Source organism: Microcaecilia unicolor, chromosome 8, assembly GCF_901765095.1.
Source record: "Microcaecilia unicolor chromosome 8, aMicUni1.1, whole genome shotgun sequence".
In the NCBI taxonomy this organism is placed as follows: domain Eukaryota; kingdom Metazoa; phylum Chordata; class Amphibia; order Gymnophiona; family Siphonopidae; genus Microcaecilia; species Microcaecilia unicolor.
In genome coordinates, this window is record NC_044038.1 from 181,967,749 (window position 1) to 182,111,927 (window position 144,179).

At 45.3% G+C, this 144,179-nt stretch overlaps 2 protein-coding genes across 5 annotated transcripts in view; one reads left to right on the forward strand and one right to left on the reverse strand.

Annotated features, from left to right (window-relative positions):
- Positions 1 to 10,157, forward strand: part of HTR4 (5-hydroxytryptamine receptor 4) — a 240,107-nt gene extending 229,950 nt beyond the window's left edge. Inside the window, exons 8-9 of the mRNA XM_030213021.1 lie at positions 6,880 to 6,918; positions 9,292 to 10,157. Of these exons, the coding sequence (XP_030068881.1) occupies positions 6,880 to 6,918; positions 9,292 to 9,379 (127 nt within the window). The 3' untranslated portion in view covers positions 9,380 to 10,157. The remainder of the gene's footprint in view (positions 1 to 6,879; positions 6,919 to 9,291) is intronic.
- Positions 10,158 to 36,302: 26,145 nt separating this feature from the next.
- FBXO38 (F-box protein 38) lies at positions 36,303 to 114,286 on the reverse strand. Of its 4 annotated transcripts, none has more exons than XM_030211433.1 (22): positions 114,219 to 114,286; positions 108,180 to 108,309; positions 100,774 to 100,907; positions 99,501 to 99,664; positions 98,856 to 99,021; positions 83,297 to 83,434; positions 80,183 to 80,320; positions 70,112 to 70,205; positions 69,877 to 70,007; positions 68,481 to 68,651; positions 68,080 to 68,222; positions 67,033 to 67,246; positions 66,804 to 66,920; positions 66,246 to 66,419; positions 64,274 to 64,933; positions 54,492 to 54,592; positions 53,291 to 53,393; positions 41,953 to 42,119; positions 41,199 to 41,344; positions 40,502 to 40,605; positions 38,669 to 38,782; positions 36,303 to 36,974 (listed from the first exon to the last, which is right to left on the reverse strand). In XM_030211433.1, exons 2-22 carry the CDS (start codon positions 108,305 to 108,307, stop codon positions 36,796 to 36,798), a joined length of 3,486 nt encoding a protein of 1,161 aa, XP_030067293.1. In that variant the 5' UTR covers positions 108,308 to 108,309; positions 114,219 to 114,286; the 3' UTR covers positions 36,303 to 36,795. The 4 variants fall into 4 exon arrangements, with proteins under 4 accessions (XP_030067293.1, XP_030067292.1, XP_030067296.1 ...); XM_030211432.1 differs by having other exon boundaries at positions 108,180 to 108,362; positions 114,219 to 114,273; XM_030211436.1 differs by lacking the exon at positions 36,303 to 36,974 and adding an exon at positions 38,866 to 38,936 and having other exon boundaries at positions 38,708 to 38,782; positions 108,180 to 108,362; positions 114,219 to 114,278.
- Positions 114,287 to 144,179: the final 29,893 nt, after the last annotated feature.

Here is a 144,179-nt window from a genome sequence, read left to right on the forward strand (position 1 = left end):
TGTATCACTGCCGTTCATGCTTCTCCATTTTCTCTACAAAATCAAAGAGGTTGGTTTAAAAGCTATGTTATATTCAATTTACAGGTCTCTGCCTTTATTAATGGTGGGCTGTGTTTTTTTTTTTTTTTTAAGGGTTCACTGAGCATTGCAAGCACAGTCTAGTCTGTAGGGATGGTGACCCATGGCTATTATAACTTGGATGTGCTCAGTTACTGTATAGGAAGCCAGCTCTGCATACATGTCCAATACACTCTTCCTACATGTATGGATATCAAATTTGTGGCATCCCAGTGTCTGGCTAATAAATTAACATTGGGTGGTTCCCTCCACATTCAGATTACATTTATACACCCTTTTCTTTCTGAGTGTGCAGATATCTCTATTATTGAGAGACATTAGGGGCCCTTAAGGTAATAACTTTGTAGATGGAAACTGTAGAAAATGGATTTATGCTGATGACACCCAGCTGTATCTCTCCACACCAGACATCACTGCGGAAACCCAGGCCAAAGTATCGGCCTGCTTATCCGACATTGCTGCCTGGATGTCTAACCGCCACCTGAAACTGAACATGGCCAAGACTGAACTTATTTTTCCCACCCAAACCCTCTTCTCCTCTCCCTTCACTCTCTATCTCAGTTGATAACACCCTCATCATCCCCGTCTCATCTGCCCGCAACCTCGGTGTCATCTTCGACTCCTCCCTCTCTTCTCTGCGCATATCCAGCAGATAGCCCTGTCGCTTCTTCCTCTACAACATTAGCAAAATTCACCCTTTCCTCTCTGAGCACACCACCCAAACTCTCATCCACTCTCTCATACCTCTCGCCTTGACTACTGCAACCTACTCCTCACTGGCCTCCCACTTAGCCACCTATCCCCCTTCAGTCCATCCAGAACTCTGCCGCACGTCTCATCTTCCGCCTTGACCGATATACTCATATCACCCCTCTCCTCAAGTCACTTCACTGGCTTCTGATCAGATACCGCATACAGTTCAAGCTTCTTACTAACCTACAAATGCACTCGATCTGCAGCCCCTCCTTACCTCTCTACCTCTCCCCTTACGTCCCTACCCGTAACCTCCGCTCTCAAGACAAATCCCTCCTTTCAGTACCCTTCTCCACCACCGCCAACTCCAGGCTCCGCCCTTTCTGCTCGCCTCACCCCATGCTTGGAACAAACTCCCTGAGCCCATACGCCAGGCCCCCTCCCTACCCATCTTCAAATCATTGCTCAAAGCCCACCTCTTCAATGTCGCTTTCGGCACCTAATCACAACACCTCTACTCAGGAAATCTAGACTACCCCAACTTGACATTTCGTCCTTTAGATTGTAAGCTCTTCTGAGCAGGGACCGTCCTTAGTTATTAATTTGTACAGCGCTGCGTAACCCTAGTAGCGCTCTAGAAATGTTAAGTAGTAGTAGTAGCATAGATAACCCATACAGTCATTTTGTTTAGTTTATTGCCTGTACAATCAGTTCCTCGCTGTTTTTCCAAAGAAGAAACCCTACATTGCAGCTGTCAGAAGGCACTGAATTGGGCCAATGTTACCCATGTGATCTAAAACCAGCCAAGTGACCACCTCTGCCTTCTTGAGCCCTGTGCGGTATCTTTTCCATTCTGCACCCAGAACTTCCGTGGACTTATGCCATGTTTGACTTTCCTGTGTAAATCCCAGGAAAAGGACTCGGGCCTGAGATGAAGAGGTCAGACTCAATGTGTCAGCCTCACAGGGTCCTGATAGCATTAGCATAGATAACTAGTGAGAGAGATCCTTAATGAATATGTATTGCACAAACTATCAAAACAAGGGATATATATTTAAAAATAATTGTGACAAAATATGTCAAAGACTACGAAACATGACAACTATTCTATATAACACAAATGTTAATCATGTAAACTTAAGTGCAAAATAGTACGGATTGCAAAGATAGGGGGAACACAATCAAAGTTCGTTAAGTAACAGCTTGTGTCATATTTTGAGGACCATTTGACTGTTTGTCTGGAGGATTATTAAGCAACAAGAACTGAGATTTGGATCTGTATATATATAAGAACATTGGGACACTGATATATGATTGGAATAGTTGTCATAAGTTTCATAATGAATATATAAGAGAGAAATTTGCATACAATTCCAATTTATTGAGGTAGACATGGGGAAAGCCACTACTTGTCTCTAGGATCAGTAGCATTGCAATCTTGCTACTATTTGGGATTCTGCCAGGTACTTGTGACCCAAGTTAACCAGGGTGAGTCCTTCCCACCCCTGTATATACATATAATTTTTTAACCTTTCTCTTCGCTCCTGCCCCATCTCTCCCTCTTTCTTCCCATCCATCCCCTCTGTCCCTACTCACATTTCATCCTTTTTTCTCCCTCCACCCCACAGACCAGTACCTGCTCCTGCCTCCCCCCCAGCATCTGCCCATCTCTCTCTAAGAAACCCTCTCCCCGGGCTACCTCCAAGCCATTGCCTGCAGCAATTCCTGTAGACAACCTGCACCAGCCCAGCAGCCTTCCCTCCACCATGTCCCCACCAGTGAAGAAACAGGAAGTGATGTCACTGAGGGAATGATGTGGTGAGGGAAGCCTGCAGGGCCGGCACAGGTTGCCTACAGGAATTGCTGCAGGCAGTAGCTCAAAGGTACACTGGGGGGGGGGGGGTTCAGAGAGAGACAAGCAGATGTCATGCCACTAGCGGAGAAAGAAAGAGAGAGAGGAGTGAGGCACCGCCAATAAAGTGTTTTGGGGGACAATAGACTGGGTGGGCCTGAGGCAAGAATTGGTGGGCCTGTACCTACCAGGCCCACCACTAGCTATGCCACTGCATTGATGTGACAGGTTTGTGTTTGGAATGACGGAAAGTCTGCATGGAGGCGGAAGGGGGGGGGGGGTTGGAGGAAGGTGGGTAGTGCAGGTCTGAATCGGAGGTGAAGGGGGTTTCAAATTTTGAAGATGCCTTGTACCAGCCATGTTGGATGGAGGGGGGAAGGGGAGGGAGAAGGAATGTAATACAGCAAACCATGAAACCATTGCCCCACTGACAATAGAAATAAACAGGAATGATCTGGATTATTGCTATAATACAAGGGGGGGGGGGGGGGGAACGCAAATCAATAGACAATTTATTCTGTCATCTCCCATCAGATGTGGAGAATGAAAGAGTTCCTGAAGTTTTCTTGAGCCTGTACAATGGCTGACTGGTGGATCTTAATCCCTGGCAGCTCGTCCTCATACGGAGTCAACATGCTGTGGGTTGAGAAACGCAAAGAATGCCGAGAGTCAGCGGGAGCAGCCAAATTTTAATAAAGAATGAGGAGCAGATGCTCAGCTTTAGATAATTTATGATGAGATATAAATGAAGTATAGCTTGATTTGAATTTAATTAACTTATCGAACATAACTGTGAAAGAATATAAATAAACATGTAAACCCTTGTCGAGTGATAGCGCAGAGAAGTTCTGCATCCCAGACTCAGGCACAGCTTTTTAAGTCAACATTTCTGTTTGATATGATTAAAATATTTAGGAATAACTTTCAGAAGCCATAGACACCACTGACATATTTATTTATTTGTGGCATTTATACCCCGCTCTTTCCCGCTCAATAGCAGGTTCAGTGCAGCTTACAAAGTATGGTACATAGTATCACAGAGATAATACAAAGTATGGTACAAAGTATCATGGAGATAACACAGTTATAAAGAGTGGGACAAAAGCATGCGATGTGGGGAAAGGATAGAAGTGTGGGTATTGTTTGTGGTGTGGGTTAGGTTCGAGACTTTGTAGGGTTGTTCGGGTAGGCTTGTTTGAATAGGTAAGTCTTCAGCAGCTTTCGGAAGGGTAGGTGTTCGCTGGTCTTTCGGATATGTCGAGGTATGGCGTTCCAGAGTTGGCTGCCTATAACAGAGAAGTTGGATGTGTAGTAGGTTTTGTATTTGAGGCCTTTACAGTTGGGAAGATGAAGATTAAGATATGTTCGAAAAGAGTTGGACCGGTTTCTGGCTGGAAGATCGATCAGGTTGGACATGTAGCTTGGAGATTCGCCATTGAGAATCTTGTGGATCATAGTGTGGGAAGAATATTTGTATACTTGCATCAGTATTTGGGGGATACATTTCCAGGACTCAGTTTGGTTCGATTTAACAGCAAGGAATACAAAAGGTTTGTCATGTACTTTCTTGAATCTCCATTATCCCAATTGCAGACTTAAATTTAAATCAATATATGCATCTAGTTTCTCCTACATTTGTACGCAATGTTGGAATGCACTGCCGAATGCCACAAAAACAACACACGATTTGGCAGCCTTCCGGAAACTATTAAAGACAAACCTGTTCAGAGAGACTTATCAAAAGGACCCTTCTTAAAAAACAGGACATCAGAACTGTACCAGAATTAGTTAACATTGAATTATTCTTATTTTGGTTACTTTATCACATTGTCATTATTGAACGTTTTTCACTACCCTTGATTTCAGCACCTGAAATTTATTGATTACAGATTTTATTCTAATTTACTGTGTACTCTATATATTCTGATTGGAACATTCTTCTGTATTTCTTATTCCGGAAATGGCGATCACCACTATGGTATTTGTAAGCCACATTGAGCCTGCAAAGAGGTGGGAAAATGTGGGATATAAATGCAGAAAATAAATAAATGAATAAAATGCATAGACCTAGTGAGACTCAAAATGTTTGTATTTAATTGGGGGGGGGGGGGGGGGGAGGAACCCTGTCAATTGCAATAAGGTACAAGTAGGTGTGTGCTTTCAGATGAGGGTAAGGTGGAAGGGGTTGGATGTATCAGTCCTTGCTAGAAGTTATGACTACTTTCCATTGCTTTCCTCACCTCATACCTCCACTTTGAGGCTTTGCTTTCCCAGATGGTTTTCTTTTTGATTTTGCAATTTCCTGAGATTGCACAAACTACCTACCAGGATTTCAATCAGCAGTAAACCTAAATAAAGAAATTAAAATGGAAAGCCTAATCACTTTGAAAGCAAATTAACTGCTATGCACTTACACTGCTCCCTTCACACATCATCTACTCCTCCGCCTGAGCAGCAGGAAGATTGGCAATTTGTGCAATTATTATTAGGACCTGCTACATTATAACTTTCAGGAATATCATTTACAGGTTTTTTTTTGTCTATTGGATTTTCAGTATATATATATAAAAGAGAAAGTAGTATCTTGGGCACTATTCATTAAGCTCTTAATTTTTCCAGTAGCCATGGAGTGGAAGCCTTTAATATGGGGGATGGTGGTGGTGGTGGGGTGATAGTGAGACCCAGCATGTTATCTGTCTCACAGGATAATCTGCACTTCTCCGAATTGTTTGGAATCCTGGCTAATGAGGAAAAATTGAACAAATTTGAGTATCAGGTGAAACAATCAATAATAGAGAAAAAAAATCATCATGGACAGAGTAGAAGAGTAAGCTACTAATACCCAGGTATGGAGCTGAGCATTTATCAAATTCATTGAAACTTAAGTATTCTAACCAATGAGTTATGAGATGACTATATTTAAATTGGGGTTTTGCAAGATAATTAAATAGTATTTATAAAAAAATGAAAGAAAGAAACGTGACTGCAATTTAACGGAACCGATGGTGAGCAGAAGTGAGCCATGAGTGTACGGCTCATGTGAAATGAGTCCCTGCTGATGGTGCCTTTGCAGTTGAGCCATTGTGTACGTGTAAAGGCATTTGCATTTTTCTATTATTAACGTTACCCTGACGATAATATTGTCCTTCTACTAAGTCAAGCTCTTTCTCTCTCTCTTAGTAAGTATGTTATAAATAAAGGAGAAAATGTAGAATAAACGTATACAGTGAAAATGAACAACTCGTAAATAGGGGTCTTATATCTGTAATTGAGAACTGTACAGTTGGTATGGGAACAAATGAAAAATTATTGTTTAAAATTAATTAAGGGTTTGATTCCTTGCTCAGGCTTTCCACTTCCCAGGTTGGGGGGGCTGGGGCTGCTAAACTTGGGGAAGCGGGGAGCAGTGGCGACCTCGGGGGGGGGGGGGGGCAAGGCCGTCCATACAGGACGCTCCTGACGATCGCCTTTGCCCCCTCCCGATCCTTTTTTTATTTTTGATTTGATTTTATATTTTAAGCAGGGGGAAGCGGGGAGCCACGTGTTTGTGGGGTTTTTTTGTGGTTGTTGTTTTGACGTTTGTGGCATGCGCAGAGCAGCCAGCATAACGCTTGGCTGTTCTGCGCATGCTTTAGGGGCCAATTACCGACAGGGATTACAACAGTTTAACGAATCTGTAATGCATTGTACTTTACAATACCGCACCGAACATGTGTGACTTATTTTTTGGGGGGCATTCTTCGTTTTTTCCAATTCGGTAAGCACTTTTACGTTTTAGATTTTTTAACGTATGGTTGATGCATCTGGGCCTGAGTCAGAGACGTGCTCCATGCCTTTGTGGAGCAGAGAAGAGCCTAGGATTTAACTGGTAAATCTCTGGATTAGTTCCAGCAGACAGACAGTTTGCAGTTTAACTTGAACTTTCAAAGCATGTGTGAAAAATCTATAATTGATGGTTTGTTTAAGTAATCTTGAGCATAAAACTGCCCATTGGAACCCAAGAGTTTGCACATCACATGATTCGGCATAATGGCACAAGATGCCTCAGTGCAGCCAGCTGGCACTTCGAGCAGGGAAATGGATGGAGCCGAAACTTTTCTCCCATGGATCTTATGTTCCTGAGGGGGTTTCAAGATTAATAATAACAAAAAAAATAATTCACACGTACCTCTTAAAATGACTCCTAGTGCCAGATCCCAGAGTGTGTGAAATAATGATGTGTTCTCTGAACATTAGTTTCTTATTTGTTTCTTTAGGCGTTCATCGGCCTTTATGAAGTTTCCGCTGTCTGCAGTGTGAGTGAATTAGTCCAGAGCTGTGACTTGGTGGCTGCCTCTTTCTCTCTTTGCTCTTGTTTTCTGTCTGTCTACCTCGCTTTGTACACCAATACAATCTGTCTAACTTAAGAGTACCTCTCCACTGCCTGTCTGTCTGCTGTCATGCTGCCTTTCAAAGCCGAAGAAACTCAGTCTGTCACTATTACAGAAGTCTGTCTTTAATAAATGCCAAAGGAAAATGGCCATTTCGGCATCTCACCAGCCTTGTCTCCCACTCCCACCTATAGCCTCCTCCTCCACCCCTCTTGTTCTGGTTATTGGGAAATGAGAATATCTCCTGTGTTAACATCAGCTTGTTTTGTTCCCAACTCACCCTCTTATATTCATTCTTGACCACTCGCCTTTCAGTTGAAACCCTTTTTCTCATATTTGAATCCCATTATACGCATGTTAATTTCTTTCTGAGAAATTTTCCAGTGAATTGTGTGTCATACCAAGGACTATGTATAAATTCATATTTTGACTTTTGTGCTTGCTTTTGGGGGGTCAATCTCAATCTAGTGCCCCAATTCTAGAAGGCATCTTGGAGCCAAGATTCTATTATAGAATCCTAGCATGAGGTCAGCACTGACGTGTCCATGAGTAGGTTGCCCTCATACCATGTCAATGGCTGGTGTAAATTGGCGTTCCTAGGTTCATAAAGTGATGTGCATAGTTTAGTGTTCAGTGGTTCTCAAACCTCTCCTGGGGGACCACCAGCCAGTTGGTTTCAGGATATCCCTAATGAATATGCATCTCAAAAATGAACAGTTGGAATTTAAAATTCAGAAAAACTAAGTTAGTGCATATCCTAGGTTGACAAATATACAAATAAAATACTAATAACCAGGTATATAAAATAAAAAATGTTTGTAAAAATTTTTGTGAAGGTGCTCAGAAAACCCTTGTGACTTAAGTGAAAAACGGCGTAAATAGTCACCGTAATCTATCATCGCACTTCCTCATCAATTTAAGACAGCAGTCCTAAATATCAGTAACTCAGTTCCCAATGGTATTGCAGTTTGCAAACAAAGTCATTGAAAAAATAAGCTCAAAACACTTATCTCAACAATCCAGCATATCAAACAGTTCAACCAAAGGACACTTTACTGAAAAACACCATTGAGAAATGACTGCTGCTGACAGATACTGTGCATATACTCTACCCTGACTTAGATCCAGGTTTCGCTTCATAAGCTTCATCAGAAGGTACAAATAAATCCAATGATCAGGCACATGAAAGAAGCGGAGAACTAATGCCTCAAAACCACACAAATCACACTCCTCGACTCAGGAAGTAATTGCAAACTCTCTCGGCAGCACCCCCTGCCCTGGCTGTTACCATCTGACTGACTCAGCAGCAGGGGCTGGACCGACTGCATGGGACCGTGACTATTTATATGGTTTTTCACTTTAAGTCACAAGGGTTTTCTGAGTACTTTCACAAAAAGTTTGGGTAGTAGTATTTTGTAATAAATATGCATGAGACAGATTTGCATGTAATGGAAGTGACAAGCTTGCAAATCTGTCTCATGCATCTTCATTAGGGATATCCTGACAACAGGTTTCAGAACCACTGCTATAGACTACATGTGTATCTTAGAGATATGCCCATAGGTGCTACCTTACAGAATAGTGCCTAGTGCACAGAGGTGCCAAACTGTCAATTTATTTGGATTTTACTCATACCTTTTGCAGTAGTAGCTCAAGGTGAGTTACATTCAGGTACACTGGGTATTTCCATCTAATTTTGTACCTGAGGCAATGGAGGGTTAAGTAACTTGCCCAAGGTCACAAGGATCAGCAGTAGGATTTCAACCGGGCACCTCTAGATGTCCAGATTGGTGCTCTAACCACTAGGCTACTCCTCCACTCCAGTGGTGGCTTTGATATGCATAAGTGGTTTCTTCTTCTACGTATTACTTTCTAAAATTGCCCCCTTTGTCTTTGTCATATGGTACTATAATTCCTTCAGTCTCCCTTCCTGGTTTGTGAGGCTCAAACCCTCCAGTTGCCCCTAATTTGCAGGGGCTAATAGTTGCATTCAGAGGGTATTGGTTTCTTTTGGGGGTACTCCTTCTCCCCTCCCACTCCGGTTTTACTTACTGATTCAGCACTTGTGAATGAGAAATGTCTGTTAATGTTTAACATTTTACAGGCAAGAGAAGACATGTATTTCAGCTCTTCCAAAACAATGCTGTATTACTCTCTAAGATCTCTGCATAGTACTTTGTGTGGGCAGCCTATCACCTTCCTCCTTTCCTAGAAGCTTGCGTTGACCTACTCAAGAAAACCTGCTTTCAGATGAAATGTTCACTTCCCCTTTTCTGTCCTTTTTTTGTGTCTCCCCAGGTACACAGTCCTGCACAACGGAAATCACCAAGAGCATGAAAAGCTTCCCATCCATAATGATCCAGAATCCCAGGAATCTTGTTTCTGACTCACATGATGCGTAGGATTTTACTGGCATATACTGGTCAGGAAGTCATGGCCAGTTCCGGAGCAGTTCAGTCCTTCATCGACTACTTCCATAGCATGTGCTCACATGAGCCAAGTGTGAGGCCCAGAGGAACAAGCAATGTGTTCTGATCCGAAGAGCTCCACCGAGATGTGTACGAGGCAGAAAGCAACCTGAATCACTGAGACATTGAGTCTGAGGTTCATCTGGACCTCACCAGGGCAGCTTCCTCACTGGTTTTAAATAATTGTTTTCTTCCATCCAGACTTTGTATGTTCCACAGAAAGTCTTCATGCTCTGGAAGGACTTAAAAGAGGGATGCCACATTTCCCATTGTGATGCACTAAAGCAGGTGCCAATTAGCCAGTGGTAAACCCTGCAATGTGCAGCTTTTCACTGGATGTAACATAGTGTTATCATAAGTAGTGTTTATATTTATAAAGAAGGCAAGTCCATGTTCTTCCCCAGAAAGTCTTGCTGCGTTCCCCTTTCTGTGCAATATCTGATTGATGGCAGCCAGTGTTCTGGCCTAACAGTCTGATTTTAACAAACATTCCAGGAGTATCTAGAGGGAAAGCAATGAAACATGGCCCTAGGGTTGTATTTTTTTTTTTTTTTAGAAGGTATTAGACCTGTATACTTCAGCTGGTAAATGTCAAATGAGTATGAATAAGGAGACCTTTTAGGCAGTCAGTGTAAGGTTGGGCCACTGCTGAGCAAGCGATAGAGGCGGAAGCGAGGGATTAGAACTGAGAGTGAAAGGCAGCCACAATATTCACGGGGGGGGGGGGGGGGGGGGTTAACCTATCTGCTGTGCTATAGGGACACCATTGAGAGGATTCCGCAGCTGAAGTCTAGATGAGTCAGTCATATGGGGAAAGCCTAAGGGAGACACGATTATTATGTACATTTAAAATCCAGAGCACATGTAAGGGCAACACCAGTTGGAAAGGTTTCACTGCATGAGGAGTGGATTTTTCTTCCTAAAATGGATAACGGGGTTGTATGGAAGTTTCCTGCCCCCAAAAGGATGCAAGTCAGTGTTAAAGCAGCATCAGGAAATATATCACCTCAAACAGTATTTAAAAAAAAACAAAACATATCTTTGGAGGAGTTATAGAAGTGGACTTGCCAGTTGGTGCTTTGATTTTGGGGTCCTCACCTGGGTACTGCAGGAATGAGAAAGGGGTGGCACATCCTTTGCCCCCCAAAAGACTGATAATGTTGCTCACAAAACCCTGTTTGGACAGAGGAACTAAAGTTCAGGTGACATGTAGATTGTGTATAGAAATTCAGCATTTTATAAATGTCTCTTCAGGTTTCCCCCATAGAATTCTGAATGTTATACCTAAACAGTGAAAGGCTCAGATCAGCCCCACCAGGCAAAGAATTCTGCTTCCCTAGTTCCACATCTTGAACTGAATACAAACTTGTTTTCCCTAAATCACATCCCAGATTATAGGTCCTAGTGGCTGCATCCTATCTGGCCAGGCCCAGATTTCAAATCTGGTGCTTGAGCATCATGGCCTGATTTTGGATATGTGGGTTTCATTTAGCCATTTGAAAAACGCTCACTGTTGCCAGCCGAATATTGGCAGGATAGATTTTTCCCTAGTGTTTTCTTCACTTTTAATCAAAATATCTAGTGGCAGCCTCAGGAAAGTCCATGACTGTAGCATGGGTTGCCCATAGACTGCCCAAAAGTTTCTGAAGAAATCTACAGTTATGGTGGACTGGGCTGTAGATTTACAAAATCCTGTCAGCACTGCATCAATGAAGCCCAGGCCCAGGAAGGATCATAGCATCATGCAAGTGCTGACATCATAACTTGCTGGAAAGTGTGAAATTTATTAGCAGGTGTAATATAAATGCCAGCCACAGTATTTTGTAATATAACTCCTCTCCCCCATCTATGTACCCTTCATAAACCATTGCAGGTTTCTCTGCACCTTGGCAATGGGGAGCATGACCCTGTCATCAATGTCAAACACAGGTTTACCGTGAAACTCGGAAACTTGCATTTCAGATCTTTGGACCATGAGAAACCAGCAAGCTCTGTGCTCACATCCATGACTCCTGGAAGATAAGCAAATCCAAAGACGAGAGCCTTGCTACAGACCGAGGATACATATTTTGTTACATTTGTAAAAATCATGTACAGATTTTTTTTTTTAATGTAAAGCAAACTAAATTGACTTTATTTATTTTCAGGCGATTGAGATTTTCGTGAAAAGCTTCCAGTCACGAGAGTTTAGCATGTTCTGTTTTTTGTTGTTGTTGCTATGTGACAGACATTTACTATAAAATAACCAGGTTTGAACAAACTTTAAAGAAAAAAATATCGGAAACAAAAGGCTGTGTGGCTTGTTCAAAGACGTTACACAAGACTCAAGACGCTGCATAAATATGTAGGGAATCCTTCCCCTTTGTCCGAGCTGAAAGATACTTTAGGCTGCCCCATCCTTTGATGGCATTAGCTATGAAGGAATTTAAGAGAACCCCCTTGAAGTGTCCTTTTTCCATAAACACTTCATATATCAGAAAACGTACAGTATCACAAGAGCGCAAAGTCTCCCCAGTAGGCTGAATCATGCACATGAGAGATACAGCTGGAAAGGCAGATCTTGTACAAGCAGGGATATCCCATTTGTACCATTTTACTGTGATGTGATCGCTGTATATTTCATTAGACTGTATAAAAGATAAAACAATTCCATTAAACATTATACACGCAAACCTCTGTTGGCTCTGCATTTTATTCACCATCAGAGGAGCTCCCTTGAGATTCTGAGTGATAGAGAGAAGATGAGAAATGATAAAGGTTCATGATGTGAGAGTCCCTTCACTGTCTGAATGACATCCACATGGAGAATGTTTACAATCTTCCAATGTCCCAGTCTGTCTAAGAAGCTCGAAGATTCCTCTTCTGGTCTTGCCAGGCTGCCTCCAGGGTACTAGGGTAACTCAGCATCGGTGCTTCTTGCATTTAGTCACTTCCAGTGGAACCAGCCATAGACCTGATGTAACTTCAGGCACTTAAATGCAGCTGAAATGTGCATAACTTACAGTATGCTGCAAATTACATGTATAACCGGTGTGTATTTCTGTCCCTTAGCCCCCACAGGGAGAGAAAGCACTACAGCCCCAACAGCTGGAAAAATAAGAAAGAGAACTTAGACTCCATTAGGTGCAGTCAGTAATTACCTTTATTATCACAGAGCCAAAAAAATACAAACAATAGTTCTCTCCCTGAAGCAGGTTGTCAGTCAGCAAATGCGCATCCTGAAAGACAAGGACTGCTCAGCTAACACCTCCCGGACATCACATATATACTGTTGCAAATTCCATTTCTCATAAATCATGTGATTTCCCATAAACTAGCACCATTAGGTTGCCTTATACCATATATGGATTGGTCATGTATTCTATCAGTCTCTCCTGATGGGAGTTCACGTGCAAAATCGGTACCTATTGGCTAGTCAGTTATCTGTTCTGCGTGCACAGTCAGAACAATACCCTTGTGTCTTCTCTCTGCCTCTCTCCACAAATGTAACATACTGGTAGGCTTCACTGTGTCCTCAGTCCCTTAGCAACTATCAAGGTTACATCCACCTTGTATGAAAAACATACTCAAAATGTTATGACGTGTCAGTTCTCAGCTCCTGAGAAGGCAATGATTGTTACACAAGATGCTGAGTTAGTAGGCTAACTTGTGAGAACCAAACTGACTGTACAGGCCTTAGGCCTAGCCCTTAGTAACAGGCCTAAAAGAGGAAAGAATATACACCGGGAGCCCTGCCCATGCCCCACCCATGCTACTCCCACATGTGCGCCTCCTTGCAATTATGCAGGCCTTTCTAGATAAATGATAAAGGGAATGGGACGACTTCCCTACGAGGAAAGGCTAAAGCAGTTAGGGCTCTTCAGCTTGGAGAAGAGACGGCTGAGGGGAGATATATGATAGAGGTCTATAAAACACTGAGTGGAGTGGAATGGGTAGAGGTAAATCCTTTGTTTCCTCTTTCCAAAAATACTAGGACTAGGGGGTATGCAATGAAGCTACCAAGTAGTAAATTTAAAACAAATCGGAGAAAATATTTCTTCACTGAATGAGTAATTAAACTCTGGAATTCATTGTTAGAGAATGTGATACAAGTCATTAGCTTAGCAGGGTTTTAAAAATGTTTGGCTAGTTTCCTAAAAGAAAAGACCATAAGCCATTATTAAGATGGACTTGGGGAAAATCCACTGCTTTTTTCTAGGATAAGCAGTATAAAATGTATTGTACTGTTTTGGGATCTTGCCAGGTACTTGTAACCTGGATTGGCCATTGTTGGAAACAGGGCCGGTCTTAACAAGTGTGGGGCCCTATGCAGACCAATTTGGTGGGGCCCCATCCTAGCCCCGCCCCCCACCCTAGCTCCACCCCATTGATAAGATTATTCCATTTTTAGAACATTTTTTTATTTACAAAATTTCAAATAAAGACAAATGAAGCTAAACTTGTACAAAAAACCCCTGATTGAAATAATAAGCACAATGCTATCATGAAACCTCCCCTCCCCAGAAATTATTCAGTTCAAGTCCACTACAATTAGTAGCGGGCCCAAGCCGGGGGTGGATGCCACACCGATGGTGGCGGGAACGGAGTGGCCGAGCCACGGGAATGGGGATCATCTCAGGCGACTAAGGCGAGCAACGGCGGAAGTCGGAGCGGAGGCACGAGCGAGGCAGAGTTGAAGCGCTGTGCGGGGCCCCCTTAGGTGTGCCGTGCGGGGCCCCCTTAGGCGCGGGGCCCTATGCGGTCGCCTTGGTCGCCTCTGCCTAAGACCGGCCCTGGTTGAAAAAAGGATACTGGGCTTGATGGACCTTTGGTCTGTCACAGTATGGCAACACTTATGTACTTATTTACATACAGTGGTGGAAATAAGTATTTGATCCCTTGCTGATTTTGTAAGTTTGCCCACTGACAAAGACATGAGCAGCCCATAATTGAAGGGTAGGTTATTGGTAACAGTGAGAGATAGCACATCACAAATTAAATCCGGAAAATCACATTGTGGAAAGTATATGAATTTATTTGCATTCTGCAGAGGGAAATAAGTATTTAATCCCTCTGGCAAACAAGACCTAATACTTGGTGGCAAAACCCTTGTTGGCAAGCACAGCGGTCAGACGTCTTCTGTAGTTGATGATGAGGTTTGCACACATGTCAGGAGGAATTTTGGTCCACTCCTCTTTGCAGATCATCTCTAAATCATTAAGAGTTCTGGGCTGTCGCTTGGCAACTCGCAGCTTCAGCTCCCTCCATAAGTTTTCAATGGGATTAAGGTCTGGTGACTGGCTAGGCCACTCCATGACCCTAATGTGCTTCTTCCTGAGCCACTCCTTTGTTGCCTTGGCTGTATGTTTTGGGTCATTGTCGTGCTGGAAGACCCAGCCACGACCCATTTTTAAGGCCCTGGCGGAGGGAAGGAGGTTGTCACTCAGAATTGTACGGTACATGGCCCCATCCATTCTCCCATTGATGCGGTGAAGTAGTCCTGTGCCCTTAGCAGAGAAACACCCCCAAAACATAACATTTCCACCTCCATGCTTGACAGTGGGGACGGTGTTCTTTGGGTCATAGGCAGCATTTCTCTTCCTCCAAACACGGCGAGTTGAGTTCATGCCAAAGAGCTCAATTTTTGTCTCATCTGACCACAGCACCTTCTCCCAATCACTCTCGGCATCATCCAGGTGTTCACTGGCAAACTTCAGACGGGCCGTCACATGTGCCTTCCGGAGCAGGGGGACCTTGCGGGCACTGCAGGATTGCAATCCGTTATGTCGTAATGTGTTACCAATGGTTTTCGTGGTGACAGTGGTCCCAGCTGCCTTGAGATCATTGACAAGTTCCCCCCTTGTAGTTGTAGGCTGATTTCTAACCTTCCTCATGATCAAGGATACCCCACGAGGTGAGATTTTGCGTGGAGCCCCAGATCTTTGTCGATTGACAGTCATTTTGTACTTCTTCCATTTTCTTACTATGGCACCAACAGTTGTCTCCTTCTCGCCCAGCGTCTTACTGATGGTTTTGTAGCCCATTCCAGCCTTGTGCAGGTGTATGATCTTGTCCCTGACATCCTTAGACAGCTCCTTGCTCTTGGCCATTTTGTAGAGGTTAGAGTCTGACTGATTCACTGAGTCTGTGGACAGGTGTCTTTCATACAGGTGACCATTGCCGACAGCTGTCTGTCATGCAGGTAACGAGTTGATTTGGAGCATCTACCTGGTCTGTAGGGGCCAGATCTCTTACTGGTTGGTGGGGGATCAAATACTTATTTCCCTCTGCAGAATGCAAATAAATTCATATACTTTCCACAATGTGATTTTCCGGATTTAATTTGTGATGTGCTATCTCTCACTGTTACCAATAACCTACCCTTCAATTATGGGCTGCTCATGTCTTTGTCAGTGGGCAAACTTACAAAATCAGCAAGGGATCAAATACTTATTTCCACCACTGTACATGAGTGCGTAACCACAGGTGTCTAGATATACTCATAGAATTGCCCTTTGTGTGTAGAGATCCAACTACACTGGTGTTTGCTAAAGGGTGGGGCAGAGGTAGAAGGGCTGGGGAGCCCTAAGCCTACCAGAGAAGATATAAACCACCAGTAATGGGCTGGCTTGGAGGTTCAGTAGCATCCCAACACTTGGATGTTTTTCTGCCATAATGGAACAAAACAAAAATATCCAGGGCTAAAAGTTGGATGTTTTGGTCTAGACCTGTTTTAATAATGACTAAGTCACAAAAAAGTGCCATAAATGTCCAAATGACCACTGGAGGGAATTTGGGATAACCCTCTCTTACTCCCCCAGTGGTCACTGACCCCCTCTCACCCCTCAAAGATGCAAATGAAAAAGCACATACCAGCCTCTATGCCAGCGTCAGATGTTATAGCAAGTCCTATTGGAACAGTAAGCAGGTCTCTGGAGTAGCCTAGTGGTCAGTTCAGTGCACTGTGGAGAAGGGGATCCAGGCCCATAATTCACTCTATCCATTACACTTGTGGTGGAAAGTGTCAACCCCCCCCCCTCCCAAAACCCAGTAAAAACCTACTGTACCTACATGTAGGTGACACCTGCAGCCATAAGGGCTATTGTAGTGGTGTATAGTTGGGTACAGTAAGGTTTTGGTGGGTTTTGGAGGGTTCCCTATACAACATATGGGGGTAATGGTGAGATGTGTACCTGGGACCTTTTATGTGAAGTGCCCCCTAGAGTGTCTCACTGCTCTGCTGAGATGTTTGTGTAGCTTCTCCTACATCCCAATGGCTGGATTTTGTGTGCTTTTCACTTGGACGTTTTGTTTTTCCCAAAATGGTCAGAAAAGAAAAATTCACTGGGCATAAAACATCTAAGGAAATAGCCATTTTCAAAACAAAAAGATACACGGTTTAGGTTTGAAAATGACCATGTTCACCACTTGATTGTTGGACATTAAAAAAAAAAAAAAAGTCCAAAATTGGACTTAGATGTTTTATCAAAAATGCCCCTTCACCTAACTTTGTAAGTCTAAGTGCTTTGAAAATACGCCTCCATGAGCTGTAAATATCGGTAGTAGGGTGGCCATGAACAATTTAAGTGAGTAGAAGCCTCTCCTGCCCCCTTAAATCATTGAATATTGGCGGTAAGTCTTTAGAGAAAGAGAAGTGCTCCCTCGTCTTTCTCCATCCTCCTGGCCTCCTGCTTCCTGGCAGCCAGATGGACCAGGCTGGTCTTTATCTGGTTTACTATGTTACTACTTCTTTCTGATGTGTACAGATGTTCAGCCGGCAGTTAACTTGAAGATTTATGCAGAGGTGTAGGAAGAGGAGAACAGGAAGATATTTCCTAGTTATTAATTTTCCAGCAGCACATTTTCAACCAGGTCCTTTCACAGATCAATCCGTGAGATGCTCAACATGCAGTCTAGTCAATCACCTGAAGTCTCAGAGTTTATACATAAGGTTGACATATTGGTTCTGAACTTTATAAGTCAACATATTGCACTGCAAGGAAATCATGAAACATTCTGAGTACATCAACCTAAAACCAGGCTTCTTACATAAGTACATAAGTACATAAGTAGTGCCATACTGGGAAAGACCAAAGGTCCATCTAGCCCAGCATCCTGTCACCGACAGTGGCCAATCCAGGTCAAGGGCACCTGGCACGCTCCCCAAACGTAAAAACATTCCAGACAAGTTATACCTAAAAATGAGGAATTTTTCCAGTCCATTTAATAGCGGTCTATGGACTTGTCCTTTAGGAATCTATCTAACCCCTTTTTAAACTCCGTCAAGCTAACCGCCCGTACCACGTTCTCCGGCAATGAATTCCAGAGTCTAATTACACGTTGGGTGAAGAAAAATTTTCTCCGATTCGTTTTAAATTTACCACACTGTAGCTTCAACTCATGCCCTCTAGTCCTAGTATTTTTGGATAGCGTGAACAGTCGCTTCACATCCACCCGATCCATTCCACTCATTATTTTATACACTTCTATCATATCTCCCCTCAGCCGTCTCTTCTCCAAGCTGAAAAGCCCTAGCCTTCTCAGCCTCTCTTCATAGGAAAGTCGTCCCATCCCCACTATCATTTTCGTCGCCCTTCGCTGTACCTTTTCCAATTCTACTATATCTTTTTTGAGATACGGAGACCAGTACTGAACACAATACTCCAGGTGCGGTCGCACCATGGAGCGATACAACGGCATTATAACATCCGCACACCTGGACTCCATACCCTTCCTAATAACACCCAACATTCTATTCGCTTTCCTAGCCGCAGCAGCACACTGAGCAGAAGGTTTCAGCGTATCATCGACGACGACACCCAGATCCCTTTCTTGATCCGTAACTCCTAACGCGGAACCTTGCAAGACGTAGCTATAATTCGGGTTCCTCTTACCCACATGCATCACTTTGCACTTGTCAACATTGAACTTCATCTGCCACTTGCACGCCCATTCTCCCAGTCTCGCAAGGTCCTCCTGTAATCGTTCACATTCCTCCTGCGACTTGACGACCCTGAATAATTTTGTGTCATCGGCGAATTTAATTACCTCACTAGTTATTCCCATCTCTAGGTCATTTATAAATACATTAAAAAGCAACGGACCCAGCACAGACCCCTGCGGGACCCCACTAACTACCCTCCTCCACTGAGAATACTGGCCACGCAATCCTACTCTCTGCTTCCTATCTTTCAACCAGTTCTTAATCCATAATAATACCCTACCTCCGATTCCATGACTCTGCAATTTCTTCAGGAGTCTTTCGTGCGGCACTTTGTCAAACGCCTTCTGAAAATCCAGATATACAATATCAACCGGCTCCCCATTGTCCACATGTTTGCTTACCCCCTCAAAAAAATGCATTAGATTGGTGAGGCAAGACTTCCCTTCACTAAATCCGTGCTGACTTTGTCTCATCAGTCCATGTTTTTGTATATGCTCTGCAATTTTATTCTTAATAATAGCCTCCACCATCTTGCCCGGCACCGACGTCAGACTCACCGGTCTATAATTTCCCGGATCTCCTCTGGAACCTTTCTTAAAAATCGGAGTAACATTGGCTACCCTCCAGTCTTCCGGTATTACACTCGATTTTAGGGACAGATTGCATATTTCTAACAGTAGCTCCGCAAGTTCATTTTTTAGTTCTATTAATACTCTGGGATGAATACCATCAGGTCCCGGTGATTTACTACTCTTCAGCTTGCTGAACTGACCCATTACATCCTCCAAGGTTACAGAGAATTTGTTTAGTTTCTCCGACTCCCCCGCTTCAAATATTCTTTCCGGCACCGGTGTCCCCCCCAAATCCTCCTCGGTGAAGACCGAAGCAAAGAATTCATTTAATTTCTCCGCTACGGCTTTGTCCTCCTTGATCGCCCCTTTAACACCATTTTCGTCCAGCGGCCCAACTGACTCTTTGGCCGGTTTCCTGCTTTTAATGTATCTAAAAAAGTTTTTACTATGTATTTTTGCTTCCAACGCTAATTTCTTCTCAAAGTCCTTTTTTGCCCTCCTTATCTCCGCTTTGCATTTGGCTTGGCATTCCTTATGATCTATCCTGTTACTTTCAGTTGGTTCTCTTCTCCACTTTCTGAAGGATTGTTTTTTGGCTCTAATGATTTCCTTTATCTTACTGTTTAGCCACGCCGGCTGACGTTTAGTCTTTTTTCCCTTTTTTCTTTGCTTGCTTGCTAATGCCAGCAGATTCCCCTAAACCCTCTGCTCTCAGCCAGAGAAGCCAGAGTTCAAATCCAGCTTCTCCCGCTGATCCTTCTTGTGACCGGGGGGGGGGGGGGGGGGGTGTCTCTACCTTCTCAGGTACTGACCTAGTCCCTTTGGAGCAGGGAAATACCTAACCAGCCTAGAGCTCACAGCCAACACCAAATCCTAGTCTACACACTGCATCATGTGAAAAAAGACAGAGTTAGGATGAGGCTTTCATGCCATTTCCTGAGTTCTGACAGCATGAGGCTTTCAAAATACCCCCGTAATATGCATTCAAAGTGGTAATGCATTTTATGAGCTCTAAAATTACAGAATGCTGTCCTATAGCTGCTTTGCAATAATGTGGTTAAGAACATATGTAGGGATGAGCTACACTGCTAACCAACTGAACGCTAGCACAGGGACCAAAAACACCTCCGGCTGCGATTATTATCTTGAGAGATAGACTAGGTGCTGGGCAATTCTTCCTCCTCTTCATTGTTGGCCAAGGTTTAATGCAGATTCTCTGACATTTCGGAATGTGTAATGTTCCCTGCTTTCTATCCCAGAACATGCCATCTGTGAGGAGATGCACTTATCTGTGTTGTAAATCTGCTTCTCTTTTCCTACTTCACTATGTTGGAGAGTCAGTAGCATTATACCCCAGCCCCTGAAAATCTATCAAAGGTTTTGGGGATATTATTGGATTCCTATTTAGCTATGAAACCCCAGATTAATAATCTGGTTAGGATAGCCTGTTTTAAGATGAAGCAGCTTTGCCTATTGCATTCTTATTTTTTGAGGGATCACTTTAGAATTATTAACTTTCGATTTTAGCTGTACTTAATGAGTAACATAGTAATATAGTAGATAGGGGCAGATAAAGACCCATACGGTCCATCCAGCCTGCCCAACAATATAAGCTCATTACATATGGTAGGAAGTGTTATATCATATGATCACCTGATCTTGATTAATCCTTGCCATTTTTAGGGCATAGACCATAGAAGACTGTCTGGCACTGGCCTTGTTCAAAAATTTCTGAAGTTGTTGTCAAAGCACCTGAAAAGCTCCTCTCTGGCCCATCTATTCAGCCTCGATCGGAACACAGACCGCAGAAGTCAACCCATTACCGGTTTTCCTACCTAGTCTTTCCTAAGCTTCTTTGGATTTGATCCTTCTAAAAAGGATTCCTTTGTGCTTGTACTGTTTTCATGTCCACCACCTCCTGTGAGATTATTGCAACTCTTTGTATCTGGGTATAACTGCTAGGCTGACTCATAAAATTCAACTGATCCAAAATTCAGCAGCTAGACTTATTTTTTTTGCAAGTCCTGTAGCGACCACATGACTCCTCTATTGGGAGAGTTGCATTGGCAGACTAGGTTCCATTTTAAGGTATTATGCCTAGTTTTTAAAATTTTGGAAGGCAATTGTCAGAGGGTTATTGATAATCTTAAATTCTGCTGTGACTACTAGGCATTGTAATCAACTACTTTTAGCTATTTCAACTATTAGGTCTGTTAGATTCAAGGCTTGATTTTCTCTTTCCTTTTTGGTTTTGGAAGTTCATTTATGGAATAATCTTCCCACACACTTCAAGGACTGGTCCATTATCTTGCCAGCCGTCCTTCCTTCCCTGTCACTTCTCCAGTTCTAGTTCAGAAACATTTTCTCTGTCTAACCTTTGTCCCTTCTCCTCTATTCTTTTATTTTTATTTTTTTTATTTATTGATTTTGCAACATTTACAAGCATTAAATCTTGTACAAAGAAACTCAGAACGGGAAAAATAAAAAGGAAACAATTAGGGGGAATATTCCCCCATTTTACACTAAACAATATGTCAATTATTTCGTAGACCACCAATTTGAAATAACATGGGGGGGGGGGGGGGGTGAACATAAATAAGGAGAATACACATTTTAGTAGTAACATATACTAGGCAAAAGGCCTTGTCTTTATCCTTGGTATTTTCTCATTGTTAACTAAACACAGATCTTCTCATAATCTAGCTTCTATTTGGTTAGCTTTTTTAATTCAATAAAAGATTTTAGTTATTCAGGTTCAAAAAACAAATATTTATTATCTAGGTAACGAATTGAACATTTGCATGGATATGCAAGTAAAAATCTCGCTTCCAAAGCTTTAGTCTCTTCTCTTAGAGCCAAAAAAGCTCTCCTTCGATCTTGTGTAGATTTTACACCTTCCTCTAGTTCTAATTAGCACATATAAGCACCGCCATGCTGGGAAAAGACAAAAGATCCATCAAGCCCAGCACTCTGTCTCAGCAGCCAATTCAGGCCCCAAGAACCTGGCAAAACCCCAAAATGTGGACTTTTCCTTCAATTCAGAGGCTGTCTCTATCTAGACTTTCTTCCTTCTCCTCTAGTTCTGAGGCTGTCTCTGTCTAGCCCTCCTTCCCTGTCTCTTCTCCTCTAGTTCTTGTTCAGAGGCTGTCCCTTCTCCTCTAGTTCTCATTCAGAGGCTGTCTCTGTCTAGATTTCCTTCCTTCTCCCTTCTTCTCTAGTTCTCAGAGGCTGTCTCTGTCTAGCATAATCTTTGACAGCTGTCTTTTTTTTTCTTTTGCCCTTGTGGGAATAATCACAGTTTGTTAAGTGGGTTGTAAAATAACTTCAGTGCTTGCTTGTAAGACATCAACTTGCCAGACTTGTAAACAGAACAGTACAGGCACTGTAGATTTCTGCTCAATTCTGGTCTCTACATCTCAAACAAGATATAGTGGAATTAGAAAACGTGCAGAGAAGGGCGACGAAAATGATAAAGGGGATGGGACAACTTCCCTATGAGGAAAGGCTAAAGCGGCTAGGGCTCTTCAGCTTGGAGAAAAGGCGGCTGAGGGGAGATATGATAGAGGTCTATAAAATAATGAGTGGTGTTGAACAGGTAGATGTGACGCATTTGTTTATGCTTTCCAAAAATACTAGGACTAGGGGGCATGCGATGAAGCTACAATGTAGTAAATTTAAAACGAATCGGAGAAAAGTTTTCTTCACTCAACGTGTAATTAAACTCTGGAATTCATTGCCAGAGAATGTGGTAAAGGCAGTTAGCTTAGCGGAGTTTTAAAAAGGTTTGGACAGCTTCCTAAAGGAAAAGTCCATAGACCATTATTAAATGGACTTGGAGAAAATCCACTATTTCTGGGATAAGCAGTATAGAATGTTTTGTACTTTTGGGGGGTATTTGTGACCTGGATTGGCTACTGTTGGAAACAAGATGCTGGGCTTCATGGACCTTTGGTCTTTCCCAGTATAGCAATTCTTACATACTCATTCCAACACTGGTCCTGGATAGCAAGGCTGAATTAGGCACAGGAGGCCTCATTGCTCTTCCAAGGGACTAACTAAATTCCCAGTGCAGACCATTGACCAACAAAATATCCCAATTAGTTCAGTTTTAGGCAGTCCTGCACTTCACTGAGCCCCAATATGGGGATTACTATTATTTTGTCATATTTTCTGAATTTTATTCTTTGATAGTTGAGATTGGTGCTCAGTTTTGAGGCAGAAATTATGTATATAGAGAACATTTATTACAGTTTCTCAAACAACTAAATTTTGTCATTTAATTGGGGAGATTAAAGCAGTGGCTGGCTAAAGTCTGAGAGATGCAAGCACTGTGAAAAAATAAGGGAATTATTTCTCTCGAGCTAGCTGGGTCCTTCTTGTAGGAGTAATTAAAATGATCTAGGGTTCTGAACCAGAACATTAAGAAAGCCAATCAATAAACAAGTGTCAAAAATCACCATGCAAATTATCCTCATCGAAGGCTTCTCAACTTCTGCAGCAATTATACATGAGGAATTTTCAGCATGTTTATTTATGCAAAAGAGCTGACAGAAAAGCTTAAGGTGCTAGACTGAACCTCACCAATCTGTATATGTGTTATCCGTGTGAAGAATTTTCAGCCGTGGCTCTTCCACTTAGTCAGGTCCACCCAGTCAGTGACAGCACCATAGGCTGATGAGAGGTGAACTAAAGGTGCTATCAACACCCATCTAACCTCAGGTGCCATCAAAAATACCTGCTGGCTACATAGCCAGTTCAAGACGTCCTACTTCTGCGGCAGTCCAGCGTGTATTTCTAAGCAGATTGTCAATGGGAAACTCCATGCAGTGTTAGTCCAAAATACAATAGCTGCCAGTACTCCAGGAATCACTGACCCCAGACACTTTACAGACAGAAGCTACAAAGCACACCAGGATTTCACATTTAAATCCAAGTACATATTTCAGTCCTGCCCACTGTGACCCTGGAACCATTTCCTTATGCTGTTGACAATGTGGGCATTTTACCCTGCAAAGGGGTAAGGTAAGTTGGAAAGGGAGATTTTCTGTGAATTGATTCCTGCTTACCCAAGAAAATTCCCTTCAAAATTGTCCCCATATGCCTGATTAAAAAAACAAACAATAAAACTATTTATTTTCTTCAGTCACATACAAAGAATGTAAATTGTGTACAATGGAGTTATGCGAGTGTAACTTCCTAAGTGCTGCAGAGGCATCAATGGAAGGGATGTAGGAGGACCTGAACACCAGCAGAAAGTAACAGCTGTTTCAAGCTTTTCTTTGGTGCCTCCAGTGCCATATAAAAGCTGTACAAAAAAATTCAACAAAAGAACTGCGCTACGAGAACAAGAAAGTTTTATGTTTCCAGGATTACTCAGCGGCAGTAGCGATGCAAAGGAGGAAGTTCTCCCCGATTTGCACGAAACTATTTGAAAGGAAGATCCGATTTGCCTTGCAATATCCTGCGAAACTGCGGGTCACTTATCAGGCGGAGACAACAATCTACACCTCTGTGGAAAAAGCGCAGGCCTTTCTGAGATCCGTTGAGGAGCGCTGACCGCAAGTAGGACATGTGGTGTGGAATATGGTGGATGTAAGGAAGATGGCTCTGTAGCCCTAGCAAACATGGATTACAAATTGCTAATTTAAGATTCTGGATCATTGTTAATTGTCTCAATGGTGGAGTGTGCCTGTTAACTGTGGGAACTGGCATGGAAACGAGGCAGCTGAGCAGATAAGGTGTCTCCTTGGGGATCCGTGGGGACACCTACTGTTCAAATTGTTTGAGGTCAGCTGGAAACACATACTTGGCTGGGCTGCCGGATTTCCAAGGATTTTGGAGGAGATGGTTACAGCTCAGCAAAACAGTGAAGGAAGGTGAAGGACTTAATGGTGGAAATGTTGATGTTGATGTGTATAAATCGTTAATGTGCAGAGGTTTTGATGCAATCTGCAATAATTTTATGTTGTGGTTATAAGGATTAGAGGGGGGTTGGTTTACAAGAGGGTGGGGGGTAAGGGACGTTAAACGTGATGGTCCCATTTTGGGGCTGGGGGATTTTTCAAGGGGGGTTAGGGTTAGTTGGGGGGAGGGGGGCTGTGGGGCTGAGGGAGGGGGGGTTAAGGGGAAGAGAGACGCAGAAACCTGGAGGATACATCCCATAAAAGTTTGGAAGGGAAGTATATGGAGCACATTGGAAAAAGGAGGGGGGTGGTGGCTGGGACGCCCCTCTTCAAAACAAGAAGGGTATAAACCGCAAAGAATGGTATCAAATAGAAGTGAGGTCACCTGAAGGTTGTTACATGGAATGTAGGAGGGATTACGCCCCCCATTAAACGCTCCAAAATCTTACAACACTTACAACGGCACAAAGTAGATATAGCCCTATTGCAAGAAACCCACTTATCAGACGTAGAACATGCGAAGTTGCGCACTTGGTGGGTGGGGGAGTGCGTCTCTGCAGCAGAAAGGAGGGGTTGCCATCCTGTTTAGAAAGGGGATTGTAGATAAATTGGATATTAGATACACTGACCCGGGTGGGAGATTTTTGGTCTGTGAGGTTACTATAAACCGTCAGCCAGTGCTGTTTGGGAATATATATGCCTCAAACCAATATGATAAGAGGTTTTACAAGATGATTACAATGAAATTGCTTCGACAGCATCCTCTACCCATAATATTAGGAGGGGATTTCAATACAGTAATGGACCCTCTGATGGATTGTACTGGGCCCCGGAGACAGGTTCCTGGACAGGAGAATCGGGGTTGCCTAATCTCTGTCGACAGATGGGGCTGGTGGATGTTTGGCGGACTCTCGATCCGCAAGGGAGGGATTACACACATCTGTCTCGAGCGCATGGCACGCAAGCGCGAATTGACTATTTGTTGGTTTCGGAGCAGCTTTTTGGTTCAGTGCCAAGTGCAGTTATAGGTGCCACAGTAATTTCAGATCATGCATGGGTGGAAATGTGCTGGTTGCCTAAGAAGGAACAGGGAGGACATGGCAGATGGACATTCCCTGTGGAGCGCTATCGAGACCCAGTTTTTAAGGCCTCTATACTACGCAGTTGGAGTGATTATAAGCTACATAATGGGCCGCATGCTGATCGCCCAATCCTCTATTGGGAGGCGACTAAAGCGGTGTTTCGGGGTGAAATTATAAGCTATATGGCCCATAAACGTAAAGCCCGACTTCAGGAAATACTGCGATTGAGCCAATTAGTGTGCAAGGCGAGGAGGAGATATGGTCGGCAACCCTCCCTAGAGGGTAAACAACATTTACTATCCTTGCAGACAGCGTTAAATGAACTCCTTCACCAAAAAGCTGTGAAAGCTCAAAATTATTATAAATATCAGCTTTATAAGTATGGCAACAAAGGGGTGCGTTTGATGGCGCGGCTAATTGCGGCCAGGCAAGGGAAAACTAGGATATTAATCATGAAAAACGAGCAAGATAGACGAATTTCCACAGATCAAGGAATTAGCGAGATTTTTTATAACTATTATAGAAGGTTATATGAGAGCCCACCGGATGAAGGTTTGTCGGGTGACTCGTATTTGGAACAGTTAAAGTTACCAAGTTTATCTACGCAAGATGAGCAGAGGCTTAATAACCCAATTATGACAGAGGAGGTGTCGTTGGCCATTAATCAAAGTCAATTGTTTAAAGCTCCCAGGGTGGACGGTTATAGAGCGGAATTTTACAAACTAATGGGGGAAGAGATACTGTAATAGAGCCCTTAACCTTAATGTTCAATACCTTGGTAGAGCAGGAGCAGGTGCCCCCTGATTTAAACACCACATGTATTGTTGTAATCCCTAAGAAAGGGAAAGAACCAGAATCGGCAGCATCATATCGGCCGATTTCGCTCTTAAATTTTGAGGTTAAGCTGTTGGCTAAGATCATGGCAAATAGACTAGCAAAAATTTTACCAAAATTAATACATGATTCCCAAGCAGGGTTTGTAAAGGGTCGAACAATTGCTAAAAACGTCCGTAAAGTCCTGACCTCTTTAGAAGCTAGCAGTAGAGGGAATAAAAAATCTTTACTAATAAGCTTTGACGCGGAAAAAGCTTTTGATCGGGTTCACTGGGACTTCTTATATGCGGTCCTTCGGAAATATGGATTTTCGGGTAGATTTTTCTCAGGGATAAAAGCATTATATTCAAACCCGAGGGCCTGCATCTCGGTTAATGGGCTTGTAACATCAGACTTTGACATAGGCAGGGGAACGCGACAGGGCTGCCCTCTATCACCTCTATTGTTCGTGCTAACGCTAGACCCCTTATTGAGAGATATAATGGAGCAGCCGGCTATAGCTGGCACGAGGATAGGGAGGGAGGTGTTTAAGGTGGCTGCATTCGCCGATGATATTTTGGTTCATCTGACAAATCCGCAGGATTCGTTAGAGGCACTGCTAGAAGTCTTTTCAGAATATGGAGATTACGCGGGGTTTCGGTTGAATTGTGAGAAGTCGGAAGCCCTGGCCTCCCCGGAGGAGATATGGAGAGAATGGAGGGGTGAATTTCCTCTGAGACAGGCGCAAAATTCTTTTAAATACTTAGGATTTCTGCTGCCTATGGACACCTCTCGTTTATATGATCTCAATACTAATTGGCTGCTGAAGGAGACCCGGAATGTGCTACAAGGCTGGATGGATTTACCGCTATCGTTGTTGGGTAGAATTAATCTGATAAAGATGGTACTGTTCCCTAAGTGGCTTTATGTCCTGCAGACAATACCAATCTGGTTATGTCGGAAGGACCTGCAGAGCTTTTATGCACTAGCATCTAAGTTTTGTTGGAAGGGTAGGAAACCAAGAGTTCGGTTTTCTTGCTTGGTCGGTAACTGGAGACAAGGTGGGGTGGGAATGCCGGACTTAGCGCTATATAATCAGGCATGCCAGTTACGTCATTTGGGAGACTGGTTTCTAGAGACTCAACGTTACACCCCTATTGAATTGGAAACGGCATATTTGGAACCTTATCGAATTTTTTCACTGCTACATTACAAAATAGGTAACATACCAGAGGGATTACGTAAGAGCGTGTTGGTGCGTCCGCTAAGAGAGGTGTGGAGGAAACTTGTGCGCCAGCTTGGGGGAGACCCAACAGTGTCAGACCAGCTTACAATATGTGGGAACTGTGAGTTCTTACCTGGGATGTCGAGTCGATATTTTGTTGACTGGGCGAGTCGAGGAATTATATGCTTGGCTGATCTGCTGGATGGAGATGGGCGGCCCCTATCAGCTGGAGACTTGTTGTCACGTCCCTTACCTGTGCCGCTCTGCCTGCTGGGATGCCTCGCTCCACGGGCAGGAGAGAGCGGGGTATCGCTGGCTACGGGCGGCATGGTAGGGGAGTCTTGGCTTCCTCCTGGACGGCTCCGGTCCGCCGCTATGCAGCAGTAGCGTCTGGAGAGCGCCGACGCTGCCAAAATGGCCGGCGCACTCTAGCTGGAGAGTCTCTTCCGGGTGCGGGACCCAGGAGCATGGGGAACGCCTCTTCTGGGCTCGGATTGGCTGGTCGCGGCTAGGCTCCGCCCGCTCCTTGTGACCAGCCTATCCAGAGCCTCTTGGGCTGGTTGTTGGCCACGCCTTCCGGACAGCTGATGGTGGTTTCCCTGATGGAGGGGGCTACTTAAATGAGACTCTGACAAGAACTCTTTGCTTCGGCTTCTGCTATTGCGGTTCCTGAGTTTTGTATTTTGGATTACTGCCTGACTGCCTTGGATCTCTGTTCGGACCTGGACTTTGCTTTTGCCTGCCGCCTGCCTTGTACCTCTGTTTGGACCTGGACTTTGCTTTTGCCTGCCGCCTGCCTTGAACCCCTGTTTGGACCTGGACTTTGCTTTTGCCTACCGCCTGCCTTGAACCTCTGTTTGGACCTGGACTTTGCTTTTGCCTGCCGCCTGCCTCGAACCTCTGTTTGGACCTGGACTTTGCTTTTGCCTGCCGCCTGCCTCGAACCTCTGTTTGGACCTGGACTTTGCTTTTGCCTGCCGCCTGCCTCGAACCTCTGTTTGGACCTGGACTTTGCTTTTGCCTGCCGCCTGCCTTGAACCTCTGTTTGGACCTGGACTTTGCTTTTGCCTGCCGCCTGCCTTGAACCCCTGTTTGGACCTGGACTTTGCTTTTGCCTACCGCCTGCCTTGAACCTCTGTTTGGACCTGGACTTTGCTTTTGCCTGCCGCCTGCCTTGAACCTCTGTTTGGACCTGGACTTTGCTTTTGCCTGCCGCCTGCCTCGAACCTCTGTTTGGACCTGGACTTTGCTTTTGCCTGCCGCCTGCCTTGAACCTCTGTTTGGACCTGGACTGGGCTTTTATCAGCTGCTAGCTTGTTCTCCTGCGTTCCGGCCTGCCCTCCATTGGAAGTTCCTGTCCAGTCTCTTCCGGTAAGATCAGAACTGTCTGGCTGCCAGACGTTGTTTGGCACAGGGGCTCACTTACCCGGGTATAGGCCCAACAGAAAGCCGAAGCCATGAGCTCGCCGGACAAGCCTGATCTGACGGACTTGGCTCAAGCTCTTCAGCAACAACAGGCCCAGCTCAACAGATTGTCTGGAGTACTCCAAGATGTGTGTTCTCAGATGTCAGCACAGCGAGCACCGGCTCCCGGAGCTAATAGGCCATCTCCACCTCCGCCTGCCTTTCGTCTACCTGAACCTCCCCGGTTTGATGGCACGCCCTCCGCCTGCCGCGGATTCCTGAACCAATGTCAAATGCTCTTTGACATGCAACCTGCTTCTTTTCCTAAGGACAAACAAAAGATTACCTACATCATTTCATTACTCTCCGGTTCGGCCCTGGCATGGGCTTCACCCCTATGGGAGCAGCAGGATCCTCTCCTTTCTGAACTAGGAGAGTTCCTGCGTCGCTTCCGCATGGTATTTGATGTTCCAGGGCGCCCCTCCTCTGCTGCAGGAGAACTACTACGGATCCAGCAAGGAAGCAGTTCGTTTGGAACCTATGCTATTCGATTCCGCACCCTGGCAGCGGAACTTAGGTGGAATCAAGAAGCTCTTACGGCCATTTTCTGGCAAGGCTTGAGCGGGCGCATTAAGGACGAGTTAGCCGGCCGGGAGATCCCTAGTACTCTGGACGCTTTAATCTCCCTAAGTACCCGGATTGATGTCCGCTTCCAGGAACGGGCACGAGAGCAGGGTGCCTCTCGTCCGTCTCGCAGGTTTTCCCCTCAAAGACAACGAACTGTCTCTCCTCAGGAGGCTGCGGGCCCGACGGCGGAGGGATCGGAGGTTCCTATGGTAATTGGCAGGTACCGACTGTCTACTGTGGAACGGGCCCACCGGAGGGAGAAGAAACTCTGTATGTACTGTGGGAAATCTGGTCACTTTGTAAAAGGATGTCCCAACAAACCGGGAAATGCGTAGACCCTAGCCTTATGGAGGGGGTGGTTTTGGGTCGATCTGGAACCCTTCCGGATAATTTAATGACTGTACCAATTATCTTATGCTGGCAAGAATACAGAATAAACACCCTGGCCTTGCTGGATTCAGGAGCAGGAGGCAACTTTATTGACGCTCGTTTACTTCAGGGCCTAGGTAGGCCGGTTACTCCCTGTAAACCAGCTCTTCAAGTAACGTCCATTCATGGCTCTACTCTGCCCCAGCCTATTACTCATCTCACTCTTCCGCTTTGGATGCAGGTGGGTCTTCTTCATCATGAGGAGATACAGTTTCTTATTTTATCCCAAGCCATTCATCCTGTAATTCTAGGCATGCCCTGGCTGCGACTGCACGCGCCGTGCATAGACTGGCCTTCGGGAGAGATCAGCCAATGGAGTATGCGGTGTTTCGAGACCTGTTTGACACCAGTACACCCTCCTCCTATTAAGGTGCCAGCGCTACCTGGAGTCCTTCACCCCTGTGAGGCCTGCCTTCCGAAGGAATATGATGAGTTTTCCGATGTCTTTGATGCCCGGGAGGCAGATACCCTCCCACCCCATCGCTCTTTTGATTGTTCCATTGAGTTGTTGCCGGACACGGTACCCCCTAGAGGAAGATTACATGCCTTGTCCCGAGATGAATCTGCTGCCATGCGGGACTACATTCAGGACAATCTTCGCAAAGGATTCATTCGACCATCTTCTTCTCCTGCCGGGGCAGGGTTTTTTTTTGTCTCCAAAAAAGATGGGTCCTTGCGGCCCTGCATTGACTATCGAGGACTTAACAATATCACAGTCAAGAACCGGTATCCTCTTCCACTTATCCCGGAGCTGTTTGACCGCCTCCAGGGGGCAGTTATTTTTACTAAGTTGGATCTCCGAGGGGCCTACAACTTGATTCGTATCCGCCAGGGGGACGAGTGGAAGACTGCGTTTAATACTCACGAAGGCCATTTTGAGTATCGTGTCATGCCTTTTGGTCTTTGTAATGCCCCGGCTGTGTTTCAAGATTTCATCAACTTCATTTTCCAGGATCTCCTTTATTCTTCAGTCATTGTTTACTTGGACGATATTCTGATCTTCTCTGCTTCTCCTCAAGATCATCCCAGGCATGTGCGCACGGTACTTCAACGACTCCGGGATCATCGATTGTTTGCCAAGTTGGAGAAATGTGCGTTTCATCAATCCACTATTCCTTTTTTGGGACATATTATCTCTGCTGTTGGATTACAAATGGATCCTGCTAAACTGCAGGCTATCCGGGACTGGCCTCTTCCCCAAGGTCTCCGGGCTCTGCAGCGTTTTCTTGGATTTGCGAACTACTACAGACAATTCATTCCCCACTATTCGCTCCTCACGGCTCCTTTGACAGCTCTTACTCGGAAAGGGGCGGATATCCGGCATTGGCCTTCTGCTGCCCTGCAGGCTTTTTCGGCCTTGAAGACGGCTTTCTTGTCTGCATCTGTGCTCCGGAGTCCTGATGTCACGAAACCTTTCATCGTGGAGGTCGATGCCTCTGCTTTGGGGGTAGGGGCGGTGCTGTCCCAGACTACTGCTTCTGGTAAGAGACATCCTTGTTTTTTTTTTTCTAAAAAGTTTTCTCCGGCAGAGCGTAATTATACCATCGGTGACAGAGAGCTGCTGGCTCTGAAGCTCGCCTTTCAGGAGTGGCGATACCTGCTGGAGGGGGCTGCTCATCCTATTACTGTCATTACTGATCACAAGAACCTGCTTTATTTGCAAGATGCCAAATGCCTGAATCCCCGGCAGGCCCGATGGTCCCTGTTTTTTGCTCGTTTTACCTTTCACTTGGTGTTCCGTCCCGCGGAGAAGAATGTACAGGCGGATGCGCTCTCCCGAGCCTTTGATGTACCAGAGGAGCCTGAGGAGCTCTATCCTATGCTCAATCCTGCTTGCCTTTCCCCTACTATGGGGGCATCCGCCTGCCTCAAGACTCCTGTTCCTGTCCGGTCTCGTCGCAAGATTCTTCAGTTGGGTCATTCTGCTGCTTTTTCGGGACATTTTGGGTTTCGTAAGACTTATCATCTGATTTCCCGCTATTTTTGGTGGCCGCACATGGCTCAGGAGATTCGGCAGTTTGTCTCTACATGTCCTACTTGTGCCCGCACCAAGTCTTTGCCAGGCAAGCCGTGGGGTCTTCTTCAACCGTTGCCTGTACCCCAGCTACCTTGGCAGGAGGTCTCCATGGACTTTATAACTGATCTTCCTTGCTCCAAGGGCAACACGATCATCTGGGTGGTGGTGGATCGTTTTTCCCGCATGGCGCACTTCGTCCCCATGCGGTCTCTGCCATCTGCGGCGGCTCTTGCCTCCCAGTTTATCCAGCACATTTTTCGGTTGCATGGACTACCGCAGCGCATCATCAGTGATAGAGGTTCTCAATTCACCTCTAGATTTTGGAGGTCTTTATGCTCAGCCTTTGGGGTTGCCACACATTTTTCTTCCGCTTATCATCCACAGACCAACGGCATGGCAGAACGTACGAACCAGACCCTTAAAGCCTTTCTCCGGGCCTTCACTAATGCTCGTCAAGATAATTGGACTGATCTTCTGCCTTGGGCCGAGTTTGCCTACAACAATAGTTTTCATTCTGCTTCTCGGACATCACCCTTCTTTACTGTTTTTGGACGTCATCCTCGTCTTCCACCTCCGATTCCTGTGACTGAGGTCTCCCCACTGATCCAGTCTACCCTCACCACCATTCATGCCACTTGGAGGACGGTTCGTCAGCAGTTGGGAAGGGCTGCCGCACGGTATAAACAGTTTGCTGACCGTCTGCGATGTGCCGCTCCCGTATTCCAGCCGGGACAGAGAGTATGGCTCAGCACCAAGTATCTCAAACTTCGTCTTCCCTCTCTTAAGTTTGCTCCTCGCTTCATTGGTCCATTTTCTGTGCAATCTAGAGTGGGGACGGTGGTCTATCGTCTTCACTTACCTGGTAATCTTCGCATTCACAATGCTTTCCATGTATCCCTGCTTAAGCCTTTCCGGACTTCCCACTGGCATCCTGCATCAAAGAGGATTCCGGTTCCAGACTCTGATCCGGACCCTGAGTTTGAGGTAAAGGAGATTCTTGATTCTAGACTCCAGAGAGGACGATTGTTTTACTTGATCTCATGGAAGAACTTTGGTCCCGAGGATAACTCCTGGGAGCCTGTTGGTAATATCCATGCCCCTGAGTTATTGCACGAGTTCCACTCTCGTTACCCTAAAAAACCTGGGCCGAGACGGAGGAGGGGGGCTTACGGGGGGGGTACTGTCACGTCCCTTACCTGTGCCGCTCTGCCTGCTGGGATGCCTCGCTCCACGAGCAGGAGAGAGCGGGGTATCGCTGGCTACGGGCGGCATGGTAGGGGAGTCTTGGCTTCCTCCTGGACGGCTCCGGTCCGCCGCTATGCAGCAGTAGCATCTGGAGAGCGCCGACGCTGCCAAAATGGCCGGCGCACTCTAGCTGGAGAGTCTCTTCCGGGTGCGGGACCCAGGAGCATGGGGAACGCCTCTTCTGGGCTCGGATTGGCTGGTCGCGGCTAGGCTCCGCCCGCTCCTTGTGACCAGCCTATCCAGAGCCTCTTGGGCTGGTTGTTGGCCACGCCTTCCGGACAGCTGATGGTGGTTTCCCTGATGGAGGGGGCTACTTAAATGAGACTCTGACAAGAACTCTTTGCTTCGGCTTCTGCTATTGCGGTTCCTGAGTTTTGTATTTTGGATTACTGCCTGACTGCCTTGGATCTCTGTTCGGACCTGGACTTTGCTTTTGCCTGCCGCCTGCCTTGTACCTCTGTTTGGACCTGGACTTTGCTTTTGCCTGCCGCCTGCCTTGAACCCCTGTTTGGACCTGGACTTTGCTTTTGCCTACCGCCTGCCTTGAACCTCTGTTTGGACCTGGACTTTGCTTTTGCCTGCCGCCTGCCTGGAACCTCTGTTTGGACCTGGACTTTGCTTTTGCCTGCCGCCTGCCTCGAACCTCTGTTTGGACCTGGACTTTGCTTTTGCCTGCCGCCTGCCTTGAACCTCTGTTTGGACCTGGACTTTGCTTTTGCCTGCCGCCTGCCTTGAACCCCTGTTTGGACCTGGACTTTGCTTTTGCCTACCGCCTGCCTTGAACCTCTGTTTGGACCTGGACTTTGCTTTTGCCTGCCGCCTGCCTTGAACCTCTGTTTGGACCTGGACTTTGCTTTTGCCTGCCGCCTGCCTCGAACCTCTGTTTGGACCTGGACTTTGCTTTTGCCTGCCGCCTGCCTTGAACCTCTGTTTGGACCTGGACTTTGCTTTTGCCTGCCGCCTGCCTTGAACCTCTGTTTGGACCTGGACTGGGCTTTTATCAGCTGCTAGCTTGTTCTCCTGCGTTCCGGCCTGCCCTCCGTTGGAAGTTCCTGTCCAGTCTCTTCCGGTAAGATCAGAACTGTCTGGCTGCCAGACGTTGTTTGGCACAGGGGCTCACTTACCCGGGTATAGGCCCAACACTTGTTGAGCAGGGTGGGGGATTCTTGGGGCAACAGATTTGCTATAAGGCAAATACAACATTATGTGGCGTCATTGCCGGAAGCCTCTTTGACCAGGCAAGTGGGGGGTAAGTTACGAGATTTTTTCACTCATTGGGCGAGGGCGAAATTACTGTCTCCTTGCTTTGTAAGGCTTTAACTAGATGGTAACCCCCCAGAGATTATGGACCGCTGAGACGAGCGTGGGAAAGAGAACTGGGCTTTGAATTGGTGACATGGGACGTGCCGAGGGTAGTGGCGCGCATACCCCTGTTGGTAACAGATGCTCGTTTGAGAGAATGTGCATATCGATGCATCCACAGAGGGTATGTGGCAGCGACACAATTAGCACACATGGGAGGGGATCGTAGTCCAAATTGTCTCAAATGCGGAACGAGTCCAGGTACATTACTACATATGTTTTGGAGCTGCCCCCTAGTGAAAAGATTTTGGACTCAGGTTCGTGGCTTTTGGGAAAGGAGATTGGGTATTAGGGCCCGGGGAACAGTTGAACAATTAATCTTAGATCTTCCAGATTCCTTTAGAGGGCAGAATCGTTCATTGGGTAAATCTCTCTTATCTGCACCCTTCTCCTCCACTGCTAACTCCAGACTCCGTTCCTTTTATCTTGCTGCACCATATGCCTGGAATAGACTTCCTGAGCTGGTACGTCAAGCTCCATCTCTGTCTTCAAATCTAAGCTAAAAGCCCATCTTTTTGATGCTGCTTTTAACTCCTAATCCTTGTTCAGAACCCTTAATTTATCATCCTCACTTTTATTCCCTTATCTCATAGTAACATAGTAGATGACAGCAGAAAAAGACCTCCACGGTCCATCCAATCTGCCCAACAAGACAAACATATGTGTATACCTTACCTTGATTTGTACCTGCCTTATTCAGGGCACAGACCGTACAAGTCTGCCCAGCAGTACTTCCCGCCTCCCAACCACCAGTCCCGCCTCCCATCACCGGCTCTGGCACAGACCGTATAAGTCTGCCCTCCACTATCCTCGCCTCCCAACCACCAACCCCTCTTCCCCCCACCTGCTCCGCCACCCAACTTCGGCTAAGCTTCGTTTGTCTGTCCTAATTAGATTGTAAGCTTTGTCGAGCACGGACTGTGTACAGCGTTGCATACGTCTAGTAGCGCTATAGAAATGATAAGTAGTAGTAGTAGTAACCCATATCCCCAAACTCCTCTTATAAAAGAGATGCATTTAGCCCATGCATACAATATAAATGTCTAATGCTGTAACGTAGAAGACAGAGGAAAAACACTGAACCTTGATCAGGAATCACACTGTATGCATAACTTTTGCCTGCTGCAAACAGCTTCAGCTGTACTACTGAGAAATGGAGGATATAAGGATAAAAGTTTACAATTACATGTACTTGAAATTTCAAACCAAACTATTTTTCCCCAAAAATTGAGTACCTACAATCTTTCATCATTTTTTATTTATAGCTTTTAAATTTTGCAACCATGTATGTCTAAGATTTGTTTCTTTCCAAGATTCGCTTTCTTGTGATCTTAATACACAGAGGTAGACAGGACACAAGACAGTGCGTGCGCCACTGCTCTATGCTGCAGAGATGCTGCCACAATCCCAGCAGGAAATGCACAGGTTAAAACCATCGCCGAGGTTTAGATTTGTACAAAATAATAGAGTCTTACACATTAAGACAAGCATCTGGCAACCCCTTTCTTAGCTGCCTTTGAAAGAGGGTTTTTACTCTTAAACTGTATAAACATACAAAAGGACTTTAGAAAGCAGGTTTATTTTACATCAATGCTATCACTGTGAGTTTTTCGGTTTATATAATTATTTATAAACCCAGAGTGAGCAACGTGCAGCAGTTTGGTTCGGTCAGCAAGCCCATTTCTCTTCTCGCTGATCCCTCCCCAACCCACAGAGGGCAGCCAAGATCCTCTCAGATGTAGTCGTCCTCCACAGGCTCTCCGTTCACATCGCAGTAATGGATGAAAATGGCAGCCACCCGCTGAAATACACCTTTCTTCATCTGCCGCAGTTCAGAGATCTCTTCCCCAATGGTCTCCATGCAAATGTCAGCAGAAAGCTGCCCTTTCCTCCGCGGGGCATAGATCGTAGCTGAGAAATTGAGCACACAAAGACAGGGATGAAGGACAGGGACAAACGTCACAGTAGAACTGCTTTGATATAAAGTTGTGACTGAACAGAAAATGGCTTCTTGTTCTAACTGATTAATACCATAAATTAAAAATAAGAACGGCTGATGTTTGAAATTCTAGCTCTCTCTAACATTTCTTCTCTCAAAGTCTGCGTGTAGGTAGTCTCACTTGCTGCGCCCCCTCCCCCTCCATAGCCACAGTCAGTGCTGAATATGGATAAAGTTCAATGAAACCTTTAAACAAATGGAAAAAGTCAAAAAAGAAATTTAAATAAAAGCAAAAAAGCATAAAACAAGAAATGTATAGCCATGTGCATCAGAAAATGCTAAGTCTGCAAGTGACCTTTTACACCTGCTACTGATTTATCTCTGTGTCAATGGGGATGTTAGAACTCAAAACGCTTAATGTATGCAGTAACTTTAAATTCAGGGTTAATTGTTAAGTAAGGTATCACACAAAAAAAAACTTTCCTGACAGACTAAAACCAGACAGCCAGAACATTGGACAGTTACTTTAAACTATAGACTAGGATACCGAACAGACATATCAGACCACCATGTCCACGTTAAAAGCAGATAGAAATAGAGGATGTATTTGTGCAAAACAGCATATTGTGTATGTAGCAATTTCAGAAACGACAATATTCAATGTTTAAACACAAACAAAGATGCCCGCGCTGGGTGTGGTTTGAGCAGTCATTCAAAGTACACTACCAATACATACATATCTCTGAAAATGTCACATCTGTTCCGAGTCAAGCATAACCCAATTAACTCGTCATTTGGACCGTAGGCAAGGAAGAGTGCTTGAGGGGGCCAGATTGCGTACTTCTCAGAGGACCCAAAGTGGGCTTTTCGGTGAAAGGGCCCCAACTGTCACCCACTGTGTAAATTTATAAAATGTGTCCCATACATGTATATTTTGTGTGCATGTGTGCATACAAGTTACACCTGCACTTTCCCATTGTGACATTAACGGTTATAAAATGGTGCTTTTGTATTCAACAGAACTACATGTATTTTGTAAAAGGTTCAGCACTCATGGCATTTAGACATCTGTTTTCCCACTTACATGACTTATACAGGTTTATCTTATAAGCTGTTAAAATAAATTATTACATTCAAGCTCGAATAGTTATGAAAATCTACAGTCCACACCAATATAAAACATTAGCAGGGAAAGGACTCTGATGTCATCAACTATATCCAGAGGGTTCCTTTATGCAGGGGACAGACCCTGACCCACAACAGTTCAAGTCCTGAGTGATTCTAAAGTTGGGCATAAACGAGCACTTTCCAAACAGGGGGTTTGATTAGAGCTGTTGAAAAAATACATGCCAATTAGACAGATCAAATTTCAAGCTGAGCTCTGAAGTCTTACAGTGAGAACTTAATATGCTTAACAGATTAATCAGGCACTTATCTTCTTGTAAATCACTTTGGACCCCTGTGGAAATATAGCGGTATAGAAAAACCTGATTAGATTACACACCAGCCCTCTGATTTCTCTCTTCACACTGTTTAAAAAAACACCACAATTTAAAAAAAAAACAAAAAAAAAACCCCTAATCTTCACAACACATACTTATCAATAAAACACAAAATGGTCCAGTGGCACTGAAGAAGTTTCATCAAGGAAATCTTAAATACCCACTTTTCTCATCGTCCTCAAAGTCGTATCTTGCGTAGCTGTTGGGTTCCGCTGTGCGAAGAGATCTGAGCCAGGGGAAATCAGTGATCATAGAGTACGGAGCCCCATCCACAATACCTGACAGAGGGAGGGAGAATGGGGTCACTATTTCAGAACAGTCATATGACCATCTAAAAGTATTCAGATTAGACTGGGCTTACGGTTGAGTGATGAAGGTGATAAACGAGACATCAGCTCTCCACTGCAAGGCTGCTCTTACAAAACTTTATGGCTGCACAAAGGAAGAGAGGAGTGCTCGGCTGAACTGAATTAAGGCACTACTCAAAGGACGACGATAACTAAACCTATCCTGGACTGGGAGCAATATCTTACTGGTAGACACACTCTCTGGGGTAAATCTTTGGCACTGTGAATAGAAATAACTGGCAGAGTTGCAGAGTTTTTCCTACTGTCACCAACTATGTTACTGTGATCTCATTTTCAGTCCATTGGACCTGTGGAAAAGAAATTTCAGCAGGGCACTTGGAGGCGTTCATGACTGGGGGGCAGGTGCAGGATTCCACAGAACACCTGTACCAAAGTCACGTAATAGGTTTGGAAACCTGATGCCTGACAATAACTGTTTCACATTACAAAGCATGGACAACATTTTTACTTCATTTAAGGGTTTCTCTGCTTTTCGGGAGTAGGTTGGGTTGGGGCAGGGCTGGACTGGGCTCTGGCAGCTGAGAGCTATAGGTCTGAGAAAATTCCTGGTGTGGCTGACAGCCCATGTGTTATTTTCTTAAAGACACAGCACACTCACTGTTTGGTAGAAAGGAGGAGTGGACGCTGATGCTGTAAACTCAACTTTGCTGTAAACTTTGATTCAGACTAATCAAAGACACTTGTAGTGTAACAATTTTTATATACAGAACAGATAGCTGGTAAAGCATTTTGAGGATTTCAGTAATGCCTCAAAATCTTAAGCCTGTAAAGGATTTTTAGTCTATTCCGTGTTTCAACAACAGGAAGAATGTACCATCACAGCATACAGGTGAAAACAACATTTCTTAGGTTTTCTAACTTGTTCCTATACATTGTCATTTAACCAAAGTATAATGATTGTATAAAAGTTATAGGTTACATAAGTGATTGCTCCAGAGTAATCTGGTAGTTAAACTGGTCCATCCACTCTGCCATCTGTCCCCGCTTCTGCTGTCTGTGCAATATAATGGAACCAGCAGGTTTGTCTAGTTTGCCCAGCAAGGTGGCTAAGAGTCATACTTGTTGCTCCAAGCAGGCTACCTCCTGTCTCTGTTTACTGCACTTCTGGCCTTCTCTCTTTGGTCCTTACCCATCATGGATAGACAAGTATCCAAAGTTCTCTCACTTAAACCTAAAGCCACGCCATGCAAGCCCCCCTCCACCGGTCTTACTCAACCTCTCTACCCTGTATCATTTACTATGTCCTATTAGAAGTGCAAATAACTCTCCTTTCCTCCTCCAAGCTTAGGGCCCTAACTGTTTTGCTTTTCTATTACAAAATCTGGTCCATAAGGGCTGAAGTGGTCCAGCCAGTCTTCCCAGTAACAATCCATGCAGAGAACATTCCATGAAACTTCTGTAATACCTCTGTACAGATCCACCATACCTTGGGTATTGTGAGTTCTGGTTATCCCATTTCAAAAGAGACAGGACAGAACCAGAACAGGCTGTACTGCGAAAAGAAAGGCCTCCATTTGTTTACAACCTGCAAAGCAGAAGCAGTGATGATCGCAACCCAGCATCTCATCTCTGCAAGGCAAAACACTAGCAATTTGTTTCAGAAAAACAGAGAATCATTTTCCTACTAACCTTCTAAAGTATAAATATTTCTCCCCCAGGGGTACTTGCTGTATTTCTTCATATCCTCTTCACTTTGTGTCGCTTCGGGGAAGAATTCATATTTAATGAGTTCTCTAGAGACAAGACAGGAAAGAATAAAGGCTTCTAGCAATGGTTAGGAAAATGCAAGTAAAAAAAAAAAAAAGAGCAAAACAAATCCATGGTCACGTGCACAACATGGGTGCGACGTGGAGGAAGGGAGGGGGACCTGGCACCACCAGGTGCACACTGAAGTCCCAGTGCCGGGACACCTCAACCCCAAAAGCTCAACTAGAGCCGGGGGACCAGACCAGGAGCCAATCAATCCAGAGCTGCATGGTTATGACCATCCATCTGCTGGATAGAGAGAATACTGAGGCAAGGTATAGCAGACCTCAGATGTTCTCTCTATCTCCACCTGCTGGTAGGGGGACATAAGCCACAAGTCTCTGATCTGTGGAAGCACAGCTCTGCAGCACAACTCATTACACATGCAAAAAGTGTGGGACAGATTTATTAGAGCGATTCTGCAAACCTGTTTTGTGTTGTGAGTTAAACAAAAAAAACAGTGGGGAAAAAGATTACTGACAAAAGAAAGGAATGTCAACCTCGTGGTGCCTGCGTGGGGCGAGTGGCAAATCCCTGCTCATGAGGCGATGGAGTTTATGTTCACACTAACAGTACTCACTGGTTGACATTTGCTATCGTGTCCATCCAGCTGCGAATGCGCACCTTATTCCGTACATTTGGAGGGTTACTGAATTCATGGATAATACAGATATGGTAGGGATATGGCCCACTGAATATCTTCTTCTCTAAGTTCAAAGTGTCCACCTACAAAGTGAAAAAAGCTCCAGCAGACTGCGTGGCATGAAATTCTAGACAACTGCTTCTGTCTGTCGCCTGGCTGAGGGGGTCAATACAGGGGGTCCTTTCACTTTTTGTTTTTCAATTTGAAACAAAGCTTTAGTAGATGCTTACAACAGCCACATAGCACAAAGGCTAAAAGACAAACCAAGGTACCTTAAGCCACCTTTTCTTGGTTACATGATGCACTGTTTTCAGTCCTGGGGGTCCACATTTCTTAACTAAAACAGGACAAGTGACTTTGTACAGCTTCTCTCTTTCATGCTTTCAGGGGCAAGGCTCAGAATTTATGCAAGACTCAAAACATTTTGGGACCAGCAGCATCGTAGCTACTTTGCTACAGTGCAAACCCCCAGCTGGTCCTACTTTTCCCCAGCACCAACCCATTCCTTTGCAGAAAAGATGAGCATTGCAATTTTGAATCCTGACTTTACATAGGCAACTTCTATGCTACCTGTACATTCTTCAGAAAATTACCATTTATAAGGCAAATCACAGAAAGAGCAAGAGTAGAAGAGAAGCTAGCAATGGCCCCTGCCCTCTCTTACATGCAACTTTCCATAAAGGTTTTGTACCTGCTGCATGGGGCGAAGGTAAATGATCCGGTTCCTCTCAGGAGGCATTGTCAGGATCTGATGCAGAATCTGCTCCATGTTTAGCTTCTTGCACTGGGCGTAATCAAACCGATTAACTATCGGTGCATTCTCTACCTTTAAATGTTTCAGTACACGGCACCTAGTGGCTGAAAAGCAAAGCATGTAAAAAGCCTAAATAGGCAGAACTGCGAGACTGAGAAAGTTGTGTGGCTGGATTTCATGAGACTGTGACAAGAGGAAAGCGGGTTGATTTCATTACTAATCACCTTTCCAAATCCAATCACAAGTCAAGTACCAGACAGATACATTCAGGTATATTAGTTACTTCCCTGTCCAAAAGAGGCTAACAAGCTACAAACGAATTACTTAGCTCAGGCCTAATTACTTATTCATTTTTATTTATAAGCTGCTTTCTGTAACTTAAGCTCATTCAACGCTGGGTAGAACAAATAATCAGGTCACACAATAAAATGTAATAGTGTAACTAAACTACATTTAAACTTAGGGTCCCTTTTATTAAACCGTGCTAGTGATTCCCGGTACCGCAAATATGACGCACCCCATTCAATTTAAAATGGCTTGTCGCATTTGCTGCGTGGGAATCACTAGTGCAGTTTAGTAAAAGAGGCCCTTATTAATTTACAATAAAACAATGTAAAAATATAAATTTATTCCATGCCTAAACTGTATATAGGCTAAGGAAGCCATTGAAAAAGCCTTCAGTTTTAATGGGGCCTATTTACTAATTAAGCACACAAGTCTCAGGAGCTAAGCTTTACACCTGAGGGAAAGATGGGTTAAGTGACTTGCCCAATATTATAAGAAGCAGCAGTAGAAGAAATGAAAAGTGAGGTTGTTTCTGTTCAGTGCAATCAGATCCAGTCACAAAACAGCAGTGCAAGTGCACAGCACAGCGTAATTTTTAAAAAAAAATCATATATTAGGGAGACAAAATTTAAGACTTGTATTAACAACAGCACTGCAGCCAGAGGCACAGCCAAAGCACATTAAATGTGAGATGGCCTCCCAGTGCAATCTAAGGTTGCATGATAAGTTACATTTTCCTCAAAGAAACCATGAATTGTGCAATAAAGAGAAAGACACTTCTGGTTGATTTTGCTGTACAGTAAGGGGAAATTTCCTGTTCATTTCCTCTCCTTGACCCTGCCAGACCAATCCAGATGAGTGGTTATGTCTTCCTGCCAGCAGAAGGAGCCAGAGAAGACTAGCTCAGAGTTGAATTCACTCCCTTTAAAGCAGGCTGATTCCCTTCTGTATCCTACATCAAAGCTAAAGATTACTGAAGGCACTTTCTGAGTTTTGGGTTTTCAATTCACCCCTACAACGAACCTTGAAGTAGTTAAAATCATCTGTTTATGGTCACTAGCCCAGGAATGAGAATTCCATTCACAATTATACAACATTGTGGGGCTTCATATAATAATAATGGGTGCATTTCTTAAAAAACAAAAAACGCTTCCTGCAGTCAAATCATATCCTCACTATACAGTGCCAGAGCTTAATATGTAGGGAAAAAGAAAGTGGAACAGTGGATCCCATGGAGGGGGCAGGCATAACAGGAGCAGAGGGGATAGATTAGGAAACAGAGTGTCCCCTTCTATCCAGCGTCTGCTCTCTCTCCCTGATCCCTTCTATCCAGCATCTGCCCTCTGTCCCCGCCCCTTCCATCCAGCATCTGCCCTCTCTCTCCCTCCCTCCTCTGAAAATGCAGCCTTGTCTAATACACTGCATGTGTTCTGCTTGCTTTAAAATCAGTTAATTTTTCTCCCTGATCCTAATTACTCCCGACTAATATAGCTCCCTCTGCTGAATGAAGACAAAAGGAAAGTCTCTAACGAGACTAAGCAGCTCGGAATTATGCTGCATAAAGCTAGGGAAGAAGTTTGTTTGTGTAAGCAGGCTCTAGATGTTTTTTTTTTTTTTTTTTTGGGGGGGGGGGGGGGTATTTTTTCTCAGGATCCCTCTAAATGCATTGTAAATTTTCAGACTAATAGAATTTTTTTTTTGTTGGTCTGGGTCAGTTCTTTGGAGGGGAGGGGGGGGGGGGGGGGAGGCTCCAAGTGACCTCGATTGTTTTAAAATAGGTGAAACTCACCTGCAGTCCAATATGCCAGTGGCAGATGATGTGCTCATGTGTGTAATCTAAAGAGAATCCACGAGCGTGGAGAACTCAATAGATCCCAAGAAGCGTCAAATGTAAACAAAAAGGTGGGAATATGAGCCAGGCAGTCCAATAACTGGACCCAAAATGAAGTTTAAAATAAACAATATTTATTAATTTTCAAGCAAATGATAATGAAACAATTTCCACATTAAAAAATGACTCGACACAACGTTGTGTTTCGGCCAGATGGCCTACATCAGGAGTCTAAAAACCAAAAACAATAAGAACATAAATAAGATATACAGTGATGTAACATCCAGTAAAAAGGAACATATAAATTGTAGAATATTAAAATATGACCATGTTGATATAGATGCTGGAGGACAGATATTGGAAACAAATAAGTACATATATAGGCAAAAAAGATAATTGCTACTACTACTACTACTATTTAGCATTTCTATAGCGCTACAAGGCGTACGCAGCGCTGCACAAAATAGAAGAAAGACAGTCCCTGCTCAAAGAGCTTACAATCTAATTGCCATGTTAATATATGTTAATATAAATACTAAAAGGAATGTTCTGAAAAATACTAAACACATATTTTTAAGTAGTAGAAAATTATATATTTTTAAGTGGTAGAATCATATTTTTAGAATGTCAAAAACATTACCATGCAAATATAGATAATATAAATACCAGAGGACAAATATAAAATAACAAACCATAAATCAAAAAGATAATTGCCATGTTGATGTAAGTAGATGCATAAAAAAGTAACACTTACATGAAAAATAAATTGTAGGATGACAACACGAGGATAATTACCAATAGTAATATTAGTGACTGTAATGCAAGTTATAACTAAATACATATTGTAAAATATGACATCTATAAAACCACTTGCGTTATCTTCAAAAACATCATCAATTATAGTTATGTATAAAGTATGGCTTAACATGTACATAGATGGGTGTGAATAAAATTTGAAAAGATGTACATGTTAAGCCATACTTTATACATAACTATAATTGATGATGTTTTTGAAGATAACGCAAGTGGTTTTATAGATGTCATATTTTACAATTTGTATTTAGTGTAGCCTTGATCTTATGATCCTCATTGCAGAAGCCTCACAGGCAAAGAGTAAGGTTCTGAAAGATACGCTTGTTTCTAAACTGGATGCATTACACACTAAAGATCCCCACTATGATGAGGTACTCAGAGATGTTGATAACAAAATAGCTAGATTTAAGAATGACATCAAGGAAACTAAAAATAGCAAATTTAGGAGAGATGAATTAGATTATAAGAAGGGTACAGTCTATCCATTTTCTAAAGCAAAACCCTATTTTACGACTAATATGAGTAATGTTAATTCTAAGAATACTCAGGTTCCAAGAACCCAAACTAACATCAGACAAATTCCAACTACAGATGCCATTGAACATCATCAAATAGAACATAAGACACAAGCGTATTAGGAGTGACTCAGGGGATCTCTATACTTCCCCTTTAGGCAGTCCTTTTTCCCGCTCCCACTTTCCAGGTCACTCTAGACATTCGACAGAACGAGAGATTTCCCCAGTGCAACGACAAGCACTTCAATCAGCATCGCAGACCGATCTTTTTTTAGAAGAACTCTGGAAGAAGGATATCAGAAATGTACCACAACGGACATTTCAGAACAGATCATTTCAAAGAGGCAGAGGAAGACTAGGTCCACCCCAGCAGTTTCAATACAGAGATCAATCCAACGATCGGTATCACAACCGGCATTAGAAGAATCTACTCCTATTTTCAACTTACCTAATCATGGCTTAACACCAATCGAAGAAGGTATCTTGAAAAGAGGACTATCATTTGTTCCTACTGCAGGATATAATGCCTTTAATACACATGTTGATCTTTTCAAGTTTCAACGTAAGTTACAAATTATACATACATTCTCCAAATCAGCTACTCCTTACCAAGACATATCGGTGGTGAAGAAACCATCAACATGGATACCCCCGGGCCAGACTCATCCTCTCATAACAGCGTTCCATTCATGTGTGCAATAAAAGATGTAAAGAAATTTGAAAGGAATAAAATACCACACCACTATAATATTAGTACAACTGAGCGTCAGGTCATTAGAGATTTAGCTAATAATCATGACATCGTCATCAAGCCCGCTGATAAGGGTGGAGGTATTGTGGTTTTGAATAGGACTGATTATATCAACGAAATCAAGAGACAACTGGATGACCGTGAGTTCTACGTGCCCTTAGATAAGGATCCCACGGAGGAAATTCAGAGGGACATCAAAGAATTAGTGGACATTGCATCCAAGGTGAGATTCATTACACAGAAAGAGAAGGACTTTTTATTGGTCACATATCCTACCGTTCCAACCTTTTACATACTGCCAAAGATACACAAATCACCTACAAACCCTCCAGGTAGGCCTATCATTTCTGGCAACGGCTCTATTCTGGAACCTTTGTCTATTTTTGTGGATTTCTTTTTAAGACCATTTGTACCGCTCATTCCATCTTTTGTACATGATACTACTCACATGATTAATATTTTGCAAGATTATGAGGGTTCACTCACAGACACAATACTAGTCACAATGGATATAGAATCATTATATACTAATATTCCGCAAATGGAGGGTCTCAGGATTATTGAACACACGTTACAAGCCAGATCAACACATAGACGGATTCCCAATCACTTGATTTTGACGTGCGACGATTGCATTAACACAGAATTATTTTGGATTTGAAAGAAATTATTTCCAACAAATAAAGGGCATGGCCATGGGGTCAAGTATGGTGCCTGATATAGCGAATCTTTACGTTGGGGATTTCGAAGAACGACACCTGACATCACATCCATTCAAGCAAAACATCAAGATATTTCGCCGATACATAGACAATATTTTTATACTGTGGCAGGGTGATGAAGATACCCTATTGTCCTTTTTCGAATGGATTTTTTTTTTTGTTACATTTGTACCCCGCGCTTTCCCACTCATGGCAGGCTCAATGCGGCTTACATGAGGCAATGGAGGGTTAAGTGACTTGCCCAGAGTCACAAGGAGCTGCCTGTGCCTGAAGTGAAAATAGAACTCAGTTCCTCAGTTCTCCAGGACCAAAGTCCACCACCCTAACCACTAGGCCACTCCTCCACTCCTAATTCTCAGGATCCTAACCTTAAATTCAAATCCGATTATAATGCTCACCAGATCAATTTTTTAGACCTTACCATCCAGAAAGATGACTATTTGTTCAATACAACCATTTACAAGAAACCTACTGACCGGAACTCTTTTCTGCATTACTCCAGTTACCACAATCCTAGGCTTAAAAGTAATCTCCCTCTATGTCAATTTCTCCGTCTTCGGCGTATCTGTATGGATTTTGAGGAATTTAAGCTACAAGCTGCATCCATGGGTGACAGATTTGCCGCTAGAGGATATACTCAGAAACACATCGAAGCGGGATATACTAAAGCCTTAGCTCAGAACCGTGAGGACCTCCTTCAACCCAATCGACAGAAGAAAATTCCAGACACTGTGTGCACACCCAAATAATCATTTTTGTCAAAACACATCGCAAAATCCATAAGAAAACATTGGCATATTTTAGAGGGTCTTGACTGCTTCAACAATAAAGAACTAGTTATTGCATACTCAAGAAATAGGAATTTGAAGGAATTTTTAGTCCCCTCTACTTTGCCGGATATAAGTGACCCTCTGGACAGCTTTCATTTAGGACATAGGAGATGTGGACGATGCAGTGTGTGAGACCTTTGCATAGAGACTACTAATTTTATTCATTCAATCAATCACAAATAAAATTTTCACGTTGAAACATTCAGCGAACTGCAATACTTCTCAAGTAATCTATTATCACGTCTGTGGCCGTGACCACCCTCATACTTACCCTGTTTCTGGGAGTCAGTGGCTGTGCTGGCTTCTGCTTGTCTCTGTGTCTGTCTTAGTTTCTCTCTGGCTCTGTGTGCTGATTGCCTTACTGGACCTCACCTGTGTGGGCTATGCCTCTTCCAAGATGGCTGCCGACTCCTCTATGCCAGTATCCAAGATGGCTTCTGCTTGTCCTTCCTGTGGGCTCACTTCTCTGTGTGTCAAGCCTCTGTTTGGAGGCAAAGAGATTGCTGCAGCTGTGCCTCTGGTGTTGAAGGGCTTTATTAATCACTTAGAGACTGCAGCCCTTGCCTTTGCATCGTCTAAGGGCCCTGGTATGTAGAGTGCTCTGTGCACTGCTACATTGTCCAGCTCAGTGTGAGTTCCTAGTGTTTGACTAGTTAGCTTGGGCACAGCTTTGCTTGTTAGCCTGTGTACAGCTTTTTTAGTTCTCCTGTGTTTGTTCAGTGTGAGTTCCTAGTGTATGACTAGTTAGCTTGGGCACAGCTTTGCTTGTTAGCCTGTGTACAGCTTTACTAGTTCTCCTGTGTTTGCTCAGTGTGAGTTCCTAGTGTATGACTGGTTGGCTTGGGCACAGCTTTGCTTGTTAGCCTGTGTACAGCTTTTCTGGTTCTCCTGTGTTTGCTCAGTGTGAGTTCCTAGTGTATGACTGGTTGGCTTGGGCACAGCTTTGCTTGTTAGCCTGTGTACAGCTTTTCTGGTTCTCCTGTGTTTGCTCATTGTGAGTTCCTAGTGTATGACTGGTTGGCTTGGGCACAGCTTTGCTTGTTAGCCTGTGTACAGCTTTTCTGGTTCTCCTGTGTTTGCTTAGTGTATGTTTCTACTGTATGACTTGTTAGCTTGGGCACAGCTTTCCTGTTAGCTTGTGTACAGTTTACTAGTCTTCTTGTGTTTAGCTTTCTGGTTTTCCCATGTGTGTTTTCTTTTGCTTCAGGAGCTTCAGCCCTTGTTCTGTCTGTTGCCAGTACTCCTTGATACTGTAGCTCCAGCCATAGTCTTGCTCCTTGACCTGACCATTGCTTTGAACCTGCCTACTGCCGGAACCCGGACACTCCCTGCCTGTCTGCCTTGCTTTCGCCTAGGTGCCTGGGGGCACTTCTGTACCCTGATTCCTGCTGTTCCTGCTTGCAAGTTCCAGTTCCGGTTTTCCTGTAAGTCCTGCCGGCTGCTCGAACCTGAGGGCTCAACCCTCGGGGAACGGTGGCTAAGCGTAGGTGAAGCCTAGGTCCAGTGTGTTCCGGTCCCGTGGGTTCCAGTCCAGTGGGTTCCGCTCCAGTGTGTTCCAGTCCAGCGGGCTTCACTCCTGTATGTTCCAGTCCAGTGGGTCCACTCCAGTGTGTTCCAGTCCAGCGGGCTGCACTCTAGTGCGCACCCGTCCGGTGCGTTCCAGTCCTGTGTATTCCTGTGTAGAACTCCAGTCCGGGGTTCCGGTCTAGTCTTGTCTCTACCTTGAAGGTGATCTTGCCTGCCACTGCCGCTCCACGGTAGTGGCCCAAGGACTCATGAACCCAGTGCTCCCGGGGAAGAAGCCTGACAGTATGCCAAGGTCCTCGGGAACGCGACATCTATATTATCCAATGCCCATGTTCTCCACTATACGTGGGCAAAACTTGTAGATCTATCAAAACATGCATCATTGAGCACAGAAGCTGCATATCAAGGAACATTTTGTCAGCACCCTTGGTCCAACATTGGCAGGAAGCTAACCACACCACAGCAGATATCAAGTATCATGTGTTTAAGACATTCACTAGGAAGTGGAGGGGAGGTGACCTTGATAAACTCATATTACAGGAAGAGCAGAGGTTGATTTATGATTTAAATACTCTTAGTCCCAATGGTCTTAATAATGAAATAGATTTCCGTCCGTTCTTATAACATTTGACAGTCCTCTGGTCCTGTCATTTTACTGTCACCATATAAGTACATATTTTATCATTGTTTTTAATTTTACTTTCATTAGTCCCTGCTATTCGAGCATAAACATTTTCCCCAAAAATTGCTTTAACGTAACACATTGTATATTCCACTATGTTTTTCTATATATTTCCGTGTAATTGTTCTTTTTATACATATTTTTAAATATGTCAGTTATGTGTACATAGATGGGATTAATCTTTTTTTATGATTTCTTATTTTTATTTTTTTATATATTTTTACAAATTGCATCATTATGATTCTTCTCATTTTGCAGTTCACTTTCATCAAACTGACTTTTTTTACAATTTGCATCATTATGGTTTTTTCATTTTGCAGTTTACTTTCATCAAACTATCTTACCCTTTTTTTGTTGTTTTATTTTCCACTTTTTGATCAGCAGGATATAATGGTTTCATTTTTCATGTTTCCTGGATTTCCAAATAATTTTATTTTATTTGCTACATAACTGTAGGATGTTTTTGCTTCATTGAACAGAATGCTCACACATCATTCTGCATTCTTATATTATGTGACGCAAGCCCCGCCCACTGCACATCAAACATCAATCATTTTATTTTGGTGGAGTTTATAACGCTAGCCCTGCCATTTTTACGTACACTAGGCATAGTCCCTTCAGGACAACCTTTATTTTTATGCTTGCATAGTGCTTCAATCATTTTGTATTGCTCCAATCATTTTGTATTACTGCATAGTGTGGCACCAGCCCCGCCCACTGCACATTCACTTTCATTATTTACTTTTTATATTTTTTATTTTTATTAATATGCATGCTTGTATAGTGCTTTGATCATTTCAGTGTGACGCTAGCCCCGCCCACTGCACATCATTTTTTACTTAAGGTGTTGTAATGTTAGCCTCGCCCACTTCACGTATACTAGGTATAGTTTTTTAGGATATATTTTTATATTAATCTTTTATCCTGTTACAGTGATTTATAATTAATATGAATGTTCGGGCAGGGTTTTATTTATTTATTTAAAAAAAAAACTTCTAGAGGATCTACTGCCTTTCTGACGTCACGGTTTTCTCATTGTTTCGCGCCATTTTTTGTTTATTTAATTACTTCAGTGCAGGCCATTTCGCCCTAACATTGTTTGTAGTAGCGTGCAGTGACAAACGGATTATTCAACAAACGGTCTTTTTTTAAGGTATGGTCTTTTTCAAGGTAAGGTTTTTTGTTTTGAGCAGGTCTGTGTGATTAGTTCACTGACGTGATTTCCCCCTCGTTATAGCACACACATTGCTTTCACTTTAGCTCAAATCCTGAGGTGTTGAGTTTTAGATTTTATCAGTGTTACTTTACGACCTAGCAAATGTTTATTTTGACCAGATTGGTATCTAAACACAGACCGGTTTTACTTGGCTAATAATTAGTGCATTGTATTTCCTTTCACTCACACAATTACTCAGGAAGATTTAGGTGCTTTGTATTTTGGGCATTTGCCAGCGTCACTCAGTGAGCATTTTAAGGCTTTTATTTTGAGTGTAACGAAACACGTTACACCTCCTTCTGTTTTTTGCAGACCATTTCTAATATCCTGATCTGCACATTTCTTATCTGTGATTTGAAAATCCTTTATTACGTCACCTGATGATTATATTCTTACTGCTGTCATAAGCATCAAGGTCAGTTCTTTTCATTTTTTTAACCCCCTTTTTTTAACATCTTTTCAAATTTTATTCACACCCATCTATGTACATGTTAAGCCATACTTTATACATAACTATAATTGATGATGTTTTTGAAGATAACGCAAGTGGTTTTATAGACGTCATATTTTACAATTTGTATTTAGTTATAACTTGCATTACAGTCACTAATATTACTATTGGTAATTATCCTCGTGTTGTCATCCTACAATTTATTTTTTATGTAAGTGTTACTTTTTATGCATCTACTTTTTGGCAATTATCTTTTTGATTTATGGTTTGTTATTTTATATTTGTCCTCTGGTATTTATATTATCTATATTTGCATGGTAATGTTTTTGACATTCTAAAAATATGATTCTACCACTTAAAAATATATAATTTTCTACTACTTAAAAATATGTCTTTTAGTATTTTTCAAAATATTCCTTTTAGTATTTATATTATCATATATTAACATGGCAATTATCTTTTTTGGCTTATATATGTACTTATTTGTTTCCAATATCTGTCCTCCAGCATCTATATCAACATGGTCATATTTTAATATTCTACAATTTATATGTTCCTCTTTACTGGACGTTACATCACTGTATATCTTATTTATGTTCTTATTGTTTTTGGTTTTTAGACTCCTGATGTAGGCCATCTGGCTGAAACACAACGTTGTGTCGAGTCATTTTTAATGTGGAAATTGTTTCATTATCATTTGCTTGAAAATTAATAAATATTGTTTATTTTAAACTTCATTTTGGGTCCAGTTATTGGACTGCCTGGCTCATATTCCCACCTTTTTGTTTACTCATGTGTGTAATGCCAGGATGATGGGGTAACTTATGAATTTGATTACTTCTTTTTCTGACTCTTTAGTTGTCCTGTAAATGGTGGACTTGGATTTCCAATTTGTAGGTTATTTTGGATTTTTGTGTAAATGTAGACTTATTAGGTGTATCATTAGTCTTATGCTAACATTGTATTATATCTCTGGTATTTGAATTCCAGTGCTATTAAATGTGTATATTTTTGATACAATTTCACATTAGTTCTATTATTAGGTTTCAATTTACTTTTTTCAAGTTTACCTCATTTATTGTATTTATGTTTATTCTTGGTTATTTTACTATTGTTAAGCTGTTAAAATTATCAGTTTTATGTTAAACTATACCTATTGTACACTGCTTTGGGTGAATCTCGTCATAAAAGCGGTTAATAAATCCCAATAAATAAAATAAATAAATACACGATATGATCAGTCCAAGATATATTTTCATGTATTAATATACATATTTAAAAGAATTAGAATATATGACACATGTCCACCTTCTAGAGTTTCAGTGGTGCAGTAGTCAGGGATGAATATCAGATACACATGGAGGCATATTTTCAAAGCACTTAAGTTCCACAGAAACCTATGGAACTTTGGAAGGCTAAGTGCTTTGAAAATATGCCTCCAAGGTCTTCTAAGAAAGAAAGGGAGGGCAGTCAAAAGGAAGCTGAGAAATGCTGTTATAAATTTGTGTTACTATTAGCATTTTCTGTAGAAAGAGTTTAGTTTACCATAGAGGTAGATGTAACTTTAGCCATGTTTTCTAAGATGGTCTTAGGGAAAGCAGAACAGTGTAAAACGGAGCAGGGCCTCAAGAAGTGACAGCAGCCACACTTACCATGAATAAACATCATTTTGGGACAGTCTTTCAGCACAAGGTCAGTGATTCCACAGTTGGTTAATGTGATACCAACCAGATTTTTTGATTTGAGGGTCAGTACCTGGAGAAAGAGAATCATATGAAAATGAAGTTCAGAAAGGAAAGAGCAGGTTGCACATTTGAAGAGTGAGAGGAAAGAATGGTGAAGATCCCTGCATGAGGATGGACAAGTTCCGATTCCTGGACATCGGTGGCCAGACACCATTTTTCCCTCTCTGTCTCAATAATCAAAGCGATTTATGCAGGTATACATCGGTGGATAAAGTATGTGAGTGGAATTCAGCAGAGAAGAGAGTATGCAATCTCAGCCTTGGTGCCTTTCCAGCAGCTACTTCTGTGCTTGGTCCCACACAAGTGCAAGACTATGTGGATCCAGTGTACCTGCAATCCAGGTGCTAGCTGCATTTTCAAAGAGAAACCCCACACTGAAAATGAGCTTGAAGTCTTTCATTTCATTCCATTTATTGGCTCTTACTTATATCCTAAGGTCTAGTGATCCTTTAGATACAATACTCAAAGTTTCTGGTAGCCCTTTGGATGTATATTTTTATATTACTCTTTCCTGCAGTAATATCTGTTAGCACTTTTAATGCATTACTAGCAGTAATATACAGAGGAGTAATTAGAAAGTTTTATGACACCTGACGCAGGCATTTCATGCTGAGAAATGACTCTGTGCCAAGTCTTTGTCCAATTTGGTGCTTGAATAAAGTTTGAAATCTCCTCTTGGACCTTTTTTGGAAGGCTGATTGACATCCCCACTCCGTTGCCTTTGGACTCATAACACACATCACATCTCCCTGCACCACTCAAGCTATGCATCCAGGATCGCTTATATGCAGCTGGCGTACACTGCTGCATGTATTTATTTCAACAGTTTTTATTGATGACACCTCCAAAATTACAAATCCACCTTAACACAGCAGCCTCAAAACATTTGTACAGAGCTCAGTGGAACTACACTTCAAACATGCAACATTTCGTACAGCCATCACATTTTTTTAATTTCTGCTGCATATATTTAAAGCAGCTCCCGTGTGCATGGGAAGGAAGATTTCAGTAAAAAAAGAAGTACCACCACACACACATCCCTCTTATAGCCTGAGAAGCTACTGCCCAGCCAGACAATCCTGCCTCTTCGAAGAGGCTCCAGGCCTACCTGCACATGGTCGTCCTCAATCACAGGGTCGCTTGTGCTTGTGGATTTCTCAGCAGTCCGCTTCCGTTTGACAGCCTGACGAGGTTTTGATGCAGTTGCCTCTGAGGATAGGAAAAGGAATCCAATTAACTCGCCTAGTCCATTCTGGTGCATACATTAGGGCTCAAATACTTTTCCCGATTTCTTATGCTCATGTGAAAATTGCACATTCAGTGGCTTGGTAGCTTGGTACAAACTAGATCACACAAAGATCACATCAATACTCAAAAGTCACAACCAAATGGAGAGCGCTGGCTCTATCTAAATGCCCAATCAGTATCACTTGCCCAGCAGCACACTTAACTAGCCTCAAGTTATAGAACCAGGTCATCTGTACACGCGGTTTGATCACAGGGGAACCCTGTTGTCCATTAGTGGCTTTTTTTTGGATACAGTCACTGTCTGCAAGGAACACTGTACTACATCTGCAAAAGCAATCGCTCGCTCCTCTTACCAGCACAAATCTTACACACGTCAACATATCTCAGCTCTGCAGAGCTAATGCCTTCTGTAGCAGACAGCAGCGTTCCCTTACAAAATTAGCCAACCAGCTGACTAGTGCCTCCGTTCATCTTTTTTAAACTATTTACCCTAAATTCATTATGTCTCTTCCAGCTCAGTGCCAGTGTGTTGCAGGAGACAAACTCTCAGAAACTAAGATGAGCTCTGCTAGTCCCATTGCACTGTCTGAATTTTAAAAGGCTAGACAATGGCCATAGTGCTACACACTGTAGTCACAGAATCTGGGTTCAGATCTCTGCTTCATAGGCAACACTGTAGAGGGGGTGGGTTCAGGGGCTGGGAGGAAAGACTGCTAACCAGCGGTGTTGAGGGTGAATCTGGGAGGAGGCTCCGCTTTGCTTGGCAAGGGTCTGCTGAGTACTTCAGACTGGGGGACTGCAGAAACTGCTGAAGCGAAAAATGTATAACAGTTACAAAATAAAAATTTCATGAATGTTTTAGCAGAAGAATGGTCTTTTGCATCCAGTTGGCTGTTGATATTCCATCAGTCTGCTCATTTAATAATTAGGCTCAGAAATCAACAACTTAGTCATTTGATTTGTTAAAAAACGAGAATTGAGAGCTCTCTGGTCAATCTATATGCCTATGCATTTTTACCATACCTCAGATGACATTGCAAGTATTCTCTCCACTTGCTGTGTTTTCAAAAGCTCTGCAAAACATTCTAGAAATCAGCGTTTTTAAAAAAATCGAAATATTTTTGAGCAATTAAAAAAATGCAAAGGGTTAGCCATGATACCGCAACCGGCCAGTGTCTGGCAAATACCAATTTCAGCTTCCGATCCAGCAACACATAGAGGAACGTAAACATACAACAGTTTCCCAACATCAGAGTCAGGGAGGAAGCATTTAGAAAACAGGGACCCTATGGATGCTACAGCACATACAATGACTTTTAAAGGAATGAGTGCTATTTTGCCTTCAGTGAAGTAAGCAAGTCTCACTTTTCCCAAGGGTAGTTTCAGTGCAGCTTTGAGCTGGGCCCATAGGATTCAAACCGCACATCATGAGCACCACAGCCTTGTCTGACTCCGCTCTGTAACCATCACTCAAGCTCTTCTATTTGCTTTGAAAAACAGTTGTTTCTCTCCCTGCTGCCAATTACTCCACAGCAGCACAGCTCTCTCTACTGGCCAGAGACAAAGGAGCGTCTCTAACAAGAATGTGCACTTCAAAATTGCTTTCTGGGAAGCACAGGTTACCCTCAAGAGAAAACACTCTTCCTTATCTTATGGCCCCAGCCTACCCTCTTTATAATACCCCTGAATCTCACAGTTCCCATTTTCCCCCTATACCGTATTACTATAAACAGCCCCTGTTCTTAACCCAAAAGGGTCAAGCAGTCCCATCCATCTACACCAAGGAGGTAATTGTACAATTGGCGTCTCTATTTAGTCACCTCAAAGCTGCACGGTATGAGCCGGTTCTTAACAGAGCCAAGGAGTTCAGGTTCCATATCAAACCACAGCTTTAACCTAGTATCGATGAGCAGCTGAACTTACACCAGCCACAGAGGCAGTGACATGCACAATTTACATGTGTCAGAGGCAACCCCGCCTATGTCCCATCCCTGCTCTGCCCTGCGGATGCCCCTTGTAAATATTTGCAGAACAGCGCTTAAGAGAATAAAGGTCACATATACTTGAACACCTGCTCAGTTCTACAACCCCCTTGGTCTTCCTCAGAGATCCGCTGTGCTTGTAGCTTAAATGCAGATACCATCCTCATCTCCACCATCTGTTTCCTGCACCCACTATCCTTTTTCTAAAGAAATATTTCCCCGATAGCTCCTGAACTGTTCCCCTCTGCCCTCATCTCATTACCCCTCATTCCAGAACTTCCTTTAATTGAAAAAGCCTGCATCCTGCACATTTATGATAGAGACATTTAAATACTTCCAAAGTACGTCACCCCTCTTCTGCTTTTCTAATATACTGAAATCTTTAAGTCTATCCTTACATTTTTAAAAACAAAGACCACTGGCCATCCTCTTGGAGGAGTAGCCTAGTGGTTAGTGCAGTGGACTTTGATCCTGGGGAACTGAGTTCGATTCCCACTGCAGCTCCTTATGACTCTGGGCAAGTCACTTAACCCTCCATTGCCCCTGGTACAAAATAAGTACCTGAATATATGTAAACCGCTTTGAATGTAGTTGCAAAAACCTCAGAAAGGCGGTATATCAAGTCCCATTTCCCCTTCCCTTTATATCCATTCGAAGGCTCGGGCTCCAGAACTATACACAATAGTTCAGAAGAAGGTCTCACCAGAGGCAACTACCAGCCCCTGGTTCCAGCTGCCACCCTTTAAAAGGACATGATCCTATAACTAGCCTGGTCCCCCTTTAAAAGGACATGATCCTATAACCAGCCTGGTCCCCCTTTAAAAGGACATGATTCTATGATCAGCCCAGTCCCTTTCTTTCATGCACAGATGTACTTCATCTATACTGTACTGCTGCCCTATGATTTTGCCTCTGCCAAATTCCAGAACACTCCTCTAACTTTGCTAGATCCCCCTTCATATTTTCCTCATTTTCCAGGGTGTCTACCTTGTAGCACAGTTTGTTACTATCTGCAACAGCAGCCCTTTGGTAATATCACTTATGAAAATGCAAAGCTCTTCCGCACAGCTGGGTTCTCCTCTGTGACATGATTTAACTACACATGAGTTCTTTTCTGTTTAATTCTTCAGTGAAAGCAAAAGCACATTACAAGTCAAGGTAAGTGGTCTAATGAGCTATTTTATGGAGACAAGCAGCACAGCAATTACAATAAGTTAAAAAGAACTGGTATTTACCTTCCCAGCTATACATGATACAACATTACCACTATGATAGAAAGTTATCAAAGGGGAAAAAATATCAATAAACCAAGTGCTCCAAAAATGATAAATGCCCAGCTTATCTTTGGATAAACTAGTGTGGTTGCTGTGAGAAGTAAAATTATGTATCATACCTGATAATTTTCTTTCCATTAATCATAGCCGATCAATCCATAGACTGGTGGGTTGTGTCCATCTACCAGCAGGTGGAGATAGAGAGCAATCTTTTGCCTCCCTATATGTGGTCATGTGCTGCCGGAAACTCCTCAGTATGTCGATATCAAAGCTCCATCCGCAGGACTCAGCCCTTAGAGAATTACACCCACAAAGGGACACTCTGCCCAGCTCACCACCGCCGAAACGGGGGAGGGGAATCAACCCAGCTCTTCCCCACACAAGTGGGGGAGGGGAATCCGTCCAGCTCATCCCCGCGGAGCGGGGGAGGGACACCACACCTGCCGATGCGGGGGGATCTGGCTTATCCTGCAACCGCGGGAGGAGCTGACTGACCCTAACACCGCCGAAGCGGGAGGGGTACAAAGCTGCTCTACAGCCGCACGAAGCGGGAGGGAGCGCCGGCAGAATTTAGGTCTCAATCTAGCCCCATAAAATGGAGGGGAGAGGAATGCAGCAGCTCACTGTAACACAAAATCGTCTCAACTCCTGAAGAATCCAATTGAAAAAACTTGAACACGAAGTCCTCCTGAACAGGAACTGAAGACTAAACTTGAACCTGAAATGCAACCAGAATATAAACAGTACAGATATCTGGGAGGGGCTATGGATTGATCGGCTATGATTAATGGAAAGAAAATTATCAGGTATGATACATAATTTTACCTTCCATATCATCATGTCGATCAATCCATAGACTGGTGGGATGTACCGAAGCACTACTCACCCAGGGCGGGACATAGAAATCCCTGACCGCAACACTGAAGCTCCAAACTGGGCCTCCGCCCGAGCAGCCACAGTCAAGCGGTAATGTCTGGAGAAGGTATGAGCCGATGCCCAAGTTGCCGCCCTACAAATCTCTTCCAAGGAGACAGACCCGGCCTCTGCCATCGAGGCCGCCTGTGCTCTAGTGGAGTGAGCCTTCAGCTGGATAGGCGGCACCTTCCCCGCGGCCACATAAGCCGCTGAAATGATTTCCTTGACCCATCGTGCCACTGTAGGCTTGGCAGCCTGCAGACCCTTACGAGGACCTGCGAACAGCACAAACAGATGATCCGACTTCCGGAAATCATTGGTCACTTCCAAGTATCTGATGATGACTCGTCTCACATCTAGATATTTGAGAGCAGAGTACTCCTCTGGGTAGTCCTCCCTACGAAAGGAGGGTAGACAGAGCTGCTGATTCACATGGAAGCGAGAAACAATCTTGGGCAGGAAGGAAGGCACTGTGCGAATAGACACTCCTGCCTCAGTGAACTGCAGAAAGGGCTCTCGACATGATAGCGCCTGGAGCTCGGAAACTCTTCTGGCTGAAGTGATAGCCACCAAAAAGACTGCTTTCAACGTCAGGTCTTTCAGAGATGCCCTCGACAAGGGTTCACAAGGCGGCTTCTGCAAGGCTCTTAGCACCAGATTGAGATTCCACGCAGGTACCACTGAGTGCAGAGGAGGGCACAGGTGATTAACTCCCTAGAGAAAGCGCAACACATCTGGCTGCGAGGCCAGGGAAGCACCCTTCAGGTGACCCCTGAAACAAGCAAGAGCCACTACCTGGACCTTAAGGGAACTGAGCGACAGGCCTTTTTCCAGACCTTCTTGCAGGAACGCCAACACTGAAGAAATTGGAGCAGTGAAGGGAGAAAGTGAGCCTGCCTCACACCACGATGCAAAGGTAGCCAAACCCTGGCGTAAGCAGTAGAAGTAGAGTGCTTCCTCGTTCTGAGCATAGTGGCGATGACCTTGTCTGAGAAGTCCTTCTTCCTCAGACGCTGCCGCTCAATAGCCAGGCCGTAAGACCAAAGGGGGAGGGATCCTCCATCACCACGGGACCCTGATGCAACAGGCCCCGCTCCGCTGGCAGCTGCAGAGGGCCGTCCACTGAGAGCCTGATCAAGTCCGCATACCAGGGACGTCTGGGCCAATCCGGACTCACCAGGATTATCCGGCCCGGATGCTTTGCCACCCGGCCTAGCACCCTGCCCAACATGGGCCAAGGCGGGAACACATAGAGAAGCTCCTGTGTCGGCCACTGTTGGAGAAGAGCATCTACTCGCAGAGATCGAGGGTCCCGTCCTCTGCTGAAAAAGCGCGGCACTTGGCAATTGGCTGATGATGCCATCAGATCTAGGCTCGGCTGGCCCCAGCGCTTCGTGATGTCCAAGAACGCCTGAGCAGAATTCATGACTCCCGCAATGTGGGCCGCCGACAGCTGTTCCAGGTTTGCTTCCGCCCACAGGCATAGCTTCATGGCCTCCTTGGCTAGAGGGGCGCTCCTGGTACCTCCCTGGCGATTGACATAGGCCACAGCCGTGGCATTGTCAGACAGGACCCGTACTGGCTTCAGCGCCAGGACCGGGAGAAACTCCAAAGGCGCCAACCGAATGGCTCTGAGTTCCAGGAGGTTGATAGACCACTTTGCCTCTGCAGGGGACCAGAGCCCCTGCGCTGTCCTTCCCCAGCAGTGGGCTCCCCAGCCCCACAAAGAGGCATCCGCTGTGACGACAACCCACTCCGGGGTCATAAGAGGCATTCCTGCGGAAGCTTGTCTGGCCTCAGCCACCAGCTCAGTGCCTTGCGCACCGCTGGATCCAAGGGAAGGCGCACAGCATAATCCTCCGAAGCTGGAGTCCATCGCTGCAGCAGAGAGAGCTGTATAGGTCTCATATGGGCCCTGGCCCAGGGCACTACTTCCATCGTGGCCGTCATAGAGCCCAACAGCTGCACATAGTCCCAAGCCCGAAGAGGAGAGGCTGCTAGGAACTTGTCCACCTGAGCCTGAAGCTTGACAATCCGATTGTCTGGCAGGAACTCTCTGCCACTTGGGAGTCGAATCGAACTCCCAGATACTCCAGGGACTGAGTCGGGCGCAGCTGGCTTTTCTCCCAGTTGATGATCCACCCCAGGGAGCTCAAAAGAGCAATCACCCGGTCTGAAGCTCTGCCGCACTCTGCATAAGAAGGGGCTCGGATCAACCAGTCGTCCAGATAAGGATGGACTTGTACTCCTTTCTTGCGTAGGAAGGCCGCGATGACCACCATTACTTTGGAGAAGGTCCGCGGAGCAGTAGCCAACCCGAACGGGAGGGCTCTGAACTGGAAGTGTTGGCTCAGAACTGCAAAATGCAGAAAGCGTTGATGAGGAGGCCAGATGGGAATATGCAAGTAAGCTTCCTTGATGTCCAAGGATGCCAGGAACTCCCCTGCCTGCACTGCCGCTATAACAGAGCGGAGAGTGTCCATCCGAAAGTGCCGAACTTTCAAGGCCAGATTGACCCCTTTGAGGTCGAGGGTAGGCCGGACAGAACCTCCTTTCTTTGGTACCACAAAGTAAATGGAGTAACGTCCCTTGCCAAGCTGATCTTCTGGCACCGGAACGACCGCACCCAGGCGGATCAGATTGTCCAAAGTCTGCTGCACTGCCACAGCTTTAACCGGAGACTTGCAGGGAGAGTGCACAAACCCGTCTCTTAAGGGTCGGCAGAACTCTAGCTTGTAGCCGTCTCTGATGACTTCCAGCACCCAAGCGTCTGAAGTTACCGTGGTCCACTTGCCCAGAAACGAGGATAGGTGTCCTCCAATCTGCTCTGGGCCATGGACCTGCACCCCATCATTGGGTATGAGACCCTGGGGGAGGACCGGAGGAGGCACCTCCGGGACGGCGGTCTCTGCGAAAGGAATGCTGCTTGGGGGAGAAGTTCCTTATGAAGGAAAAGGGGGCAGAGGAGCCCGACTTGCCCGGGCGACACCGACGGGCTTCCTGAAACCGTCCTTTTGAGGAACCGGGGCGGGCACCACCGGCCCGGGCCCTGACCTCCGGTAACCTCTTACCTTTAGACGTGCCGAGATCGGTCACAATCTTGTCCAGCTCGACCCCAAAGAGCAGCTTGCCTTTAAAAGGCAACTTAGCCAGGCGAGACTTAGAGGCTTGGTCAGCAGACCAATGCTTCAGCCAAAGCCACCACCGTGCAGAGACTGTCTGAGCCATACCTTTAGCCGAGGCTCTCAAGACATCATACAGCAAGCCTGCCAAGTAGGCCAAGCCCGATTCCAGGGCTGGCCAATCAGCCCTCAAGGAAGGATCCGAGGGGGAAGCCCGCTGCACAAGCGTCAGGCACGCCCTGGCCACATAGGAGCCGCAAATTGAGGCCTGCAAACTTAAAGCAGCCGCCTCAAAGGACGACTTTAAAGCCGCCTCCAATCTCCTGTCTTGGGCATCCTTTAGGGCCGTGCCACCTTCCACCGGCAACGCCATTTTCTTAGTCACCGCAGTGATTAAAGAATCCACGGTAGGCCCAAGAAAGGCCTCCCGTTCACCTTCAGGCAGAGGATAGAAGCGGGACATAGCACTAGCCACTTTGAGGCTCGCTTCTGGGAAATCCCATTGAGCCGAAATCAAGGTGTGCATGGCTTCATGCACGTGGAAGGTTCTAGGCGGGCGCTTCGTCCCCAACATAATGGCAGAGCCAACAGAGGCTGAGGGAGAGACGTCCTCCGGAGAGGAAATCTTCAAAATGCTCATGGCCTGCACTAACAGGTTGGGCAAATCCTCTGAGCGACAGATCCGTGCTGCAGAGGGGTCATCCGCTCCATCCGAGCGGGAATCCGTCTCCTCCAAGGAACCCCCAAAGGACCGTTGGGAGAACTCAGATACGCTGCCCTCATCTACATCAGAGGAGACCTCTAGGGCCTGGAAGTCCACCCGAGGGCGTTTGCTTCCGGAGGCCTCAACCCCTTGATCAGAGGGGGGAGCCGGGGCAGCGTTTAGCATAAGAAAAGCCTGATGCAGCAGCAAAATAAACTCAGGGGAGAAACCCCCTAGACTGTGCACTTCTGCTGCCTGGGCCACGGCCCTAGACGCACCCTCAACCGGCGCTCGCAAGAGCGGGGGAGAAACCTGCTGCGCATCCAAAATGGCGTCTGGCGCGAAACTCCGAGAAGGAGCCGCGCGGGAAGAACGGCGCTTAACTTTCGCCGCTTTCTTGCCGTCGCCCAAATAAAGGGCAACCATAGCATTAACGTCTCCCACCTCGAGGGCGGCCCAAGAAGAAGCCGTCCGAGCAGAGTGGCCGGTCAAAATGGGGGGGGGGAGCAGCGGGGGATGGGCGCTTATGGCGGGAAAAACCGCCGCACCGGAGGAAGAACCGGGACACTGACCGGATTCCAAACTGACGCCCAAAAAAAGGCGAGTCAGGCTTTGAAACCCCCGCATCCCCGCTAGACGCACACAGGCGGTCCGGGGAGCGAATCTTCGTACCCTCGCCCTCCGACGCCATAAGCCACGTGGAGACTGAACGGGGAACCCCCTGCCCGCTATAAAAGGTAAAATTACCTGCTTCTCGCTCCAAGCTGTAACGAACTGGTGTCCCAGTGAGCAGCTGCAATAAATGCTGATATAAACGTTGAAATAAACGCCCTTAAAGGACGTTCAAATTTTTTTTTTTTTTTTTTTAACGGAGCCAGCAGGAGGGGGGAGAAAAGGAGGGACCTGGCACTACCAGGTTTGCACTTGCTCAAGAAGAGCCCTCAACCCCAGGTACTCAACAAAACCTAAGAATTAGGCTTGGAGACCTAGCCAGAGCTGCTGCTGTGTGTGACCACCACCTGCTGAGATAGAGAACATACTGAGGAGTTTCCGGCAGCACATGACCACATATAGGGAGGCAAAAGGATTGCTCTCTATCTCCACCTGCTGGTAGATGGACACAACCCACCAGTCTAGGGATTGATCGGCATGATGATATGGAACAGCTACCAACTCCCCCCAAAAATGTCCTCTTTAATTGGACTTACTTAGCTCCCAAAATGTAGTGAAGTAAATACTAGCATTCTGTATTCTCAGAATTTAAAATAATCCCACACTTCAAAACTCACATAAAAGCACATCAACAGAGATGTAATTCTACTGCCCTATCTTATCACCCCCCACCTACCCTCCTTACCAGCAGTGCATTTATGATTCACTTCTATTGTGGATCTGAGGGAGAGGGCATTCACCACGAAAGTTGGTACTTTTTATTAGCTTTTTGTTTTTTAACCTTTATTGCTGCAGCTTATAAATGATATTTCAGGGAGACAATTACAAGCTAATCCTTTTATTCTTGCCATATTGCCTTTAAAACACAGCCACTTGGCAGAAACATAAACGTTGCACAGCACACACGGATCATTCATAAGGAAAAGATTAAAAGTGAGACAAGAGCAAGAGGCATGTAATAGGTGAGACTATACCTGACTCAGACACCAGTGGAACCTGAGATAATCGACTCCTGGCTCGCGTCAGAGGTCTGTGTGGAGAATTATGGCATTCCTGTCCACATGTCTCAGGCGACTGTCCCCCAGACATGCCCTCACCAGGTCTCTCACCTTGAGACCCCCAGTTTGGTCGAGTCCTGACTGGAACATCCAATCCATTACCACTAGCAGTACAGGGTCCACTCACATCATGCCCTTCCACTTCATGGCACCCGCTAGTCCTCCTATGTGGCTCTCGAGACTGGCCACATAAGCACTTTGTACAAACTGAGCTCTGTTCCAGCTCATCACAGCAGTCTGTGCCATCTGTCCGACATGGGAGGCAGCAACAGCGTTTCTGCTCAGCAGTGGGGCTGGGGCAGGCTGAAGCACCGCTGGAAGTCCTGGCACAGTCTGGGCTCTGAGAGGTGACATTATAGGAGTTGGGGACAGTAGAAGAACCCCCACATGTCTCTAGATTTTTGCTCTTTTCGGGCGGGTCACTGGCTGCTTTCATGTCTGCTTTGATTTGCTCGCTGGTGACCTGACAGCCCTTCTCACAGCTACTTTCCTCTACAGGGATCGTTTGCTTTGCCTGACTGGCATTGAACTTCTTCCGCAGCGGGGTTTTCCCTTTTCCACTTAGAGCTGGTAAAACTGCAACAAAGAAGTGATAACTAGTAAAGGAATTACAAATCGTCCTCCGAGCTCCACCAAGGTCTCAGAACTTGTGAGTTCAGTGACGCTTCAGCAGAATCCCTAAAAATTCATGTATACATTGCTTTTTAGCAGGATTTCAAGTACTTACAAAAAAGAGCAGCAAAGAAACAAAAATACAGTAACCGATAGGATATTTGGCCCTGTGTACTACATGAAAGCTACCAAGAGGGGCATGAGAACAACATCAGCCCTTTAGAGGGCAACAAAACTGCTGAAGATTGTCTTTACATTTCTAAGAATTTACTTAAGTGCTATTCCAAGCAAATTTCTTGGCATTTCTGTGTTTGGGCTGAAACTGCTCCACCCTAGGGTTTATTGTCTATTTGCTTTCAGGAATGAGAATGAGCTGGAAGCTTGATCTCACAGAGATCCTATGAAACTGCGGTTAAAGAAACAAAGCAAACAGAACATCCTATGCGGGAGCTCTGGATTTGATTCCCGAGCCTGGATTGGTGGGGGTTCGAGGTATAGCAGAGGCCGCACTTAAACTTTGGCACAGGAAGGGAAAATGCCTCGCCAGTTAACCTTCCTATTCCACCATAACTAATCTGTGCTCAAGTGCATACATGCTTTCCTTTTAAAATTTATCCTAACAAGATACCCATGCATGTTCACACCTATTAGTGAAAATCCAAAAGTATGCATGCAAGTTCAAACTCTAATCAAACTCTTTCCCAGGATGCCTCTGCTCACCAGGGAGGAAAATTAGGTACAGACTTATTCAACAAACTTGTTCTGTGCAAAAATCATTGTATTACCTGGGGAAATGCCTTTGAAAATGATGCCTTTTGGGCTCATTTTATTAGGATTTTAAGGCTTCTAGAGTGTTTTACAAAGTTAAGTAGCCAGGAGTAAGTGCTTAGTAATAATGCAGCTACATTTACACAATAGGCACATAGGTGGTCCCGGGGATGGAATGATGCACATGCACACACATGCACACACGACTAAGCGCAGGGGCAAATCTGTGCACCTTCTTCCCTGGGTAATTTCATCAAGGAACACGGGTGCATGGGTTAAGACATGTGCCTTCCCTGCCTAGGCACTCATTTACAAATTACCTTGCACTTGGACAGACTCTGTACTCTAAGCCAAAACCCCAAAGGAGAAGGGAAATGCAAGGGCCAAAATGTTAAAAAAATATATACAAATAGGAGAAAATATAAAATATATGAAAAGTGTCCAAAAATGCAACTTGTATTTGTACTACATTGTTTAAATGAAGCTGAAGCAACTTTCATTAATTCACCTGGGTTTTCTTGTGGCACAGGGATCTCCTTGGGTTTCTCTTCTAAATACCCATGTGCTGCACTATTAGCAGGGCAGGGCTGTACAGAAATCACACTGTCCTCTTCATCCTCACTGTCAGAGTCATGGACGGTGATTGGTGCAGCTTTCACTGGTGGCTGAAGGCCGCTGGGTCCTGAGAGGATACAGAAATACACATCTGTGTGCATGAACCGACACTTAGGTACACTTATGCACTTGGTTCACTGGAGATCACTACAATTATACACACTCAACCTGGCCGGTACTAGGGTTCAAATGAAAAAAAAAAAAAAAACAACTCCCTGACACAGTGGTAGGAAGCACTTCTCTATGGATCAGCTGTGAAGCAATGTCCTCCACGAAAGGTCAATTTCTCCTTGGAATCCAGCATTAAATCCAGATCCTGTCTACACTCCATGATTAAAGGTTCCCAGGGTACTGTTTATAAGAATGATGCTTTAATTCCAGCATAGATTTGATAAGTATTAAACTGTGACACTCTCTAGATGAAGATCATGTATAAGTACATAGGAGGTACCTGCTTGCTCCTCATCCACATCCATGGGAATAACAGCTTGGCTGTACCTGGGAGGCTCATTCCTGCTTTCTGCTTCCTCGACATCTTCCTGTGCTGCCTCCTCCATCTCATTCAATGCTGAAACACAGTGCAACACACAGCTCACATGCTGGGCACGCTTGTGAGGACACTTCCTAGTGACAGATGCGCTAGAAGTGATCTCTTGGTGGCAGGGAAGAGCGGTACTCACCATCGGCTGCGATCTGTTGATCCTCGGCCGGCACATCCTGCTGCAGCTCATTCTCCTGATTCTGGTGCTGATGGTTGTTCTGATGCAGGTTTGGGGCGTGGTTGTTATTGTTCTGGTGGTTGTTCTCGTTGTCATTGTTGGAGTTCTGGTTACTGACCAGTGCAGATGAGACACCGATGCCAGTGCCAGCGCTCAGACCTACACGTGCACAACCCTGTGGACACACAGACACATGTGTTACTCCACTTCTGTGCTACGACACCTTCCTGCAACCTTCAACATGTACTTATTATAATTTATTCCACGTTTTTTGAAGGAGAGTTCACCGGCAAGAATAAGCCAGACATAGACAACAGACAAGAGTAAAAAGATTTGGATAACAATAGACATTATGGCAGTATGCTATTTACAAGGTCAACACAATAGACATTACATTATCAGCAGATAGCATAGTGGAGGAGGAATGTATAGACTGAGAAGATACAGGGTGATGAACTTAAGGAAAAATTGCACATGAAAATGATCTCAGGGCAGGAGTTGGATAACTAAGTCCTGCTACAGTATGTGCAGCCGGTGCTAGTCCTTGTGTGTGTGACTAGCTAGTTAGTCGCTTCTTTCATTAAATGCCTCGGAGAAGAGCCAAGCCTTCACCTGATTCCTGAAGTACAGACAGTTTTGCGTTTCTACTCAGAGATTATTTTAAACAATGTCAATTTTTTTCCTAAACATCCTATTTTGCAATCCCTAACTTACAATTCCAAAAGTCTTTATCAAGCAACAGCATTTCAGAACTTAGCATTCTTTAGAGGTCAAAAGCCACTGGAACCTCAGTTTCCCAGCTGTTTGATTTGGATTTCAGAGCTGATGAAACTTATTCACTACTGTTGCATTTCAACTACACTATTGACAGCCCTTTCCTTTCAGAGGTTTGGACAATCAGTTTTTCAACTATACATCAATTTGTTCCCTCCTTCACATGGGGTTTTTGGGTTTTTTTCCCACCAGTTTCCAAAAACTGATCATCAGATGCCTAGAGGAATCTCTTACCTTTGGGGGCTCTCGGAACATCTGGTCGAGGGAGATAAACTCCAGACTGGGTAGCAGCTCGATAAATTGGCTGAAGGAGTCCAACTTGATGGCATGGCAGCGCACTAAGGTGAGGTCGACCAGTCGGCTCCACCGCGAATGGTCTGCAGAGAATAAGCCCAGGGTTTAAATGCAGCAGTTACAGGTGAGTCAGCAATGCTAAAACTTTTAAAGGAATGCTCCCAGAGATAAAAAAAAATATTAGTGAACTAACACTGCACCAGTAACACTAGGCAGGCCAGGAGAACACAGCCAGCCTGAGTCAGATAAAACCATTAATGTATATCTAGTAACAATAAAAATACCAGCACTCAGTCAGCTTTTGACAATGCTTCACACCTCCTGACAGAAGTCTCCAGTACCTGTGACCCAGCCGCTCGGGTTGTGTAGGTGAGGGCAGTTGTAGATGACAAGATATTTGATGCAGGAGAAAACCTCATTCACCGCCTTCATGCCAATGTCAGTGATGATGCCAGGGTTCTCAGCCACATCTGCTAAACCATACTTCATCAGGTCTGCATTGGTCATTTTACCTGTAACAGGTAAGCAGCTAGTCTAACAGAAGCCACCTCAAAACCTATCTACAGCTGGAGTAAGGCAAGCCTGAAGCAGGACCAGCTCCGTGTAGAAAACATAGGGAGCATAAACAACCAAGGAAACTGAAATGAATTTAGCTCACTTAAATAGTTTTCTTTACAAACAGAAGACAAATATATTTCTCTATACAGGTAATGCATTTTCCAGGTCAGAGCAAAATTAAGGAAGCCCATCCGAGAGCCTCTGTCTTATTCATCTGGTTTCCTAAGAAGCCCTTCCGAGAGCCTCTGCAGGTTGCTATAAAACCTTTAGCCATCTGTATAGCAGACAGTCTGACTGGGTATCTTGCACTGATGTGGAACAGTCTTGAAAATGGATAAACAAGCTCAAAATAGGAATAACACAACAGAGATTAAGGCCTGTTGAAGCTTTTATTTCTTCAAACACTGAACTGCTGTTGTGATAAATAGCGGAGGTAACTGTCTGTGGTCACTTTTGTACTCACAGAGCTAATAAGCCATTTGAAAACAAAAGTATTTGATGTTCTTTTGACAATGTGTTTTTGTGGGTACACAGGCATGAAAGTGCCCATGGACTCTGCACCTCTTGTTTCTGAATGCAGAAGATGGGGTGGGGGTGGGATTGCAGGTTTGAAGATTCCATGTTTTGTAGGTCCTTTACTTCTTGACTGAATCTACTGCCACAAATGGCCCATTTTAAAGCGTGGGGGTGAGCCCCACCACTATTTTTTAAGAGGCACTTTGGAGGGTGGAGGATTTTCCAACAGGGCAAATTACCTGAGAAAGTGGTTTTGCAAATTGTCCTCAGTGGGACTAATCTGTTGTATACGGAGGGCAATAAAGAAAATAGCATTTTATCTGTGGAAATTGGGGCTTTCATTAAAAGTAGTTTTTCAATAAGCTAGATACTTTTATCCAGAGTGGGAAATCCTGGGGACAGAGCTCACCATCTGTATTTTGCCCAGAAAAATTGCATATAGAGAAAGACAAATTATAGAAGACCATTAACCTGTCCCAGTACCTTTACTGCTTCATTAATATTATTGCAAAATATGTTAAACACTTCAGCTATTTTATGATACCAGAATGTTCTAACGCCCTTTTCACAAAATCCATTGAAAGTGGCTGGCAATGCTATAAACATGACGGGCTCAGTTCCCAAGTCACACATTTTCCACTAAAACTAGAAAAGGTTTCTTACACTGTAGCAAAAACTCATCCACATATCCCAAGTGAAGGGTTTCAAACTGCGGGAACTCCAACTCGGCCATCTTAAGAGCAGAAAAGACCCCATCCTTGGTCAGGGAAGGCTGGATTCGAACTTCATGTAACCTGTTGGCACGTAAATCTACATTACTCGCACAATATAGCAAGTCAACTGGCAAACAGTGAATGGCAGGGCCAGGTGGGACTGCGATATGTGAGGAAAGTAATACCTTCGTGCCGCAGTGATGATGAGATAGCCCAAATCCACTTCCAAAGCGTTTTTACAAGCCCCCAGAACAATGGTGTGCAGATTCCGGAAGCCACCTGCCAGACCAGGGGAAAGTCACAATTAGGAACCAAAAAATAACAGATTGGATGTCATTGAACAAGATTTCATAGTATATGTTGTTGCTAGAATGTTAAGATTATACAAAGAAACTGAAAATTTAAGAATAGCATCAGAACCATTTTCATCAAGTTTTCACCAGATCTTTCTTGGCACAGTAAAAATGCATAACCCACAAAGAACTCCTGAGGGCTCTCTTTTAATCACGAGTGATGTCAGACTAATCTCAATATCCTCTTCTGTTTCTCTCCTCTTGATTCTCTCTCGTGTCTCTCTATATTTTGACTGTGGATTCGGAACAATTGATGTCATTTCATAGTTTCAATTTGTTGCCTATTGTTCTAATAAAATTCAATAAAATTAAGTGAAAGGAAGCATCAGAAGGTGCTTTGGAAGTGAAACTGTTGTCCAGGAAGAAAACAGACTAAATGTTCCTTTCGTTGGAAAAGAAAAGATTGATTGTACAGTGGCATATCAATTTAAGAAGCTACAACTGGTGCTTCATGCCAACAAAATGAGAAAGAAATAACCCTAACAAAAAAACCCCCAAAAGTAGAGACTGGGATGGTTTTACAGAAAGTGACTTGGTCATCAAGCAGGGGTGTGCGTTCGGCTCATATGGGGATGCAGTTATACCTATGAATGAGAATACATACAATCAATTTTCACGTGTAAAAAGGTTCTAGTGCATAGACAATGTATGTTATAAAACATGAAAATTCCAAAACAGGAAGACTAGCCAACCCCCCCCCCCCCCCCCAATTTACTAAGCCTCGCTAGCGGCTGGTGGTGTGCTAATGCCGACACTGCCCATTCACTTTGAATGGGCTGGGTCAGCATTGCCACACAGCTTAGTAAACAGAGGGGCAAATCTTTTTTTGGCCATGCACAAACCTGCTACGGAACACCTGTTAAATAAGTGAACACAGTGCCCTCTGGTGGTGAGACAGCAGCAGTTGCAGCAGCTCTCTCCAGTAATGGAGGTGATAAAGTGCACTGCTGGATAACTGTATTCTGCATGGCTGGCAATATGGAAAATTAACTGCACTGACATAAGTATCAGAGCACTTGGGAATATTTGATTTCTCCCACCTCGAGGGTAAGTTTACAGAAGAACGCCTTGGCAGGAAAGGTTATGTGCCTATTGCCTCTGTGCATTTAAGCAATGGCCTGCTTGAAAAATCCCACACAACGTTACACCTACTGCAAGGCAGCTTGTGCATGCTGGTAAGAAGTTTATATAAATGCAGATCCCTAAAGAAGATCTGTTACAACTACAGGGGAAAACAGATAATATTCTGAACTTCCAAACTGCCATGGTTAAAGATTTGCAAGCTTTGAGATTAAAAGCAGAAAACTTGGAAAATGTTGCTCGCTCTAAAAATTTAAGAATTTTACATTTTCCAAAAGTTCCTTTGGTAACTCCTAAAGATATGTTTAACAGATATCCGACAGAAGTTTTGAAAATCCCTCAGCAATCTTTGCCACCTATTGCAAAAATCTATTATTTGTCCACTGGCAAGAAAACAAATTGAAAATGTGGAAGGTAATGGACTAAAAATGGACACGATCTTTCAGCACTCCTAGAAAGACCTGATAGCGAGGAAATATCTCCTGGTACTTTACTTGTACAGTTGGCTTAGTAGTTAGGGATTGGATGTTTAAACGTCGTACTGCTTCCTTTCTGATGATGTTTCTTGAGATACTCAAAAGAGGAGGAAGCAGTTTCTTTCGTTTCGTCCAGTTGCTTTGCAAATAGGTGCACTGTTCTAGTTGAAGTTTCCCTGTAAGTTGTATAATTAAGTTTAAAGATAAGAAATATTTCTTCGTTGATTCATCCCATCTATCTGCTTTTGTAACTGCTACACACCAACAGGGACCACAGTAGAAAGCGCCTCTAATGTTTCAACTTGACTATCCGGATTAGGTAATGCTGATATTGTCTTTTGTAACTGAAAAATAATTTCTTTATTCTTTTCACCCTTAATCTCCTCATATTTTGTGGACTGGAATTTGAGTTTTGCTCTTTATTTCTGTACAAGTTTTTGCTTAAGTTTGTAAATTCATAAAAACAAAGTATATAAAAAAAGCTGATCCCACCTCTGGTCCATCCATTTTCTACTCACAGAAATGCCTGCACATCTCATGCCTAAAAGCAGGTGCTATGCTTTCTGACTTATCACTTTCAAGCTAGTTCTCCTATTTGTTCCTTACACAGAGATGCATTAAGTTATACAGACAGTGGTTGAAATTTGCAACTCTTTCCGTAACTGTACAACTGAGCCCCAGAAAACCCCTAACCCTGCCACTTATATGGATTAATTTTTGCCCTACAATGACTTTGCAGCCAAAACTTATTCTTTCCCTGGGCTGGCTTTTTCAGCACCCCATTCGATTGAATGCATAGCTTTTAATACAAGTGACAAAAGGATGTAATATTTTTCTTTTCTTTGCAGATACTGTGATCAACAAGGCTCAACCAGGAATCAGTAAGACCCTAACCACTGTGAGGATAATTCTATACCAGGCCACCTGATAAGGGCTCGCTTTCCTTTACAGAACAGTAGATAACAGTTTAGCTCTGTGTATATAATTTAGGAATGACTGTTTGCATCTAAATGCCAGTGAGTGTAAGTTATGTAAAGAATAGTGTATTGTATAAACATGTGTCCATGTGCACACCCACCCATAAATATGAGCTTAATTCTTAACATTTACATTTCTCCTTGGTGGGTAAACGTTAGCCCTGATTTCACAGAATTATTTGTTACATTTGTATCCCACATTTTCCCACCTATTTGCAGGCTCAATGTGGCTTACATATTACCGTAAGGCGTTCGCCAGTCCAGTAGAGAAACAAATACAAGGTGATATTATGGTCGGGTGAGGTTCATGTGTTTCTGACACAGTAGGGATAGAAGAGGTGGTGTTTCAGATAAGTGAATGATACATACCTGTAGCAGGTGTTCTCCGAGGACAGCAGGCTGATTGTTCTCACGACTGGGTGACGTCCGCGGCAGCCCCCACCAACCGGAAGAAGCTTCGCGGGCGGTCCGCACGCAGGGCACGCCCACCGCGCATGCGCGGCCGTCTTCCCGCTCGTGCGTGACCTTTCCCGCCAGTTGAATGACAAGCCAGAAAACAACATGAAAACGCAACTCCAAAGGGGAGGAGGGAGGGTAGGTGAGAACAATCAGCCTGCTGTCCTCGGAGAACACCTGCTACAGGTATGTATCATTCACTTTCTCCGAGGACAAGCAGGCTGCTTGTTCTCACGACTGGGGTATCCCTAGCTCTCAGGCTCACTCAAAACAAGAACCCAGGTCAATTGAACCTCGCAACGGCGAGGGTATAACAGAAATTGACCTACGAAGAACAACTAACTGAGAGTGCAGCCTGACCAGAATAAATTCGGGTCCTGGAGGGTGGAGTTGGATTTACACCCCAAACAGATTCTGCAGCACCGACTGCCCGAACCGACTGTCGCGTCGGGTATCCTGCTGGAGGCAGTAATGTGATGTGAATGTGTGGACAGATGACCACGTCGCAGCTTTGCAAATTTCTTCAATAGTGGCTGACTTCAAGTGGGCCACTGACGCTGCCATGGCTCTAACACTATGAGCCGTGACATGACCCTCAAGAGCCAGCCCAGCCTGGGCGTAAGTGAAGGAAATGCAATCTGCTAGCCAATTGGAGATGGTGCGTTTCCCGACAGCGACCCCTAGCCTGTTAGGGTCAAAAGAAATAAACAATTGGGCGGACTGTCTGTGGGGCTGCGTCCGCTCCAAGTAGAAGGCCAATGCTCTCTTGCAGTCCAATGTGTGCAACTGACGTTCAGCAGGGCGGGTATGCGGCCTGGGGAAGAATGTTGGCAAGACAATTGACTGGTTAAGATGGAACTCCGACACCACCTTCGGCAGGAACTTTTGGTGGGTGCGGAGCACTACTCTGTTGTGATGAAATTTGGTATATGGAGCATGAGCTACTAGGGCTTGAAGCTCACTGACCCTACGAGCTGAAGTAACTGCCACCAAGAAAATGACCTTCCAGGTCAAGTACTTCAGATGGCAGGTATTCAGTGGCTCAAAAGGAGGTTTCATCAGCTGGGTGAGGACGACGTTGAGATCCCATGACACTGCAGGAGGCTTGATAGGGGGCTTTGACAAAAGCAAGCCTCTCATGAATCGAACGACTAAAGGCTCTCCAGAGATGGCTTTACCTTCCACACGATAATGGTAAGCACTAATCGCACTAAGGTGATTCCTTACTGAGTTGGTCTTGAGGCCAGACTCTGATAAGTGCAGAAGGTATTCAAGCAGGTTCTGTGCAGGGCAAGAACGAGGTTCTAGGGCCTTGCTCTCACACCAGACGACAAACCTCCTCCACTTGAAAAAGTAACTCTTTTTAGTGGAATCCTTCCTAGAGGCAAGCAAGACCCGGGAGACACCCTCAGACAGACCCAACGCAGTGAAGTCTACGCCCTCAACATCCAGGCCGTGAGAGCCAGGGACTGAAGGTTGGGATGCAGCAACGCCCCGTCGTTCTGCGAGATGAGAGTCGGAAAACACTCCAATCTCCACGGTTCTTCTGAGGACAACTCCAGAAGAAGAGGGAACCAGATCTGACGGGGCCAAAAGGGCGCTATCAGAATCATGGTGCCGTGGTCTTGCCTGAGCTTCAGTAAGGTCTTCCCCACCAAAGGTATGGGAGGATAAGCATACAGGAGGCCGGTCCCCCAACGGAGGAGAAAGGCATCCGACGCCAGTCTGCCGTGTGCCTGTAGTCTGGAACAGAACAGAGGCAGCTTGTGGTTGGTCTGAGAGGCGAAAAGGTCCACCGAGGGGGTGCCCCACTCTCGGAAGATCTTGCGTACCACTCTGGAATGAAGCGACCACTCGTGCAGTTGCATGACTCTGCTCAGTCTGTCGGCCAGACTGTTGTTTACACCTGCCAGGTATGTGGCTTGAAGGAGCATGCCGAACTGGCAAGCCCAACGCCACATGCCGACGGCTTCCTGACACAAGGGGCGAGATCCGGTGCCCCCCTGCTTGTTGGTGTAATACATTGCAACCTGATTGTCTGTCCGAATTTGGATAATTTGGTAGGACAGCCGATCTCTGAAAGCCTTCAGTGCGTTCCAGATCGCTCGGAGCTCCAGGAGGTTGATCTGCAGATACTTTTCCTGGAGGGACCACAGACCCTGGGTGTGAAGCCCATCGACATGAGCTCCCCACCCCAGGCGAGATGCATCCGTCGTCAGCACTTTCGTGGGCTGCGGAATTTGGAATGGACGTCCCAGGGTCAAATTGGTCCGGATGGTCCACCAGAGCAGTGAAGTGCGGCAACTGGTGGAGAGGTGGATGACATCTTCTAGATTCCCGGTGGCTTGAAACCACTGGGAAACTAGGGTCCATTGAGCAGATCTCATGTGAAGACGAGCCATGGGAGTCACATGGACTGTGGAGGCCATATGACCCAGAAGTCTCAACATCTGCCGAGCTGTGACCTGTTGAGACGCTCTGGTCTGCGAAGCCAGGGACAAGAGGTTGTTGGCCCTCGCTTCGGGAAGGAAGGCCTGAGCTGTCTGGGTATTCAGCAGAGCTCCTATGAATTCCAGAGACTGGGTTGGCTGGAGATGGGACTTTGGGTAATTTATCACAAACCCCAGCAGCTCCAGGAGTTGAATAGTGCACTGCATGGACTGGAGGGCTCCTGCCTCCGAGGTGTTCTTGACCAGCCAATCGTCGAGATACGGGAACACGTGCACTCCCAGCTTGCGAAGGTACGCCGCTACCACCACGAGGCACTTTGTAAACACTCGTGGGGCAGAGGCGAGCCCAAAGGGCAGCACACAATACTGAAAGTGCCGTGCGCCCAGGCGGAATCTGAGATACTGTCTGTGAGCTGGCAGTATCGGGATGTGAGTGTATGCGTCCTTCAAATCCAGGGAACATAGCCAATCGTTTTTCTGAATCATTGGCAGAAGGGTGCCCAAGGAAAGCATCCTGAACTTTTCTTTGACCAGGAATTTGTTCAGGCCTCTCAGGTCTAGGATGGGACGCATCCCCCCTGTTTTCTTTTCCACAAGGAAGTACCTGGAATAGAATCCCTGCCCTTCTTGCCCGGGTGGTACGGGCTCGACCGCATTGGCGCTGAGAAGGGCGGAGAGTTCCTCTGCAAGTACCTGCTTGTGATGGGAGCTGAAGGATTGAGCTCCCGGAGGACAATTTGGTGGCAGGGAGGCCAAATTCAGGGCGTATCCGCACTGCACTATTTGGAGAACCCACTGATTGGAGGTTATGAGAGGCCACCTTTGGTGAAAAAATTTTAACCTCCCTCCGACCGGCAGATCGTCCGGTACGGACACTTTGAGGGCGGCTATGTTCCCGTGGATCCAGTCAAAAGCCCGTCCCCGGCTTTTGCTGTGGAGGCGCAGGGGGCTGCTTAGGCGCACGCTGTTGACGAGAACGAGCGCGCTGGGGCTGTCCCTGTGCCTGACGAGGCCTTCGGGCCGGCTGGGTGTACCTATGCCTTGCAAAGGAATAGGGCACAGCCTGCCGGGCCCGGGAAAAACGTCCACCTGCTGAGGTGGATGCTGAAGGCGCCCGGTGGGAGAGCTTGTCGAGGGCGGTTTCCCGCTGATGCAGTTGGTCCACCAGCTGCTCGACCTTCTCACCAAAAATGTTATCCCCCTGGCAAGGGACATCGGCCAATGTCTGCTGGGTGCGGTTGTCCAGGTCAGAGGCGCGCAGCCATGAGAGCCTGCGCATCACTATACCTTGGGCCGCAGCACGAGATGCCATGTCACAGGTGTCATAGATACCCCTGGACAGGAACTTTCTGCACGCCTTCAGCTGCCTGACCACCTCCTGATAAGGCCTGGACTGCTCCGGCGGGAGCTTATCGACCAGGTCCGCCAGCTGCTTCACATTGTTCCGCATGTGGATGCTCGTATAGAGCTGGTATGACTGGATGCGTGTCACGAGCATGGAGGATTGGTAGGCCTTCCTCCCAAACGAGTCCAGAGTGCGAGACTCCCGCCCCGGGGGCGCCGAGGCGGTATCCCTCGAACTCCGTGCCTTCTTGAGAGCAGAATCCACGACCGCCGAGTCATGGGGCAATTGTGGCCGCATTAACTCTGGGTCCGAGTGGATCTTTTACTGGGACTCTGCTTTCTTGGGGATGGTGGGATTAGATAATGGTCGCATCCAGTTCCGAAGCAGTGTCTCCTTGAGGACATTGTGCAGCGGCACCGTGGTGGACTCTCTAGGTGGTGATGGATAGTCGAGGACCTCGAGCATCTCAGCCCTCGGCTCATCCACAGAGACCACGGGAAAGGGAATGCAAATAGACATATCCCGCACAAAGGAGGCAAAAGAGAGACTCTCAGGAGGCGAGAGCTTCCTCTCTGGTGAAGGCGTGGGATCCGAGGGAAGACCCGCAGACTCCTCGGAGGAGAACTATCTGGGGTCCTCCTCTTCCCCCCACGAGGCCTCTTCCTCGGTATCGGACATAAGCTCATGTAGCTGAGTCCTGAACCGGGCCCGGCTCGATGTCGAGGCACCGAGGCCTCGGTGTCGTCGAGCGGTGGACTCCCGCGCCGGCGGGGACGAAGCTCCCTCCATCAACGTCGACGGGGACTCCACCTGCGTGGCGGTCGAGACCGGCGCCGCAAGCGGCGGCGGCGTCTACGGCCTCGGCACCGGGCTAGAGCTCGCCGGCGCCACAGTCATCGGCGCCGGGGGTGCACAGCCTGGCGCATCAGCCCTTCCAGGATCCCCGGAAGGATGGCTCGGAGGCACTCGTCCAGGCCCGCTGTCGGGAAAGACGTGGGGGCCGGTAGAGGCATCGGTGCCGGAAGCTGCTCGGGTCCAGGAGACTGCACCGAAGTGCTGGGACCCTGACGTGGCGGTACCTCCACCACCGAGGGGGACCTCTCCTCTCGACGCGGACGCTTCGGCGTCGACTCCTCTCCAGTACCGAGAGCCGGATGCGTCGAGGGCGACCGGTGACGGTACTTCTTTGCCTTCTTACGGTGCCCGTCAGCAGTGCCGGGTGGTATGGAGGAGGAGGAGGTCGATCCCCCTCGGTCCCGAGGAACCGGGTCAGACAGGGTTCGGTCCCGAGGGCCACGGGCTGAAGGAGTGACCGGGGCCGACTGCCCACGCGGTCTCTCACCTCTACCCTCACCGGAGGACCGGCGGGCCGACGGGACCTGTTCTCCTGGGGTCGATGCCATCGATGCCGATTTTTCGGGCATCGATACCGGTACCGAAGGACCGGGCGTCGATACCGATGCCGTCGAAGTCGACGTCGAGGGGCCGGCGCAAGTTCCAAAAAGACGGTCCCGCAGAACTTGCCTCGCAACCTGAGTCCGTTTCCGGAGACCGAGACACAGAGAACACGACTTGAGATTGTGCTCCGGCCCGAGGCACTGGAGGCACCAAGCGTGGGTGTCGGTCTGCGAGATCGGCCGGCCGCACCGACCACACTTCTTAAATCCACTCGAGACCTTCGAGGACATCGACGGAAAAATCGCGTCGGCGAAGTTAAAGTCGTCGATGGTGGCGGAAATCACACCTCGAAAAAATAAATCGATCGCGCGGCCACAAGGCCGCAACGCGACGCCCTCGCTAGAAACGAGGGAAAAAGGAGCGCGTGCTCTTTTTTTTTTTTTTTGAAGAAAAGAAAAACTGGAGCGCGCGACAACCGAATAAAACGAAAATTAAACAAAATCGCGTAAACGCGACAGTCTTTCCGGGGCTGCGAAGGGAGAGCGGCGACGGCACGACTCTCCCCAGGCGCGGAAAAGAAAAGACTGGCGGGAACGGTCACGCACGAGCGGGAAGACGGCCGCGCATGCGCGGTGGGCGTGCCCCGTGTGCAGACTGCCCGCGAAGCTTCTTCCGGTTGGTGGGGGCTGCCGCAGACGTCACCCAGTCGTGAGAACAAGCAGCCTGCTTGTCCTCGGAGAACAAAGGGATCAAAGAGAAAGGGTTGTGTAGTGTCCATTGCAAACCTTAGTTTGTTGTGTTGCTGGGTTCAGGCACTTATGTTGGGTTTGTGGGGTATGCCCTTTCGAACAGGTTGGTTTTTAGTGATTTCCTGAAGTTTAGATGGTTGTAGGTAGTTTTCACAGCTTTTGCAGGGCGTTCCATAGTTGTGTGCTTATATAGGAGAAGCTGGATGCATAAGTTGATTTGTATTTGAGACCTTTGCAATTTGGGTAGTGGAGGTTTAGATATGTTCGTGAAGATCCGAGTGTGTTTCTGGTTGGTAAGTCTATAAGGTCTGTCATGTATCCTGGGACTTCACCATAGATGATTTTATGGACCAGGGTGCATATTTTGAAGGTAATACGTTCTTTAATTGGGAGCCAATGCAGTTTTTCTCAGAGGGGTTTAGCGCTTTCAAACCGAGTTTTTCCAAATATCAGCCTAGCTGCTGTGTTTTGAGCGGTCTGAAGTTTCTTTGTGAGTTGATCTTTGCGTCCTGCGTAGATTCCATTGCAATAGTTTGCATGGCTTAGCACCATTGACTGTATTAGGTTGCAGAATGTTTCCCTCGGGAAGAATGGTTTCACCTGTTTAAGTTCCCTATAACGTGTAAGTTTGGGGTGGGGAAAGGAATTCCTCATCTTATACATTAATAAATTGTTTTAAACAGCACCACACCATCAGTTTGTCTTCAAATAAAATAAAAAAAAGCTTCCTTTTGTTTAAAATCTGAGCATGCTCCGGACATGATAATGTAATGAGCACTGCTAAAGCTGGAGAATTAAACCTCCTACAAAACAAAACACTACTTGGCACATTAAACCAACATGCAAGCTGCATACTTACAATACGAGGCTGAAGTTCTAAACCCTAACAAGATATGAGAAACTGAAAACTTATTTGAAGAATATCAGTACTGCATTACAAAAACTGCTGTCAACAACAGAAATGCTTTATACCTGATCGCCAGCTGTCCTCCACCACATGCTGGATCAGTCCTCCAAGGAAAGGCACACGGACCAGCTCCAAATGCTCTAAGTTGCGGGCTGAGGCCAAGCCTGTCACCAAAGGCACATATTTTAAAGAGTTTGTGGGTCCTGTAGAAGAGAAAAATGTCTACTGAGGACCGAGACCACTAATTCCATGATGATAAAGTGATTGCAGCTTCCACAACCACGGCAAATGGCACCTGAATTCAGTCATACTAAATATTCTCTTTAACCAAAGCAAATCTGCTCTAAAATGTAATCAATGTAGTCCTGTCCAGAAACAAGAAGTAAGGCAGATCAGAAAACTGGGTGAAATGCCAAAGAACAGGACGGATCACAAAAGAAGGTCATGCAACAAATACTTTATTAAACAGACCTGATGTGCCACATTTCACTCGAAGGGCAAAGCTTCTAAAAAAAAAGTCTCCAAAGAAAACCTATAGTGTATAAGTACTTACAAAATAATATATTTCCAATAAGTTCTCATGGAATTTTATGGAGCCTAGTGGTATCCTTTTTTTGCCTTTGGATGTTTTTTTCAGGATTTTTCATTTAGTGACATTTAACCTCCACTCAAAAGTTAAATACTGGCAGCTCAGCTGGTACATTATTTTATTTTTATTTATTTTTGTTACATTTGTACCCCGCGCTTTCCCACTCATGGCAGGCTCAATACGGCTTACATGGGGCAATGGAGGGTTAAGTGACTTGCCCAGAGTCACAAGGAGCTGCCTGTGCCTGAAGTGGGAATCGAACTCAGTTCCTCAGTTCCCCAGGACCAAAGTCCACCACCCTAACCACTAGGCCACTCCTCCACTCTAGTTTGGTAAACAGCTTTGCTGACACTCTGAAGGATCTGCAGTATTTTCTAAGTACTTATACTCTATATGTTTTCTTTGGAGACTTTGAGAAGCTTTGCCCTTATTGTTTTCTAATATAAATCTCAGATTTTGTGGTTCCAAGTTTGGCCAATAGGTGATCCTATATATACCTCTATTAGATATGTGCCTCTTTAGTCCTACTGCATCAGACACTGAGCTTCTGTGATATTGCCTGCACACTATATAGCAATACATGTGATTTTCTATTCAAAAAGCACGTAATGTGTGTGTAAGATTATCTATTTTTCATACATTCTTTCAATGTTTTATAGGGCTGTTTTGAAAGAAAGCACAGTGCACTGATGTTTTTGTTACAATATGTTCTCCTTCCCACTTGCACGTTCTTATACTTGAACTGTGACTGTACATAAGTATTTTATGTCTTCTTATGTTTTATATGAGTTTTTATTATGTATTTGTGATATATGTACGGATTTTAATTTGAAATGATTTGGATTCTGGTTTTTGTAGTACTTATTTCACCTGATGCTGCCTTCATGTATTTGTTGTATGATTAATATAGTCCTGACATTACCCTTCACACCACAGTATCTACAATGGTTTAAGTATAGCTATGAAATTCAATTCAAAAGTGAGTTGCAGCTCAGAACTTTGCTGGCAAAATCCAAGTTGCATTCAGCAAAGGCAAGTTATGAGTGCGCTACCTGCAGGAAGGGCAGGTCATGACGAGTCCACTCATGCATTCAGCTTTCAATAGAGACCCCAGAGTAACAAAATACAAATCCACTGATGTTTGTTTACTCATGATTTAAAGAAACACTTAATGCAGTACTGTAAAGATATACTAATACATCATTTAAAAAAAAAACTTGTAGTTAAACTGGAGTAAAACCGTGCAGTAAAAGCAGTAGTAACGGCACTACTGCTTTTACTACCATTAACAAGAAATGTACGGTCAGAAGACACATATGAAAGGCCCCACCCTCTGGGGGGTCCAAAGCCCATGATGGCAACTGTACACCCCTTTCTGCAACTAACCAAATCATCAGGCACAATGCTGCCATGCTGAAAATGGCACTGCCTGACCTCTACTACACCTGAATGTGTCTCCAGGGGTAGAGTTCACATATTTAGCAGGTTGACCCATACAGGTACATTCAGTGAAAATATATGGAAGTTAAAAAAACAAAACAAAAGAACAAAGACAACAACCCTAAGAGGTGGAGTAAAATATTTCTTTAAGTCTGGCACCCTCTTCTGTGTTGGGCCCTTTTAATGTATTTGCCTGGAACACATATTAAATGTAAAGCGTATTTTTTTGAATGCAATTTTTACACTCTGAAATCCATGGTGAACAAGTAAAATTATCACGGCAAAATGTGCCCTAAAAGCAGAAGTAAAAGAGCACATTAAAGTTAATAACTTCTATTACACTGGGGCCACAGTGAATCTTTTTTCCTATACTACTACTACTACTTAACATTTCTAGAGCGCTACTAGGGTTACGCAGCGCTGTACAATTTAACAAAGAGAGACAGTCCCTGCTCAAAGAGCTTACAATCTAATAGACAAGTGAACGGTCGGTCCAATAGGGACAGTCAAATTGGGGCAGTCTGGATTCACTGAACGGTAAAGGTTAGGTTAAGTTTAAGGTTAAGATTAAGTTTATTATAAATAACTTTATATACTGCCCCCTAATGTTTTAGGGGGCAGTATATAAAGTTATTTATACTCAGAGTGTATATATACTCAGAGTGACTCACATGCCAACAATATAAGTGTACAGATAAAAAAGAAAGGAAGTACATCGTTCACAGGATGCAGAAGGTGAGAAAAGGAGTTGCAGAACCGAGTCAAAGGCTTCACCCCCAGAAGGTACAAGTTTGTGACGCAACGGATTGCTCGAAGTAACCCAAAGACGTCCTGAAATAAGTCTTTAGTCCAGCCTTAAAATTGGTAAAGGAAATCTCCAGACGGAGGTGTGGGGGAAGGACGTTACATAGGGAAAGACCAGTCACACTAAAAGTCTGATTCCTAATGGAATCAAAGCACATCTGGCAAAAGGATGGAGTCACTGAAGATCGCTAAATGTTCTTATGTTCCTAATTCACACATGCAAGCCAGCCAGAACCTTTCAATCAACTCTCTCCATTTATTTTGCAACTCCCACAGTTACTTGAAATTTTCTTTGTTGAACAAAAATTCATGAAATGCAAAATAAGAGGTTCTGTTACCTTCTTACCTGCACAATTCCTCATAACAAATGTTCGCAAACTGATGCAGAGGAAATCCTTGAAAGGCTGAGGCTTGGTCAATCTCACCCATTTCAAATAGAGATGCCTTAGCATTGGGATGCAAGGAATTTCTGGAACATTTACACCTAAAATATATTTTTAAATTGATTACATCTCAAATTACTGCCTATCAAGGTGATATCTAAGCAGTTTACAAAATTGAATAAGAGTGTGCAGATAATTCAACATCCACATCAAACATATATGTAGTATAAAACATAAGATCTAATATTATCAAAGTAATACAGTAATAGGGAAAGGAATCTAAAAACAATGGGGCAGGATAACGAAGGGAGGAAGGGGTTAGAACTGCTCTTTGAGTGGTCATCCAGGGCCTACCTAATCCAGAAATAAAACATAATGAAAATGCAACTCTAAAATAGTGATTTTTGAAAGGACACTTCAAGACAGAGATCAGAGGGTAGCGCGTTTCTTAAGCAGGGCACAACCATTCAGAAAACTGAATGCCTGGTCATTTCTATGCTTATCCTAGTGTGTGGGGACAGGGTCTCAAATGGCTCAGTTTTACATACACCAAGGCAGTAATGAACCTCATTCCTAAGCCAGAGTATATGGAGTATGATCTCAGCCTCTCAAATTTACTGAAAACAGTTGGCAAAGTATTTGCATTGTACCAAAGACAGCTTCCTTCTGATGTTCATAAGTTGCCACATATAAGGGCATTTTATCCAGGTGTGCCTGGAAATTCCTTTTAATCAGACTTGTAGCACACAGAATGATGGGAAATAGTTCTGTATCCTTCTGCCAAAATTTCTTAGTACTTGAAGATCTTTTCTCTCTTGGGACAGCTCTATCAAAAATGCCATTCTAGTGTTTTTCTTTTTCACCACAGTGACTATTTTCCTCACACTCAACTGTTGGAATGGGGATATCCCATGTAATCATAACCTCTTCTTTCTTCGTAATTCTCTTAGGGTCATGAGCTCAATGCTTTTCTGGCACAGTGATGCTATAATGTTTACTAAGTTTCCAATGGATGAGATGTGCCACCTTGTTGTGACTATCTGTATAGAAATTTTCTGCAACCAGCTAAGAGATGAGAGACCATTTCCAGCTTTCTTTCAGAATCTACAGATGTTGCATAAAACATCGCTTTCCTGGGCTACAACTATCACTCACTCATCCTCAGGTTTCAGATCACCTCTCCTTAACCATTCACTTGTCTGATTTTGATCAACGAATGTTTCCTGGAGAAGCCTAATGTACTTATTATGCATTTGCCACTTCTTGTTCCTCATTTGCTGATCTAATGCCTTGAAGTTTTTAATCTTCCTTTGCAAATTCTGTTGCTTCCTTTTCAGTACCAGTGGATTCTCACGCATTCCTTCTACTCGTCAGAATGATTGACAAGTTTAAGATGGAAATGGATTCTGGAAATTTTCTTTCATATTTCAACACTTTTGCACATTTGGATCTGATCAATTAAGTAAGCCTGGTGGCCAATGACAGGCGCTTCATAAGTATGATCAATTTATATGAGACTCATTCCTCCTTCAGCTCAGGGGATGTACAAGTCTTGGCATACATCAATTCTTACAAATGACTTTGTGGGCATAGAGAAGTTTTCTTATTCATACATCCAGTTTTCAAGGTCTTTAAGAGGCCAGTCTATAATTCCAAAGCTGTATGAGAGTGAAAGGAACTGCCATCTGATTAACGCCATATATCGTATTCTGTGATGTTAATGCGCTCTTCATTGTCAATTTTAATCTCCTACAATATTCTTTACTGATTTTTCTCTCAGTGATTTGTGTTGGCCACTTCTTCCTCCATTCCTAGATAGGTTCACCTTCCTATTCGAGTTCCTTTATCTCAGACATCAGTAAGAGGGATGTTTTCAGCTCTGGTTTATGGGGTATTTTTTTTATATACTGCCTTTCCTCTAAGGAAAGTTGCCTTAGCACATTTGTTCAGACCTAAAGTCATCATGATGTCATCTAAGAAGCTTTTTACTACTCAGAGTTGTTCCACTAATTGCTAATCACAGGGTCATCTACAACCTGTGTGACACAACCTTTGGATTGCTGGCATCTTTAGAAGTAAGGCTGATGCTACATGCGGGGGGCGTATCAAGATGGCGGTCTAGCTGGAGGACGCGCTGCAAGCTTCTGAACCTTTCCTCGGCGATAACTTTCTTTTTCTTTCCTTCTTCAATCATGCCGCAAACTAAGAGGAAAGGAGCTGTTAAGAGCTTACCGGCAGTGAACTCCGAGGCAGCTCTGATTCAGTCAACGCTTGATAGATACGCCACCAGCACACCACATCGAACGGGCTTGAGTCAGGTTCCAGCCTTGGGAGATGGAACGCCTTCCCTATTTGGAACGGATACGACCTTATCCTCACCCGAGCTTAATCCACCGCCCTGCCCAGCGGGTTACAGAAGCGGGTTGCTCCTAGAGACGTCCGAAGTGGGCGAGACAGGAAGCTATGCTGCTGGAACCCTAACTGAAGCTTGGGGAAAGGAAGATTCTGTTGAGCGGAAGGCTCCAGGCGCGGCAACTTTGGATACTATCTCGGAAGCGATTCAAACATTAACTATGACGGTCGCATCTATTGTGAGTAAACTAGACTCCTTAAATGTAGCATTTGAGACTTTTAAGAAAGAATCTGAAAAAGCAAACAATGTGGTTCAGAACGATATCTCTAATTTGAAACTAAAAACAGATTTGCTTATTAAGGACAAGACTATAATACATCGAAAAATTAAACAGTTTGAAAACTACAACAGGCGTTTGAATTTACGCCTTTTGAATTTTCCTCGATCTTTAGAAATGACTCCAATGGCGATGTTCAAGAAATATTTAGTTGAAATACTTCAATATTCTCCAGATTTAATTCCTCCAGTGGCTAAGATTTATTATTTACCTGTTCCAAAAAATATGGAGAAGAAGAAAGATGTTAAAGACTTGCAAAATCTAACTGAATTTCTTGAACAATCAGAGGTGGAAATTCTTGAACGAAAAACATTACTTGTCTCGATGGTTTTCGAGCAGGATCTAAACTCAATACTAAAATTGTTCTTTAAAAACACCATGAAAATTTTTATGGGAGATAGAGTTTGGATTTATCCTGATGTGGTGAAAACCACACAAGATAGGCGAAAAGCTTTCCTAGCATTTCAAGAAGAGACTCGTTCCTTAGGAGCTAGTTTTACTCTTTCTTATCCTTGTAAATGCTTAATTAAGTATTTAGATAAAAAATATATCTTTTTTGAACCTCAGCAACTGAAAGAATTTTTGGATATTAAGAAAGTTACCAGATAGTCTCTGAATAGTAAGAAATCTGGGTTAAGATTTAATTAAGTGGATGTTAAGTCCAGGCCATCTTTGTTTTCATTTTTGTTTTTTTCTTAAGATATAAATACCACCATTTGCTTCCTAGCACCCCCTGTTTTTTTTTTTATATTTAGGTGGTCTAAGAGTTAATTTTTTCCTTTTTTTTTTTAGTATGTTCTTATTTATTAAGAATGTCTAAATATTTAGTTTTCATGAATGTTAATATGCTCTGATTTTCTGTAACAAGAGATAATGCATGTAATAAATTTGAAACTTTAAATAAATAATATAAAACTGAAAAAAAAAGAAGTAAGGCTAATTCCAGAGCCCAAAAAGCAATCTTGTCTAGAAAATTTGATGAACCAACATGAGCACTTTACAGGGTATCTCAAATAAAACCCTAGTTGAGAGCTAGTGAAAAGGGAAAGGGAAATGGGACTTGATATACCGCCTTTCTGAGGTAGGCTAGGAAAAATCTCACCCCCAGGCAACACAGACTCTCCACCACTACAGTGGGGGCTCACCCCGGATTTTACTGGCGAGCCTTTCAGAAACCCAATAATTTGCTGCTCAGCAACAGCAGGACCCTGACTCTGGAAAGGCGAGTCTTGACCTTGGTCTTGCATTTAGAAGTCATAAACAAATAAAAATAAGGGGCATTCTGCAGTATAACACCATCTTGCCCCTCCCTCTTGGTCTGGGTTTTGAGATGGGATTTAAGTTCCATTGAGGTGTCCTGTGCTGTAAAGCTCAGAGCAATCAAACATATTGAATCTGAAAGACAACATTTCCAAAGACTGGCTGAGAAAAAAACCCTGTATAAATCGCACTAGATATTATAATGTTGACAGAACTAAGGTAACATTATGTCTTACCTGATAATTTTCTTTCCATTAGTCCTTCAGATCAATCCAGAGACTTGTGGGTTATGCCCCTCCTCCAGCAGGTTAGATAGAGAGAACACCGAAGTTTCCCTCTAGAGGGCATGTGCAGCCTTCCTAACTTCAGTATACCCGATACCAAAGCAGTAGCCAAAGTGAATGATACATACCTGTAGCAGGTGTTCTCCGAGGACAGCAGGCTGATTGTTCTCACGACTGGGTGACGTCCGCGGCAGCCCCCACCAACCGGAAGAAGCTTCGCGGGGGGTCCGCACGCAGGGCACACCCACCGCGCATGCGCGGCCGTCTTCCCGCCCGTGCGCGACTGTTCCTGCCAGTTGAATGACAAGCAAAAATGATGAAAACGCAACTCCAAAGGGGAGGAGGGAGGGTAGGTGAGAACAATCAGCCTGCTGTCCTCGGAGAACACCTGCTACAGGTATGTATCATTCACCTTCTCCGAGGACAAGCAGGCTGCTTGTTCTCACGACTGGGGTATCCCTAGCTCTCAGGCTCACTCAAAACAAGAACCCAGGTCAATTGAACCTCGCAACGGCGAGGGTACAACAGAAAATTGACCTACGAAGAACAACTAACTGAGAGTGCAGCCTGAACAGAATAAATTCGGGTCCTGGAGGGTGGAGTTGGATTTACACCCCAAACAGATTCTGCAGCACCGACTGCCCGAACCGACTGTCGCGTCGGGTATCCTGCTGGAGGCAGTAATGTGATGTGAATGTGTGGACAGATGACCACGTCGCAGCTTTACAGATCTCTTCAATAGTGGCTGACTTCAAGTGGGCCACTGACGCTGCCATGGCTCTAACACTATGAGCCGTGACATGACCCTCAAGAGCCAGCCCAGCCTGGAAATGCAATCTGCTAGCCAATTGGAGATGGTGCGTTTCCCGACAGCGACCCCTAGCCTGTTAGGGTCGAAAGAAACAAACAATTGGGCGGACTGTCTGTGGGGCTGTGTCCGCTCCAAGTAGAAGGCCAATGATCTCTTGCAGTCCAATGTGTGCAACTGACGTTCAGCAGGGTGGGTATGCGGCCTGGGGAAGAATGTTGGCAAGACAATTGACTGGTTAAGATGGAACTCCGACACCACCTTCGGCAGGAACTTTGGGTGGGTGCGGAGCACTACTCTGTTGTGATGAAATTTGGTATATGGAGCATGAGCTACCAGGGCTTGAAGCTCACTGACCCTACGAGCTGAAGTAACTGCCACCAAGAAAATGACCTTCCAGGTCAAGTACTTCAGATGGCAGGAATTCAGTGGCTCAAAAGGAGGTTTCATCAGCTGGGTGAGGACGACGTTGAGATCCCATGACACTGTAGGAGGCTTGATAGGGGGCTTTGACAAAAGCAAGCCTCTCATGAATCGAACGACTAAAGGCTCTCCAGAGATGGCTTTACCTTCCACACGATAATGGTAAGCACTGATCGCACTAAGGTGATTCCTTACGGAGTTGGTCTTGAGGCCAGACTCTGATAAGTGCAGAAGGTATTCAAGCAGGTTCTGTGCAGGGCAAGAACAAGGTTCTAGGGCCTTGCTCTCACACCAAACGACAAACCTCCTCCACTTGAAAAAGTAACTCTTTTTAGTGGAATCCTTCCTAGAGGCAAGCAAGACCCGGGAGACACCATCAGACAGACCCAACGCAGTGAAGTCTACGCCCTCAACATCCAGGCCGTGAGAGCCAGAGACTGAAGGTTGGGGTGCAGCAATGCTCCGTCGTTCTGCAAAATGAGAGTCGGAAAACACTCCAATCGCCACGGTTCTTCGGAGGACAACTCCAGAAGAAGGGGGAACCAGATCTGACGGGGCCAAAAGGGCACGATCAAAATCATGGTGCCGTGGTCTCGCTTGAGCTTCAGTAAGGTCTTCCCCACCAAAGGTATGGGAGGATAAGCATACAGGAGGCCGGTCTCCCAATGAAGGAGAAAGGCGTCCGACGCTAGCCTGCCGTGTGCCTGAAGTCTGGAACAGAACAGAGGCAGCTTGTGGTTGGTCTGAGAGGTGAAAAGGTCCACCGAGGGGGTGCCCCACTCTCGGAAGATCTTGCGTACCACTCTGGAATGAAGCGACCACTCGTGCGGTTGCATGACTCTGCTCAGCCTGTCGGCCAGACTGTTGTTTACACCTGCCAGGTATGTGGCTTGGAGGAGCATGCCGAACTGGCAAGCCCAACGCCACATCCCGACGGCTTCCTGACACAAGGGGCGAGATCCGGTGCCCCCCTGCTTGTTGGTGTAATACATTGCAACCTGATTGTCTGTCCGAATTTGGATAATTTGGGAGGACAGCCGATCTCTGAAAGCCTTCAGTGCGTTCCAGATCGCTCGGAGCTCCAGGAGGTTGATCTGCAGCTCCTTTTCCTGGAGGGACCACAGACCCTGGGTGTGAAGCCCATCGACATGAGCTCCCCAACCCAGGCGAGATGCATCCGTCGTCAGCACTTTCGTTGGCTGCGGAATTTGGAATGCACGTCCCAGGGTCAAATTGGTCCGAATGGTCCACCAGAGCAGCGAAGTGCGGCAACTGGTGGAGAGGCGGATGGCATCTTCTAGATTCCCAGTGGCTTGGAACCACTGGGAAGCTAGGGTCCATTGAGCAGATCTCATGTGAAGACGAGCCATGGGAGTCACATGGACCGTGGAGGCCATATGACCCAGAAGTCTCAACATCTGCCGAGCTGTGACCTGCTGAGATGCTCTGGTCCGCGAAGCCAGGGACAGGAGGTTGTTGGCCCTCGCTTCGGGAAGGAAGGCCTGAGCCGTCTGGGTATTCAGCAGAGCTCCTATGAATTCCAGAGATTGGGTTGGCTGGAGATGGGACTTTGGGTAATTTATCACAAACCCCAGCAGCTCCAGGAGTTGAATAGTGCACTGCATGGACCGGAGGGCTCCTGCCTCCGAGGTGTTCTTGACCAGCCAATCGTCGAGATATGGGAACACGTGCACTCCCAGCTTGCGTAGATATGCCGCTACCACCACGAGGCACTTTGTAAACACCCGTGGGGCAGAGGCGAGCCCAAAGGGCAGCACACAATACTGAAAGTGCCGTGCGCCCAGGCGGAATCTGAGATACTGTGAGCTGGCAGTATCGGGATGTGAGTGTATGCGTCCTTTAAATCCAGGGAACATAGCCAATCGTTTTTCTGAATCATTGGCAGAAGGGTGCCCAAGGAAAGCATCCTGAACTTTTCTTTGACCAGGAATTTGTTCAGGCCTCTCAGGTCTAGGATGGGACGCATCCCCCCTGTTTTCTTTTCCACAAGGAAGTACCTGGAATAGAATCCCTGCCCTTCCTGCCCGGGTGGTACGGGCTCGACCGCATTGGCGCTGAGAAGGGCGGAGAGTTCCTCTGCAAGTACCTGCTTGTGATGGGAGCTGAAGGATTGAGCTCCCGGAGACAATTTGGTGGCAGGGAGGCCAAATTCAGGGCGTATCCGCACCGCACTATTTGGAGAACCCACTGATCGGAGGTTATGAGAGGCCACCTTTGGTGAAAAAATTTTAACCTCCCTCCGACCGGCAGATCGTCCGGTACGGACACTTTGAGGGCGGCTATGTTCCCGTGGATCCAGTCAAAAGCCCGTCCCCGGCTTTTGCTGTGGAGGCGCAGGGGGCTGCTTAGGCGCACGCTGTTGACGAGAACGAGCGCGCTGGGGCTGTCCCTGTGCCTGACGAGGCCTTCGGGCCGGCTGGGTGTACCTACGCTTGGCAAAAGAATAGGGCACAGCCTGCCGGGCCCGGGAAAAACGTCCACCTGCTGAGGTGGATGCTGAAGGCGCCCGGTGGGAGAGCTTGTCGAGTGCGGTTTCCCGCTGATGCAGTTGGTCCACCAGCTGCTCGACCTTCTCACCAAAAATATTATCCCCCCGGCAAGGGACGTCGGCCAGTCTCTGCTGGGTGCGGTTGTCCAGGTCAGAGGCACGCAGCCATGAGAGCCTGCGCATCACTATACCTTGGGCCGTAGCACGAGATGCCACGTCACAGGTGTCATAGATACCCCTGGACAGGAACTTTCTGCACGCCTTCAGCTGCCTGACCACCTCCTGATAAGGCGAGACTGCTCCGGCGGGAGCTTGTCAACCAGGTCCGCCAGTTGCTTCACAGTGTTCCGCATGTGGATGCTCGTGTAGAGCTGGTAAGATTGGATGCGGGTCACGAGCATGGAAGATTGGTAGGCCTTCCTCCCAAACGAGTCCAGAGTGCGAGACTCCCGCCCCGGGGGCGCCGAGGCGGTATCCCTCGAACTCCGTGCCCTCTTGAGAGCAGAATCCACGACCGCCGAGTCATGAGGCAATTGGGGCCGCATTAACTCTGGGTCCGAGTGAATTCTGTACTGGGACTCTGCTTTCTTGGGGATGGTGGGATTAGATAACGGTCGCATCCAGTTCCGAAGCAGTGTCTCCTTAAGGACATTATGCAGCGGCACCGTGGAGGACTCTCTAGGTGGTTTTGGATAGTCGAGGACCTCGAGCATCTCAGCCCTCGGCTCATCCACAGAGACCACGGGAAAGGGAATGCAAATAGACATGTCCCTGACAAAGGAGGCAAAGGAGAGGGTCTCAGGTGGCGAGAGCTTCCTCTCCGGTGAAGGCGTGGGGTCAGAGGGAAGGCCCACAGACTCCTCTGAGGAGAAATATCTGGGGTCCTCCTCTTCCCCCCACGAGGCCTCTTCCTCGGTATCGGACATAAGCTCATGTAGCTGAGTCCTCAACCGGGCCCGGCTCGACGTCGAGGCACCGAGGCCTCGGTGTCGTCGAGCGGTGGACTCCCACGCCGGCGGGGACGAAGCTCCCTCCATCGACGTCGACGGGGACTCCACCTGCGTGGCGGTCGAGACCGGCGCCGCAAGCGGCGGCGGTGTCGAAGGCCTCGGCACCGGGCTAGAACTCACCGGCGCCACAGTCAACGGCGCCGAGGGCGCAAGCACCCTCGGTGCCGGCACAGCCTGGCGCATCAGCCCTTCCAGGATCCCCGGAAGGATGGCTCGGAGGCACTCGTCCAGTGCTGGGACCCTGACGCGTCGGTACCTCCACTACCGAGGGGGACCTTTCCTCTCGACGTGGACGCTTCGGCGTCGACTCCTCTCCGGCACCGAGGGCCGGGCGCACCGATGGGGACCGATGACGGTGCTTCTTCTGTTTTTTGCGGTGCCCGTCATTGGCGCCAGGTGGAAAGGAGGAGGAGGAGGTCGATCCCCCTCGATCTCGAGGGGCCGGGTCGGACAGGGTTCGGTCCCGAGGGCCATGAGTAGAGGGAGTGACCGGGGCCGATTGCCCACGCGGCCTCTCACCCCTACCGTCACCGGAGGACCGGCGGGCCGACGTGACCTGTACTCCTGGGGTCGATGCCATCGGTGCCGATTTCGCGGACATCAATACCGGTACCGAAGAACCGGCCGTCGATACCGATGCCGTCGAGGTCGACGTCGAGGGGCCGGCGCAAGTTCCAAAAAGACGGTCCCGAAGAACTTGCCTCGCAACCTGAGTCCGTTTCCGGAGACCAAGACACAAAGAACACGACTTGATATTGTGCTCCGGCCCGAGGCACTGGAGGCACCAAGCGTGGGTGTCGGTCTGCGAGATAGGTCGGCCGCACCGACCACACTTCTTAAATCCACTCGGGACCTTCGAGGACAGACGGAAAAATCGCATTGGCGAAGTTAAAGTCGTCGATGGTGGCGGTAAATCACACCTCGAAAAATAAATCGACCGCGCGGCCACAAGGCCGCAACGCGACGCCCCCGCTAGAAACGAGGGAAAAATTCAGCGCGTTCTCTTCTTTTTTTTTTTTAGAAAGGAAAAAAAGGTTTGAAGCGCGCGGCAACAAAAAACAGAAAATTAGCGAATTCGCGGACAACGCGACGGTTTTCCGGGGCTAAGAGAGAGCGGCGACGCACGACTCTCTCCAGCGCGGAAAAGAAAAGACTTGCGGGAACGGTCGCGCATGGGCGGGAAGACGGCCGCGCATGGGCGGTGGGCGTGCCCTGCATGCGGACCGCCCGCGAAGCTTCTTTCGGTTGGTGGGGGCTGCCGCGGACGTCACCCAGTCGTGAGAACAAGCAGCCTGCTTGTCCTCGGAGAACGAACAATATACAGTCTCCTGCCTCTATAACAGCAGCTTAACATGGAAGAAAACTCCATGCTGCCAAAAGTGAAAAGCAAAAAGTTAACTCAACATTCACAAAACTTATCAACCGTTCAATAAAAACCAGAACGTGAACAAAACCAACTGCCTATTCTAAAGTTCTCTGAATTCACGAGTTCGCATTACAGGGAGGGACTCTGGATAGATCTGAAGGACTAATGGAAAGAAAAATCAGGTAAGACATAATTTTACCTTCCATAGCGTCCTCTCAGATCAATCCAGAGACTTGTGGGATGTACCAAAGCACTCCTCAGCCAGGGTGGGACCGAACTACACCGGCCGCAAACACCGAAACCCCAAAGATCGCCTCTCGATGCGCAGCAACATCAATCCGATAATGTTTTGAGAATGTGTGCACCGACGACCAAGTTGCTGCCCTCGCGATATCTTCCCACGGCACCAGGCGAGACTCAGCCAACGACGACGCCTGCGCTCTTGTGGAATGTGCCTTAACGCTTATCGGAGAAAACCTCCCCATCAACAGATATGCCGAGGAAATCATCTCCTTAAGCCATCTAGCAATGGTCGCCTTCAAGGCCATATTGCCCTTCTTCGGTCCTGCAAACAGAACGAAGAGATGATCTGACTTCCTGAACGAATTAGTTGCCTCCAAGTAAGCACACAAAGCTCTCCTAACATCCAGACAACGGAGAGCCCGAAAATCATCAGGGTAATCTTCCCGCTTGAAAGACAGCAACATCACCTCTTGACTAAGATGAAAACGTGAAACCACTTTAGGCAGAAAGGAAGGAACTGTCCTGACTGAAACTCCCGCCTCCGAAAAACAAAGGAAAGGATCTCTGCAGGAGAGCGCCTGAATCTCCGAAACCCGTCTAGCGGAAGCCATGGCTACAAGAAAGACGGTCTTCAATGTGACATCCTTCAAAGAAGACTTCTTGAGCGGCTCAAACGGAGGCCGTTGCAAAGCCCGCAGCACCAAATTCAAACTCCACCCTGGTACCACCGGAACTCGCGGGGGCCTCAACTGACCTACTCCCCGCAAAAAACGCACCACATCAGGATGAGAGGCCAAGGAATGCTTCCCTAAACGTCCCCTAAAACAGGCTAAGGCCGCAACCTGCACCTTCAGAGTGCTAAGCGACAACTGCTTGTCCATACCCTGTTGTAGAAACGCTAAAATAGAGCCTAGGGGAGCTGACTGCGGAGAAACTCCAGCTGCGTCACATCAGGACACAAAAGTTCTCCAAACTGTCGCATACACCGCTGATGTAGAACGCTTACGCGCATGCAACATAGTGGTAATCACCTCCTCGGAGAACCTTTCCGCCTCAGCCGCGACCAATAGCCAAGCCATAAGCCGAAACTGAGCGGAGTCCTGCTTGACCACCGGACCCTGGAAGAGAAGATCCGGCAGAAAAGGTAGACGCAACGGCTAGTCTATCATAAGACGAATCAGATCCGCATACCAAGGACGCCTTGGCCAATCCAGGGCCACTAGAATCACCCTTCCCGGATGCCGAGCTATTCTTCCCACCGTCCGACCGATCATCGGCCACGGAGGAAAGACGTAGAGAAGGTCCAAAGGCCACCGCTGAATCAGAGCGTCCACCCCTTCGGACCCGATCTCCCTGGCCCTGCTGAAAAATCGCGCTACCTTGGCATTGGAGGAGCAAGCCATCAGATCCATTACCGGCTGCCCCCACCGACTATCTGATGAAAGGCAGACGGGGACAAAACCCACTCTCCTGCATCCAAACGGTGTCGACTGAGAAAGTAGGCCTGAACATTCAAGACACCCGCTATGTGAGCCGCCGACAATTGAGGCAACCGCTTCTCCGCCCACTGACATAGTAATGCTGCCTCCTTCGCCAGAGGAGCGCTTCTCGTCCCCCCTGCCGATTGACATACGCCACCGCTGTCACATTGTCAGAGAGGACTCGTACTGGTTGACCGCTTATAAAGTTCTCGAATGCCACAAGGGCTAACCGGATTACCCTCAGTTCGAGCAGATTGATCTGCAACTGACCTTCCTGAACAGACCAAGTCCCCTGCGCAGAATGTCCGAGACAATGAGCTCCCCAACCCGACAGACTGGCATCCGTCGTTATCATACACCAATCTGGCACGTACAGAGGCATGCCCCGCCTCAAATTGTCCGACCGGAGCCACCAGCGGAGAGCAAACCGAGCTTGCGGAGCCCAAGGAAGACAAATTGAGTAATCCTCGGACAGAGGAGACCACTGAGAGAGGAGATGCCATTGGAGAGGGCGCATGTGACTCCGAGCCCATGGCACCACCTCCAACGTCGCCGCCATTAAACCCAGAAGCTGAACATAATCCCAAGCTGTCGGGGCCGGAATCTGAAGAATGGCAGAAACTTGCGTCTCCAACTTGCAGCAACGCTGATCCGGTAGAAATACTCTGCCCTGGGCCGTATCCAATCTTATTCCTAAATATTCCAAATTCTGAGTGGGTTCGAGATAACTCTTCTGAAAAATTATCACCCAACCCAACGACTGCAGCAGAGCTATCACCTGTTGCGTGGCCCTCACACTCTCTGCATGAGGAGCCCGAATCAACCAGTCGTCGAGATAAGGGTAAACTTGCAACCCCCTGGTTCTCAAATAAGCCACCACGACCACCATCACTTTGGAGAACGTGCGAGGCGCCTTAGCCAAACTGAATGGCATGGCCCTGAATTGGAAATGCTGACCCAAAATTGCGAACCGAAGAAATTTGTGATGAGGAGGCCAGATGGGGATATGCAAGTAGGCTTCTTTCAGATCTAGAGCTGTTAAGAACTCTCCGGGCTGGACTGCTGCTAGGACCGACCGCAGAGTTTCCATTCTGAAGTGCCGCACGAGGGCCTTGTTGACCTCTTTGAGATCCAACACCGGACGGAAGGCCTTTTCTTTCTTTGGCACTACAAAGTAAATTGAGTAGCGGCCTTGACCTACTTCGTCTGCTGGCACAGCAACTACTGCTCCCAGATGAAGTAGCTCTGCTAAGGTAGCCTTCACAGCCGCGGTCTTCCCTCCGACTTGCACTGAGATTCGAGAAAACTGTCTGCGAGAGGGCGCGCAAACTCCAACTTGTAGCCCTCTCTTATAATACTGAGCACCCATTCGTCTGTAGTTACCCTGGCTCATTCCTCTCCAAAACTGGACAGCCGTCCTCCTATCTGCGGAGAAGACAGGACGAAAGGGCTGTTGCTGTTTCTGAGAAAAATGTGGCTTAGAAAAACCGCCGACTCTACCGGGCCTATATTTCTTTGCTTCCTTGAAACGTGAACTGAAGGTTCTCGCATGGCTTCTCGATTTATCCTCAGGAAGACGGCCCTTGGACTCACCCAGGTCCTTAACAATCTGTTCTAACTCCTGACCAAACAACAGTCTACCTTTAAAGGGCAACCAAGCCAAACGGGACTTAGAAGGAAGATCCGCGGCCCAATGCTTTAGCCAAATCCAGCGCCTAGCTGACACAGCCAAAGACATTCCTTTAGCTGAAGCTCTCAAGATATCATACAGCAAGTCAGCCAAATATGCCAAACCTGACTCCAGAAGAGGAAGATACTCCATCAGGTCCTCCGGTGACGACGCCTTCTGTACCCAAGAGAGGCACGCCCTAGCCACATACGAACCACACACAGAAGCCTGTAAAGATAAAGCGGCCACTTCAAAAGAAGACTTAACCGACGCCTCGAGCTTCTTCTCTTGGGGATCCTTAAGAGCCGCTCCACCCTCTACTGGCAAAGCGGTCTTCTTGGTAACAGCCGTGATCAAAGAATCTACCACCGGAAGCCTCAAGGATTCTAAATCTTCCTGGCGTACCGGACAAAGCTTGCCCACAGCCCAAGCCACCCTCAAAGTAGCCTCCGGGGTTTCCCATTGAGCCCGAATTAGAACTTGCATAGCCTCATGTATATAAAAAGCTTTCGGGGGGGCCCTAGTGCCTGACATTATCGACGCACTAACCGCGACCGGCACCGAAGGCTCTGGAGCCGAGAGACCCAAAATTTGCAGTGCCTGCACAATAAGAGAATGAAGCTCCTCCCTCCGGAAGAGCCTCGCCGCAGTAGGGTCATCACCCTCCGCTGCGGGGATCTCCCCTTCCTCCAGGGCCTCTGGATCTGACTCCGTGGACCCCATTTCGCCCTCAAGATCTGAGAGGACCGGATCATCTGCAACGGGCTGCTCAAAATCGACACGAGCCCGTTTTGCCTGCTGCTGAACCGGCTGCGCCTCTGCCCTCACAGGAGCACCTAAAATGGCCGCCGGCTGCCATTCTCCTTCAGCACGCAGCAAGTAAGCCTCATGCATGAGCAAAATGAACTCCGGCGAAAAGCCCGCCAAAACTGGCGTCTCTGACCCCGCCGCCGCGCTGTCCTTAATCGCGCCTTCAGCAACCGTGGTATTCTCTGTTACAGGCCTATCAGACCTAACAGAAAAAATGGCGTTAGCGGAGGCATGCGTCGAAAGACTAACGCTTCCCGCCAAAGCTGCCTCGTTGTGCTGCTCGACTTCGGGCCCCAACTCGCGGTCTTCTCCCTCAGAGATGGCCTTTCCTACCCCCGAGCAAGCCTCGCAAACTCCCAACACGGACCTATGCGCCCCGCAGCGCGAACAGCGCTTCACAGACTCCGACGGCACAGACATAGTAAAAGTAAAGTTTTGCTCACAGCACCTTGTCAGCCCTGCTCACGTTCGCTGTAAACTGAACGGTAGACTTTCCAGCACTCAAATTTTCAGCGCTGCTTGCAGGGCAATGCAGTTTAAGAAAGATGTCCCTTTTTTTTTTTTTTTAAAGAAGCAGGAGACTACCTTACTGGAGATTTGTTCGTCTGATAGGGGGAGAAGGGTAGGGACCTGGCACCACCAGGTGTATCCCAAATATGCCTCAGCACCTCAAACCCCACCAAGAGCTCAACACCCCCGAGGGAACGGGATAGGAGCCTTGTAATCCAGAGCTGAACAATATGCTCCTTCTACCTGCTAAGATAGAGAGAATACTGAAGTTAGGAAGGCTGCACATGCTCTCTACAGAGGGAAACTTCGGTGTTCTCTCTATCTAACCTGCTGGAGAAGGGGCATAACCCACAAGTCTCTGGATTGATCTGAGAGGATGCTATGGAATGCTTTTTTAAAGTGCTGTGGAAGAGCATTCATTTTACGTCAACGACACAGATTTCATAGTTAAGCACATACCTACTAAGTGCAAAGTCTGTATTTTGGCTCCTATAGGAATTTTCAGTTTGTTTTCTGGTGGGATTGGGAAGGCCCCATTCCGGTTTCTAAATTTGCCCAGAATGTGAACCTGGGGCATGTAGATCCAAATGGCTTCCACAAGCTCCAAATGAGAAGTCTCCACTCCCTAGATGAAAGCAAAGAGAAAGTCAGCTGGCTGGAACTGCGTGCAAACTGCTTCTGAAATATTTGTACCATATTAGTAAAACACTGGTCCACAGGAAAGAAGAACCAGTCCTCAGCAAGCTCTCAGTTCAGGTGTATAAGAACCTGCAGTATGTTCTATACTACGCTTGAACTATATATCACTGCATCATTCTATTATACTTATCTTTAAATCCCTTTTATTTGTAATATCCACAATAAAGTTCTCAGTACCAAGACGGTTCAGCGTTAAACTTCTAACCTTTACAAAAATTGCAAGCTTTGTAATCAGCATTACAATTATCATTACCCCTCCAATTTCACTCCCTCTAACTCCTCTATCCTTCCCCTTCCATTATACTTAATGGTGCTTTCCTCCAAATCATGCCTTTTCAGTGCAGGACTAGGTGGTCTCATGGTTGCCTGGAAATATGGTGTAGGAATTCTCCCAGCACCACTCACCAGTAGGTTAGGACACGCTTGCAAGGCTTCCAGCACCCCAGGAATGCTGAAGGCTTCATGCCCACGAACACGTCGCCTCTCAAGGTACCTGGGATGAAGGCCATACAGTTGCTCAATGTCAGGCATCTTTTTCAGCAACTTCAGGAAACTGGAATCTGTGAAGCCTAAGGAGATGAGGTGCATGTGAAAAATAAAGCATTGTCATATAAACAGGAAGCAGCAGTCACACAACCTAATGACAACAGTGTGGCAGAAGGGTCCGGGGCTTTTCTCTGGTATAGTCTAAGTGCTTAAAGACCTCCTGTGCAAGTCAGGTGACCCCTGCTGAATATAAGGGCTAGTCTCAGAGGTGACTTACAACTCACTGGCCCTCAGGTGGCAGAAAATTTCAAATTTAATGGTACTCAATATACTCCCCCCTTAGAGTACTCTTCAGAGCAGTTTACATATAATACAGTAGGAAAGGAAGCACATCATTTCATAGGAGAGAGAATTAGCGAGAAAGCCCAAGGCAACAATGCCCAAAGCTGACCAGCTGAGTAGCTTAAGTTGAGAGACCCTGCAGATCACACCACCAGAAAGTCATAACATTTCTTTTCTTTCCCCCTAAAAATTCTAACTTCTGGTTCAGGTACTGTTACATTTGTCCATTTTCCTGCAGCCTCCACTGCCACCACCTTATTCTGAATTACAGTTAGATTAGTATACATAAAACAAATAACACATTATCTAATGCAAAATACAGTGCTGGAACTAGCTAAAATATTACAACATATGAAAATACCGCTTATCATAATACAGGGGTAACTTTAAAAGGCATTTCTGCAAAAAGAAAAAAAAAACAAAAAACAAGAAGAGCCTCTTCTAACAGCTGCACACACAGCCTGTATGACCTGAGTAGATACATTCTCAGGAGCAGAGTTAACATTTATACAAAAACTTTAGAAAATATATATGTAAATAAACTGGGAAAACTGTGCATAAACAGCCAAGAGTAAATGTGTGCATGTACTTTCCACGGGGTAATTTTGAATGGGAAAGAATGCACATACTGTCCCTTAGAAAAGGTGTGTATCTTATGCACACCCTGCCACACAACTGCCCCAAGAATGAATTGGCTCTGGTAGGCAATAGCTCTGTGTACTGTACTCCATGAGCAGGAGTAACTAGAGTCAAAACTATGTAGCTCATCAAGGCTGAAACTAGTCCATCCAAGTCAAACGTTCCACACATGCACTGAAAGCAGGTCTGACTTCTTTTCCTGGGTTCTCACCTGTAGGCATGTATTCCCACCAACGGCCTGCACACAGGTCCACCACTTTCACCACCCTCAGATACAGCATCACAGCTTCCTTCAGCTTCCGGGACAGACATTCCATGCACATGATGTCCTGCAGGGGGAGGTACCTGTGCAAAAGGAAGAGATTCAGCAAAGACCACTTACTTTCTGTTCTCTCTCTCACATTCTCCATGTAATTTTCACATACTGAGGAAGCCAATACTCAAATGAGGATCTAAACCAAGTGGTGATGCTGACCATTTTGCAGTCTGGTTCCCAATTTTAATGATGCCCCCTTCAGATATGTAAAATGCTAGACCAGAAGTTTACAACTCTACCTTCAAGTAAACCCTAGCTAGCTGGATGCAATAGACTAGAGTACAATGGAGGAATTGCATGCAAATCTCTCTCAAGCACACTCATAAAACACATCCCAAAAATGCAACTACCTAAGGGGTAGTTCAGGACAAGGGCTGAAAAGTCATAACTATGCTACTGAAGCCTCGTATAGTCAGGTTTTAGGAAAAATCATAGTATGGAAACAGTGATAGACATTTTAGTGACTTATGGAAAAAGAACTTATTGAGTGGAGGTCAATGTGCAATCATTATCCAATTTGATCTGTCTTGTGCTTTCAACCTTGTTGACCATGCTTTAATGCTATGAATAGTACGTCAATTGGGTATACAGGGGAAGGTGCGGAGTTGATTTCATGGTTTTCTTTCTAATCATCATTAATTAAACTCTGGAATTCGTTTCCGGAGAACATGGCGAAGGCAGTTAGCTTGGCAGAGTTTAAAAAGGGGTTAGACGGTTTCCTAAAGGACAAGTCCATAAACCGCTACAACATGGACTTGGGAAAAATCCACAATTCCAGGAATAACATGTATAGAATGTTTGTACGTTTGGGAAGCTTGCCAGGTGCCCTTGGTCTGGATTGGCCGCTGTCGTGGACAGGATGCTGGGCTCAATGGACCCTTGGTCTTTTCCCAGTGTGGCATTACCTATGTACTTCAGTAAAGAAGGCGGGAGCTCACTCAGCCAAATGGAAAACTGTGGTGTACCTCAGGGCTCCCCCTTTCTCCTATACTTTTCGGTATCCCTATATCGTCATTGGGTGTGACCTTGGACCAGCTTTATATGAATCTTTTTATCTATGCTGGATGACATTACTGCTTTCCTACCAGTACTTGAGCCTTGACCAGAGACTCTGTCCCTTATTCAATTTAGAGTACTAATTTTGATATGTGAATAAAGTGAAAGACCATACAAGATTTTAGTCATAATGTAATAGTTGATAAACAGAAAAAGATTAATGATATAGTAGGAAGCTCAAGTATATAAATAGTAAATATGCATGAGATATATTTGCAGAATATGGAAGCAATACACACAATGTGTCTCATGCACTATCATTAAAGATATCCAAAAATCTAACTGGTTTGAAGCCCTCTAGGATTGCAGTTTGACACCCTTTGATTTAATGGTAAGAGAAGAGATTTATTAGAATACACTGGACAAAAACCAAAGAGGAAGCACAGAAGGGAAAATTAGGTTCTTACCGTGATAATTTTCTTTCCTTTAGTCATAGCAGATGCAGCCATTACAGATGGGTTGTGTCCATCCACCAGCAGAGGGAGATAGAGAGCACACTTTTTTCAGTGCCTCATACCAGCTTGCTCCACTGCCTCTCTTCAGTATTTGAAGCTTCCAAAGCAGTATGGCAAACCGCAATGGGAATAACATGAGCTTTCCTCACAGTGAACGATGGCCCTACAACAAAGGGCATTAACTCAGAATGGAGGGAATGAAACATCCTCCCGGAGGGCATAAATTCATCCTCCACTGAGACATAACTGGAGGGAATAAACTCATCCTCCCGGAGGGAATAAACTCATCCTCCAAAACATGAAACTGGAGGGAATTAAGTCATCCTCCTTTAATTGAACAAGAATCCTGAAGACTGTTTTCCGATTTTCTCCCAAGGATGGAATCTCCAGGAAACACGAACAGAACCTGAAATAGATTTACAGCAGATAGCATCAGACAGGGAGGGATCATGGCTGCATCTGCTATGACTAAAGGAAAGAAAATTATCACGGTAAGAACCTAATTTTCCCTTCCTTGTCATCAAGCAGATGCAGCCAATACAGATGGGATGTATCAAAGCAATCCCTAGATAGGGTGGGAACAAACCACACCACGCGCCAGCACTTCCTCTCCAAAATGTGCATCCCTCCTGGCAGCCACATCCAGCCTGTAATGTCGGGCAAAAGAGAGCTTAGAAGCCCAAGCTGCTGCACTACAAATCTCTTGAAGAGAGAGTGCTCCAGTTTCAGCCCAAGAAGAGGAAATTCCTCTAGTGGAATGTGCCTTAAAGGCATCAGGCGGAGGCCGGCCGGCAAGCAAATAAGCTGAAAAGATAGATTCTTTAAGCCAGCGGGCAATAGTGGCTTTAGATGCTGGAGACCCTCTGCGAGGACCTGATAGCAAAACAAACAGATGATCAGAGGTCCTGAAAGAGTTAGTAACTCGCAGATACTGCAGCAGAGTCCTGCGCACGTCCAACAGGTGCAATTGCCGAAAAGATTCTGGAAACTCCTCCTCGACAAAGGAGGCCAAGAAAATAGGTTGGTTTAGGTGAAACGCTGAAACCACCTTAGGCAAGAAGGAAGGCACGGTCCGAACCATGACCCCGGACTCTGAAAACTGCAGAAAAGGGTCTCTACAGGACAGCGCCTGGAGCTCTGACACCCGTCTCGCCGAAGTAATGGCCACTAACAAGACGGCCTTCAGTGTCAAATCTTTCTCTGAAGCACGCCGAAGCGGTTCAAAGGGCCTTCAGCACTAGCCCCAGGTTCCAAGCTGGACAAGGTGCACACACGGGAGGACGGAGCCAAAGCACCCCTCTAAGAAACCGTGCCACATCCGGATGAGCAGCTAAAGACACGCCTTCAACCTTGCCACGCAGGGACGCCAACGCTGCCACTTGCACCCGCAGGGAATTATAGGCCAAGCCTTTTTGTACACCATCCTGCAAAAAGTCCAGAATCGGCAAGACAGGAGCCCGCAGGGGTGTGATCTCTCTGGAAGCACACCAGACTTCAAACTGGAGCCAAATCCTGGCATAAGCCACGGAAGTGGAACGCTTGCGGGCTTGCAGGAGAGTGGTAATTACTTTATTGGAATAGCCTCTGCCTCTCAATTGCGCCCTCTCAATCGGCCGGCGTCCTCCATGGTCACCGGACCCTGTGACAACAGTTTGGGAACCGGAGGTAACTGAAGGGGATCCTCTACGAGCAACTGTCGGAGGTCCGCAAACCAAGGCCTCCTGGGCCAATCCGGGGCGACGAGAACCACTTCTCCTGGATGCAGCCGAATCCGCAGGAGCACTCGCCCTATCAAGGGCCACGGAGGGAACACATACAGTAGGCCCGGAAGCCAGGGTTGAGCCAAGGCATCCAACCCCGCTGCGCGAGGATCTCTCCGTCTGCTGAAGAAGCACGGGACTTTGGCATTGGTGCTTGTCGCCATTAGATCGATCACGGGCTTGCCCCACTTGGCACATATCTGCAGGAACACTTCGTCAGCAAGTTCCCACTCCGCTGGATCGATCTGATGCTGCTCAGATAATCGGCTTGCACGTTGCTCTGACCTGCAATGTGAGCTGCCGACAGAAACTGTAGATGCAGCTCGGCCCAGTGGCAAATTTGTTCGGCCTGCGCGGCTAGAGCTCTGCACTGAGTGCCGCCTTGTCGATTTATGTAGGCCACTGCTGTTGTGTTGTCCGACATCACTCTGACAGCCAATCCTTCCAGGGTCACTTGAAAGGCCAGAAGCGCCTGAAACACCGCTTTCAACTCTAGGCGGCTGATGGACCACTCCGACTCCTCAGGTGTCCATAGACCCAGGGCATGCTTCCCCTTGCAATGTGCGCCCCAGCCTTTCAGACTGGCATCTGTCACCATTAGGCACCAAACGGGGAGCGCCAGCTGCATTCCTCGCCGCAGCATGCTGAGTCGGGCCGCAGGGAGCCAAGACAGTCTGCATTGGTAATCCTGAGATACTGGAGACCATCTTTGGAGTAGAGCATACTGTAGAGGTCTCAGGTGCGCTCTCGCCCAGGGCACCAGTTCCATGGTGGCCGTCATCGATCCAAGCAGCTGGACAATGTCCCAAGCTCGCGGGCGGGGCATCCTCAGGAGCAGACGGACCTGATTCTGAAGCTTGCACCGCCTTTGCTCGGGTAGGTACACATGCCCCGAGGCTGTGTCGAACCTGGCCCCCAAATATTCTAGAGACTGCGAGGGGGTCAGGTGACTTTTGGCCAAATTGACGACCCAGCCCAGAGATTGAAGTACTGAGACCACTCTGGCTGTTACATGCTAACTCTCTGCAACAGAGTTTGCTCGAATGAGCCAGTCGTCCAGGTACGGGTGAACCCGAATACCCTCTCGCCTTAGAAAGGCAGCTACTACCACCATAACCTTCAAAAAGGTGCGGGGAGCTGTGGCGAGGCCAAAAGGCAAGGCCTGGAACTGGAAATGCTTTCCCATCACCGCAAACCTCAGAAACTTCTGGTGCGGGGGCCAAATTGGAATGTGCAAGTAAGCTTCTTTCAGGTCCAGAGACGTGAAAAACTCTCCTGGCTGTACCGCCGCAATGACGGAGCACAGGGTTTCCATGTGAAAATGCCGCACTCTCAGGGACTTGTTTAATTCTTTTAAGTCCAGAATAGGGCAAAAAGACCCTCCTTTTCGCGGCACCACAAAGTAGATGGGAGTAGCGGCCGCAGCCGTGTTCGGCGGGAGGTACCGGGGACACGGCCCCTATCTGAATCAGACCTTGTTTGGCGGAAGAACCGCATCGGGACTCCACAAACACGTCTCTTACAGGGGCGTCAAATTCTATTCTGTAACCGTCTCTGATCAGGTCCAAGACCCACTGATCTGAGGAAATGTTGGCCCACTCCTCGGCAAAGAGGGAAAGACGTCCTCCGATGACAGGATTCGAGGAGAGGGCCAGCGCACCATCATTGAGAGGGTCGCCCCTGAACTCCAGGGCTTGAGCCCGTGGCTGTGGAACGTTTGTCCGAGCGAAAGGAGTTCCTCTGCTGAAAACGGGCACGAGAAGTGAACCCAGCAGAACGCCCCGGGCGGTACCTTTGAGCTTCCCGGAAGCGAGGTCTGTAAGAGGAGTGGACCGCCGCACCCTTAGAGGAAGGCCGAGGCCTATCTTCTGGCAAGCGCTGGGGTTTAGCCTCACCCAGGCCCTTCACAATTTTCTCCAACTCCTCACCAAACAGGAGAAGGCCTTGAAAGGGCAACTTCACCAACCTTTGCTTAGAGGCCATGTTCGCCGCCCAATGTCGTAGCCAAAGAAGACGGCGAGTCGCCACTGCTACTGCCATGTGTTTAGCCGAAGCTCTGACAATATCATAAAGGGCGTCAGCAAGAAAGGACAAGGCCGACTCCATCCGCGGAGCCACATCTGAAAAGGGCTCCGCTCCATCACCGGGCTGATCCACTGCCTCTTGCAACCAAGCCAGGCAGGCTCTAGCAGCATAACAACTGCATGCAGACGCCCAAATAGTGAGACCTGCAATTTCAAATGACCGTTTAAGTGCTGATTCCAGTCTACGGTCTTGAATATCCTTCAGGGCAACACCTCCTTCAACAGGGAGGGTAGTTCTCTTTGTCACAGCTTGACTAGGGCATCCACTTTAGGCAAAGCAAAGCGAGCCATATGCTCCTCACTCAGAGGGTATAATTGCCCCATAGCCCTGGAAACTTTCAAAGGTCCCTCGGGGTCAGCCCATTGAGCCGAAATAAGCTCTTGGATGGAGTCATGCAAAGGAAAGGCTCGAGCAGGCTTTTTGGTACTAGCCATCCTAGGATTCACAGAGGAGGCTGTGCCACTGGCAAGGTCCTCAATAGAGAGAGCCTGCAGGGCATCAGAAATAAGCGCTGGCAGCTCATCACGGTGGAAAATCCTCACCGCGGAGGGATCGTCCAGATCCTGAGTCACTTCTGCACCAGACTCTGGCTCCTCAGACCATGAAAGCCTGCCAGAGTCCTCCGAATCCTCGCAGCCTGACCATGGGGGGGGGGGGGGGGGAATGGAGGTGCAGCACTCTCTGAAGGGGAATGAGCCCTTCTGCGCTTCATATTCTGCCAATTATCAGGGAATAACGCCTCAGAGGGCATACCCAGGCTAGAATTCACGGGGGGGGGGGGGGGGGGGGGGGGGGGGCATTAGAAGAGGCCCATGCCGGGCTTTGTGGGAGAGCTCTTTTAAGCATGTATGCTTTATGCATTAATAAGACAAAATCAGGGGAGAAAAACTCACCCTGGGCACCCGGATCTCTGCCGGGGCTAGTAGCTCCCATATCAGCCTCACTCCGAGGCCTCCCCCCGGGCTCAGGACTCTCCGTCTCAGTGGAGGTCGCGCCATGTGGTAAATTCAAAATGGTGCCCGCTGCCAGCTCAGAGCACGAAGAATCGTTGCTCGCCATGCTCGGGCCGGCTCTAACGTCTGTACAGCACGATTTACAGAGCCCCGCTGCTGATCTGCGCTTGCCACACTTGGAACAGCGCTTTACTGTCTCCGCAGCCATCGTCGATAATGGCGGTAAAATTCAAAATGGCGGTTCGTGCCAAAATCGCCCCAATCGCGGGCCCACCCCGGAGGAGTCAGAAAACACTCTTACCTCACTGGACCGAGTATCACAGCTCCGGTCCCACAGAAAAAGGCATGGAAAAACCTCTGTTCCAGCGTCTAAGCGCGACGCAACTTTTTTTTTTTTTTTTTAACGCTGTGAGGAAAGCAGAGGTAAATAGAACTCCGGAGGCTTAGGTGAGTGGGAAAGGCAAGGAAAGGGCGAACCTATGTGCCTGCATCCACTGTTGGTGGGGAAGGACAGGGAAAGCTATGCAATGTGTCCACATCCACGGAGGTATGGGTAAGGCAGGGAAAGGGCGAACCTATGTGCCTTTAAAGTGAAGCTGCTATAGCCTCCAACACCCCTGCTAACAACTGGGAAAAGCACAGGAGCAACCTCCAGGCAAATTTTAGATGGAGCTCGAAGAAGCTGCAGCCACTCTGCTAGGGGAGATAGAGAATACTGAAGAGAGGCAGTGGAGCAAGCTGGTATGAGGCACTGAAAAAAGTGTGCTCTCTATCTCCCTCTGCTGGTTGATGGAAACAACCCATCTGTAATGGCTGCATCTGCTTGATGACAAGGAAGCCCTACATCTTACTGGCACTAAAACAGTAAGAAATACAGATAAATTCTTCTGATTAGGGAGACAGAAAAATCATTTGACCAGCTTTCTGAGGAGACAGTACTATACCCCAGGTAACTAACTATCAAAGACAGATAAGTGACGCAAGCTCCTCACCTGAATATGTGGCAGAGGACTTCATGGGACAGCTGGTTCATATAATCTTTAAGACCATCCACTCTTGTGGCCTCTGAGCCTTGGCTGCTTATAATGTACGGTTTGACGGTTTTCCGCCGAGGACCCATGTCTGTAGTGATTGTAGATAAAAAGGTCAAGTCCATTCAAATTTAGTCAGCGTGACTGAAAAGAGCATAGAATTAGAAAGCAAAGCTAGAATTGACAGGCTCATATCCCTAAACCCACTATACCCCTTAACAGTCCAGCAAGCACTCACAAGTGCTGTAGCGTTACCTAGGCGTCTCTCTAAAGATTTCTGCAGTCACATACTCATGTCCTCAACATTCTGTGGCAATATTATTTTATACTTTTGAGATTAGGAGTTTGTCTAAAAACATTTTTCATAGAATGTAGAGACAAACTATGTTTCCCTATTCAGATCCTTTTGTTTAGAAGATAATGTAGCACATATAAAGAAAAATTCTGGTTCTGTTTCCAAATCAAACTCAGGTATACATACATATGACATATCACATACCATGTAAAATGAGTTTATCTTGTTGGGCAGACTGGATGGACCATACAGGTCTTTATCTGCCATCATTTACTATGTTACTATCAGGCTTATTTTCGAAAGGGCACCCATCTTTCGACACAAATCGGAAGATGGGCGTCCTTCTCCCAGGGTCGCCCAAATCGGCATAATTGAAAGCCGATTTTGGGCGTCCTCACCTGCTTTCCGTCGCGGGGACGACCAAAGTTCACGGGGGCGTCAGAAGCATACCGAAGGCGGGACTGGGGTGTGCTTAACACATGGGCGTCCTCAGCCGATAATGGAAAAAAGAAGGGCGTCCCTGACGAGCACTTGGCCGACTTTACATGGTCCATTTTTTCTTGTGACCAAGCCTCAAAAAGGTGCCCGAACTGACCAGATGACCACCAGAGGGAATCGGGGATGACCTCCCCTTACTCTCCCAGTGGTCACTAACCCCCTCCCACCCTCAAAAAAAAAAAAACTTTAAAAATATTTTTTGCCAGCCTCAAATGTCATACCCAGCTCCATCACAGCACTATGCAGGCCCCTGGAGCAGTTTTAGTGGGTACTGCAGTACACTTCAGGCAGGCGGACCCAGGCCCATCCCCCCCCCAGCTGTTACACTTGTGGTGGTAAATGGGAGCCCTCCAAAACCCACTGTACCCACATCTAGGTGCCCCCCTTCATCCCTAATGGCTATGGTAGTGGTGTACAGTTGGACTGAAGGCAAATTAGGACCTACATCATTTTGAAGTTGGTCCCAGCATATGTTTTCATTGAAAAGGTAGTGCAGTGTTTTATTATGTTATAGAATTTTTGTATGACTATCTAATAGATGTCTGGTGATGCTACTTGCAGTAACCAATCATTATCTGTCCATGCCTACACGTGTACTGAAGTATGTAGCTTATTTTTTGTAAAACATTTCTGAAGTTTATTTTCATCAATATGTATTGTTTGATGAATGAATGAGTGAATTTATATGCCTTCTATTTATTTTTTTGAAAAATCATCTTTATTCACTTTTTGTAACCATACCACAACAATGTATACCCTAGAACACAGAACAAATGCTCAATCCACTAAACACCAATTTCCACCCACCCCACTTCAACATTTCACAAATCAAAATGAAAAGTAACAATTCACAGCATAATCTATATCTACCTAACAGAAGTTGGTCACCATCACCAAGGGCTCAACGATTCAACATTGTAAAGCACTTAATAATCCACTACATAACCTAGAAGTCAAAGAGTCTAAAAAGAGTTCATGTCTGGATGAATGGGTGATCTTTTTACAGCTACTTCCCAATGCACATAATCTTTCTATATGAAGTAAATGATGCATTTGATTATTCCACAAATGCAGTGGTAGGGGTTCTGGCTGAATCGACTGCAACTATATCAAAACTTGTTCTTCACTATTTAATTCCAGATAGTCATCCAAATTCAATAAGCAGAATATCTCGGAGTGAGCCCTCTCATTATTTTAATGTAATATGATTATGAGTGAACATGTATAACTCATTATTTTATGCCAATGTCTATATGTTTCTTAGTTTTGAAGACACTAGCATCATTGTACATAACCCCTGAAACAGGCACATGTTGAAAAATGGCCATGTTGGGTTTATGTCTTTTCAATATATTATTCAGTTTGGACCTTAGGGTTTACTTTCTATGACTGATCACGTGTGTAAGACCTTGCCTGTCTGTTTGGACCAAACAGCTCCAAAAGCCAGGATACTTGGATGCATAGGAAGAGGAATGGCCATTAGGAAAAAGGAGGTGACTGTGCTCAGCATAAGTTTGTGGTGAGACCTATTTGGAGTATTACGTGCACTTCTAGAGTTCACACCTTCACAAGGATATAAACCATATAGTGTCAATCCAAAGTATAACTACTTAAAATACACGGTGTCCAGAAAAAACAGGACCCCCAACATTTTCCCAAATAACCCCAAAATAAATGTACTATTATTAAAAATAATTTTTGCAAAATGGTGTTTAATGAAGAAGATAAAGTTGCAATTCAATTTTTGTGACAAAATAACGCATATGGCACAACGTGTTTGCTAAGAAAGCTTCCTAATAAGGGCTGGACATTTGGCGGACTAAAGAAACTATTTCAAAAGATAAATACAAAAGGATCAACCAAGTGCTGAGCAGGAAGCGAGCATACACAAATGAATGAACTGAAGAAAACATCGTTAGAGTTGAGGAGCTTGTGTTAAGCCAGGAGGATAAACCACAGACTCATCAAACAATACAACAAATACCAGGCGAACTTGGGATTTCAAAATCAACGGTAGGTGAAATTGTGACGCAAGATCTTTGGTTACAGTGCTTTAAAAGACAAAGGGCTACTGAGCTGACACAAGCTAACAAACACGTCCAGTATCAACACTGCAAACTGTTATTGAAACATTATCAATCAAGTTTGCAGAATTTCATTTGGCTCACTGATGAAAAAATGTTTTCTGCAGCTTCACTAGTAAACAGTCAAAACGATTGTGTCTATGCTCCAACCAGCACAAAAAAGGAAGACATAATATTGGGCATATTTTCAAAGCACTTTGGGAGGCTAAGTTCCATAGGTTTCTATGGAACTTTGGGAGGCTAAGTGCTTTGAAAATGAGCTTGATAGCGGCCAGTCATTTGTTGCACATTCGATCAACATTCAGCAGAGCTTTAATAGTTTCTGTCAGTATCTCTGACCTAGGACAAGCAATCATTTCATGCAATCAGATGTTAAAATCAATAGTGATTATTACAGAGATGTCCTACTGAAACAGAAACTTCTGCCTGACATTAGAGACATTTCTGAGTACTTTATTTTTCAACAGGATGGACCTCCAGCACATTGAGGTCACAAAACAGTTCAGTTCTTAATTAACGAAACCCCAGAATTCATTGAGCCGACAGCTTGGCCTCCAAACAGTCGCGATATAAATCTGGTTCATTACAAAACTCAAGTGTGCAATGGAAGAGAAAGTTTACAGAACAAAAGTAACAGATGCCTCAAAACTATGCAAATGAATATTGGATGCCTGAAACAAACTGGATCAGTGCATAACTGATGAAGCTATCAGTCAGAGGCATTGAAGACTGTGTTAATGTGCTCAGGTTGAAGGATACTATGCACAAATTATGAATTAACTAAGGAAAAAAAAAACATTATACTAATCTATTTTCAAAGGCCATACTAAATGCTTAAACATTTGCAAAGTATTTTGAAATTTTGTAAGGGGGTTCCATTTTTTCCACATGTTGACTGAATGAACATAAATTATTAACAAAATGGTCTGTTACCCTATACTTCTACTCTTTCCAAACAGTTGCGAACACTGTCAAACAAGTAAATCCCTTAGTTGCATTCAACAGTTTCACTGACAACAAAACTCTGGTTAATGTTTGTGTGGATGTTTTCTGTATAGACTTCCCATGGTCTGCATTAAATTCAATGGTGGGCCAGAGGCTGTCCATCCATGACCCAAATGAAAGGCACGGTAAGGGGAGACATGATACAGTCATCTAAATGTCCTCAATTTTACAAAAAGCAGGCCTCTTTCAATGGAAACGAAGCTCCAGAACAAGGAATCATAGGAAGAGGGTTGCCAGATATGGCTAGAATTGATTTTAAAATGATCTGCCTGATTTTTAAGATTTATTATGATTGCTCTCCATTATCTTGTCAGCCTTCAAGGTATAATTATTCTTTGAATTTAAATCTTCCATTGTTTAATAAGATTCAGTATAAACGCTTTATATCTCTTTTAGTTGTTCTGCAGCCAAGTTATGAAATTCGACTCCGACACAACTTCGAGATATTGCAGATTATTTTCAGTTTAGAAAAGCCTTGAAAACTTTTTTATTCGATAAGTATCTTGATATATGAAATCTTAACTTGTACAGTACTATTATTGTAACCCACTATGACTCCTATTGGGAAATTTGAATGAACAGAAAGGGAGAAGTGGTAGACTCAAGGGAGCCGATGACTGAAACTCTGGAACTATTCTGAACAGCACCATAAAAATACCACTGGAACAGCGCAGACCACCACCCTAATGCTCAAAGCTAATGAGAAGCAAATATAGGTGCGCTCATAGCTTTGAGCATTAGAGAGTTTGGCGGGAGGACTATGCTTGGCACATGAGGAGACTTCAGCAGTAAGCTCAGCTTGTGTGCATGTGCCTCGTAAAACCCGAATGTGAAGCACACATTGGCATCTGTTTTCTGCAGCCTAATATAAGCGTTTTTAATTTTTTTTTTCTTAATGCTTATATTTAACTGCAAGTAACAGATGTCAATATGTGTTTGTTTTTTTAATGAAGCATAGCCACTTTAAGTTTAGAGGCAGGTCAAGAACACCAATGTGTGCTTCACATTCGGGTCTGCTGTTTCTCACAACCAGCATGGGAGAAGCATGAGAATCATGTGAAATCCTCTCGTCCAACACCCTAACACCTGCTTGGACCTGGCGTATTTTTTACAGCAGTAAAGCACCTTTGTTTCATGCGTTCTTTTCTGATCATTGGGGAGGAATACAAAATGACCTCATTTAAATGTGCTTGACTACATTTGCATTCTATCTGTGCTAAGGCCTGGAACGCTCGTTGTTTGCTGCTGTAGACCGCTCTGATCATTCTGTGTTGGTAAATGCAGGTGCTAGTGGCACCCGTGTTTACTTTTGATCATGGGCACCTTGGAGAGCATCTGTATTCAAGAAAGCATGTGAATGTACAGAGGATCTCTGAGGGAGAGGAAGGAATTACAGAGTTTAGTTGCTGATGGGCAGACTGTTTATGCTGTATGGTCTTTATGTGCCATTGAAAATATGCCTCATTGTTTTTTCTAGTGAGCATCTCGTTATAGGAGTACCCTACCCCCATTTTTGTTTCTCTCCTTTCCCTTCCCCAACTCTTAACTTGTGTAGATGGCTTTTATCTTTCAAATATTGTCCTTCCTTTCTGGTCGCTTCCATTTTTTTATGTAAACCACTTTGATCTGCTAAGTTCGTTAAGGCAGTATAGCAAGTGCTAAATAAACTTAAGTAAACTAGGGTTCTTGGAGCCTACAGGGTAGGAAATAGTGATGACAGGGGAAGGCTAAAGGTGGTGGATGGGGGAGTAGAATAGGTTAGAGTGGGTGTTTGGCTCTGGGAGGCAGAAGAAGGGGAGCACAGAGCACCTGGATTAGAGAAGAACCAAACCCCAGCACCGATATAGAGCGGGGGGGGGGGGGGGCACAGATTAAAGGGGGGCCAGGCAAAGGGCAAGTTTCGAGTCTGCAGTGCAGGCCACTACTGACACTGTTTGGCATTGGCAGGCCCCGGCTCTGGGTGACTTGGTGACAGCGCCCTCCACAGGCCACCAACTATGCAGCAGTCATTAACAGCACTCGCCGCTCCCGCAAGGCTCTAACGGGACATCTGCACCTCAGGCTCCGACGGACCGTCCTCCCCTCCCGCCCCAAGCAGCCCGGGCTCCGCACACTCACCGCCCACAGCCCCGCGCTCCCGACTGCCGCCGCTCTGAGCGAAGAAAAAACCGCACAAACACTTCCTGCAGGGCCGCGCCGGAACTTCCGCTGACATCATCACGCACCAGCAGCCGTCCGGGTGGCTCGTTCCGCCATGTTTGTTGTGGCGATGCTGCTGGAGCGTGAGAGAGGGAGAATTTTATAAAATAGGGTGACGTTGACCAGTGCAGAGATCTCCGAAAGGAGAGTAAAACCTTGCTTAGGATTTCAATATGCGACAGTATTTATATAGGTACAATGTCGGTGGGCATTAATATCATCTAATAAAAACAGTGTTGACAATATTGTAGACGACGACCCTGGACTTTTGCTTAAGCTCCCCTTTTCCTTCCCCCAAGAACAGTGAAACTGAACTGTGAGGATCTTTAAACGACGGGAACTAGGGGAGAAAGGAATAGGAAAATCAGATGGCTATTGAGGGCAATCAAAATGAGGTGCCCTGAAATTTGGAACTTGATTCTAAAAACAACAGGGTGCCAGTGGTGGACAGGTAAACAGAGGGTGGCACACTGAAGAAGGATTCTGAGGAGGAGGGGTTTAATTTATGCAAGGATTTTGCCCTTCTTAAAGCACACCCAGAGTGGATAAATGCTAACTTTCCATATTATGGGTTTTGCAGCTTATCTACAGTTGCAAGGGATGGGCCCCGAGTGGTAACCCTAATTCTTTCATGCACTAACAAGGATGAACATGCATCTGAATAATGGCACCTATTTTCCTATGCAATAAACCATGCCCTTCAACAAATTGAACTCATCTACCTTCTGACCCTGCCCTCCTACAATCCACCTAACCAGATTCCCTTGGTCACCTGAGCCTCAAACTAAAATGCCTTTATTGACTGAGCACTGAGTTCGCAGAAGTATCAGCTGCCTGTTCCCCATTCTCTAGCCAGTTTTCACAGCTAATAACCTATTTCCTATATAGTACCATTGAGATGCTGGCTTTCCCTTTTCTCTTTCTTTCAGGATACTTATATAGACATAATATTAAGCATCACAATGTCACCTCTGTGGAAAGCATTTTACAAAACCAGAACACTGTATCAATGATTCAATGGTGAGAATACTAAAAGGAAACTTTTGACAGTCCAGGAAGTAAGACTTTTGAAGTCAAAATGATGAGATATTTTGACACCTACCTGACAGGACTTCACAAAGATCTGTGCTTTCTATCCCACTTTAAACCATAAAATCATACTGCTTTTTCACTCTTTTTTTCCATCTCTCCCTGTTCCTCACCTAACCTACCCCTCCCTCTTCCTGTGAGACTGCCATTGTGTTTCACTTATATATTCTGATATTTGTTAACATTTGCTCATTTCTGATCTGAAGAAGGTATTATCTTCAAAAGCTAAAAAAAAATGTATTAAGCTAGTTCAATAAAAAAAAAGGTATCATCTTATTTTCTTTTCTTTCTATTTATTACCTTCCAGGATAAGCACATTTAGGATCTTGGTTCTCATGTGTCTCATGAGCAGGTGTTTTATTTTTACTGAACTCCCGTTTTGTCACCCCTTTACCTTGCCTCACTCTAATTTTTGATTTATAGAAGCCTGAGTAGTGCCTTAGGTTCCCTGTTTGGCTTTGTGGTGACGGGACTCACTGCTTCTGTTACAACACTTTAAAGTAGACCAGTATGTGTAGGGTTAACTGTGCTTGTGTTGTGGCTGCAGAGGAGGCGCAGCAGCCAGGTCTGGACTGCAGGGCAGGATGAATGCAAAGCTGCTCTTGCTGCTTAGAGTGCCTGGATCTCTGCTTCTGTCTGGGCAAAAGAAGTGAGGAGCTGGTGGGTCTCTTTTTGCCATTCTTGCCTCTTGTTCAGAGAGAGCACCAAGACTGGTTTTGCCTCTGGAGAAACAGACCAGCTTCTGCAAGGCTGTTGTGTTAATGGGAAGAGGCTGCATTGGGCTTATCAGAGAAGAGATTCCTGGCTGCTATATCCGCAGGAGAGTTAGTTATTACACCATCCACAGTGGTCTGTAGTCAGAGGTATTATTGGCTCTGATTTATCTGTGGAGGAACAGATTGCTGACCTGAACATGTATACCCTGGAGGAAAGGAGAAACGGGTGATGTGATACAGATGTTCAAATATTTGAAAGGTATTAATCCGCAAACAAACCTTTTCTGGAGATGGGAAGGCGGTAGAACTAGAGGACATGAAATGAGATTGAAGGGAGGCAGACTCAGAAGTAATATCAGGAAGTATTTTTTCACAGAGAGTGTGGTGGATACATGGAATGCCCTCCCGGGGGAAGTAGTGGAGATGAAAACGGTAACAATTCAAAAATGCGTGGGATAAACATAAAGGAATCCTGTTCAGAAGAAATGGATCCTCAGAAGCTTAGCTGAGATTGGGTGGCAGCATTGGTGGTGGGAGGCAGGGCTAGTGCTGGGCAGACTTTTACGGTCTGTGCCCTGAAAATGGCAGATACAAATCAAGGTCAGGTATTCACATAAAGTAGCACATATGAGTTTATCTTGTTGGGCAGACTGGATGGACCGTACAGGTCTTTCTCTGCCATCATCTACTATGTTACTACGTTACTATGTAGATTACAGGTAGTACAGAAACTATGCAACTGTGGAAGTGAAGGAGGATTAAACAGATAACATCTTTATTTATCACTCTCAGATTTGAGAATGATGACATTGCAAATGGTTGTAAGTCCACAAATCAAATACTGCAACCTTGTGTGTTTGGGAATATCAGCTAAATTCCCTAGCTACAAAGCAATGAAGCTACAAAGTAGTAAATTTAAAACAAACTGGAAAACATTTTTCTTCACTCAACATGTAATTAAACTCTGGAATTCATTGCCAGAAAATGTAGTAAAAGCAGTTAGCTTAGCGGGATTTAAGAAAAGGTTGGATGGCTTCCTAATGGAAAAGTCCATAGACCTTTATTAAAATGGACTTGGGGAAAATCCACTGTTTATTTCTAGGACAAGCAGAATAAAGAATATTGTACTTTTTTGGGATCGTGCTAGGTACTTGTGACCTGGATTGGCCACTGTTGGAAACAGGATGCTGAGCTTGGTCTGTCCTAGAATGGCAATATTATATACTTATGTATATGATCCATAATAGGTTTGGGATACTGTGGGATATAAATGTCATAAATAATAAGAGCAGCCAGAAAAAGGGTCCGTAGATGTTACAAGGCTTCCTCTATATTGATTTCATGTAACATTGTGTCCCAGTATGCTCATTGTGATCAGAGAAGGATATAGCAGCGGACATTCCCTTCCACAAAAGAATATAGGCTGGAACAAAATACCCAAAAGATATAAGGCCATAAGGTAACAGACAAAGAGGGGCATAATCGAACGTCGACGGCCAAATAGTTTGCCGGCGATCTATTGTGTCAGCAGCGCTACAGCTGGCCAGAACCGTATTATCGAAAAAGATGGCCGGCCATCTTTTTTTCGATAATACGGTTTAGCCTGGCCAAATGCCAGAGTTCGCCGGGTTTGAGATGGCCGGTTTTGTTTTTCAGCGATAATGGAAAAAAATGCCGGCGATCTCCAACCCGGTGACATCCAAGGCATTTGGTCATGGGAGGAGCCAGCATTTGTAGTGCACTTGTCCCCCTCACATGCCAGGACACCAACTGGGCACCCTAGGGGTCAGTGTGGTGGACTTCAGAAAAAGCTCCCACATGCATAGCTCCCTTACTTTGGGTGCTGAGCCCCCCAACCCACTACCCACAAATGTACAACACTACCGTAGCTCTTAGGGGTGAAGGGGGCAACTACATGTGGGTACAGTGGGTTTTGGAGGGCTCCCATTACCAGCACAAGTGTTACAGGTAGGGGGGATGGGCCTGGGTCCGCCTGCCTTAAGTGCACTGCGGTACCCACTAAAAGTGCTCCAGGGACCTGCATACACACAGGCCTCTAGGACTTGTTGCTGCTGTATAACCTTGGCACACCAGTTGACACCTGAAGACTAATCTCTTTGAAAAAGTCCTTTATTTGAATAAGCACGTTTACTCACAGTTAACTGCAGATCAGAGGTTGTGCCCCACTGGCAAAGAGTCTCCCTGGTACTGAGATTAACAGTAGGTCAGAGCTGGCAGAATGGTGTACAATGCCCTCTTTCAGTAAAATTCAAGGTAATAACTAAGTTCTCTAATGTGGGTAACACATGAAAGGGATCTAAAACTGGCTTACAAAAATGGCCACTACCTCACGGAGTACCGGAAACAAAACAGGGCACACTCTGACCCAGTTAGCAGGGGGAAAAGCACCATGGGAGTAGAGCCCACTACCCTACACCCACCACACTGCATTGCTGATGTGACTCTGCAGTGCACCCAACAGAAAAGGTGTCACACTTACCCGAGAGCCACAACAGAAACAGGGAAAGGCTGTCAGAGGATAGAACACATTCTGCTGTCATGGAGGTGGTTATGGCATTTGAGGCTGGCATAGAGGCTGGCAAAAAAGGTTTTTATTTGTATTTTTTTAGTGTGGGAGGGGGTTGGTGACCACTGGGGGAGTACGGGGAGGTCATCCCCGATTCCTTCCGGTGGTCATCTGGTGAATTGGGGCACCTTTTTGAGGCTTGGTCGTGAAAATAAAAGGACCAAGTAAACCGGGCGAAATACTGCTTAACGCAGCTTTTTTTTTTCCATTATCCGCGAAAGCCAGCCGTCTGGTAGCCACGCCCATGCCCGCCCATGTCCCGCCTTCGCTAAGCCACCGACACACCCCTTTGAACTTTCGCTGGCGAGGCAACGGGAAAGTGGCGATGCTGTCAAAAACACCGCTTTCGATTATACCGATTTCACCGCTTTTAAGAAATCGCCGGCCATCTCCCGATTTATGTCGGGAAATGGCCGGCGATCACTTTAGAAAATAAGCCTGAAAGTCTGGAAATCTGTGAAAACCTTGTTATTTAAATAGTAGTCAGGACAGATATTAATTATTCAGCAAGATTCAAGGCTACTTGAATAAGAAACTTTAAACTGCATTGTTATTTATTTATTTATTTATTTATTTATTTGCATTTGTATCCCACATTTTCCCACCTATTTGCGGGCTCAGTGTGGCTTACAATACATTATGAGTGATGGAAATACAATTTGTTACAGTACGCTTATGGGTTACATTGTGAAGAGTTGTGGGAAGACAGAGTAAAGTCAGGATATCATTTGGGAATAGAACAATGGAATAAAACAATGGGGAGTTGAGGGGCGATAAAACAGTATTAAGGGAACATAAAGGTCTAACAATTTTATCTGTGGGTAGAGTTTTAAGAGTGGTGAGGATACGGGGGAAGAGAATTCAGAAGAGAGTGTGTTGATGCGTATCTATTAGTGTGTATGGACTTCATGTGTTTTGATCCTTGCTGTAGATTTTCTCAAAGAGATAAGTCTTCAGTAGTTTGCGGAAGTCGGTTAGTTCGTAGATCGTTTTCAGGTTGCGTGGTAGTGTATTCCAGAATTGCGTGCTCATGTAAGCGAAGGTTGATCCGTGCAGTACTTAGTATTTTATGCCTTTGCACTTAGGGAAATGGAGATTGAGGAAGGTTCGGGACGATCTTTTAGCGTTTCTGGGTGGCAGGTCTATTAAGTCAGACATGTATGCAGGGGCTTCACCGTGAATGATTTTGTGGACTAAGGTGCATACTTTAAAAGTGATACGTTCCTTGAGTTAGTAAAGATGCTTTTGCATTAGTTAGATAATTATTTGTTATTATGGAATGTAAAATGTTTTATCATATTTCATGTAAACCTGCCTCAAATGCCTAGGAAGATAGAAGCAGTTTGTCCAATTAGATTAAAATGAGTTAGAGCAGGAATGGGCAAACACTTTGCCCCATTTGGAGCCATGTCTGGGTTGGGGGCTGGTGAGTTTGTGCTCTGGGGAGGGGGGGTTCAGACCCAACCCAATGGAAGTGTCAGGTCTGAGACAATCTACATAAAGGATAAGTTGGGGTTTTTCTTTAATTGTCTGGATTGTGACTTTCTCACACACAAACGTGAAAAACTGTTGCAGCTCTGGTTCTTTCTGAAACATTTAACAGCTCATTTGATGAAAGTAAAAGGTGAACTTACAGTGAGAAAATTGAATAAAAGGTCATGCCAAATCTAGTTGTTGTTCTAGAAGAATACTGACACATTTTGGGAGTTTTCCTGATAGACTTCCTTGGTTGAAAAAAGCCTTGTTTTTCATGGTCCTTGACCAATATAAGATGTGTCTGTTGTTAGGAGTTGGTCGTTGGGAAACCCCAAATAACCCTGTATTTTCAGCTATCTAAACTACTGAAAGATCTCTAGCTTGTAGAAAGCTAGAAGAGATCTTATTGTAGTATCTGGAAGCTGCATCCACTGCTGTGACTTCAGTAACCAAATAATCCACAGGCGCCGACCAAGGCACCCCCTCATGAACCATTTCAGGGATGCTGGTGCTGCTGCCAGAAGAGGTGAGGCAGGACTGTGCCTGTTCTTTGCTTGCTCACTCTTCTGATGTCATCAGTCAGAGCTCTGTATGTGCTGCTTTAATGTATGGAGGTCTTTCTACAACATATATGACAATTCCAAGTGAGAAACAAAATCCCCAAATGTAATTACACCACTATAAGAAAATAATAGGGATAGAGATTCTTTGACATGGACCATTATAGTCTATATACCTATTGTTTCTTCTGTTTTTTTGAACAACAGTTTATTGCAAAGAACAGTATGGTGGCTGAGGTTGTCTGTGCCACTAACATACTCTGTTTGTTCAGTAGGATGAAGAGAATTTAGTGTTTACTATTTGTGCTTTATTGTGTGTTTATGATGTTGTGCTTTTATAATTGCACAAGTTTCATTGTTCCTTCTTTAGGTGTAAGTGGGTTATATAGAGGATAAATAAATAACTAATGTAATGGACATTAGCATCTAATTTTACAATCATTGAATCCCAAATCCCTCACTATTCAATAATATTGTGCTTGAAAAATATGAGAACTATTAAAAGGTGCACTTCAGTACAAAACTCAGTCCACAAATCCTTTTCCCCAATGTCAGTGTTCCAGAAATACTTAATATCACATGCATGGGATACAGAGTTATAGGATTACTGGAAAGATATCATATCACACAGCTCTGAAAAAACCTCCTAAAGTTGTTTACAGCATCCCATCTGCAGACGTTTAGAGACATTTACAGTGGCCTCCTGTATCCGTTATGCATCCACTTTATAAACCTTGGAGCCAGGACCTGTTCTCTCCTATCCCCACCCCCTCCCCTACGCCCTTCCCCACCCATTCTTCCCCTCCCTTTCAATAACTCTCTAAGAATCAATATTGGGTAAACATAGGCTGCAGCTTGCTTTATTAACAATTCCCCCCTTACCCCGAGCTACATGTGTCCAGACTTGATGTCATACAGGACCCCCCCCCCCCCCATCTGCCGCACGCCATATCAGCAAAACGGCAATCTTCCAAGCCCCGCCCTATCAGCAAAGGCTCCGCTCCTTGGAGACCTCCACACCTTTCTTCCGGGTCACTCGACCCGCTTTCCATGTTCTGACTCAGCCCCCCCCCCCCCCATGAGCCATATCTCTTGTAGCTCGGGGTTTGTTGTTTTCTTTTTTGCCGCTGCGACAACTCCTGCCAATCACCTGAAAGAAACAATAACATCGTCCACCAAAAACACATCCCCCCCTGCTCATCCCCCACGCTATGAGGGCGAGAGGATGGGAAACCGCCTCCAAGGATCAGCCAACACGCTGGCCTCCAACCGCGCCCTGCTTTATCTCCTCGCTCTTCCCCGCCCCCTCACCCTTCCTTCCACCAATAGGCTGCTCTTCCACTTCTTACGTCAGCAGCCTCCTTTGAAAATCCCCAATCACGGCGCCTATGCCTCTCGGCATGGCCCGTGGACATCACCCCCCCCCCCCCTCGACTCGCTTCTCTGCTCTGCCTCGGAGCCTGCTCGAATGGGCCCAGCCCTTGTTTAACTGTGCCCATTGGGACAAGCTCTCGGGCCTCCTATTCAGCTACATGACTGAATACAACTGCTGGATGCAAGAGCAGCTGGTAGATAAATGTTTACTGCTCCAGAACTTAAACCTCTAGGGGTCACTATAGAATGGTTTTCTGGGCTTATTTTGACCTGTTGATATTTTAAGACATTTATGGTACTAACATGGAACCTGCTGCCGCTACTTCGGGATAAATCTGCCCTATAAGCAAATGAAGGGATAAAGAACAAGGGATTTTACTAGCTGCCTACCCCAGTGTCCAGAGGACAAGCAAGTTCATTTTCCTTCACTTAAATAACTGTCTTTTCTTGATGTCTTTTCTACCAGTCAGTTGCAAGCAGCCAATTTCTGTGTTGTGCTAGTACCAAAAACACATCAATGATTTTAAATATGGACCTGATTACGTCTGTCTTTTCATTCAGGGCAGTCTAACTGTCCAGTCTTTAACACGAGTGCACAAAGTTCAGTCTCCTGCATATTTCTTAGGGATGTCCTGAAAACATGAGCTCTGTATGCCCATGATGCCAACCTTTGTACTCTTGTGTATCTGTTCGTTATAAATGGTTAGAAGCACTGTTGATATAATAAATAAATCAGTCAATAAGAGGATTTTTGTGGCTGTCTCATGCTGACGTACATATGATGGGAAATGGAACCAGAGTGGTTATTGTCTGTGTCACATGTCACCACAAAGAATAATCTCTTATGCTCCTCAGTCGATAATATTTAATTACAGATAAGTACTTATCTCCTTGAGACAACCTAGGATAAGCCACATTACAGATTACATCCTAAATAATCGTTTCAGAACTTTTCTCATGTATTAATTTGGAGCTGTTCAAAACGTTTCAATCACCATTAAGCTTGTTGTTAATACTGACCCAGAAAATCATCTTTTTCCCTATGTTTTTACCTTAAGCCAAATAGAATTTGAGGTAATATTATTTTCTTTGAGTAATTGTGTAGCCTGACATGTGGGGGTTGGGGTATTTGACATGTTGTCAGGATTTCTCTTGAGTTTTTCAAGCAATGTTGGATAACAAAAAGAACCAATGCATCATATTTTTCTGCCTTCTCACTCGTTCACAGTAACTGATTCCCAAGGGTTGCCAGCAGAAATATGTCTTTACCTACTAGGGCTGTGCAATAGGCAAAACCTTTGCTTTCCTTAGGCCTTTTAACATAATTTTAGACTTTTATCATTTGTTTCACACATTTGTTTTAACAAAGCAATTAAAATGTGCATTAGAACTTTTTGACACACTACAACAAATTAACGTGTTAATTTGATTAGTTAGTTTCTTTGATTTGGCACTAAGGGGGGGAGTTATCAATATGGACTACCATTAAGATGTTATTTTACTGTTAAACCCTGTTATAAGTAACTAGGTCTCGTTGCATAAAATAGGACCTGTGCTAAAATAGAACAAGTTAGTGGTCAAATATCAGGTCATAGGAGCCCACATTGATAACTTATACCCCTTAAATTTTTAAGGTGCACAGATGAACCTAACGCACACTAATGAATGCACATCCCTAATGCTTAAAAACTTAGAAATTTTAGCTCCCCGAGAAAAACAGACACCAAGTTCTAGGAATATAGATTATTTTTTTCAGGAGATGAGGGCTTTAAAGCGGTTTTGATCTCCAGGTCAGAGTCCTCCAAAAACACACCAATCTCCATCACACGGCCATGAGGAGAACCTCACCGGCTCCATATTATCCTGGACACCAAGGTTAATGGCAGTTTCTTTTAAATTAGTCACCTTATTTTCTAACGCCTCTTATCTTTGCTTATACCCTTCACTGTCAATTAAAATGTTCTATTATGTATTGTGTCTTAATGTACACTGCCTTGAGTGAATTCCTTCAAAAAGGCGGTAAAAAAAATCCTAATAAATAAATAAATAATGGGGGAAATTAGTTCACCAGTGTGCACAAGTAACCCATTTCCTTCTGACGATAAAAGAAGCAAGTAGTAGAACCAGAGTTTGAATGCTTTTACTTTATTGAGAAAGAGCTACAAGAGACAGCAGAATCAGAGAAATCTAAAGAATAACATGCTTCACGTGTCAGCAGAAATGAAGGAAGATCCCTTGTAATGAACAGAGAGGAGCAGAGAGATTCAGCCGTCTTCAGTCTCCACTTTGCACATTGCACATTCCATCAGCTGATATGGAGCTGCAGGCCAGGACCCTCTGGAGGAGAGAATAAGATCAGTAAAAACAGAAGAAAGTCAACCTGAAACAGACAAATGCAAAATCCTTGTGAATAGATTACTGTGAGCAGTATCAAAGAGGGAAGTGCTCAAAGGAGATTATGAGGCACGTTAATTAACAACTTTTTCTGAGATTGCACTATTTAATCTAATTTAAGAGTACATTTCTTTTTCAAATGCACCAATCAGATTCAAGACAATTAATAAATCAAAATTAAGGTAGCAAAATCAAAGTAATACAAATTAAAACCATACCAATTAACAAATAACAAAATTTTCAAATGAATAGAAGACACAAGTAAATCTACCTCACACGTTAGTTGAACATAATGAAATCAGAGGTGTAGCTAGGTGGGGTGCAAGGGGAGTCCCTACCAGGGGCGTATCTGAGGTTCGGCGGTAGGGGGGGCAGGGGCTAGAGTGAGGGGGCACATTATAACCCCCCCTACCGCCGCCCCCACCGCCGTCGTTGCCGCCGCCGCCATCGTCGTCATCAACCCTCCCCCCCTACCGCAATTAACCCTCCCCCGCCTACCGCCAACCCTTTCCCTGCCTACCGCCGTCACCTACCCCGAGGTCCGCTCCTGCCGGCTTTTTAAACTATTACTTCAGCTAGCGGGGGACTCCAACCCCCGCCAGCCCAGCCGAGGTCTTCTTTAACTTTTTCATCCTCGTGCTGTTAAAGCTGCATGCATCCTTCCAGTTGGACGGAGTTTGAAGTCGCAGCACGTTGACATCCTGCACGTACAACGTGCTGCGACGTCAAACTCCGTCCAACTGGAAGGATGCATGCAGCTTTAACAGCACAAGGATGAAGAAGTTAAAGAAGACCTCAGCTGGGCTGGCGGGGGTTGGGGTCCCCCGCCAGCTGAAGTAATAGTTTTAAAAGCCGGCAGGAGCGGACCTTGGGGTAGGTGACGGCGGTAGGCGGGGAAAGGGTTGGCGGTAGGCGGGGGAGGGTTAACGGCGGTAGGGGGGTCCAGGGCGAAATCTGCAGGGGCCCAGGCCCCTGTGGCCCCACGCAGATACGCCCCTGGTCCCTACTCCCCCAAATGGATTTTGAATAAGATGACGCCTATGCAGATCAGCCCTTCAGCCTTTTTACAAAAGGTCTGCTCTCCCTGATACCAAAACCTGGCTACAGTTCAAAATCATAATTCAAATTCCAAACCAATGTGTTTGTCCCTAGACATCAAAAAGCCAAACATATGTTAAGTCTTCTTTGAGACTAGACTTATTTTGAAACCCTACAGAATCTTAAATAACTATATTCCCTCATTAAAGATAAAAGAAGTTCAGTTTACAGTGCAGCAGCTTTTTCTGTTAAGGTCTGTTTTCTTGTGGAAATGAATTTCAGATCCTGTCCAGAGGGTATCTGAAGATGGCAGTAATATATTGTGACTAGATTACACAATAGAAGCATTGTAATCTGTAATTGTTCAACCCTGTGGTGCTGGTTTTAAAAGGTTTTCCCACATACTTATAGCTAGATTTATGGACACTAATGGCTTTTTATATCATATCAACAAGACAGCAAATGCTTATACACACGCCGTGCATGGACACTGCAGTGGTATAGTTTGCGCAGAGAGTGGCAGAGCTGCAGTGTGTACATGTATTTTACAGTATTTAAGGACATACGAGTAGAGCAGACACAAACACACATTTACACCAGCTTTGGAGCAGATGTGCCTCAGTATTTGTGTACTTTGGGAGCTGAATGTAAAGTTATTCTATGAGCTTTTAGAAAATGGGCTTAAACTAGGGGGGATGATGGAGAGAAGCCAGGAGACATTTATTCTCTCTCTAAGGAAATATGAAGAAAGAATCAAAGTATTCTGAACACAATTTGAATTATGAAGATGTAACAATAAAATAGCTCAACGCTTTCCTTTCTAATATAAGTTTCTTAAAAGTATCTTAATCGGGATCTTTAAGATCATTGCACTTCGAGACCAAGATGGCGGCCTGAAGGGAGAGTAGCGAGGCAGCTCAGAGGCGGTTTTGTTTGCCTTAAAAATATACCTGGAGGAATGCCGAAGCGAAAAGGCAAGCGGGTGCCTGGTTCTACGGCGCCCGCGGGACCCGCTTCAGGCGCGATGGACCGCTTCGTTACAGTGGGAGGAAGTCAGCTGAGCTCGGGAGCCTTGTTGTCGGGAGGGGCGGAGAGAGGCGAAGCGTCCCAGCCGCTAGAGACGGAGCTCAGCCCGGAGGTGAGGGAACCGCCTCCCATGCCGGCGTCGGTGCGAGCGGCAGGCGGACAGGGTCTCCTGGCCTCCGAAGAGGGGGCGGAGGGCCCTGGGACAGGACCTGGGCCAGATAGGAGAGAGCAGCATATTCCGGACGGGAGAAGGTTCGGTGAGCAGGGAGGCGGTGCTCCGGAGGGCAGACGGCTGGAGGAGGGGGCCAGTTTCTCCCTGGGATCTGAGAGGAGTGCTGAAGAATTGTGTAAGTCTTCACTCTTGCCTAAACCGCCGAACTTTACTTTGGAAACTATATGGGAGGCGTTGCTGACATTGGAAACTTCTCTTTCTAAGAAAATGTTGCTTTTGTCACAAGCCTCTCAGCTCCCAATTGAGACTGTTTCTAATATGGGACAGCAATTGAAGGTGGTTGGAGAAAGATCTGAGGCCCATGAGGAGGCCATTAAGTCAGTGCAATCGGTGCAAGCTTCCATGATTAAAGAAAATAAATGGTTGCATGGGAAGATTGAGGCTCTTGAAAATCGGCAGAGGGCTAATACTCTGCGAGTAATAAATTTTCCTAAACAACAACTGACTGCACCGATTCTGACTTTTAAAAAATATCTCTTGGAAGTGTTAAAGGTGCCGGAACTGGCATGCCCGCCAATCTCGCAGATATATTACTTGCAGCCTTTTAGGCGAGTGGCACATGGCGAGCAGGCTGGTGTTGGAGAGTCTGCTGTGCGGTTTGACACCTTGGACTTTATCAGGGAGCTGGAGGGCGAAGAGGGGCGGCAGGAGCGAGCCACTCTTATTGTGACATTTGTTTCTCATTTTGATAGAGACCGGATTTTGAAGTTGTTCTTTAAATGTCGGAAGGAAAAGTTTTTGAATGTTCAAGTTAGGATGTATCCTGATGTGACCAAGGTAACACAGAAGAGGCGGCAAGCTTTTCTTAAGCTGCGGCCTACTGTGTTTCAGTTGGGGGGCCTGTTTTGGCTCAATTATCCCTGCAAATGTGTAGTAAAGATGGAGGCTGTAAAATATGTGTTTTTTGAACCTATGCAGTTGAAAGCGTTCCTGGACTCCAGGGGGGGCGAGGGGGCTCCTCCTCCATCACCTGGAGCTGAGATGAGATCAGCACCTCAAGTATAATAATCTCCCGCATCTCCCTTCAGAGTCGGGTATATTTGTCTCCCTTTTTTGTAAAGGGGTTGTTTTATTTTCTTTTCCCAGGAGTGTGGTTTGGTCAGCCTTGATGGGGACTAGAGTAGGAGGCGGGATTTTGAATTGGGGGTTGTGTTTTGTATCAAAGTGTGTGTACTGTTCTCCTAAGTTGTACAAGAGGTGTTCTTGGTGTATACATGAAATGTATAACAAAAATATTGAAATATAAAAGTATCTTAATCCTCTATATAAGATTTATGTTAATCAGCCTCTCTATTTGAGGACTATATATAAAGGAACTGATTTTGTTGTCATATGGATTAAGCATAATGACCATGTATATTGCTTTGGAATTCCTTTTTTTTTTATTTTCTTGACAAAGTTTATCTTTGGAATGTAATTGAAAAATTGAATAAATAAAGACTTTAAAAAAAAAAGTATTCTGAACACAAGACGTACTTTGGGCCCTGTTTATCAAGCTGCTATGGGTGTCTCTAGCATTTAGTGCGTACGTGCTAATTTTAGTGTGCACTAAGAACGCTAGCACACCTTAGTAAACAGGGCTCTTTGTTCCTTACTGTTCATCTCTATCAAAGACCCACCTCATTCCCGCTCTCTAATATAACAGAAATATCACAGAGGAGCCTGCCAGAATTTGCAGCTGTGAAAGCCACCTCGGACCCCCTCCCCAATGCTCATAGACAAGGTCTCTTCCCAGAACCTCCTGCTTGGAGCCTACAGTATGGCATGGAGCCACTGGACTGGCCCAAAATGTACAATTCAGGGGATTAAACTGAGCTTCATGAAAGCAGCAGTGCTATGTTCTGCCAAAGCTGCGGCATCATTTTAGAGATTAATTTCATGTGAATATTACAACTGCAAACTTTTACTATCACTTAAAACGTGGAGTATACTTTACCAGCATTTAGAGCCTGACAGGCAGGGCATTCTAGAGGAGAGAACAGGAACTGTGGTTACCAAGAGGAAATATGTCTCAGAGAGTAACACAATTTTACATCTGGAAACTTAAAAGCAACATCGGGAAATGCTTTTTCATAGAGAGAGTGATGGATGCCTGGAATACTGTTCTGTGGGAAATACTGGTGTTGAAAACAGTGATGGAATTAAAAAAGAGGGTGGGGGAGTAACCCACATGCAGGCTTATTTTCAAAAGAGAAGGATGCCCATCTTTCGACACAAATCGGAAGATGGGTGTCCTTCTCCCAGGGTCGCCCAAATCGGCATAATCAAAATCTGATTTTGGGCGTCCCCAACTGTTTTCCATTGCGGGGATGATCAAAGTTCCCAGGGGCGTGTCGCAAGCGTAGTGAAGGCGGGACTGGGTGTGCTTAACACATGGGAGTCCTCAGCCGATAATGGAAAAAAGAAGGGCGTCCCTGACGAACACTTGGTTGACTTTACTTGGTCCATTTTTTCTTGCGACCAAGCCTCAAAAGGGTGCCTGAACTGACCAGACGACCACCGGAGGGAATCGGGGATGACCTCCCCTTACTCTCCCAGTGGTCACTAACCCCTTCCCACCCTAAAAAAGCTTTAAAAATATTTTTTGCCAGCCTCAACTGTCATACCCAGCTGCATGACAGCAGTATGCAGGTCCCTGGAGCAGTTTTAGTGGGTACTGCAGTGTTCTTCAGGCAGGCGGACCCAGGCCCATCCCCCCTACCTGTTACACTTGTGGTGGTAAATGTGAGCCCTTCAAAATCCACCAGAAACCCACTGTACCACATCTAGGTGCCCCCCCCTTCACCCCTTAGTACTATGGTAGTGTTGTAAAGTTGTGGGGAGTGGGTTTTGGGGGGCTCAGCACACAAGGTAAGGGAGCTATGGACCTGGGAGCAATTTGTGAAGTCCACTGCAGTGCCCCCTAGGGTGCCCGGTTGGTGTCATGGCATGTGAGGGGGACCAGTGCACTATGAATGCTGGCTCTTCCCACAACCAAATGGCTTCGATTTGGTCGTTGCTGAGATGGGCGTCCTCGGTTTCCAATATCGCTGAAAACTGGGGATGACCATCTCTAAGGTGGACCTAAATGTTGAGATTTAGGCATCCTCGACCGTATTATTGAAATGAAAGATGGACGCCCATCTTGTTTCGATAATACAGATTTCCCCACCCCTTCGCGGGACATCCTGTGAGGACGCCCTCAGGAAAACTTGGGCGCCTCATTCGATTATGCCCCTCATGGGGGTCCCAGGTACAACCTGAACCATATTTCAGGGCAGACTGGATGGGACATACTGATTTTTATCTTATATTATATCAATAATTTATATGAACAAAAACCAGGAAAAAGGTTTGAACTTACCGTAAGACTACCCACAGTGTCAAGAACACCAGAAACACCCTAAAGAAAAGAAGTAGAGCAGTGAATTTAGAGAAGAGCTTCTCAAGGGATGGTCACTGAGCAGAAAAACACTTTATAGGGATCACATCAGTGTTAGACCATGAGACTTCCAGGCCCTATTGAATGGAACAGTCTGCCAGTGCGGCTCATGCATGAGACCTGGGAGCCAGCATTTCGGAAGGACCTAATAGACTTTCTTTTGTTTAAGGTTTTTTATTGTCCTTTTTAAGTGATGTATGTAGGATGCGTGTTGATCTTACTGCTTTTGTATTTTTGTTTATTGTATATTTTATGAATGTTTTTATTGTAATCTTATCTAATCTATGATGTCATTGGAGCAGGTCTGAATGAAAACAAACAGGAGACAGCCCAGAGCAGAATAGAAGTAAATGACACAACAGCAGTAGCGATCCAGGAAGAGAAGAGTTGGAAAAAGTTCATCTAAGCGAGGTTTTATTGAAAACAAGACCTGACCTGGCCATGTTTCGGACAAACCTTCATCAGGGGTCTATAATTACATATAAAAATAATATAAAAATATGAATGATCATTATTATTATTATTATTGTTATTATTATTATTTGTAGCATTTGTATCCCACATTTTCCCACCAATTTGCAGGCTCAATATGGCTTACATTTGCCGTAATGGCGGTTGCCATTTCCGGGTAACAGAATTACAAATGGTATTGCATTAAGGTGCATACATATCTGGTAGCATACATGGAACATAACATACATGGAACAGATTATGGTATAAATATATATTATGTGCATATATACATGGTAAGGAAGAATACATTATGGTAATGCATGAAGGTTCCTGAGTAATAAATTGGATTGTGACATACATTAGGTCATCGGTTATGGAAGACCATATTCAACATAAGGATTAAAGTGGTAGTGCTTGTTCATTAATAGCAAAGAGGTTAATCAGTCAAGTGATAAGATTTCATGAATACTGTAATAGAAAATTTAAAAAAACTAAAAAAACAAATAAACAACAAAATACATAATAAGTAATAAAAATAAAACCAAATATCATTGATTTGATTTGGAAACCCATGTGGTAATATTTTATTATTTATTATGCATTTTGTTTTTCTAAATTTTTATAAATCTTGTTTGGATAAACTTTTGTCAACTCTTCTTTCCCTAGATCACTGCTGCTATTGGTCTACCTTTGCAGGCCTCCATTTAGGCATCTCAAGACACTCAGGTTCTGAAATCAATGCTGGTATAACCTGATATTTGACATGCTAACACCCTTGTTTACAAAGCCCTTCAAAGTGAGTGGGCTGTGTCAGCATTACCGTACCGGCAGCTGCTAGCAGGTCTTTGTAAAGAGGGGGTGAATTTTTTGGAGGCTCACTTGCAACAGCCATAGACCTTGTATAATTGCAGGTGCATAAATGAGACAGCGATTCATGTAACATAAGGTATTGTGTAAGTTCTGTGCATAGCGGAGCCCCACCCTTATCCTGCCCATGAGCCGCATATGTATACATTCCCCTTGAATTTACACACTATCCCCGGATTCTGTATATAGCTGCTAGTATTCCAACATGTGTAACTTAATTGACTTATCAAGCCTATCAGCACTTTTAACAGCACTTAACAAGCAGTAATGAGCACTAATTGTCAATAATTAGAATGTATGTGCGAACTTGCTAAGCATATTCTGTAATGAACTGCACCTAAATTCTAAAGTGCACAGTTCAAAAGGGGAGGGGGCTATTGACAGGGAAGTGGGCATTTTGTGGGCGTTCACAAATTTACATGCATAGTTATACAATATACCCAGTCCACATGAATCTACACACAGGGATTTACGTCGTGTTTTCATTGATGCACAACGAAGCGCGTAGTTTTAAGTGCTGAGATAACAACTAAGTGTATTCCATGCACTGCACCTAAATCTTATAGAATATGCTTAGATGAGAATGATTTCCATGTGGATTATATAGGTACCATATATAGAATATGGGACAAATTCGCTATAAATGCACTTCAAAACTTGGCGCCGCAAAACCAGGTGCTTAGACGATTATAAACTTCACCTAAAAGGCTTAGTTTATAGAATATGCTTAGTGGCCATTCTTGTGACTAAAATTTAGGACTACCCATTTTGGCCACCTAAACCCAGGCCTAAATAGCTACTCCTAACTTAGGTGCAGATCAGGTGTATTCTATAATAGTGCACATAGTTTTTTGAAATGCTCATGACCCGCCCATTCCACACCCATTACCATGCCGCCTTTTTGGCTGTGTGCATTAAAATACTCCTAGAAAGTTGTGCGCGTAAATTCTAATTCAAGCCAATTAATGCTGGTAATTGATTGTTAAGTACCAATTATCAGCTGATTGGCTTGATAATTAAGTTGTGCATGCAGTTTGGTTGCGTGCACAACTTAAGGTACCATTTATTGAATTTGGGGGTATGTCAATTCGGTGGGCCCCTACACAAGGCATGTACATGCCCTACTGGTACTTTCGCCGGTAAGTGTACACTTACATGCATATGTGCTGGTCTTCTATATATTTACGAGCACAACGGGGGTGTAAATTCAGATCCCTAATTTATAAAACTGCCTTCTATGAGACTTAAGTCCAGTCTCTGGTTTTATTTCACATTATGACATTTCTCTTGGATGTTGGAGTAAACAATATTCCATGTCAGTCCAAGAACTGATGAATTTCAGAAACTTTGCATGGCATGTAGACATGTAAATGGCATTTTGATTTTAGGATGCAACACTTTACACATGTAAATGACCCAGGATGTGCAGACTCAAAGGGAGTAAGTTAGGCCCGGGAACACACTTATATTTAAAGAATTTCATGGTCCTTTGTACCTCACTGTGAGCATGAATTAATGTCCAAGCCCATGTGCCTCCACATACCATAGTATGCAGTTAGCATGTGAATTAGTGTGTGCCCGGGGTCTTGCCAGCATGGTAACAGGCATCGCATTTCAGCATATACTAATTCATGGGCCAACTGCACTTTACTAAAAAGGCCCCTATTTATCATAGAGTTAAAGCTCTTACCAAAACTTGTTTCAGAAGAAAGACAATGTTTTGCTGAAGGAGAAAACAGAAAATAATAAAATGCAGATGTGAAAATGAAAAGATCCATATGTTTATTTGAAATGATGTTATACCACCTAGAAGATGTTTTCCTTATTTGGTATGTACGAGAAAATAGTGAACAACGCAAGTTCTTCATCCCCAACAATAACCACGAACAGAATGACACAGAAGTAAGATCGGGACTCATCCTTCCCTGCACCTTAGCCACAGCCCCTGACATGCTCAACTAATTCACTCCAAATCACATCTTGTAGTGCTGGGGCAGCATTGTACTGTACAGGTGATAATGATCATGTATTTTATGAACTGACCACTAAAGGTCGCTAGTATACAAATAATCTGCAAATCCACCCCTGTATCGCTCCAGCGTTATCCGGATAGCGTCTACAAGGATATTCAGCACGGCACTGTCCATATCGTACTGCTGAATATCCTGCTCAATGGTACTGATCCAGATAACAGGTGCTGCTATCCCAGTGAGAGTCGCTGAATATCAGCCCCGCTGTTTATAAACAATGAATGTACATTGTAGCACCTTATATGTCTTCCTAAAATACCCTTAAAGTAGGTAGCCACTTGGCCTTCACACATAGCTGGTCAACGTATGTTCAATAGCACTAAGATATGTGGCAGATATTTTCTTCTTGCATAAAACAGATGTGTCTGATTTACTAAACTTTGTTCCTTTACACAGAGAATAGAGGAAAAACTAGAGTGAATCAGACCCGTACTATAGAAAATTATTAAGGCCTGGGGCATGCTATGACAAGGAATATGTTTGTGCCTGACATTGCATATAGTAAGGGGGAATTGCTAGAAATACTGAGAGCAGCAGCCCAACATCTCTCATGTTGATAACACTTAAAACTTACCAATCCAAGTTTACAGGCAGTCGACAGCAATGTGTTAGCACCATTCAAACCACCTATGTTATTCTGTAAGAGAACAGAGCAGTGTTAATCCTTCCCAACATAATAGATCCCCAAGAAAAAGAAACGACCATTGATGTCATGCAATAGTCAACTGAGACTGTAGAGCTGGAAGAAGATACTGCATTTGCCTATGAATTGAATACATCATAGGAGTTTCTGATTGGCTGACATAGCAGTTTAATGATATTCTCATTGGCTGAATAGTTGCTCTGAAGTCATTTGATCTTTTCATCAGTTCTAGTACAGAAATCATTACTAAGGAGAGAGTTTGTAATTATACTGGTTGATCATCAAAGCCATTTATCTAGATAACTGGCCCCTTAATCTGGTTAAATGGCACAGGCGACAATGATTTCTGATAACTCTTCACTTAGATCTCAAGGAGCCATAAACAATTCTCCTTTTAGCTATCCTTCAGTCAAAGGTTGTATGAGATAGAAAATTCATGAACTATTGTTGGCTTATCAAACCTCTACATTTTGGCAAGAATTCTCACTACGTTTTACTCAATCTGACTCCTATGTTTTATTTAGGAGGAATCTTAAAACTTATCTTTTCAAGAAGTTTGTTTAGTTTAATAATTAGAATTACTTGTTTTATATGATTTGAGTGTTGTAATTCTTGCAGATTGTCTTGATTTCTTAGCGGATATTGTGAACTGCTTAGAACTTTGCAGTTATTGCAGTATAAAATACGACTGTTATGTTAACTCATAGGCACTGTCTGGTGAACATCCTACAGACCACCCTGATTGTGTGGGTGGAGGGAGGATGGTCCCTAGATTTAACCCATTAGTGTCTGAATATCACAGGTATACCGATAACAATGGTCATTAGTATTGATTCCAGATACTCACCAGCAACATGTAGCAAAGGGTTGTCCTGAGAAGGAGAAGGAATTCATGGATTTGCCACATGCAGTTTTACTATATAATGACCCAAGTCACTCAAGTTTTGACACAGCACCTTCCTTCATCTGGGGTCAACAGATTCTTGACCGTGACAAATCCATGATTGTCTTCTCCTTCTCTGGATGACCTCTGCTGTTTGCCTCTGCCTGTTTTGTTACTGTAAAGTGCTTTTCTCCTGTTCTTTTGCATGTGTCCAGATGTTCAGTGCCAACCAATAACTAAATTACAGCACTGAAGATCCAGATTTGATTCAGCTGTGGCACTGGATATTTTTAAAAACATGCTGACTGCCTCTTCTGAATATTGTCCCATTAGAATTATACTTGTGTCTGGGAATCCTAGTATATTTTCTGCTCTCTTCAACATTCAGGTAAAAGTCCCAAAGATTGTGATACAGTCTTAGTGAAACAAAGGAACAATCAGCCTTCATATCTAAACTTTATAAAAATGAAAACACTTATTCTTTCAAGAGTTATTTTATGACCATTGAGGTTTGAAAATGCATGAACTTGATTTGCATACACTGTCTCCATTATATCCAAATCTCTTTCATGCATATTCTTTGTGGAAATCCTGAAAACCTGACTGGCAAAGCGTACTCCAGGACTGGACTTGGGAAACACATATTAATTCTACAGTGACTGAACAAGAATTACTGGGGTCGATAGTCAGCCAGTGGTGCTCAGCTGAGCGCCACCAATGTCATTCCCATATATTCAGTGCTGAGTCATGTCCATGCTTCGGCTTTGCATATCCGGTTTTGTAGAGCCAACTGACGCATAGCCGGTTATGTCTGATATTCTGCACATAACTGCCTATAGATTACAGCATAAAGATAGGACCACCTTTTATTGTCTCATTTATGCAGTTAATATTGACACTTAACTGGCCAGCTGCTGACACCTCACCCTTAGCCCTCAAAATACACAGTTTTGTCATAGGTACTAACCAGTCAATTTCAGCAGTGCTAACTGTTAAAGTGCTGCTGAAAAGGACTGGTTAGCTGAGAACAAGAGATTTAACCAGTCAGGAGCCATTTCTGACTGATTACATTGCTTTGAATATCGACTCAATGGTACTTTACTCATCTTGCCCAGAACTGAGATTTTAATAATTTCCTGAAAACACATTCGGCCAATTTATCTGAGATTATCCATTTTATGAGTCTATCCTACAAGGTTTTCCAAAAACTGTTAGTCTTACCAATGTGTTGATGAGTATCTTCAAAATTTTGTCACACTTCTGACCAACTGTATCCAGAAGGTTTCCCTAAGAAAAAAATGTGATATCTGTTAATAATGGGAAGTGACACTTTGAGCTCAAATTTGAAATGAAAAGAAAGGATTAATTAAATCTAAACAAATCCATATCCAAAGAGTGCATTCCCAAGTGGTATGACTTTGATACCCAGAGGTAGATTATTTTGGCAACCTTCTAATGAATAGAATGTTTTGATTCTCAGCTAATGGAGGTGAACAGATGTTTACGGATTATGTGAGAATATTGTAAACATTTGCATTTTGATTTGTCATGTTTATATATTTTATTGTGATTTTCTTTTGCTGTAAACTGCTGAATACATTGGGATTGTGTGGGTTATAAATATTTTAAATAAATAAATAAAACTTACCACTGAATCTACACCAAGGACTTTCAAAAGTCCATCAACAATACAGCCACCATGTCTCTAAAAAAATTAATAAATATATATATATATTGTTATATATGTATGTATTTAGATAGATGGATAGATAGATAACATCAAAGAAACCAACATTACAAAAGTGTCTAATAATGCTGAGCCCATCTGGGCAGGACATGGGGCTTGAGTAAGGTTTTTTGAATACATCATTTGTTGGGGTTCATTTGGTAAACTGCGGTGGGCTGTGATTCACCCATGAATAGAAGTTGAATTCTAGTTGCGGCTCACGTGTAAGTGAACGCTGGCGTGCTGTTTGTGATGGCACATTTTGGCACAGAGAGACACATCAGGTGACTGGTGTACACATAGAACCTGATAGACTAGCCCAGTGTCTAAACCTGAAGCTCATCCTGAAGGGGCTCTTGTAATTCACTTATAGTAAATATCAAGGCGCCTCAAATGTTTCATTGATTACGGAGAAGATGTTGGTTTTACCAGAAGGTTCTCGACTGATTGGCAGAGATCTGCAAATGCACTATCAGCTTTGCTTTCCTACAAAGAGATTAAGCAGAGTTAATATAGGGCAGTATACTCTTGAATAGACTTAATCTGCAGAGAAGAAAGGATAGGAAATGACTTTGCTATATTCAAGTACTTTGTATCAAGGACAACCTGAGACCCCTAAACCTTGAAATTACTATCACATTTTGAAAAGAGACAAAAGACATCTTTACCGTATAAATACAATGTGCCTCGAGAACCTTTGCCAAAGCCATAAGACTGCTTTCAACATCGTTGACCTAGAAAGAATTTGAGAACAGTGAGTTTGGAGTAGAACTTTCTGCTGAATGAAATACTTTGAGCCTAAAAGAAACTTAAAAGCTGATATGGGAAACATGATTATAAAAATGGGAGCTAAATCTAATTTAGTACGTAAGTATTATCATACTGGGACAGACTGAAGGTCCATCGAGCCAAGCATTCTGTTTCTAAATAGGTAATAGAAATTCATTATTGTGATATCACATTCTTCTACTGAGGATGCATTGGGGGGTGGGGAGGGATGGGGTTAGGTGTCAGAAGTAGTAAGGGAGGAAACCTAAACTAACAATATACCAGCATTAAAACCTTTAGAGTGTCATTTTAGAAAGGATATAATACATTTAAACCACTTTCCTTGTACCATAGAAAGGCAATATATCAAACCCATGAACCTTTATCCTATATGTACAAATTACAATGGAGAATGCCCAGGGCCTGTGATGTTTGTTTCAGGATGTTTATGGTCTTAGAAAATGTCTTCCCCTGCAATATTTTATTGCAGTTCATACATACTTACTAGCATTTTATTCATGCAAAGAACAAGAGCTGGTATATCAAGGATCCCACTGACTAGACCTCCACTGCCACCACCGAGGAGACTACCAGCTACACCACCGCTGCCACCACTGAGGAGACTACCACTGCCACCACTGAGACCACCAGTTCCACCGAGGAGACCACCAGCTAGACTTTCGAGAAGGGCATTGGTATCTAGAAGAGAAAAATAAGAAAGAAATTAAATAACTGCATTGTCATTTTAGCTTAAACAACAATTTTCATTCTGAAATATCTACATGGATGAGGCCATCCACAATATCATCTAATTATTTCTGGAAATGAAAATCACACATAAAATCCTCCAAAGTATCTGCTCAGTAATTCTCTGACTCCAGTAATATAAAAGTTCAGATCTCTGAAAATATGGAGGTTTCTGCTCAATGTTTAATAATAATTTAAAGGTTACTTACCCTGGTAGCAGCAGCTCAGAGCCACCAGCAGAAAGGCTACTGAGATCTTCATGGCTAGGTTGGTTGTATATTGAGTCTTGAGCTGCAATACACAAAAGGATGTAGGTAGAGAGCTCTGTGCTCAGAGCTCATATATATACTGTGAATGTCCCCCTCGCTCCACCCAGGATCTCAGGTGACATTTCACCTTTTACCATCATCTGTGAAGTCACGGGACTCTCTTTAAGCACTGAACCTTGTACAAGTGCCAAACTTCTACATTTGCTTAGGAACTAAGGTGCAAAAAGTACGCCAAATTGCCTCGATTGACACATATTTGTTATTAGTCAAAGGAAGACTTTCTGTGAAAGTCACATCAAATATTCTGCCCTGACTTCTACATAAGATATATGAACATAAGAGGGATAATAAGGGCAAGCACATGGTCTTTCTTTAAGATCTGTCTTTTGGATTGAAACCGCACTGCCTGAGATAAGCCACATTTTCTGCATTGCCTCCCTCTCATTTCTTCCTTTCTTACCTTGTCTGTTCTGACTGCACTGTATTTTTAAAAACTGTTATATTTGATATTGTTTATTGGGCACTGCATTTGAAAACCATTATAGTTTCATAGCTAGCAAACCCTACAGATCTTGCTTCTTAGGGCCTACCGTATTTTTCGGACTATAAGACGCACTTTTTTCCCCCCAAAATTTGGGAGGAAAATGGGGGGTGCGTCTTATAGTCCGAAGGTAGCGAGTTTTGGATCGCCGTCCCGTACTTACGCGATGCCATGTTCCGTGGTGGTCTAGTGACGTCGGGGCAGGAAAGAGCCCTCTCTTTCCTTCCCATCGCGCTGCTCTCCGTGCTCCTCACTGCTTCCTGACGGTCTCGGCGATATTCAAAATGGCGGCCATTTTGAATCTCGCCGAGACCGTCAGGAAGCAGTGAGGAGCACGGAGAGCAGCGCGATGGGCAGGAAAGAGCCCCCTCTTTCCTGCCCCGACGTCACTAGACCACCACGGAACATGGCATCGTGTAAGTACGGGACGGCGGTCCAAAACTCGGACAAGACGCACCGGAGCACCTAGGTTTTAGCGGAGGGAAAAAGGAAAAATTTTTTTTTTCCTATGTCCCTACTCTAAAACCTAGGTGCGTCTTATGGTCCGGTGCGTCTTATAGTCCGAAAAATACGGTACTCCTTATCCCAAACAGCGGTGTAGTAAGGTTGTTTAGTGCATTTTTGGAGATAGATTTCATAGCTAACACATTCTACAGATAGTTGGTTGTTAAGCCCCCCCCCCCCTCCACCTCATCCCACCCTCCCCAAGGCTAACACTTACTATATAGTTTGCCTAAACCACTGTTTATCTCCAGAAATTAATTCTGTCCTAATTGCATCTGTTTATTTGAAAGCAAATCATTTCTGACTGAAGTAACTCCCCAGCCTTCTGTTTTGGACCAGGTGCCTTTCCTCTGTTAGATTAAAGGATCTCATTTAACATGTTGTGAAAAGGGTCAACTGCTTCCCAGGAAGGTGGAGCCGTCCACCAGCCGTTCTTCCAGATCTCACCACAATTGCTGACAGCAGTGGCATTCCTAGGGTGGCTGACACCCGGGGCGGATCGCCGATGCGCCCCCCCCGGGTGCTTTGTGACCCCCCACCCCCGGCGAAAGGACGCCCCCCACCCCTGGCGAAAGGACCCCCCGGGTGCATTTTTACCTGCTATGGGGGGTGCTGCGCGCCTGTCGGCTCCGCGCTTGTTCCATGCTCCCTCTGCCCTGGAACAGGAAGTAACCTGTTCCGGGGCAGAGGGAGCACGGAACGAGGGCGGAGCCGACAGGTTGGTGGCCCCCCCCAGCGGCGTGCACCCGGGGCGGACCGCCCCCACCGCTCCCCTTGGTACGCCACTGGCAGACAGTGGTTAGGTCAAACGATTTTTTATTATCAGCGGTCACAAACTCCAGTACATAGGTTATCCCCAAACAAACAGGTTTCAACCACATAGGTTTCCAGTAAAGCAGATAAGTAAAACAGGCTTCCAAATAAATCTGGCTTCCCACAAAGCAGGGGAATAAAGCAGGCTTCCAAATAAGTCAGGCTTCCAATAAAGCAGGTAAATAAAGCAGGCCTCCAAATACGTCAGGCTTCCCACAAAGCAGGGGAATAAAGCAGGCTTCCAAATCAGAGGCTTAGCTATGTGGGGCCACGGGGGCATGGACCTCCACAGATTACGCCCTGGCCCCCTCTACATTTGACCCCCTCTCACCGCCGTCTGCCCCCGCCCCGCCGCCGCATCAGGTACATTGTTTGTTGGTTGGGGGCCCCAATTCCCGCCAGCCGAAGAGTCTTCTTCAGCGCTGGAGTCCGGCGCCTTCATTGTGTGATCATCTGTTTCTGATGCCTTATGTCCTGCACCGTGCATGTAGCCCCGTGCAGGACGTAAGGTGTCAGAAACAGTTGATCACACAACGAAGACGCTGGAGTCGACCGGCGCTGAAGAAGACTCTTCGGCTGGCAGGGATTGGGGACCCCCGCCAGCAAACAAGGTACCTGATGCAGCGGCGGGGCAGGGGTTTGCGGTTGTGGTGGCGGGTCCAAAGTGGCGGGGGGCTTGGTGGTGGGGGAGGAGGCTAAACAGTGGCCTCCACCTCGGGCTCTGGCCCCCCCTCCCACCTAGGTCTGGCTGCATCACTGTTCCAAATACGTCAGGCTTCCAATAAAGCAGGTAAATAAAACAGGTTTCCAAATACGTCAGGCTTCCAATAAAGCAGGTTACTCTCACCTTCAGCACCCTTCCAAACCCTCAGGAGCTGGCCATCCCCACCTTGGAACTCTCCCACTCCATAGAGGCTTCTCCTCCCTCCTGGGATTCCTCTCCCCTCTGATCTACCCCTCCTTCCATATAAACCATCCAATCATCTTCTTCCCTCTCCATGGGCCCCTCTCTATTCCATCTGGGCCGCATGGTATATTGATTGCGTATCCAGGGGAACTGAGCTTCTTCCCTCCGCCTCCCCCTAGTAGGGGACGAAATTATAGGCTCAGCCTGGCTATCCCCTTGGCTCCCTCTGCTGGAGCTGGGAATCCATTCCCTTGTTTCCAGATTACTCTCTGCCTCCCTCCTTGCAATGGCTTCTGGTACTTGTATTTCAGGGTCCAAATGCTTCATCCTAGCCACCCTGGCAGTAGCCTTGCCACACACCCCCTCCCTCAAGAAATTGCGACCCTCGGAAGACCACAGAGTACTCTCCCGAGGGTCCACAATTCGGGACATGGTGTCTGCATTTCCATGGAGCTTCCCTGCCCAGTGATGCACTGTGAAGGAAAAAGCCTGCAGGGCTAAATACCACCTCGTAAGGCGGCTGTTCTGGCCATGCATCTGCTGCAACCATTTTAACGGGGCATGATCCGTTATGAGCGTAAAAGGTCATCCCTGGAGGTAATACTTTAAAGTCTCCATGGCCTACTTAACGGCTAGGCACTCCCTCTCTATCACCGCATAGTGCCGTTCTGCAGGCGTCAGTTTCTCACTCAGAAACAGCACTGGGTGTTCCTCCTGCCCAAACTCCTGGGACAAGACAGCCTACAGCCCTGTTTCGGAGGCATTGATTTGTAAAAGGAAGGGCCTCCCGAAATCTACCCCCTCAAGACGGGTTCTTGACATAAGATGTGTTGTAGTGTGTCAAAGGCTGTCCTTCCCTGTATCTCCCATATCAAAGTATTGTGGTGGATCCTCTTTAACATATCTGTCAAGGGGCTGGAGATCTCCGCAAAGTTAGGGATGAAACGTCTATAGTACCCCACGAGTCCCAGAAAGCTACGTAGTTGTTTTTTGTTGAGGGGCAAGGCGAAGTCCCATATACCCTGCACTTTATCGGTCAGGGGTTTTATGACTCTTCCCCCTACCCAATATCCTAGGTATGTCACCTCTTGGGCAGCGAACATGCACTGTTTTGGGTTCACCGTCAATCCTGCTTCCCGCAGGGATTCTAACACTGCTGCAACCCAAGGCAAATGGGATGCCCACTCCTTGCTAAATATTACGATATCATCCATGTAGGTGGCTGCATACTTGTGATGCCCCCGCAGGATGTGATCGGCTAAGCGTTGACAGGATGCCGCCACCCCATTCAAGCCAAATGGCATTCTTCTAAATTGGAATAGCCCTAGAGGTGTAATAAAGGCAGTCTTAGGCTTGGCTTCCTCTGCTAAAGGAATTTGCCAATAGCCTTTTGTAAGGTCTAGAGTAGTAAGATACTGGGCTTGTCCCAATCTATCTAATAAATTATCGACTTGGGGCATAGGGTAGGCATCAAATCTAGAGATGGTGTTAACCCTCCTGAAATCGATGCAAAATCTTTGGAAGCCGTCAGATTTTGGTACTAGTACTAACAGACTAGCCCACGGACTGTGGGACTCTTCTATGACCCCAAGGTCCAGCATTTCTTGCACCTGCCTGATAATCTCCTGTCTTCGAGCCTCGGGCACCCGGTAGGATCTTTGGCGAATGATCCGCCCTGGTTCAGTATGAAAATAGTGGGTGATCACCCGTGTTTCCCCAGGAAGGGGGTTAAGCACGTCCTGAAACTGCCTCAACAGTGCCTCCACCGCCTGCCTCTGCTGGGGCTCCAGGGAAGTACCTATACCCGGAGTACCCCCTTCCTTGAGGTCACTAAGCTGGGGCCCTAGGTCTTCCTCCCGGACAGCTACCATCCCGCTTCGCTCTATCCATGGGCATAGTACATTCACATGATACACGTGGACTCTTCCTTTGTCATTTTTAACCCAGTAGGTCCAAGGACCTACTTTACCGTCTATGGTGCAAGGCCCTTTCCACTACTACTTCCTCCACCACCTGCTCAGCAGTTTTTTTCTCAGGCTCCAGCCATTTAACCGCCAGATCCCTGAGTTTCTGGGCTAAGGTCCTAGGCCTTTCTTCCCCCTTTAGCATGGTCTCCCTAAAAAGACGACGATAGTAGTCTTGTGTTAAGCCCAATCTACTTTTAATGGCCGCCACCACCTCCTCATAGTCCATGGCACGAGCAGGAGTTAAGGCCCTATAGGCGGCCAGCGCTTCTCCAGTCAAACAGCCTGCCAGCCTCACAGCCCACTGCTCCAATGGCCATTTCATGGCCTTGGCAATCCTCTCGAAAGTTACTATAAAGTCCTCCACATCGTCCTTTTCCCCCATTTTCCCCAAAGAGAAAGGCTGATAGGGAGCTGGGCCTACCACCATAGGGGCCGTCTGTGGAGCGCTGGGTGCCTTGACATTCCGCACCAAATCTTCCATCGCTTGCATCTGCACCTGGAGGGCTTTTAATAAGGGCCTTGTTGCTCCCTGGTAGCTTCTATCACCTGGTGCAGGGCTTGTTGCGAGCCCTCTTGCTGTTTCTGGAACTGTGCTGCCATCCAGTGCAATAACTCCTTCTGCTCCATCCAGTGCCGTAGCGAGGGCGGCTGACACCCGGGGCACCCTCCCCCCCAAAGTGCACCCTCCCCCCGAAACGTACCCTTACCTTGCATTGGAAAGCGGGGGGCAGGCGGGAGGGCCGATCTGCCCCAGTGCACGTCGCTGGGAGCTACATCGGCTCCGCTGGTTCCCTGCTCTCTCTGCCCCGGAACAGGAAGTGACCTGTTCCGGGGCAGAGAGAGCAGGGA

What these genes read in the sequence shown, in the direction of transcription:
- FBXO38 (XM_030211432.1), bottom strand. Translation starts at nt 108,343, where the DNA reads ATGGACTTGACCTTTTTATCTACAATCACTACAGACATGGGTCCTCGG. An exon ending in ATCATCACTGCGGCACGAAG is followed by an intron (nt 70,008 to 70,111) that starts GTATTACTTTCC and finishes ACGTGCCAACAG; the next exon opens with GTTACATGAAGTTCGAATCC. An exon ending in CCCGAGCGGCTGGGTCACAG is followed by an intron (nt 68,223 to 68,480) that starts GTACTGGAGACT and finishes TATTCTCTGCAG; the next exon opens with ACCATTCGCGGTGGAGCCGA.